Raw genomic sequence first — 144179 nt, 5'->3', positions numbered from 1 at the left:
CAGGGGCCCTGTTCTGTTCCAATTGCATTTTAGTCTAAAAGACTAATTTCCCCCGTGAAAAATTAAAACTATGTTGCGGTCTTCTTAAAATTGTGTCATTTGAAAATATTTCGTTGGGATCGGCTTTTAAAATACATAATTTTATTTTCCTCGTTAAAATCTATGCACGGGGCCCCCCTTGGTCGGGGGCCCCGGGGCACTGCCGCGGTTGCCCCAATGGTATTTACGGCCCTGCTAACACCAGCATACAAACACAGCCTAGGCACAGCATAATAAACGAGACCAGCAAGGACACTCCCCAATGCCGCCTTTGAAGTTGAAAAGTACAGAGTCGCCATTTTGAGCGTAGTACATCTCAGTGGTGATGTGATGTGTTCGTTCATCAGTGTTGCCGATGTCACTATATAAAATTATTATTAAGCCACTGCTAAAATGATCAGGTTTTGCCAAAAATTATGTTAAAATTTTTTATCTTGGTAGTTTCTAAGGGTAATAAAAATACAAAAAGTTATTTTATTCAACTTAACTTGTTAATTCAAAAATACTTGTAACAAAATTATATGTAATAATATCATATATTATACTATAATAAAACTTCATCTGGAACGCTTTCAAATAAAATTTCCTCATCCTCATCTTGTGAAAATGAAGACTTTATGTGATTAAAATAATTTAACATTTTTTGTCTGTTTGAAAGGAGTAACCATTCTTTTACTCCTTCACTTTTGCTAACACTAATTTAATATTTGCTCACAGATCGCATTTAAACATCGACAGACAACGATATCTAAGAAAACGTGATTTTTTTTATTTCTGCAATGCTGCAGTATCAATTATATTGCACTAACTTTATTACCCGTAAGAGATTCTTTTTGAATATTTTCTGGAATTTCTGCAAAATATTAATAATACAATCGCCATTCATCGTCAATAGTTTGTGTTATGTCCCAATTATTGACATAATTCCCACAGGCATACGTATAAAATTATGTTAAAAAATATTTATTATTAGAATGTCATAAAAGTTAAGTAAATCTGATAATTATGTACAAATCGGCAACACTGTCGATTTTCTACACTGTCTGGTACTACGCGAAAAGTGGCCGACGATCTGCGCAGTAATAGTGCGTGAACTTTTCCCGCCTTCTAGTGTGTCACTGCTGTTGCGTTTATTATGCTGTGGCATAGGTATCAGTGATAACCATGATATAAGGAAGCATAAGATATGACATCAACGCGCACTAAACTCGTACACCTCGCGCATGACGTCACCTTGTGCTAAATTTTCAAAATGTCTCGTGCTTGCGGATGAAACGAACTGCAGAAATTCAAATATCATTTAGTAGATGTTTTATTTACTAGGTTAATTTAAGCTTAAGTATGTGAAATAATATTTTGTGCAACCATTGTAATATAACACCTATATTAAATATTCAAGAAATTCTACAAAAGCATAAAAGAAAGCACAGAGAACTAGTAACTGAAAATCAAAAAATTATAATGATATGAAAAGAATATTTTGAAGGAAACCTAAAGACAGACAATGAATGATCAAAACAAGACAATATTTTATACATTCAAATTTGAGTTATGAGGAAATGGTACAAATAATAAAGAAATTAGTAGTTCAAATAATAAAGAAACTAAAAAACAATAAAGCGCCAGCATGGAGGATCCGAACTGTGGGGAAAAATTCATTACCTAATAACAGTAATATGGAATAAGGAGCAAATGCCGGAGGATGGACAGTTGGCCTTATACAGCCAAAATATAAAAAAGGAGATAAGAGGGAATGCCAGAATTATAGACCAATTACATTGTTAAATGTAATATACAACAATCTTTATGGTATACGAAATAGATTATTAGAATACTCCGAAAATATAATTGGTGATTATCAAAATGGATTCAGAACAAATAGTCACTACAGATAATATATTCATACTAAGAAGGATACAAGAAAAAGCTTATGAATACGACATAGAACTATTAACATATATAGACTTTAAACAAGCTTTTAATAGTGTGAAAAGAAACAAAATGCTGGAAGACCTTTCTTATGTATACCTAAGAAACATCAGCCTCATAAAAATGACGTTGCAGGGTTCAAAAGTTAATATTGTTAATTTGTGAAAAGTCAAAGACAGTCAGTAGAAGAAGAATTTCCTGGCTGAGAAACCTAAGAGAGTGGTATAGTTGCAGCTCAGTAGATCTTTTCAGAGCAGCCGCCAATAAGGTACGGATAGCTGTGATGATAGCCAACCTCCGATAGGAGAAGGAACTACAAGAAGAAGAAGAAAGAGAGTCATGGCTGGGACGTATTCAGAAAAAAGACAATGCAAAAACAACGAAGAAAATATTACGGTGAAACCCAATAGGAAGGCGAAAAAAAAAGAAAGACCCAGAATGAGATAGTTGGATGACGACCTGAAAACCACGAACATAAGACAATGGAGAAGAAGGGCACAAGAGAGATCTGAATGAAGGCACATAGCCAGACAGGCAAATATCCATCCAGGGTTATGAAGTCAAAAGAAGATTTAATTAAAATGTATAGTTTACAAAGAATTCAACAATAGAACTACTTTCGTTCTGAAGATTGTATTATATACAATCATATATTGTTATTTAGTAGTGGTCAATAGGTCGGTAGGTTCTGGGAAAAATAAAAGAGTCAATTTAAGTACTTCTTACACATCTTTCGTTTTACAATTTTTGTCATTTTTATTTTTCTAGACACAGTAGAATTATACAAATCTTTATTTAATTTTGTGATGCCATATTGTCAACAGCACAACCATATACTGCACACCTCATATTTCGAAAAATTTAAAGCCTTTAACACTCTTAAAAAATATTATTTCACTAAAAATATTGGCTACGAACCGTAAATATACTTAAACACAGAAATACAATATGGCGAGATCTATCACAAGTTGACGTAGACATAACCACGCCCACACATGCGTGGAATCTTATCTCTGTATTATTGTATCATGAGTGATAACCCATATTGCGCCTGTGGTGGAATGGGAGATCTACAGCACCTCATATTGGAGTGTGGACAATACAGACAAAATATTAAAGTAATGTATGAAAAGTTAATTGATCTAAATTATCCTTTACCTGTCAATTTAAACGAAATTCTTTTTCCAAAAAATAAGCAGACGTTACAATGTCTTTACGAATATGTAACGTCCTGTAAATTTAAATTTTAAATAGGCTTAGATAATAAAATTAGCGGGTAGATACTTCTCTGCGATCCCGGCAGGGAATAGATCTAATTCAGGAATAGCACACCAGCCCACGCGAGCTCATGGATTTCCCCAGCATCCCTTCACCGGGGAAACCATGTCCTAACCCAAAGCAATCCCATCTCCACCCTTTCCTCCCTCCACATCCAGTCCAACTCGCCAACACGCACTAGCCAAGCGTGGCGTTTTAATGGCTTAAAACCCCAAAGGCAAATTTTCATGAAAGACGATAATACTGAACGGCCCTCAGTCTCTGGCGGCTCCAATACCCCCAACCAAGGTAGTGGATGGAAAAGGGTTGGAGCAGAGGGTGCTAAGAATCCCCGGAAAAGATCAGGCTACCACAAAGAACGACAAATGCATATCACCTCATACAATTTTAGAACTCTTATATCGGACCAGAAGATAATGGAACTGGAGGAAGAGCTGAAAACAATAAAATGGGACATCATCGGCCTCAGCGAAATCAGACGAAGAGGAGAAGCCCAAATTACTCTTAAATCGGGACATTTATTTCATTTTAGAGGAGAAGAAGACACTTCACACGGTGGAGTAGGATTCATTATACATAGAAAACACACCCAAAATATAACTAAAATTAACAGCAAGTCCCAGGATTGTATACCTCATATTCAAAATAAATGAAAGACATAACCTTCAGATAATCCAGGCATATGCTCCAACGACTAGCCACTCCGATGAAGAAATTGAAAAATTTTATGATGACCTAGAAACAGCATTACATACTACACCAGCATATTATACAATAATTATGGGCGACTTTAATGCGAAAATTGGCTTCAAACAAGATGATGCAGAAGTAGCAATGGGCAAATATGGGTATGGCGACAGAAGTGAACGAGGACAAAGACTGCTTAATTTCTTACACCAGGAAAATTTATCCATGATGAACTCTTTTTTCGATAAAAATCCTCAGCGTAAATGGACATGGATAAGCCCAGATGGCAGTGTCAAAAATGAGATAGATTTTATCATAACAAACAGAAAAGAAATAATTAAAGACATTGAAATACTTAACAAATTTTCGGTAGGAAGCGACCACAGATTAATCCGGGCAAAGATACGATTAAATGTCAATTTCGAAAGAACCAAGATGATCTTCAAAACACGAAAGACGAAATGGATTCCCCCAGGAAACAACAACCTCTATGAAGATGTACTAATCAGACGTATTCAAGACCTTGAAAACGACATAGAAGACATTGAACAAGCAAATAATGTCATAACGAAAGCACTAAAAGAAACAGAAAGGGAGTGCTGCCCGACTGTCGTGACCCATAAAGAAAAATTAAGCCAAAATACCAAAGAGTTAATAAGTAAAAGAAGACAGTTGACGGAAAAATACGACTCCAACTACACAACACTGAAGAAATTAAATAAAGATATCCACCGATCAATCCGAAAAGACATAAGAGAAAACAACACAAGAGAAATAACTCACATAATTCAAGAAAACAAAGGTTTAAAGTTTTGAGGCGTAATACGAATAACATCGGTAACAAAAATATGTACAAAATCAGAAACAAAGATGGCAACATTGCCACGGATAAAGACGAAATCCTCAAGGTTGTCGAATCGTTTTATCGCGAAATGTATGAGAGCACCAACGAAAGGCAAGATCAGCCCCTGCCCAAAATCACAAACCAGGGATCAGAATTAATGCCAGAAGTAACACTACATGAAGTTAAAAAGGCACTTTCAGAAATGAAAAATAATAAATCCCCTGGAGATGACGGAATAGTAATCGAAGCAATCAAACAAGGTGGAAATAAAATTATCCAGGCTTTGGCCAAACTTTTCACCCAATGCATTTACCAAGGAAAAACTCCTTCTCAATGAAACAATGCAGTCATTGTTTTATTACACAAAAAGGGTGACATAACAGATCTGAAAAACTACCGTCCTATCAGTTTGCTATCACACATATATAAACTTTTCACAAAAATTATCAAAAAAAGACTGGAGGCTAAGTTAGACTTCTATCAACCTAGAGAACAAGCTGGATTTAGATCTGGATATAGCACTAACGACCACTTACTGGTAATAAAAAACCTAATAGAGAAGTCTGCGGAATACAACAAACCATTGGCACTGATATTCGTGGACTACGAGAAAGCATTCGATACCATAAGCCAGCAGAAAATGTTAAAAGCATTGACAGAATGCCGAATAGACCATCGCTACATTAACATGATCAAATATATCTACCAAACGGCAACGGCTAGCGTAAGACTGTCTGAACAACAAACAAATACATTCTGTATACAGCGAGGAGTACGGCAGGGAGACACCATCTCACCAAAGCTGTTCACAACCCTTTTAGAACACATATTTAAGAAGGCAGATCTAAACGAATATGGTATCAATATAAATGGAGAGAAGCTCAGCCATTTGAGATTCGCAGATGACATCGTCCTTATAGCCGATCGTATGGATGATGCAATAATAATGTTGAACAAATTATATTACGCTTCCTTAGAGGTCGGACTAAAGATTAACATCAACAAGACGCAAATAATGACTAATCTGGTGCTAAATCGTAATATTGTTGTTGATGGAATGAATATTGAGCAGACTGCATCTTATAAGTACTTGGGACATGAAATTCGGTTGGGATGAGATAACCAGACGTGCGAACTCCCACGTCGCATAGGATTAGCCTGGGCAGCGTTTGGTAAACTTAACTATGTATTTAAATCGGACTTGCCCATATGCCTCAAAAGGAAAATCTTTGACCAATGTGTGTTGCCTGTACTCACTTATGGAGCCGAAAAATTAACACTAACAAAAAAGGTAGTGAACAAGATTCGCGTAACTCACAGGGCTATGGAGCGCCAGATGTTGGGTGTCTCCCTGAGAGACCGAATCCCAAACGAAGAAATACGGCGTAGAACAAAAACAACAGACGCTGTCGAAAAAATCGCGTCGCTTAAGTGGAATTGGGCAGTACACGTCGCCAGATTTCCAGACAACCGATGGACAAAACGTATTGTCGAGTGAAGGCCGCGAGAAGAAGCACTACGGAGCAGAGGACGCCCACTAACCAGATGGGCCGATGATTTGAAACATGTTATCGGTAACTGGATGCAAGCCGCACAAAATAGAGATAAATGGAAAGAGCTGAGGGAGACCTATGTCCAGCAGTGGACGCGTACGGGTTGATGATGAATAAAATTAAAAATTGTAAAAATATCACACAAAATTGAAAAATTTATCCATTAATATATTATAACATCCTGTAAATTTAGATAATAAGTAGGCTTAGATATTAACTTAAAATTGTTATTGTAATACCATACAAAAAAAACAAATAGTCTGGCTAATTGGCTATGTCAAAGCCATTAATAATAAAAAAAAAATTTTATGGTGTAGAAAACGTTAAAATAGCGTTTTTTACATTTTCCTTCATTCACAAAATACATCATAATCGATTTGGCTGAAAATTTCCCACAGATAGCCAAAACATAGGACTTTAAGTGGTTAGAAGGATTTGAATTATCTTACAATGCCAAAAAAGTTACATGCAATATCATAGTCAAAAATATAGGCGTCTACTGTAAGTACAATTAACTCGGAAAATATCGACCTCACGACAAAAATTGGTTAAAAGAAATTGTAGTAATAGTAAACACGACTTATTTGGAACGATTCAAGTTCCTACCATTTTTGTCGAAAAGTTCAAAATGGCGGAGATATTGAGCAAAAACGGTTCTCTTTTAAAATCAAGATGGCGGCTAACGTAACGGAGGAATTCATTCGCGATTTTAAATTTAGGCTACTATTGGCCCCCCTAAAGATTAGAAAAATAAAATTTTGGGCAGCTCGACATGCTCAAATGCTACTCAAATGACTGGACTAATATACTTTTGAGTCTGATATTATTGCATGTAACTTTTTTGGTATTGTAATATAATTCAAATCCTTCTAACCACTTAAAGTACTTAGAAGAGAAGTGCACTTATAGAAGAAAAAAGCGAATTTATGAAAATAGAATACTGGAAGAACTTGAGACATTAAAACAGGAAAATGAAACAAGAAAATACTATAAAACTCTGAATAATACAAGAATGGAATTCACACCAAGGCTGAGACTATGTAAATATAAGGAGGGGCACATACTCAATATAAAAGAAGAAATATTGAGTAGGTCGGTGGAACATTATAAAGAACTACTTACTATCGAAGTAGAAGATCCAAAGCAACGACCTCCAGGAGCAAGCAACAATACCCTTTAGAGCCTCCACCAATTCAAGAAGTACGGGATGCAATAAAACACCTAAAAAATAATAAATCTCCAGGAAGTGATGGTATATCCGCGAAACTTATTCAATATGGAGGTGCTACTCTGGCTAATCAAATATATAAAATAATACTGAGAGCCTGGAATGAGGAACAAATCGCGGAAGAGCGGTGTATTGTAATCGTTTGCCCGCTACATAAAAAGGGTGATCAATTGGAATGTAGAAATTATAGGGGAATAGCCCTCTTTAATAGAGCTTAAAAAATATTTTCTAGTATCTTATATGGTCGCCTAAGTGCAGAGGAGGTTCTTGGAGAATATCAAAGTAGTTTTATGCCTGGTCGATCAGCAACAGAGACCTGGGCCCGGATTACGTACACTCGATACGCAACGTATCCGCCATGTTTTACCATAGCGCCTTACGGGAAAACATGGCGGATACGATTCGTATCGAGTGTTCGTAATCCCTATGCTGATCTTTGTGCTAAGGCAAATACTGAAAAAAAACCAATGAATTCAATATCGACACATTCCATCTTTTCGTAGATTTTAAATATACCTATGATAATGCCCTAAGAAATAAATTGATGAAGCCATGGATAAATTGAAGATACTGTGATTGAGAGTGTGGATAACTACAAATACTTAGGAACATGGATAACATCAAATGTAGACCAAACCAAAGAAATTAAGACACGTATTGAAATAGCACGTGCATCATTCATTAAACTTAAAAAGTTTCTTTGTTGTCGGGATATAAAGTTAGAACTACGCCTAAGTATGCTTCGATGTTACGTGTTCTCTACTCTTCTTTATGGCTTGGAAGCGTGGACGTTGAAACAAGTCCATTTGAATAAGTTGACCGCCTTTGAATTTTGGTGTTACAGAAGAATCCTACGAATATCATGGATTCAAAGAATGTCGAATGTGGAAGTAACTAGAAGGATAGGAAATCAACCGGAAATAATATTAACTATCAAAAGACGAAAACTTAAGTACTTGGGACATGTGATGAGAGGGCAAAAATACGCATTATTACAACTTATTATGCAAGGCAAAATCCGAGGAAAGCGAAATGTGGGAAGACGAAGAACATCCTGGCTTAAGAACTTACGGGAATGGTTCGAATGCAGTAGTGCAGAGATATTTAGAGCGGCAGTCAACAGGGTCCGCATTGCCATGATGATTTCCAACCTTCGATAGAAGATGGAACTTAAAGAAGAAGATGGATAAATTCCACATCCCTGATAAACTGATAAGATTGGTTAAGGCTACAATGCGTAAAGTTGTCTGCAAAGTCGAAATACAGGGCGAACAATCACAGGCGTTTGACACACATGTTGGGCTGCGACAGGGATGGGCGAATAGACAAGAGAGGAAATATTTTTTATAAATCATCCCAAATTTTGGCATATGCAGATGACGTGGACCTAGTTGCCCGCACAACACGCAAGCTAGAAGAAATGTATACCACCTTCTTAAATGCCTCAAAAAATATGGGCCTGCAAGTAAACGAGGAGAAAAGTAAGATGCATCAACATCGAACGAAAGAAACATCGGTCACCAATTCACGGTTGATAGCTCTACAAATTCACATATAAACGATACATAGATGTATCACCTGATCACCAAGGAGAACGTCTTGACGGAAGAAATTAACCGAAGAATAATCCTAGCAAACAAATGCTATTTTGGACTGAGTAGACATATGAGAAGCAGAAACTTAAGACAAAAAACAAAAAATAACAAATACAAAACCCTTACAAAAAAAAAATAAAAAGCATAATGAGTACTACCTAAATAAACATAAATAACTCACTGAAGTTGAGCTACCCTATATATATATATATATATATATATATATATATATATATATATATATATATACAGCGTGTCTGCTTAAGTTGGAAACATATGGGAAACTTTTTTGTTATTCATTTTACGAAAAAAAGTTATTCTTTATAAAAAGTTCTGCATGCTCTAAAACCTAAGATTCAATCATCAGATATCAAATTTTGTCAATATTATACGAGGTATGTCAAAAAATATGAACTTCGTTCAAGAGTAAAGTACCTTTATTTTTCTCAATATCGAAAATTCTTATTATGAAAAGTTGTTTGGAAATAAAAACTAAGATCAAATATGCAATTACATGCTTCTAATTGGAAAAAAATATTTTATAAATTTTTCTCAAATTTATTGATACTAACTTCGTTTTTATTTATTACACATACGATAACTCTTTTATTCTTTATAAAAAGCTCTGTATGTCCTAAGACCGAAGATGCAACCATCAGATATCACATTTTGTTAATTTTATACGAGGTATGTCAAAAAATATGAATTTCACTCAAGAGTAAAGTACCTTTATTTTTCACAATATTGAAAACGGTTATTAAAAAAGTTGTTTAGAATTAAAAACTATGTTTCAATATGCAATTACATCCTTCTAATTAAAATATTGTGAAAAATAAAGGTACTATAATCTTGAGCGAATTTCATATTTTTTGACACACCTCGTATAAGATTAATAAAAGTTGATATATCATGGTTGTGTCTTAGATTTTAGACCATTCAAAGCTTTTTATGAAGAATAACTTTTTTTCGTAAAATGAATAATAAACGAGTTATCATATTTGTAATATTTAAAAACAATGTTGGGTAGGTATCCATAAATTTGAGAAATTTTTTTTTCAATTAGAAGCATGTAATTGCATATTTTATCTTAGTTTTTAATTCTAAACAACTTTTTATCATAAGAATTTTCGATATTGAGAGAAATAAAAGTACTTTACCCTTGACCGAAATTCGTATTTTTTGACATACCTCGTATCATATTGAAAAATTTGATATCTGATGATTAAATCTTAGGGGCATGCAGAACTTTTTATAAAGAATAACTTTTTTTCGTAAAATTAATAATAAAAAAGTTTCCCATATGTTTCCAACTTAAGTAGACACGCTGTATATATATATATATATATATATATATATATATATATATATATATATATATATATATATATATATATATATATATATATATATATATATATATAGTTTTGAATATTGGGGAAATCTGCAAACCAAAACTCAATGCGTATCAATTGTACGGCCTAACGTTTTCGTGAATGATTATTCACTTCTTCAGGGCTGAAATAAAGAAAATGTTAATTAGCCATATATATTCCATGCAAAATGTTAGTTTTCATTACCAATACGTAGAATTGTAGAGTTACGTTGTTAAGTAATAAAAAAAAAAAGACGATATGTATAAAAACATATCTCTTTTTGTTTGAAGTAAAAAAGAAAACACAACACTTCACCTTGGAAAACTATGGCTATATGGTTACAATCAATGAATTATTTACTCAAGGAACCAATTACACTAGCATATAACTACATTTTATGTTGGAAGTAACTTTACATGCAGATGAGAACAATGAATGTTTAAATATGTCCTTCTTTTTTTGAACTTTCCCGTTCGGTGTTAACTATATTGAGCGCATGCTCATGAATAGACATGTAGGTTCATTTGACCTACGCATAGAAGTACCAAACACCTAATCGGTACGGACAGAAGGTATTATTAAACAAAAATATTAAGGTTTATTTATCTAAATATTACAAGAGGATGTACCGCAACATAAGTGTCATGTTACATAATTACATATTCTATTTATTTAAAGGTTTTTAAAATTTTTTTAATTTATTGTTGATTATTGGCAAACAAAAATTATTTTTTATTCTAAGAACTATTAATATTGACAATTACGTATTATCAGTCAAGTTGGAGTCATGCAAATTCGATCTCTGGCTGGTATCTGATCTGAGTAAAAGATGATAAATATCACTCAGATTTTTGATGCCACCTTTAAAAATCTGAGTGATATTTATCATCTTTTACTCAGATCAGATACCAGCCATAGATCGAATTTGCATGACTCCAACTTGACTGATAATACGTAATTGTCAATATTAATAGTTCTTAGAATAAAAAATAATTTTTGATTGCCAATAATCAACAATAAATTAAAAAAATTTTAAAAACCTTAAATAAATAGAATATGTAATTATGTAACATGACACTTATGATGCGGTACATCCTCTTGTAATATTTAGATAAATAAACCTTAATATTTTTGTTTAATAATACCTTTTGGCCGTACCGATTAGGTGTTTGGTACTTCTATGCGTAGGTCAAATGAACCTACATGTCTATTCATGAGCATGCGCTCAATATAGTTAACACCGAACGGGAAAGTTCAAAAAAAGAAGGACATATTTAAACATTCATTGTTCTCATCTATATATAAAGTTACTTCCAACATAAAATGTAGTTACATGCTAGTGTAATTGGTTCCTTGAGTAAATAATTCATTGATTGTAACCATATAGCCATAGTTTTCCAAGGTGAAGTGTTGTGTTTTCTTTTTTACTTCAAACAAAAAGAGATATGTTTTTATATATATCGTCTTTTTTTTTATTACTTAACAACGTAACTCTACAATTCTACGTATTGGTAATGAAAACTAACATTTTGCATGGAATATATATGGCTAATTAACATTTTCTTTATTTCAGCCCTGAAGAAGTGAATAATCATTCACGAAAACGTTAGGCCGTACAATTGATACGCATTGAGTTTTGTTTTGCAGATTTCCCCAATATTCAAAACTTTACTGTTTAACTTATCTGCAAAGATTAATCTTTCTTTATATATATATATATATATATATATATATATATATATATATATATATATATATTGTAAAATGTAAACTGGAGAGAGATTTTGAACTATGCAGAACCAGAGATAGCTGCGGGACAACTTATACAAAATATATCTGAATTAATTCAACTTTCTTATGATGACATAGTTCTTAAAAATAAGTTTAAAAAAATTAAACCTTGGATTACTCATGGCATTATTGTATCTATTAGAAAAAGAGATCAACTTAAACAAAATCTAAGAAGGGAATCCACTCCAGAAAAAATCATTGAATATAAAGATTACAGAAATAAACTAAATAAATTAATTACACAAACAAAAAATGATTATTATAAAAACAAAATAAATGAAAATAGCAAAAATATTAAAAAAATTTACAATTTTATAAATGAGGCTACAAACGAAAACACAAAAAATAAAAAAAATGAAATTAAGTACATCAAGGTTGAAAATGATAATAAAATTGAAAATAACATTGATATTGCAAACCATTTTAATAAGTTTTTTACTGAAATAGGATTAAAAATGACCAGTAAAATTAAAAAACCACATACTCCATTCCACATGAATTACTCCTCTCAGACATCAATGTATCTTAAACCAGTCACAAATAACGAAATAATAAAATATATAAATTCCCTTAAAAATAATTCAGCACCAGGTAAAGATGCCATCTCTTCTAAAATTATAAAAACTCTTCACATCTATCTCATTGATTCTCTTGTTCATATAATAAACCTTATTTTTAAAACTGGTGATATTCCAAGTCATTTTAAAGTTTCAGTAGTGAGCCCTGTTTATAAATCAGGTAATAAATTTAATATGGAAAATTATAGACCAATAAGTATCATATCAAATCTAGGTAAAATCTTTGAAAAATGCTTAAAAGATAGATTAGTGTCATATTTAACTGAAAACAAAATATTATCTCCTAATCAGTTTGGGTTTACTCCTGGTCTAAGTACAGTAGATGCTATGAATGAAGTTGTGCAAGATATAACTATGCATCTTGATAAAGGGCAAAAATGTATTGCAGTGTTCCTTGACTTGTCCAAGGCATTTGACACAGTTTCATACACTAAATTATTGGATATACTAGATAAATATGGCGTGAGGGGTATTGGGCAGAAAATTATTACTAACTATCTTTATGAAAGAATACAATATACAAAAATAAATGATGCTATCAGCGAACCAAGAACTATTAAAATTGGAGTGCCACAGGGTACAGTTTTAGGCCCAATACTCTTTAATATATATATAAACTCAATATTTAATCTTAAGATCAGGGGTAAAATCGTGTCATATGCTGACGATACAGTCATAATTTTTTCTGCATCTACATGGGAAGAAGCAAAACAGAAACTTCAACAAGATCTAGTTTATATCAAAAATTTTCTTGATACATTTAAACTTCTTCTAAATGCTAAAAAAACTAATTATGTAGCCTTTTCTATAAATGATACAAATCGTCCAAACTTTGAAAACATTAACATACAAAACATTGAAGATCCTATTGAACAAGTAAATGTCATAAAATACTTAGGAGTATATTTAGATAAAAATCTTAAATGGGAACACCACATAACATACCTAACAAAAAAGATTAGGGCCCTTATGCATAAATTTTATCTGCTAAGGGAGTTTCTTGCAAAAAAACTGATCACTATGATTTATCAATCCTTAATTGAGCCTTTACTAAGGTATGGAATTTTGTTGTGGGGTGGAGCATATGAAAACAACATAAGAAATCTCAAAGTAGCTCAAAATTCAATTATTAAAATAATGTTAAAAAAACCTAAACTTTTCTCTACAACCGAATTATATAATAATAAAATCTGTGACTTGAAAACACTCTATATTTCAACATGTTGCACATATATTCATAAAAATTTCTCCAAACAGACACTAACAGAACATAATTATCAAACTAGAGGTAACATCAAAAGAAGCTTAGTTTTACCACAGTTAAGTCGAGGAATAAGCCAACATTCTGTGATTTTTAGGGCACCCAAGTATTATAATTTACTACCAAACAAAATAAAAGAAATCAAATCCATAAAAATGTTTAATAAAAAGGTAGTTTATTGTATTATTGGAAACAAAACACAATTTGAATTATAAATCCTGAAAAAAATGTTCTTTTTTTGATTTTGGAATTCTTAATACCTATAAGTTGGATTTTTTACATATTATTATATTATATAGATATGCTGTTTACTTAGTTTTAAGTTTAAATTCCAAATAATTTTGATTTCTCGAATGTGTTTTTTTTTGTTACGTTTGTTTATAAGTAATCTATATTTATTTAGGATTTTTCTATAGACACACACAGATGTTTTCACATCTAGGTGTCTTTCTGTATATTATATTATATGTACTTAAAAATGTAAATTTTGGCTAATAAATTGAAATTGAAATTGAAATTGAGGAATTATTAGGAACAACTCTATTTAAGTTTGATGAAGCTTTTCTGATATTATTGATTATGTTATTCAATTTTTTATGTGGAATTTAATACGAAAAACCCATACATTCATGTCCAAACAAATGAGACTGACCTTTTCCTGGTGAACTGAAAATGTCCTCACACAAGACCCGTTTCCTGCTATCCTTGGCTGCGATCAAACCTCGTCCTGGCTTCCAGTAATGTTCTCCTTTGAAAAACTAGCTCGAATAGCTCTCGTTCCTGCGTCTGTCGTGATGCTGTGTTCTACCTTTCTCGAAACTGCTATCAGCTACCGGGACACTCTTGGCTCAAAGAGGTTCTTTTACTCTCGACCTGGCCTACTTCTCGTTCCACGATAGATACTCCACACTCACGGAACTACACCGGCTTTCTCACTCTCCGTACACTACCGTCTACTACTCGACTTCACTTCTCGACAGCTCAAAACATTCTGCTCTCACTTTGTCATCCATTCCCCTACTTTCTAAATATCCCTTCCAGATTCACAAATCAATCTTCCACCACCAACTCTCATTCGTAATATTCCTCAAAACCAATTTTTAATCTTTCTAAATATGCTTAATGGATTTCAAAAGAAAATATTTAATTCCCATTCTAAAATACTTTCTAACTATTTACAAATTTTAATGACCTATTCTCTCTTTCAAATGAGTCTTATTTAACATAGGCTAATGATCGAAACCTTCCGCGAAAAACGATAATGAACTATCATCTATTTCACTGAGTTTTATTTAGCATAGGCTAATGATCGACCTTCCGAGAAGAACGATAATGGTACGCGTCATTCACTTTGTTTATCTAAGCACATTGTTCCGAGTTTCGTACGCTTATTCTAATCACTTCTTAAAATTACATATAACAATTTGTTGTATACAGGTTGTTTTAAATTTATATGCCCGTGGTTGAGAAAATTGAAAATATTTTATATTAAATTGAATTTTGTTTATAATTATCAAAATTTAATTTTCATATCAAATAGAAATATAACAATATATATATATATATATATATATATATATATATATATATATATATATATATATATATATATATATATATATATATATATATATATATGATTTAAACGAAAAGATTTCTCTGGTATACACAAGAAATCTTTTGCGTAGCGGACGCGAAAATGTAAATTTCAAAGTCTTCATAAAAGACGATGAACGACAAAAGACACCTCTTTGTGTCACATATTTGTCTACAAAGCCACGTTATTCGCTACACATTCGTCAATAACGGAGAAAAACCGTGATATGAAAGGAAACGGCGATTGCATTTTATTTCACTTCGACCACCACCGATATTCTACACGACGTGTTTCGAGCTCATGTCAAGCTCTCGTCAGGAACATCTAGGTGGATGGTCGAGGTGTAAGAAAATGCCCGTGGTTGAGAAAATTGAAAATATTTTATATTAAATTGAATTTTGTTTATAATTATCAAAATTTAATTTTCATATCAAATAGAAATATAACAAATCCCCGCCTTGTATTCGATAAAATTTATCTGCATTTTTAAATAAATTTTCTCGATGCACAACCAACTCCCTGTATATTTCCTTACTTTAATCTACGTCTTATATCCTAACTTACTATCTACTTCATGTAATTCTGTCTTTTATTCGTGATATTTGTATACATCGTGAATATTATAAATTTATAAATTCCTCGGATCTTTTCCGAGTTCCTGTGCCTCAACTCATAACTATTTATCCCATTTTCATTATTCACGATGTACGGGCCTTCGAAAACAGGCATCAACTTTGCGCAAATGCCCCCAGGAAGATTTGATACTCGTAATGCCCTCACGAGTACTTTTCACCCTTTTGGAAAGTCACTGGTCTTCTTTTTCTATTTTGTTCCTGTCTTTGGATATATTTTTCGTTGCTTCGCCGTAATCTTCTCTGTACGGTTTCAATCACCTGTTGATATTCTTTTGGCTCTTGGTCTTCCCATGGCCTTATCGGCAATACACCCTTCATGATGTATTCTGGGGTCTCTTTTGTTACTGTGCTCGGAATTGTATTTAGATACCTTTCTATTTCCGCCATTTTCCTGTCCCAGTGGCGATGTTGACCATCTGTTGCAATGCGAAGAAATTTCGCACTTCCTGTATGAATCGTTCCGAAGGATTACTCTGTGGATGCCTGATGCTGACAAAATTTGTCTCTATTCCTCGTTCTCGAAGTTGTCCCTTGAAACGATCATTTCGGAAATACGTTGCATTGTCCAGTAGAATCTTTTTTGGTGTTCCTACTATGGCTATAAAATTGTCGATTTTTCTTAATATTTCCTCCCCCTTTGTGGTGCGGCAACTATATAATTTTACGTATTTTGAAAACACATCCACCATTACCAGAATATGTTTGTTCCTTTTAGTGGTCATAATTAGATCGCTTAACATATCTATTGCTACAATGTCTAGTTTGTTTCGGGCTTCAATATTTTTGGCAACATTTTCGTTTTTGAAATTCCGACTCTTATATTTTTGACATACATCGCACTTCTGGGTAATTTCCTTTGCAATGCGGTAATCCTGTCGGCTGATGTAATTTTCCCTAAAAACGAGCCAAACTTTTCTGCTACCGATATGCCCATTGTCCTCATGTAATTTCTTTATTATCTTTTCGGCCAATGTCTGTGTCACTAAATATAGTTCCTTTCCGTCTATTCTCTTAAAATATATGTCATTTTCTACTTCCGCTCTTCTTTTCTCTCTTTCCTCTAGGTCTTCTTGGTTTGTCCTTATCTCATTTAACGAATATATCCCTTCTTCTTGTATTAATCTATTTAGTCCCACCTGTAGAGTAATTGTTTCCTTTTTTCCCGTGTCCTCATCCCGTGTTAGAGCGTCGGCTATTATGTTGTCTTTTCCTTTTATATATCGGAACTCAAAATCATACTCCTGTAATAATAGAATGCCTCTATGTATTCTATTATTTACTAATCTATTCTTCATGATATGTACTAAAGCTGCATGGTCTGTTTCGATTGTGAATTTTGCTCCCAATAAGTAAAACCTCAATTTGTTTACGCAATATAGTACACTGGCAAACTCCAATTCTGTAACACTATATTTTCTCTCATGTGTTTTAGTCACTCGCGATATAAAACATATCGGCACTTCTTGGTCGTTTTGTATTTGAGACAGAACTCCTGCAAATTTTTGTATGGACGCATCAGTTCGGAGTATAAAAGGTAAATTGTAAATGGGGTGGTATATTTTCGTTCCTTTTGCGAATTCTCGTTTTAATGTTTCGAAAGCTTCCTCCTGTTCTTCTTTCCAATTCCATTTTATTCCTTTTTTAAGCAACTTTATCAGAGGGATTTCCTTTTGGCTCAAATCGGGAATCAGTTTTTTAAAATAATTAATCGTGCCAAGAAAACCTCTCAATGTTTTCAAATTCGTTGGTCTTGGGTATTCATCTATGAGCTTGACTCTGTCTTCGGATAATCTTACTGTTTTGGTGTCCAATTGAAAACCCAAATAAATGACTTCTTTTTGAAAAAATTGACATTTTTCAATGTTTAATTTCAATCCCGCTGTGTCCAATTCTTCCAGAATTATTTCTATGTGTTTCAGATGACTCTGAGTATCTTGTGAAAAAATTAATAAATCATCGATATAATGAACTATGAAATCTTCGTGGCGATTCAAAATGGTATGTAGAGCTCGGACGAGTGCAGCACAAGCACTCTGCAATCCAAACGGCACTACCTTAAACCGGTAGACAATACCATCAATAGAAAAAGCGGTGTAGTTTCTACACTTTTCAGCTAACGGTATCAACCAAAAACTGTGTTTTAAGTCAATTTTCGAAAATATGTGTGACCCGGTGATTCTTCCAAAAATGGCCTCGATGTTTAGAGGTGATTCATATTGTGATACAGTGTGCTGGTTGATATTCCTGGCATCTAAACATAATCTCAATTCTCCACTGCTTTTCTTTACTATCACAATCGGGTTAACATACGGTGAATCACATCTTTCGATGATTTGATCTTCCAACATTTTATTTATTTCTTCTTTCACCTCTTGTCGATACTTGTATGGAATCGGGTAAGTCTTTGATCGAAAATTTCCCAAGTTTTTCACCTCAAATGAATGTTCGTACTTTTTAGCCACTCTGTTTTCCTCATTGATCAAATTTTCGTAGTTTCTTAACATCAACCGCAATTCTTTTTCTTTCCCTTCTCCACATATCAATTTTCTGTCTTTTTTCTCAGATTCTTCACACATGTTTACCGTGCATTCTGCATCCTCGTTTGCATATACCTCCTCTTCAAATACCACTGTTTCAATCATATTCTTTTCACTTTCATTTTTTAGCTTTATTTCTTCTTCTCCTGAGCCCGTCTCTTCTTTTGAGGAATCCCAGGTTTCCTTTGTTTCTGATACTCTCAAATTTTCTTCTTCTGGGCTCAACTCTTCTTTTGAGGAGCCACAGGTTTCATTTTCTTTTATCTTTTTCTGACCTTTTCTCCTTTTTCTTCTTTGTCCTTGCTTCGCTGCCAAATTCATTTCCACTGTTTGTTCTTTACCTGATTCGTCCGTATTTTGTTTCTCATGTTCCTTGTCCTGTTCTTTTTCTTTTTCTTCTGTTAGTTTCATCGTATTATTTTTAAAATCTATCACTACATGTTTTTCTGCCAATTCGTCCACTCCTACTATCATGTCATGTGACATGTTTGGCATTATTACACATTGTAGTGCATACATATTCTTGCCCAGTCGTACCATTACTCGTATACCTTCATTTATAGTTGCCAATGTCCGTTTGTTTGCGCCCACTAAATTTACCCTAGGTATTTTATAAATTAAATTTGTTAAGTTAACTTCTTCTATTAGTTTTCTGTTGACCAATGTTATTTCAGATCCAGTGTCTATCATAATTTTAATTGGTTTCTCGTTGATAAATCCATCCACAAATTTTAAATTAACTCCATTTTTCTTTTCGTTGTTTCCTGCCAATTTAATAAACTCCTTGGGGTGACAAAAGATTCCTGTTTGATTTTTGGTTTTTAGTGAGCGCCGTCGTGAAAAGACGCCGGTTGCTCATCGTTGTTTATATTTTCGTCATAATGTCTCTCTCCGTCATATTCATCTGTCTGGGTATTATTTACTTCTCTTCTATTTTCTCTTGGTCTGTCGGATCTGTTTCGGTTTTGTCGATATCCCTGTTCATTTTGTCTACCATTATTTCTGTTTTCTTGATTTGAGCGTGTGGTGTTTCTATTCTGGTATTCTCGATTTCTGTCTTCATTCCATTGCCTATTTCTTTGTTCATAATTTCCTCTTCCGTTGTCTCTATTTTCGTTTTCCCTTCTGGGATTAAAATCTCGTCTTGTATAGTCCCTCCTATTTTGATTTCTATCTCTGTAATCTTGTGTTTCTCGGGGCCTGTAATCTTCTCGCGACCTTCTTGATTTTCTTTCTCTTAGACGTGATTCTCTTATTTGTAGGAATTGGCATAAACTATCTATGTCTTTGTAATTTTGCAATGTGATATGGTCTTCCAGCGTCTCCTCGAAATGTCTTGCAATCAGTTCGACTAATTGTTCCGATGAGTAATTATATTGTAAATGTTTTGCATTATTGTAAATTTGCAAAGCATATGTCCTTTCTGATACACCCATCCTATCATTGTATTTCCCATTTTGCAATTCCTTGTTAATTTCCAATTGTTGGACTTTTCCCCAGAAATAATTCAAAAATTTTTGTTCAAATTGTTGCCAATTGCCGAATTCTTCTTCTTTACTATCGAACCATAGGCTTGCTTCATATTTGAGATGGTTTCTGATAGTTTCTTTTGCTGTTTCGAAATTTCCGATGTGTTGTATTTTCTTTTTCAGGCTATTTATGAACGGCACTGGGTGTAATCTTTTTACATCCCCGCCAAACCTTATCTTCACGTCATCTGTGCTATGTATAACCATTTCTCTTCTTTCTCCTACATTTTGTTGCGTCCGGTTTTCGGTGACTTGTTTTTCTATTTCTGTGATTCTTTTTTCCACTTCTTCTCTGTCTACTTGAATAGCATTTTCCAACTTATTTTCCAAATTTTCTATTTCCTTTTTCTGGCAATTCGTTATTTCCTTTATTTTGCTTTTGATTTCTTTAATCTCTGTCTCTTGTTGTCCCATATCGTTCTTGATCATTGTCAAACATCCTTTTACTTCCTTTTCATACTTTCCTATGCGTTCCTCCATTTTCTTGTTGTTCTCTTCTATTGCTTGTTTCATTTTTTGTTGTGTTTCATCCATTTTTTGATCCAATTTTTGTTGTGTTTCATCCATTTTTTGATCCACTTTTTGTTGTGTTTCATCCATTTTTTGTTGTGTTTCATCCATTTTTTGATCCAATTTTTGTTGTGTTTCATCCATTTTCTGTTTTGTTTCCTCCTGATTTTTATCCATTGTCCTTTTTGCTTCATCCATTGCTTGTTTTGTTTCTCTTTGATTGTCATCCAGCTTTTGTGACTGGAGTTGCATCAGTTGTAATAGTTTATCTATTCCTGATAATTCTTGCTGTTCTGATGCCATGATTGTCGTGTCTAAAATATCTTCTTGGTCTGAATGTTCTTTTTGTTTTTTGTTGTCCTTGCTTTGGCTTCTTGTCACAGACATTTGTTTTCAAGAAGTATTATCCCCGCCAAATATGAAATTTTACTAGTATGTTACCAAGACGACTTTTTTTTTACCCAAATATTATAAATTGTCAATAAATATATCAAATGTAAATATCGTAAAAATAAAATATTAAATCAGTTATGTAAAATTTGTACCTAAGGAGATCTAAAATTTTATGTTATCAAATGTAAGTATCTCACTTTTTACCACAGGCATATAAATTTTCAAATACCGGCTTTACTCTTTCTATCCTTCAAATTTGCCACTAGAAATACTTTTCCATGCCCCACGTTGGACGACAGTTGATGTGATCTTGATTATTGATATGAGATAATATTCTTATATGTCACTTAATTTAATCAATGTATTAATACTAATCTAATTAATTAACCAGATCACATATCAATATGTTTTCAATCTCAGGGCGAATTATAAATTAATTACTTACTTTCGTGGCTTCTAAATATTTCTTAATGGTTCCTAATCGGGATAGAAAAGAAAAGAGTAAAAAAAATACACATATGGGTTACAATTATAATCAAAATATTTTTTATTTTATTTAAAAGGCAATCAATACTTAATATTTGCTATTTCTTATTATTCTTAAACATAACATTTACAAATGGGAATCTTATTTCCTTTTGGTTTTCAATTGAAAGTTTTTATTAACATTTAACTATTAGGAATTATTAGGAACAACTCTATTTAAGTTTGATGAAGCTTTTCTGATATTATTGATTATGTTATTCAATTTTTTATGTGGAATTTAATACGAAAAACCCATACATTCATGTCCAAACAAATGAGACTGACCTTTTCCTGGTGAACTGAAAATGTCCTCACACAAGACCCGTTTCCTGCTATCCTTGGCTGCGATCAAACCTCGTCCTGGCTTCCAGTAATGTTCTCCTTTGAAAAACTAGCTCGAATAGCTCTCGTTCCTGCGTCTGTCGTGATGCTGTGTTCTACCTTTCTCGAAACTGCTATCAGCTACCGGGACACTCTTGGCTCAAAGAGGTTCTTTTACTCTCGACCTGGCCTACTTCTCGTTCCACGATAGATACTCCACACTCACGGAACTACACCGGCTTTCTCACTCTCCATACACTACCGTCTACTACTCGACTTCACTTCTCGACAGCTCAAAACATTCTGCTCTCACTTTGTCATCCATTCCCCTACTTTCTAAATATCCCTTCCAGATTCACAAATCAATCTTCCACCACCAACTCTCATTCGTAATATTCCTCAAAACCAATTTTTAATCTTTCTAAATATGCTTAATGGATTTCAAAAGAAAATATTTAATTCCCATTCTAAAATACTTTCTAACTATTTACAAATTTTAATGACCTATTCTCTCTTTCAAATGAGTCTTATTTAGCATAGGCTAATGATCGAAACCTTCCGCGAAAAACGATAATGAACTATCATCTATTTCACTGAGTTTTATTTAGCATAGGCTAATGATCGACCTTCCGAGAAGAACGATAATGGTACGCGTCATTCACTTTGTTTATCTAAGCACATTGTTCCGAGTTTCGTACGCTTATTCTAATCACTTCTTAAAATTACATATAACAATTTGTTGTATACAGGTTGTTTTAAATTTATATGCCCGTGGTTGAGAAAATTGAAAATATTTTATATTAAATTGAATTTTGTTTATAATTATCAAAATTTAATTTTCATATCAAATAGAAATATAACAATATATATATATATATATATATATATATATATATATATATATATATATATATATATATATATATATATATATATATATATGATTTAAACGAAAAGATTTCTCTGGTATACACAAGAAATCTTTTGCGTAGCGGACGCGAAAATGTAAATTTCAAAGTCTTCATAAAAGACGATGAACGACAAAAGACACCTCTTTGTGTCACATATTTGTCTACAAAGCCACGTTATTCGCTACACATTCGTCAATAACGGAGAAAAACCGTGATATGAAAGGAAACGGCGATTGCATTTTATTTCACTTCGACCACCACCGATATTCTACACGACGTGTTTCGAGCTCATGTCAAGCTCTCGTCAGGAACATCTAGGTGGATGGTCGAGGTGTAAGAAAATGCTTTTGGCCTTTCTGGTAATAATAAAATAACCAGACTTCAGTACACTTGGTACGACATCTATATGATTTAAACGAAAAGATTTCTCTGGTATACAGAAGAAATCTTTTCCGTAGCGGACGCGAAAATGTAAATTTCAAAGTCTTCATAAAAGACGATGAACGACAAAAGACACCTCTTTGTGTCACATATTTGTCTACAAAGCCACGTTATTCGCTACACATTCGTCAATAACGGAGAAAAACCGTGATATGAAAGGAAACGGCGATTGCATTTTATTTGAGCTCGACGAGCCTGACGAGAGCTTGACATGAGCTCGAAACACGTCGTGTAGAATATCGATGGTGGTCGAAGTGAAATAAAATGCAATCGCCGTTTCCTTTCATATCACGGTTTTTCTCCGTTATTGACGAATGTGTAGCGAATAACGTGGCTTTGTAGACAAATATGTGACACAAAGAGGTGTCTTTTGTCGTTCATCGTCTTTTATGAAGACTTTGAAATTTACATTTTCGCGTCCGCTACGGAAAAGATTTCTTCTGTATACCAGAGAAATCTTTTCGTTTAAATCATATAGATGTCGTACCAAGTGTACTGAAGTCTGGTTATTTTATTATTACCAGAAAGGCCAAAAGCATTTTCTTACACCTCGACCATCCACCTAGATGTTCCTGACGAGAGCTTGACATGAGCTCGAAACACGTCGTGTAGAATATCGGTGGTGGTCGAAGTGAAATAAAATGCAATCGCCGTTTCCTTTCATATCACGGTTTTTCTCCGTTATTGACGAATGTGTAGCGAATAACGTGGCTTTGTAGACAAATATGTGACACAAAGAGGTGTCTTTTGTCGTTCATCGTCTTTTATGAAGACTTTGAAATTTACATTTTCGCGTCCGCTACGGAAAAGATTTCTTCTGTATACCAGAGAAATCTTTTCGTTTAAATCATATAGATGTCGTACCAAGTGTACTGAAGTCTGGTTATTTTATTATTACCAGAAAGGCCAAAAGCATTTTCTTACACCTCGACCATCCACCTAGATGTTCCTGACGAGAGCTTGACATGAGCTCGAAACACGTCGTGTAGAATATCGGTGGTGGTCGAAGTGAAATAAAATGCAATCGCCGTTTCCTTTCATATCACGGTTTTTCTCCGTTATCGACGAATGTGTAGCGAATAACGTGGCTTTGTAGACAAATATGTGACACAAAGAGGTGTCTTTTGTCGTTCATCGTCTTTTATGAAGACTTTGAAATTTACATTTTCGCGTCCGCTACGGAAAAGATTTCTTCTGTATACCAGAGAAATCTTTTCGTTTAAATCATATAGATGTCGTACCAAGTGTACTGAAGTCTGGTTATTTTATTATTACCAGAAAGGCCAAAAGCATTTTCTTACACCTCGACCATCCACCTAGATGTTCCTGACGAGAGCTTGACATGAGCTCGAAACACGTCGTGTAGAATATCGGTGGTGGTCGAAGTGAAATAAAATGCAATCGCCGTTTCCTTTCATATATATATATATATATATATATATATATATATATATATATATATATATATATTATTAATATACATACAAAAGTAGCACCCCTTGTGCGTGAAACTTAAAAATATAATATACTAATTTACAAATATAAACAAACACAAAAAATATTTAACAAATGTTTAAATGTATACAGTTATATGAAAATTTATAAAAATACTAAAAACTCTAACATTAATCAAGAAAAAATAAAAATGTAATAATTTTAATATAATTTGTGATATAAATGTGGCCATCAATAATTCAAGAAATGTCGCAGTTGATAATAAAAATCTATTTAGATACAATTTTTATTTTCGGTACAATTTTTCATTTCTTATTTAAGTTTATTTATTACAATTATTGTCCATTGGTAAGTTCTTCGCAGAATTTTGTTGATTTGTTTCCAATCCATTGTTTAATTTCATATTTATATCTATGTTTTTTATAATTTTTAAATTGTTTTAAATTATCCGGTAGCAAATTGTACAATTTGGGCCCTATGTAACCAACATATCTTTGAAGGATGGATTTATTACATTTTGGTAGAATTGTATTATGTTTTGTATATCTAGTTTGGTGGGCATGACTGTTAAAATTTAATATTATCTTTTTTTCATGTATCATGTATAAGGGCTTTATAATAGAATAATTTACGTACATTTAAAAATTTACTTACGTTATATAACAGCTCACTAGAATATCTTAAGAGGATCGGTACGTTTTTTCAGCTGCAATGCTATTCAAATAGGGATTCATTTTTTTCGAATCCTGAGAAAACTAATAAGTATTTTTAAAAAATTTAAACGTAGAATGAAAGATTACGTTATTAGCGAGGGCCGAAAGTCCCTGAGAACTTCTATATTGTTTATTTTAATAAGTTACAGGGGTGAAAAATTAAGAGAAAATTTGGTGTTATTTTTAATTTTAAATATCTCATTCAAAATAAGCTTTTTATTTATTCTAAGGGACTTTCGGCCCTCGGTAATAATTTACTCTTTCATTCTGCGTTTAGATTTTTCAAAAATATTTATTGTTTTTTTTTCAGGATTCGAAAAAAATAAACACAATGTCCGTGGTAATATTTTCCAAATCTATCTTTGTCATACAACGCACTTAGTCGAATAGAATATTGTCAGTCAGACACTGACAATCAGTGACAATTTTAAATAATTATTTGACATGAATCGGGAGTATTTTTAGTTGTTGATTAAATAATATTGATAATAGTGTATTTGATAAATAATTGATTTAAAAGGTGAACTTTATAAAAAGTTATTTATTGTGTATTATTTATGGAAGATAGAAGCAGAGAATATATTAAGATATATTCTGTGATCCAAGTATTTTGTTTTTAAAGATGTTCAACATTGTAAGCGTTCCATAGTAACAATATATTATTAAAAAATCACTTTATCATTTTTGGTCTTTTCTCGATTGAGTATTAGTTTTTGTTGTAGGTACATATTATTAAAATCACGAATACATAGCTAGTGAAAAAATAATCACATTTATTAACTGAATTAATAATTTGCAATTACACAAAAAATAACAGTTATCCAAGAACATTCAAAAGCCATCTCTTTAAGCTAGTTATGACATTATCAAGTAGAATGACATTCTAGTAATATGTACATATCCATACCAGTGTAAATTTTACTACACGTAATTTGCCATGTAAAGGCAGAAAAGGTAGGGATAGCCGTAAAATATTTGCGAACTATGTACCCATAGCCTTAAATTTTTCCCGTATATAATTCTAATTAGCCATTTCTGAATAATATTTATAGAATGTAAGTAATTATTGCGTATTCCACCCCAAACTAAAAGGCCATATATGTAAGTTGAGATTGTATAAGTGCCTAATAAAGAATTCGCAAATGAGTTATTCCTAAAAATTGTTTTAAAAATTTAAATCTTGATAAGAGTCCTCTTAATTTATTTACTATAATATTTGCTTGGGTGTTCCATCGTAAATGTTTATCAATTATTATACCTAGATATTTAATCTCGTATGTATGTGGAATTTCATTTTTTGCATCAATTTTTATACAAACAGTGTTGACATATGGATCGGAGCCATGGACCATCTCCAAGGCAGATGAAAACATTCGATTTGAACGAAGGATCCTGAGAGAAATATTCGATGGCATCTGTAAAAATGGTGCTTGGAAGAGGATGTACAACTACGAGGTATACCACAGATATAAACAAAAATTTGGTAGTAAAGACGTAATACTTCTTATAGGAATAGGAAAGCTAAGATGGGCAGGATATTTATCAAGATCACAGCAGAACAACCTTCCTAGAAGAATCCTTATATCACAACCTGTGGGAAGTAGAATTAGGGGTAGGCCAAAACTCAGATAAATGGATGGTGTAGATGAGGATGGGAGAAAAATAGGAGCAGCAAACTGGTAACGGGTCTAGGACGTTTCATCGCCGCCGTTTCGATGCCGCCAGTTCGATGCCGATGCCGGCCGATTCATCGCCAGTCAATTAATCGCTATCTGATATATTTCCGAATTTTCGACAGTTACAATTGTTATTTAATTTTAGTATTAATTAGGAATTCTAAGAAATGCGAGATATGACGGCGATGAAATGGACTGGCGATGAACCGGCGGCATCAAAACGGCGGCATCGAAACGGCGGCATCGAAACGGCGGCGATGAAACGTCCCATTCCGCTGGCAACGATTGGCAATGGATAGGACTGACTGGCGTAATAGACTTGGGAAGGTCGAGTCTCTTTCATAGGGCTATAGCACCATTGATGATGATGATACTTATTATTGTAGGGCTTTTATCACTGATGATGGATTATTTTTTAATCCGAAAACGTTTGTTAATGTGATGTAACCCTTATTAGGGTCTTTTAAATATACCTTTTATAAAGGACTTGAAATTTTATTTGGTAATTCTTTCTTAATCTGCTGGACATCATTCTTGGAATTAGTTTGGACTCTACCCTTTTTTAAATTGACGTTTCCCTTTTTTTAAATCCCTATTCATTGATTCTTTCTGGTCGCAGGAACATGGGAGGAATAACGGTGCGTAACTACCCACATAACAATGATGTTCGCATCATGTTCTAAGCATATACTACCAACATTCGTCGGAGTATATTCTTTCTAGTATATGTGTAGTACAAGCATAGCATCTACCTTAAAAAACATTCTAAATTTCATGTTTTTTGCATATACTTCAAAGTATATTTTCGTACCGAATATACTAAGTATATTCGTGTACGTAGGATCTCAGAATATTCGTAAAAGTTTATTCTTAGAATATACCTTTATAGAATATTCTTAACACATACTTATAAGTAGATACTTTTAAAATATCTTAAAAATAATTTGTATGTATAGGAAGTATAATATTAGCCTTATAGATTATCAACTTCGTTTTTTTTTAGAATACATAATTAATAAAATTTATGTATGTAGGTAGTATTGGACGAATTTCATTTCAAAATTGTTGTAGGGTAAAAAAGTTTAAACATTAATTGTATTAACGTTTACATAGATACTATTAAAAATTCGTTTTCATAATTGAAATGACTTTACCATTTCGAGTTTATCATGAATCATTAGTATTTTTACATCCTTGGAATTTGAATTTAGGTACATTCAATTCAATAGGCCATTTCGCAGAACCAAAACGTGCCAAACTGCACAACCAAAGCAACCAAAGGCTTTGGCGTTGCCAACCGTCGAGTAAGCTTTTTCCGTCAACTTACCTTTTTAAAATTCCCACTTTTATAAAAAAAAACTTCCCTCCTGTTTACAAAATCTGAGAAGATATGTTGAATTATTTTCAAATATTTTGATTTTTTCTTAATATTTTACAATTTGGACTGGAACAATAATTCCCTTTTGAGTTAACTTTTTCCCTTTATCACCTTTTCTGTTGAAAATTTCCGCAAAAAGGGAAATTTCTCTCCGTTTGGCAACACTGACCACCGATTTTGTTATTCCACAATACATTCATAACCCCCCCCCCCCCCCCATCATATTCTGACCATTTCTATTCTTACCTGAATGGATCAGGGATAGGAAAAAACCGTAAAATATGAAAAAGAAAACAGGCATTATTTCATTATTTGTATCATCTATGGATCTATGCAGGCAGTGTTAAGGATGAAGGCGAATGATGTAGTACTAGGACTAAAGAACATACATAATCTGTTTATTTTGTTTGCGGTGCTTCAAAATACATATAATCTATTTTGATAACTCAATATTACTTAAATAGGTAAGTACATATAAGTATTATATAAATTTTAGTTACTTATTATGCATAGTTTAGTTTAGCTAAATATTATATAATGATTTATATAAATAACTAAAATTTATAAATATGTACTTACTTTTTAAGTAATATTGTAGAATGTAGGTACTAACTACATTCTCATTTGCAATTAAAATATGTAAATAGATATTTGGTAGAACCAGTAGAACCTAAGATGAGATTAGGTGATGCTGAAAACATACTTCTAAGCAATATAGCACTTGATAGCACTTTCTTATAGAATATGTATTCTTAAAAATATAATATTCTTCCCATACAAAGATGTGCGGTAGTACGTTCTTAGTATATAAATAGAAGGTTTATAGCACTTCCTTGGAATATTCTAAAAAGTACCTTCTTGGTATAAACTAAAAAGATGTGCGGTAGTAAGTATGTTCTAAGTATACACATAGAAGGTTTATAGCACGTCCTTGGAATATTCTAAAAAGAACATTCTTGGTATATACTGAAAAGAAGTGCGGTAGTACATTCTAAGTATATACATAGAACGTTTAAGTACTGTAATGTAGTATATACTCAGTATCTGCTCTGCACATTCGCCATGGTAATTACGCACATTCTCAGTATATACTTTTTCTGAAAAGTATGTTCTATGAATCTACTAAGAACATGAAATTGTTATGTGGGTAGGGAGCTCCCAATTTAAATAAAAGGTGTAATATAAAAGAAGGTACGGCTAGGTCTGTCCAATAGACCGTTCTCAGACAACTGCTATGTCTGTTTGGGCACGACACAATATTACTAGACCAGGGCGGATCTGTAAAAATATTAGTACATTTGGACGTTGAGAGGTGACTCAAATTTTTTGCAGAAATTGCTTGAAAATAACTCAAATAATAATATTTGAGTTATCCTCCCTCTCAAAAAGGTCCGGAATATTGTTTAAATAATTAAAATGTCAAAAAATGAAGGAAAAATTCGATTTTTTTCTTCGTTTTTTGATTATAACTTTAAAAGTATTCATTTCCGAGAAAAGTTGTACTGACATAAAAATTGTATAATTAAATTTTCTACAATATAGAATTGGTTCAAAATTTAAAAAATAGTCACCCTTGTTGCAAAATAGCAATAATTGCGAAAAAACTATACAAAAACAAGTATTCGCATTTTACGTTTTTTCAACCATTTAAGCTACACTTAGGACCTTCATATTTCACCCAGAAAAACTTTATGATACAGTAAAACAATACTGTAAATTTCATTAAGATCGGTTCAATAGATTGTGCAAAATAAATTTTGCAATCCAGCTTTCGCAAAAAAATTCGTTTTTTCAAAATGTTACAGGACTGAAAATAAAGCAGATAGCCAGTTGAATTTTTTTTTCGTATAGAAGTGTACTGTACCTTTTATTTACAATTGGCAAAATTAAAATCGATTAACTACCACGGCGTCAGAAATTTTTTTAAATAAACATTAATTATTGGTGCTACGCGCAGGACAGCGGATAGTTTGCTCTGATTGGTCATTTCAATGACCTTTGATAATGATTGATACATTTTAATTTTTATTACATTTCGATATAAATAAATAAATTTGTTTATTGCAAAATAAAATCACATACTCTATCCTTTGAAATAACACTTTCTTTAGTAAAAACTTTCTTTGTTCATATATTTTAACTTAGAGAATAAAAGTTTATTATTTTTAAACATATGCAATTTTTAAACAATATTTCACAAACAATAATAAAATTAGTTTGATTTTTGTGGAATTAAAATCTTAAAATACAACAAAATATAGAGTCAGAAAATAATATATTAGATAAAGTTTCGAAGAAATTTTGGTGGAAATCAACTTGTGTGAATCGAACACCGCTGTCCTGCGCGTAGCACCAAAAATTATTGTTTATTTAAAAAATTTCCTGACGCCGTGGTAATTATTCGATTTTAATTTTGCTAATTGCAAATGAAAGGTACAGTACACTTCTATAAGCAAAAAAAAATTCAACTTACTATCTGCTTTATTTTCAGTCCTGCAACATTTTTAAAAAATGAATTTTTTTTGCGAAAGCTGGATTGCAAAATTTATTTTGCAAAATTTATTAAACCCATCTTAATGAAATTTACAGTGTTGTTTTACTAGATTATAAAGTTTTTCTGGGTAAAACATAAAGGTCCTAAGTGTAGCATAAATGGCTGAAAAACGTAAAATACGAATACTTGTTTTTGTATGGTTTTTTTCGCAAGTATTGCTATTTTACAACAAGGGTGACTCTTTTTTAAATTTATAACCAATTCCGTATTGTAGGAAATTTAATTACACAACTTTTATATCAGTACAACTTTTCTCAGAAATGAACAGTTTTAAAGTTATATTCAAAAAACCAATAAAAAAATCGAATTTCTCCTTCATATTTTGACATTTTGATTATTTAAACAATGTTCCGGACCATTTTGAGTGGGAGGATGACTCAAATATTATTATTTGAGATATTTTCAAGCAATTTCTGCAAAAAAATTTGAGTCACCTCTCAACGTCCATCTCAAAACAGATGAGCCCTGGACTATACGTATTATGTCGTTATACCTAGCTCAAGTCCAGTAACCACAAGGTGGAACAGCGCGATGGAGAGCCGTTGGTATTTTAGGGGAACATGAAGAGTATCGTGAAATAGAAAAACTCACTGTATGTCATTAATTGAAAAATAATTACAAAAATAAATTTTTACAATTAATTCTACAACATTGTTCCGATGAACTCCACGATTTGTCTGACAAATTTCTGAAGTGTCTCCTGCCTTAATTTTCCAACGTCCAACACCTCTTCTACGTTATATAACAGCTCACTAGAATATCTTAAGAGGATCGGTACGTTTTTTCAGCTGCAATGCTATTCAAATGGGGATTCATTTTTTTCGAATCCTGAGAAAACTAATAAGTATTTTTAAAAAATTTAAACGTAGAATGAAAGATTACGTTATTAGCGAGGGCCGAAAGTCCCTGAGAACTTCTATATTGTTTATTTTAATAAGTTACAGGGGTGAAAAATTAAGAGAAAATTTAGTGTTATTTTTAATTTCAAATATCTCATTCAAAATAAGCTTTTTATTTATTCTAAGGGACTTTCGGCCCTCGGTAATAATTTACTCTTTCATTCTGCGTTTAGATTTTTCAAAAATATTTATTGTTTTTTTTTCAGGATTCGAAAAAAATAAACACAATGTCCGTGGTAATATTTTCCAAATCTATCTTTGTCATACAACGCACTTAGTCGAATAGAATATTGTCAGTCAGACACTGACAATCAGTGACAATTTTAAATAATTATTTGACATGAATCGGGAGTATTTTTAGTTGTTGATTAAATAATATTGATAATAGTGTATTTGATAAATAATTGATTTAAAAGGTGAACTTTATAAAAAGTTATTTATTGTGTATTATTTATGGAAGATAGAAGCAGAGAATATATTAAGATATATTCTGTGATCCAAGTATTTTGTTTTTAAAGATGTTCAACATTGTAAGCGTTCCATAATAACAATATATTATTAAAAAATCACTTTATCATTTTTGGTCTTTTCTCGATTGAGTATTAGTTTTTGTTGTAGGTACATATTATTACAATCACTGAATACATAGCTAGTGAAAAAATTATCACATTTATTAACTGAATTAATAATTTGCAATTACACAAAAAATAACAGTTATCCAAGAACATTCAAAAGCCATCTCTTTAAGCTAGTTATGACATTGTCAAGTAGAATGACATTCTAGTAATATGTACATATCCATACCAGTGTAAATTTTACTACACGTAATTTGCCATGTAAAGGCAGAAAAGGTAGGGATAGCCGTAAAATATTTGCGAATTATGTACCCATAGCCTTAAATTTTTCCCGTATATAATTCTAATTAGCCATTTCTGAATAATATTTATAGAATGTAAGTAATTATTGCGTATTCCACCCCAAACTAAAAGGCCATATATGTAAGTTGAGATTGTATAAGTGCCTAATAAAGAATTCGCAAATGAGTTATTCCTAAAAATTGTTTTAAAAATTTAAATCTTGATAAGAGTCCTCTTAATTTATTTACTATAATATTTGCTTGGGTGTTCCATCGTAAATGTTTATCAATTATTATACCTAGATATTTAATCTCGTATGTATGTGGAATTTCATTTTTTGCATCAATTTTTATACAACCAGTGTTGACATATGGATCGGAGCCATGGACCATCTCCAAGGCAGATGAAAACATTCGATTTGAACGAAGGATCCTGAGAGAAATATTCGATGGCATCTGTAAAAATGGTGCTTGGAAGAGGATGTACAACTACGAGGTATACCACAGATATAAACAAAAATTTGGTAGTAAAGACGTAATACTTCTTATAGGAATAGGAAAGCTAAGATGGGCAGGATATTTATCAAGATCACAGCAGAACAACCTTCCTAGAAGAATCCTGATATCACAACCTGTGGGAAGTAGAATTAGGGGTAGGCCAAAACTCAGATAAATGGATGGTGTAGATGAGGATGGGAGAAAAATAGGAGCAGCAAACTGGTAATGGGTCTAGGACGTTTCATCGCCGCCGTTTCGATGCCGCCAGTTCGATGCCGATGCCGGCCGATTCATCGCCAGTCAATTAATCGCTATCTGATATATTTCCGAATTTTCGACAGTTACAATTGTTATTTAATTTTAGTATTAATTAGGAATTCTAAGAAATGCGAGATATGACGGCGATGAAATGGACTGGCGATGAACCGGCGGCATCGAAACGGCGGCATCGAAACGGCGGCGATGAAACATCCCATTCCGCTGGCAACGATTGGCAATGGATAGGACTGACTGGCGTAATAGACTTGGGAAGGTCGAGTCTCTTTCATAGGGCTATAGCACCATTGATGATGATGATACTTATTATTGTAGGGCTTTTATCACTGATGATGGATTATTTTTTAATCCGAAAACGTTTGTTAATGTGATGTAACCCTTATTAGGGTCTTTTAAATATACCTTTTACAAAGGACTTGAAATTTTATTTGGTAATTCTTTCTTAATCTGCTGGACATCATTCTTGGAATTAGTTTGGACTCTACCCTTTTTTAAATTGACGTTTCCCTTTTTTTAAATCCCTATTCATTGATTCTTTCTGGTCGCAGGAACATGGGAGGAATAACGGTGCGTAACTAGGGAGCTCCCAATTTAAATAAAAGGTGTAATATAAAAGAAGGTACGGCTAGGTCTGTCCAATAGACCGTTCTCAGACAACTGCTATGTCTGTTTGGGCACGACACAATATTACTAGACCAGGGCGGATCTGTAAAAATATTAGTACATTTGGACGTTGAGAGGTGACTCAAATTTTTTTGCAGAAATTGCTTGAAAATAACTCAAATAATAATATTTGAGTTATCCTCCCTCTCAAAAAGGTCCGGAATATTGTTTAAATAATTAAAATGTCAAAAAATGAAGGAAAAATTCGATTTTTTTCTTCGTTTTTTGATTATAACTTTAAAAGTATTCATTTCCGAGAAAAGTTGTGCTGACATAAAAATTGTATAATTAAATTTTCTACAATATAGAACTGATTCAAAATTTAAAAAATAGTCACCCTTGTTGCAAAATAGCAATAATTGCGAAAAAACTATACAAAAACAAGTATTCGCATTTTACGTTTTTTCAACCATTTAAGCTACACTTAGGACCTTCATATTTCACCCAGAAAAACTTTATGATACAGTAAAACAATACTGTAAATTTCATTAAGATCGGTTCAATAGATTGTGCAAAATAAATTTTGCAATCCAGCTTTCGCAAAAAAATTCGTTTTTTCAAAATGTTACAGGACTGAAAATAAAGCAGATAGCCAGTTGAATTTTTTTTTGCGTATAGAAGTGTACTGTACCTTTTATTTACAATTGGCAAAATTAAAATCGATTAACTACCACGGCGTCAGAAATTTTTTTAAATAAACATTAATTATTGGTGCTACGCGCAGGACAGCGGATAGTTTGCTCTGATTGGTCATTTCAATGACCTTTGATAATGATTGATACATTTTAATTTTTATTACATTTCGATATAAATAAATAAATTTGTTTATTGCAAAATAAAATCACATACTCTATCCTTTGAAATAACACTTTCTTTAGTAAAAACTTTCTTTGTTCATATATTTTAACTTAGAGAATAAAAGTTTATTATTTTTAAACATATGCAATTTTTAAACAATATTTTACAAACAATAATAAAATTAGTTTGATTTTTGTGGAATTAAAATCTTAAAATACAACAAAATATAGTCAGAAAATAATATATTAGATAAAGTTTCGAAGAAATTTTGGTGGAAATCAACTTGTGTGAATCGAACACCGCTGTCCTGCGCGTAGCACCAAAAATTATTGTTTATTTAAAAAATTTCCTGACGCCGTGGTAATTATTCGATTTTAATTTTGCAAATTGCAAATGAAAGGTACAGTACACTTCTATAAGCAAAAAAAAATTCAACTTACTACCTGCTTTATTTTCAGTCCTGCAACATTTTTAAAAAATGAATTTTTTTTGCGAAAGCTGGATTGCAAAATTTATTTTGCAAAATTTATTAAACCCGTCTTAATGAAATTTACAGTGTTGTTTTACTAGATTATAAAGTTTTTCTGGGTAAAACATAAAGGTCCTAAGTGTAGCATAAATGGCTGAAAAACGTAAAATACGAATACTTGTTTTTGTATGGTTTTTTTCGCAAGTATTGCTATTTTACAACAAGGGTGACTATTTTTTAAATTTATAACCAATTCTGTATTGTAGGAAATTTAATTACACAACTTTTATATCAGTACAACTTTTCTCAGAAATGAACAGTTTTAAAGTTATATTTAAAAAACCAATAAAAAAATCGAATTTTTCCTTCATATTTTGACATTTTGATTATTTAAACAATGTTCCGGACCATTTTGAGTGGGAGGATGACTCAAATATTATTATTTGAGATATTTTCAAGCAATTTCTGCAGAAAAATTTGAGTCACCTCTCAACGTCCATCTCAAAACAGATGAGCCCTGGACTATACGTATTATGTCGTTATACCTAGCTCAAGTCCAGTAACCACAAGGTGGAACAGCGCGATGGAGAGCCGTTGGTATTTTAGGGGAACATGAAAAGTATCGTGAAATAAAAAAACTCACTGTATGTCATTAATTGAAAAATAATTACAAAAATAAATTTTTACAATTAATTCTACAACATTGTTCCGATGAACTCCACGATTTGTCTGACAAATTTCTGAAGTGTCTCCTGCCTTAATTTTCCAATGTCCAACACCTCTTCATGGTTAGTAACAGCTAAATTATCATATTCGACAATACATTCGTTTGTAATAAGACTAAAAGCTAGGACTTTCAGGTCGCAGTGCCGGGCTGTGATTACTTCGTGGACTGTGGACATGCCTACAGCGTCAGCTCCAAACTTTTTTAACATTCTAAGCTCTGCAACCTGAAATAACAAAAAATTTAAAACAACGCATGGCTTGTTAGTTAAATACACTTCTCCAAGAAGTTAGCGCACCACCTTAAACTGGGTCATTTTTGATATCACGAATTTCCTAAACCTGTTGTCCGATTTAAATGATTTTTTAATATGGTATAGCCTTAATAGCGCTATAATAATATTATTGCTAGACAGCTAAATTGTCATCGCATACCGGGTGTACCAATAAAGCTATTTTTTTAATGTTCGCAACATCCTGTGAAATATTCTAGCATTTATAAAATTTTGAAATTAAAGCCAAACTATATCCTCTGGTCTTCTTAACATTCTGCTTTTTGATTCATTCGTTTATGTTAGATAATAAAAAAAGTTAGATACTTTATAGACCAGGGCGGATCTGCGAAATAACCTCCATCTTTGGATGTGAGAGGTGGCATTCCGATTTTTGCTGACAAAGTTAGGTGACAACTTCAATAATTATAATTCACTTATGCTCCTTTTCAGATATGCCCGGAACATTCATAAAACATTAAAATATTTAAAAATTTCGAAAAACATCGATTTTTTTCTACTTTCTTTGCTTATAACTTTAAAATGAATCATTTTGGAACAAAGTTGTTGCAAAATAAAATAAAGATAATAAAATTTTGTATAAACTACGACTGGCTAAAAATGTCTTAAATTATTACCCTTTCTGTAAAATTGCAATAAATACAAAAAAGGGACAAAACAAGCCTGTTTTTATTCAATGTTTTTTAGCCACTTTGATTGCACTTAGGCGAAGGGGGGGGGGGTATGATGGGGTAGCTAAGGAAAATAACAAATACAACATAATTACTACGTTTATTACTATTACTAATTGATGGCGCGTTACGTCATTAATCTAACTATGATTTGGTACAATCTTTGGAAAATCAACCTATCACATTTTTCAACAATTAGCCATTAATAAGAACATTATAAAAAACCATCTTGCCCCATACTATGGGGTATGATGGGGTAATGGAATTGGAGCATGATGGTGATGCTAATTAATTCTCACAAAACAAACAAAAACGTGTATTTGCTCCAGATCTTCATTGTCCACCCTAGCACAAGCATTGTGAGCTCAACATCCACAGATCTGGCAGCCTACCCAGGGATCTGACGATATCACTTTATCTAGGCTGTTTTCATAGTATCTCTCGACCACTCTCCTCTTTTTGTTTTTTCTTGTAAGTACGTACCATGGTATTATCTAAAACAATAATCCAATGTTATTTATTAAGAAATTTAAATTAACCCAGACTTACCACCAATGTCCCATCATACCCCGCACCCAATACCCCATCCTGCCTCAAAAGGTAACTTTGAACAAAAAAAAATCACTAATTAAATGTTTAACGTATCCACACAAACAATATGCCATTATCAAAATAAGAATACTAGTAAACAACGATAAAAAAGACATTAATGAGGTGATCATAATTACCTTAAAATAACGATGGTTGTCCTTGCACAAAATTAGATCAACGGAGCGCTAAAACAGTTTTTCGTTTGTAAACAAAAAACGCGTGCACTCTCATTCACGGTTTCTCTTGCAGTGACCGTTAACAGTGTTGCCGCGACCTATTTTGTTAACGTACTGAAATTTCTGGGTATAATGTACTGAATTTATCAAAAATGTACTGAAAGGCGGGAATTTCAAATTAAAAATAAGTTTTAGTTTTATTAAATCATTTATTACATTGTAATGAATAAAATAGTCAAGGTGTCTAACAAAAATAAAGTACCTACAATAATATAAAAAAAAAATAAACAGTAATACCCGCTCTACACCAACAATAAAATTGATGAAGAAATTGACCAACTTGTTCAAGGTCACGGTAAAATCACAGAGCACTTTGGGTGATCTGTGGATAAAATTGGATGTCAAATTGTGTTTCGTACAACAAACCATAAATTTTGTACACGTCAAATTTGTCCTTGAAAAAGTTGGTCAATTTCTTCATCAATTTATTGTTGGTGTAAAGCGTATAATATATTCAACCTGAAGTAAACTGTTTCCTCGTTTATTTCCCAGGCACTCTTACCAATGACAAAATTACTAACTGTTGCACTGACAATATCCTAAATAATTATCTATATTTTGATAAAATAATTGATAAAATTTATACTTAGGGGAACTGCGGGTATTACCGCCCAGCGGCAAATACCGCCCACTCTATAAAATATCTTAAATATAGAGAAATAGTAACTTTGGCAACATCGAAATGACGCCACGATACTACTGAGAGAACCGTGCAACAAGGTCGTCGGCCATAAGCATATTTAGTTGTTTCAGAGAAGTCAACGTGTTTTGTGTGGTGCCACTATAATTTTTAGGAGCTCGAAAATAATTTGTGAGTAACTTATTTTTATACTTAATTTATTGATTTTTTTATTAATTAGTAACCGGTCCTCTTATATATATGAATCGAAACAGTTTCTTTCAATATTTTGAGAAATAACGATTAACAATTGCTTTGTTTGAAATATGGCGATGGCGGGTACTTTCGCTCAACTTGGGCGGCATTACCCTCCAGTGGGCGGTATTATACATTGATTTATACATTTTTAATTTAGGATAAAGAATGCCAAAGACAATGATGAATTCGCGGAAAAAGGCAACATGGAGAGCAGAACAGCTTCAGAAAGCTATAAATGCAGTTAGAAGCGGAAAGGGGAAAAGGCAAAGTGCAAGAGAGTTTGGTAATATATGATCTTTATTTTTTAATCCATTTTCTAATGTTCTTTTTTCAGGTATCCCATATTCTACATTAAAAGATAGGTTAAATACAAGTTGTGCAGCACAACTAGGTCGTCATCCTATATTTTCCACTGAACAAGAAAAGCGAGTGGCTGATCGCTGCATCTATTTGGCAAAGATGTTCTATGGTCTAACGGCCACTGATTTACGAAAAATCGTCTACGAGTTTGCGGTTAAAAATACTGCTTCAAACACTGCTTCAACGATGACAAAAAAATGGCCGGTAAAGACTGGCTTCAAGCTTTCTTAAAACGGCATCCAAATCTTAGTTTGAGGAAACCCGAGGCAACCAGTTTAGGGAGAATTTCGGGTTTTAATGTTGAAAGTGTAGGCCTTTTTTTCAAAAATTTAAATATAGTTTTAACAAAATATAACTTTCAAGCCTGCCGCATATTTAATGTTGACGAGACAGGCATTACCACGGTGCAGGTTCCATCCAAAATTGTAGCTCCAAAAGGTGTCAAACAACTAGGAAAAGCTGTAAGTTGGGAGAGAGGTCGAAATATAACTCTGTGCTGCTCAGTAAGTGCATCAGGGATATATATACCTCCGATGTTTATTTATCCTAGAATCCGAATGTCGGAACAGCTTAAACGCAATGGACCGGTAGGTGTCATATATGAATGCTCGGCCAAAGGCTGGATGACTGTAGAATTATTCTTGATTTGGCTTAGACATTTTAATAAACACGCATCTACTTCGAACGACAACCCAGCATTGCTGTTGCTAGATAATCACAGCAGTCATTGTTCTTTAGCTGCTTATGAATTTTGCCGTGAAAATGGGATCATTATGTTATCGTTTTTCCGCCCCACACGTCCAATAAGCTACAGCCACTAGATTTGACATTTTTTGGACCGCTAAAATCTGCCTATTCAAATGAATGTTCACTCTATATGAGACGAAATGTTCACAAAAAAATAACACCATTTGATGTATCTGAAATTTTGAATCGAGCATTCGTTCGTGTAGCTACCATGGAAAAAGCTCAAAAAGGCTTTGAAATAAGCGGTATTGTTCCATATAGACCAAATATTTTCACGGACGAAGATTTTTTGCCTTCTACCCTTTCTAATATTCCCGCTGTTGAACTACAACTTCCTAAAACTGAACTTACTCCCTGTACCTCTGAAACAAATCGAGTGCCTTCAAAAGATGCAGTCTTGGAAACAAATGAACCTAATGTTATTCCAAGTAGATCAAAAGCCAACGAAGCTCATGCAGATGTCACTCCTTCAACATCAAAATCAGGAATTACAAATGAAAGACAAGGAGATATATCGATTGAAGAAATGACACCGTTGTGTGTCATAACTGAAAATAAATTAAAAAAGAGGGGTAGAAAATTAGGCATTTCAAAGATTTTGACGGCAACTCCCGAAAAAATAGAACTGGAGCAAAAAGAAAATAGAAAAATACAAAAGAAAGAAAAGCAAAAACTTTCAAAAAATGTAAAACACGTTAATAAAAAAATTAAACGTGTTACGAGGAAAGTCTTCGATGATAGTTCTTCAAGCGGTTCATCCCTACACGATGAAATGGAGATTTGCAGAAGAAGAGTGCATCTATTGTGGCGAATATGGAAAATCGGAAATGTGGTACAGATGCGGAGTTTGCCATAAATGGGCGCATAAAGAATGTAGTGGTTACGATAATCACAAAAGTTTTATATGCGATTATTGCAAATAGAGTGTAGTTTGAAATGTTTTTTTACTTAAGTATTTCTTTGAGTATGTTTTTTTATATAAAAAATATATAGATGTTGTTTGTGCGTAAATAATTATTTTGTGTTTGATTTTTATACAATGTAAACCCTGGGCGGTATTATACCATCAGTGGGCGCTATTACCCGCATAGTCTGATAATTCCGCCCAAGTGTAGGTTTGTGAAAATAAATGTCATACTCCGAAAAATAAAATAAATGAATACTTTAAGGCTTAAATAATTAGAAGTAGATAAAATGACTGTATTTTGACAGTTGACATTTTTTTTCAAGACCTGTAGTTTTTGAATAATTCAGTAAATTGCTTAAGTGGGCGGCAATACCCGCACTTCCCCTACTTATCCATTTTGTGATAATAACCAAGATGTGTTTAAATTTCTTCACTAAAATGCACATCACTCATAAAACTTTTAGGAGTTTTAAAATCGAAAATGCAAGAATGCAAATGACAAATGACGCTAACTGTCGCTAATCAGTGTTGCCAGCTCAAATTAATAAAAGTTTCTAGATTTCACTGACAAAAATCACTAGAATTTCACTATATTCAAAAAAATAAATTTCTATGGCTTTCTATTTCTATATAATCTTAACTTAACAAAGCTAACTTACAAAAATCATATTTTGTACTGAAATTAGAGTTTTTTGCAAAAGGTAGTACTGACTTACTGAATTTACTGAAAGTGTACTGAATTCAGTACAATTGTACCGAAACGGCAACGCTGACCGTTAATCGAATAACTCTTCTTATTGAGTTACTGCATGCTATTCACCAACGTGTAGTTTCTTGTTTGTGTGCGGTACCCCGTCTTACCTCGCGACCCCGTCATGCCCCCCATTCCCCTAGAACTTTCGTGATTCGCTTAGAAAATGATTATAACATACTTAAATCGTCAAAGAAATTTCATTAAAGTCGACCTTACAGATTTTGCATAATAAATTTTCAATCTAATTTTTTTAACCCTGGAACTGTACACTGGGGTCTGAAAAACCCAGCCGCATGAATCGTTCAATGCAACTTGCACATGTCTGCGTCTTTTGGCGATCTCTTGCATGTAAATCCAGTTAAGAGCCGACTACGTTGAGAGACAGTTTCGAGACCCTACTGTGCAGTCTAAGCTAGATGAACGGATAATTTTTGAAGATATTCTTCTTTAGGCGCGATTCGTTTGAGAATAAAATTGTACATAAATCTGCGCGCCTGCGCACACAGACAGTATGTAGTTCCTTGCTAATCTTTCAAGATAGGTATTTATGTATCTGTATCCGTACAAATAAGTCATTAAAAGAATATATTAGTGTTTTTAGTAAATGTATTATTTATTATAATTCTTGTGTGTTTGGATTTGTGTTTCTCTATAGTAAAATAATAAAATATTATGTATACATAACATTTTTACACTACATATTTGTCGCCGTGTTGTGTAATTATATCCAAAACTTACATGTCAATTAGAAGGACCTCGCTGGTGTAGTTGTTAGGGCGTTAGCTCCGAGATTGGAATGACGCGGGTTCGAATCCTGGGCGATTCATACTTTTTTTTATTTTTGGTTGTTTTAATAAAAATTTTTTGAAAGTGGTAGATAAGAAAGTTAGTTTAATTTTTAAATAAAATACAAATAACCTGTTAAGTATATTTACTTCGTTGAAATTACCTATATAATAGAAAAATATCTTCTTACGTACGTACAAAGTACACACACATTCTTTTATATATATATATATATATATATATATATATATATATATAATATATATATATATATATATAAGATGGTGTATATATATGGTATATATATATATATATAATTTTAAGTTTCTGTGGGTTGGAGTCAATAAAAAAGGGCTTTTAGAAAACTATTTTATATCTCTCAAGCTTTCGAATGTTAATTACATTCCTTTTCAAGAGCTAAAATACAGAGTTGCTAATAAAGTGGAAACAAAAATGATGTAAAAAATATAACTCACCAGATAAATTTAGGTTGGTTATTAAACTGCTAACTTAAGTAACATCAAATATAAATTATTATCAAAATATATATTATCAAAATATATATATATATATATATATATATATATATATATATATATATATATATATATATATATATATATATATATATTTATATATTTATATATATTTATATATCATATATATAAATATATATATATATATATATATATATATATATATATATATATATATATATATATATATATTTATATAATATATAACTGCAATGTTTTAAAATTCGAAAAATAGCAGAATATTAAACAGATGGCTCGATATTGGAACTTTTGACCCTTAACACATGTGAGAAAAGATACCTGACTCAGTGCCGCCCTCGACGTTCTCGTGAAACGACATGCATAGCTTTAAGTTAAATTGCTTTATATAACATACCTACAACAATTCGTAAGTTATATCATTGTAATATTATGTTTGTACCTAACTGTTAGTTAATTTTGTAGTTTGTTCCTGATGAAGATGAAAAATTAATAAATACTCATCGAAATATCGAATTCAACAGAATTAAATGTAGTTTCAATCTAAGCCACAGACCGCAATTCCCGATAATTTCAACACTGTTTTATAGTGTTATAGAATATACTTGCACGGTCGATAAATACATCGGATTTCGAATCCAGTTCTATATATATATATATATATATATATATATATATATATATATATATATATATATATATATATAATAGTTTTGTTTTCAGGTTGCAGTCACTTATTTTTTAGGGGCAGGATAAGTAAAACTCTTTGTTATTATCGAGCTTTCGCAAAATTTATTTGCTTTTTCAAGATAAGCTAAAATAAGCATATGATAAATACAATGAAATTAGAGATAAAGTACATTGTATATAAAAGCATAAAAAACTTACAACTTGAGGTTATTCCATAAAGTAAACATTTTTACAAAACATAATGTATATAAATTTCTATTTTATATAATCCAAATAACAATGTTCCAATTTGTAAAAAAATATGAGGAAAGATCTGATTTAATTTAGTTTTAAATTTGACTAATGCCAGAAAGACATTTCAAGTAATGTCAAAAAGAATACCAATATCTGTTTATTTGAAGTTGTTATAAACTAGTATTAGATTATTCAATATTAGTATACTTTAAATTAGAGTAGGTATATCTAGATATATGAATTTTGCCAATTATTCTTTAGTTAATAAAAAATTAAAGTGGTGCCAAAATTTGAAAATTTAATTTATGAAATTTAGTTAAGGAATTTAGTGTTTTTTAATTAAAATATTATTTATCATAAGATAAAATGTAATTGTAGATGTTACTTAGTTTATTTATGTCAGTTTTTTTATTCACACATTGATTTTTATTTATGCATACCATTTCAAGAAATTCCCTTTTATTAAGTTGGTTCTCATGTTTTAATATCGTTGTTTCATTGAAGTTGAATGAATGATTTTTATTTAGTGCATGGTTTACTAATGCACATGTATTTTTGTTATTTCTTAGATCGCTTTTGTGTGACGTTAATCTACCTATTAGATTTCTAGATGTGTGTCCGATGTATGATTTTTCACAATTTCCACTTAAACTAATAAACAAATTTTTATTTAACAACCCTAATAATAGAACGATTGACATTAATACAACAACAGAACCAAATAACCAAATTTTGCAATCCCAATTAACTTACACCTCACTACCTTACATACCAATATTAACACCCAAATTAACTAAAGTATTTGCTAACTACTCACAAGTTAAAATTACAACTAAAAATGTAAAAACGTTAGCATCACTGTATACAAAAACTAAAACACCTATTGGTATTATGGAAAACTCTAATGTAGTGTACAAGATACCATGCGGAAATTGTGAAAAATCATACATCGGACACACATCTAGAAATCTAATAGGTAGATTAACGTCACACAAAAGCGATCTAAGAAATAACAAAAATACATGTGCATTAGTAAACCATGCACTAAATAAAAATCATTCATTCAACTTCAATGAAACAACGATATTAAAACATGAGAACCAACTTAATAAAAGGGAATTTCTTGAAATGGTATGCATAAATAAAAATCAATGTGTGAATAAAAAAACTGACATAAATAAACTAAGTAACATCTACAATTACATTTTATCTTATGATAAATAATATTTTAATTAAAAAACACTAAATTCCTTAACTAAATTTCATAAATTAAATTTTCAAATTTTGGCACCACTTTAATTTTTTATTAACTAAAGAATAATTGGCAAAATTCATATATCTAGATATACCTACTCTAATTTAAAGTATACTAATATTGAATAATCTAATACTAGTTTATAACAACTTCAAATAAACAGATATTGGTATTCTTTTTGACATTACTTGAAATGTCTTTCTGGCATTAGTCAAATTTAAAACTAAATTAAATCAGATCTTTCCTCATATTTTTTTACAAATTGGAACATTGTTATTTGGATTATATAAAATAGAAATTTATATACATTATGTTTTGTAAAAATGTTTACTTTATGGAATAACCTCAAGTTGTAAGTTTTTTATGCTTTTATATACAATGTACTTTATCTCTAATTTCATTGTATTTATCATATACTTATTTTAGCTTATCTTGAAAAAGCAAATAAATTTTGCGAAAACTCGATAATAACAAAGAGTTTTACTTATCCTGCCCCTAAAAAATAAGTGACTGCAACCCCAAAACAAAACTATTATACATAGTATCAGTCAATATTACCAAACTACTTTATATATATATATATATATATATATATATATATATATATATATATATATATATATATATATATAAACTATCTAATAAACTTGACATAATTAAAATCGGATTATTTAAGCAGCCTCAGCAATGTTTTAAAGTTGTAAACAATTTTATGGCTTATAAACAAATAGAATATCTCCGTTACTATTATATTAAATTACATTTACAAAACGGAACTAGAAAATACTCGGTACGACGCTTATTTTAAAAGTAAAAAAGTTGAATTGTGATTACTAGTTCCTGAGATACAGCCAGTTAAAATAAGCGTCGTACCAAGTATTTTCTAGTTCCGTTTTGTAAATTTAATTTAATATAATAGTAACGGAGATATTCTATTTGTTTATAAGCCAAAAAATTTAAAACATTGCTGAGGCTGATTAAATAATCCGATTTTAATTCTGTAAAGTTTATTAGATAGTTAGAGCACCTGTTTATATTATAAACAGGTATGTAAATAATTAGCTAACTTCTAAATGGTCTACGTTTTGGCCATAAAGTTTTTAAAAAATTTGAACTTTAAAAAAAATTAGATTTAAAATTTATTCAAATGGGAAATAAGCCACAATTTTACCTAAAAATGATTTTATTAACGTTTCGACGCCCAAGTCGGATGTCGTTGTCAAAATACAAAATAATTAAAATTTATTATGCAAAATCTATTGGGTCGATTTTACTGAAATGTGGTGGACGGTTTAAGCATGTTATAAGCAATTTTTAAACGAATTGCGAAGGTTCTAAGTGCAACCAAAGTGGTTGAAAAACAGAATAAAAACAGGCTTATTTTTCCCCTTTATTTCGTATTTATTGCTATGTTGCAGAAAGGCTAATAATTTAAGACATTTTTAACTAATCGTATATTGAACAAAATTCAATTATCTTTATTTGATTTTGCTGCAACTTTTTTCCAAAATGAATCGTTTTAAAGTTATCAGCAGAGAAAATAGATAAAAATCGATGATTTTCGAAATTTTTAAATATTTAAATTTTTTTATTAATGTTCCGGTCATATTTGAGAAGGAGCATAAGTCAATTATAATTACTGAAGTTGTCATCTAACTTTATCTGCAGAAATCCGAATGCCACCTCTCACATCCACCTCAAAACAGATCCGCCCTGGTCTATTATCAACTACCCAAGTTTTTCATCAATACATAGTGTTTTTAAATAAGTATGACAAACTTTAAGTATTAATTCTACATGAAAAAATAATGCTAGTTTGCTTTATAAATGTATCTCCGCAAATGCTTCGTTTCCGAGACACGGGTGTTGAAATCTTTCTCACAAACTGACGATTTATTTATTGATCTAAAACCTATTGAGGTATGCAAATGAAATTTAGTGACTATTACGTATTAATGAAAACATGGCTCGTTGTTAAAGTACCTAACTTTTTTATTACCCAACATTAGCAAATGAATAAAAAAAAAACAGAATGTTAAGGAAACCAGAGGCTAGAGTTGGGTTTTAATTTCAGTATTTTATAAATACTTGAATATTCCACAGGCTGCTGCGAACTTGAGATAAAAAAACACAGTTTGATTGTTACAAATGTTGTATACATTGTATACAATGACAATTTACCGGTCTAGCAACAATATTATGACAGCGATATTGTTAAAGAATGAATCTATAACATATTAAAAAAATCACTTAAATCGGACAAGGAGTTTAGGAAATTCCTTTAGGAAAGTTTTAGAGAGAAACTTTGTGTCCGTTGGTGTCCTGGATCTTAAAGAAAACTGAGGGTTACAAGGGTTATTAGCAAGTCGCGATGCAAGTCAAATTTAAAAAGGTGGGAATATTCACAGGACGATACATGTGACTATAGCGAAATACATAACTCAGCAGCTATTGGTTTCTATGCACTTGACACACGAATAAATTCTTGATGACTTCTTATTCTTGAAATAACAGCTAATGAAAAGGCTACTTAAGTGGCGGAGAATTGGCAGTTTAAAATTTGTAGAAGTGATCTGAACATAGAAAGTAAGTAAGTACCCACCGTTTCAAAGTTTGGCCCTCCTAAGCAGCTGTAAACTCCTTCATGGATGTCTCTTCTTAAGCCCAGGCCAATAGCTATTCTTTTAGCTTCTCTGATCAATTCTCTGTCATAAGGTCTGCTCATGGATGGGAATCTGGGCCCGAATCTTTCGTCATTAGGTCCTTGAAGAGGATTGTTGCCAGCGAAACCAACGTAGTTGATGTGATCTTTGACAAGCATTATGTCTCCCACTTTGTACCTATTACATAAAAATAAAAATATGAATAATGGGAACTGCGTTAAATATATACACAACCAAACTTATATGGAATAATCTAATATTTTAAGCCAATTAAAAATAAATTTAATTTTTCTTTTATTGCACCTCTCCAGAGCCTAACTACAGGATATAGAACCAAATCAACATATCTGTGAGTTATTAAAGTTGGTTGGATGAAAATTAAAGGATTTTTTACAGATCATAATTCGTCCCCAGAAAATGACTCTTCCTCTTTTATATTTGTGGACAAATCTGTCAGTTTCCGTTCTGGCTTTTCTTACTCGCCCTCCATGTACCTACACGAATTCGTTAATCATCTGATTTTACATATCTTACTTTCGTTTGAAAATAGCACACTTTTCCAATTTCCAATGTGGACCACTCATTAGCGGTAAAAAACTGTAAAACCGTGGAATTTTGAGAATCAACACCGATTTTAATGAAAATTTGGGTTTAAGCTCTGTTGACACTTTTCTTCAAAATCTACCCTATGCCGACCTGCGCTTTTGCCCTGGAGTTGAAAACAACCCCATCTAGGGGATGAACATTTTTTAAACAAAATAACTATAGAAATCGATTGAGTGATCAATTCTGGGTAAATTGTTTTCCATAAAATCTATTTGAAAAATTGACACTTTCCAAGTTATTTGCGATTGAAACTATGCATTTTTCATTGAAGAAAACTCACGTTTTATAACCGTTTTTCATGAATAACTTAATAAATAAAAAATAAAAGAGATTCGCGTCAGAAAGGCCTATATAAACCCAATAACGACTGAGTTATTGTTCTTTAAAGGATGGTTATTTTCGAAGAACCTCGATATGGAGAACCTTCACTCTCAAATAACTCGAATTTGGTGCAATTTTTTGGAATAACTTGAGAGACATATTTTAAAGTTCATTAAAAAATATTTTCAATAAGCTCTGACATAAGTTGTTTGCATAAGAATTGACTGACTTATGGCGAAAACAAAGTCGCTCTCTGATTTTTTCTTTTTGAAATGTAAAAATTAAACCCTCGTCGTTACAATCCTAATAGAAATAAATAGCTTCCCACCTAAAATTAACTTTATGTAGGTATAATTGATACGATTCATGTGATTCGACCGGTTTGGAATGCTTAGTTAGAAAAAATTATTGATTAAATCAAAAATAACATTATTATAATAGGTCTAAAAAAGTGTATTTTTCTTAAATAATCTTAAAAGTATTCATGATACAAAAAACAAAAAAAAAATCAAAATTTTCAGGTATAATATCACAAGAGGGAGAATAAATTAAAAATAATGCGACAGTTTTTCGAAAATTTGTTGTCTGGCAATAGACACGAGAGCCCGCAGGGCTCGAGTGGCTATTGCCCAATGACAACAAATTTGAGTAAAAATGAAGCGTTATTTTCCTATTTATTCTTAATGTCGTGTGATATTTGTAAGATTATTTTTTAATACGTATATTATGGATATTTTCTTAAATGTGACAGCTGTCAAAACTAGGAAACTGGTTGCCATTAAACAGAAACAATCTACTTAAAAAGATTCTATCCGAAATTTTCTACAGTAGATAATTCTCAGTATAATTTTAATCTGATTGGACAGAATTAAATACGTGATAAAATATCTTACTATACGATTGGAAGTTAAAATCATCAAAAAATAATTATTAAAATAAATTCTACAATTAATATCTGAAACATTTTTTAATGTTAATACTTTTATATTTAAATGAAGTAAAAGTCAGACTTACTCTCAATCTTTATAATAACTTCCGACGACCGGTTTCGCTCTTTAAAATATGTAGAGCATCTTCAGGTCAAAGGTAACAAGTTACAAAATGCTACAAATAAAAAACCAGAGTTAGGACAGTGTCTGGTTGTAAAAGATGCTAAAGATCCATAAGATCAAGCCAATGTTGAATAACCTACATAAAAATAGCGAAATAGCAGACAAATGCCTATGCATGCAAAAACGGGGGGTGGTAAAAAACGTCCCCAAACTCACAAACACAGGCAGATGCATGCCATATATATTCATGCAATTATAACGTGTCGTACTTACATTCGGATACAAGGAGTTACTAACTCAGTATTCATTTTCATGATGTTTATGTTAAAGTTATGTTAACGGGATATGGTGGAATAGAATAGACGGAGGATGCAGTAAAGGTAAATAAATTTATGGGATTTGGGAATTCTTGAGGGTGATGAGATAGTTGGTGTGAGACAACCAACAAATCTGTGCTTGTTATTATGTTTGTCTAGTTAAAAATAGTGAATGACATATATACAATTTTAATGTGTGTAAAACTTTTATATTTATTTAAAAAACTTTTATAAACTTTTATATTTATATTAGATTATTATTTTATATATTATATTATTATATATATTATATTATTATATTATTTTGTAAACTTTTATATTTATTTAAGAAAATTGCACTTTTTTTAAAAATGTTAAAAATGTCATTTTCGATTTTATTATAGAATTATACCTAAATATAGTTAATAGTCAAGTAACGACGAGTGTTTAATTTTTTACATTTCAAAAAGAAAAAAGCAGAGAGCGACTTTATTTTCGCCATAAGTCAGTCAGTTCTTATGCAAAAACTTTTTTTAGAGCTTATTTGAAAGGTTTTTCAATGAGTTTCAAAAGATGTCTCTTAAGTTTTCCCAAAAAATTGCACTATATTTAAGTTATTTGAGATTAAAGGTTCTCCATTTCGATTTTCTTCGAAAATAACCAATCTAGATCCAAGAGCAATAACTCAGTCGTTGTTGGGTTTACGTAGATCTTTCTGACGCGACTCTCTTTGCTTTTTTATTATCCACAATTTTGTTTTTAATGATTTTTTATATAAAATTAAATTTTTTTAAGTTATTCATGAAAAACGGGTATAAAACGTGAGTTTTTTCAATGAAAAATACATAGTTTCAATCGCAAATAACTTAGAAAGTGTCAATTTTTCAAAAGGATTTTATAGAAAAAAATTTACCCAGAATTGGTCACTCTATCGATTTCTACAGTTAATTTGATTAAAAAATGTTCATCCCCTAGATGGGTTGTTTTCAAGGGCAAAAGCGCAGTTCGGCATAGGGTAGATTTTGACAAAGGTAATAATTAATACCTAAAATCAAATTTTCAAGGAAATCGACCTTGGTTCTCAAAATTCCACAATAAAATGGCTGTTGATTGGACTAATGTTCCAGTTTTGGTGTTCAATTTACGTGATCAATCTTAAGCTGCCTGGTTAACTCGAGATCCCGTAACTTTCTCCTGCTCTGCAGGAGTGCACGGCAACTCTTCCTCTTATCGTTTCAACTAAAATACGTACACCTATAGCTTCCAAAAGCTGCATATTTCAAATAAATAGTACATAATTCCATATAAGTTTGGTTGAGTATATATAATACAAGAATAAAAAACTGCTAAACGCCGTAAAAATGAGTGGCGCATACAATATTCCAGCTACAAAAGATCTGATATGAATATTACATGGCGCGAAAATGTATTTTCATTTTGATGCAAAAAAAAAATTTAGTTTTATTTGAAAAGATTTTTTGATCATATTTGCCCAATTTGAAATAAAACGCGCCACAAAAGAGTAACTTTGATACAGTTTGAATTTTGAAACTCTTTTGTGGCGCATTTACTTCAAATTTACCAAATATTATGAAAAAATCTTTTAAAATAAAACTAGAATTTTGTTTTGCATCAAAATGAAAATACATTTTCGCGCCACGTAATATTCATGTCAGATCTCTTGTAGCTGGAATATTGTATGCGCCACTGATTTTTACGGCGTTTAGCGGTTTTCTATTCTTGTATCAGGAGTTTTTCAAAGTTATTTATAAATTAAATGTATAAAGTTGAATGAAATGTTTCTCGATTACACGTTAAGCTTTATAAATGGTCGCCTTTGTCGCATTATCTCCCAAATGATCTAGTGTCCATCGAATGTACACTAGATTTTTTTTCTATTCGAAATATATTTAAAAAAATATTGGGATGGCCGGTAAATGAACTCGGATTGCCCGTTGCCAGATCAAATTAGCGTCGTAACCACTAAAACTACATAAACCATTTAGGGAGTAATCGTTAATTGGATTATACTTTTGTAGCTTAATAACTTCTAAACGGCTTAACCGATTTTGTTCACTAAACATGAGTTTGAAATGTATTGACAAGTAGTATCTTATGCATCTAAGGTCAAGTATGATAAAAAGCTATTACAGGAATTATTGAGCTTGAAAAACCGTTTTTCCCATAAGAAATAGATTTGATCATACTTATTATATATATAAGGTACACACCGTTAGATTCGTCTAGAGTCCTTCTACAAACGCTCAGTTATTGGCGTAATTCGTAGGTTGAAATTTTGAGTAATTGTCGAAAAACCAAAATTTTCAAAGTTTAGTTTTTCAGTTTTTCGGCTATACTGAGCCGTGTGTATGTCTGATTCTGACAGCTTAGACACCATTTGAAAGCTTAACTCAACGCTATTGATTTGGTGTATTTACTGTTCTCCTGTCTCTTCTTGAACCGAAGATATATACCGCCAAAAATATGCCGTTTTGTACCTACCAAGTCCTATAGCTGGCTTATGGGTAGTCAAAACTCACAAACTACACCGGTTCAGAATCGACCCTCACCCCCTCTTCAAACACAGAAAAAAAATTCAGATCGGTTTAACTTTTCCACACACATACAATACATACATACATACTGTTGTAGAATTGTTTCTTTTGTAAAGATATTCAAAAAAAATTAAATTTATATCAACGGCCATGAAATCATAGTTTTTCATCACCCTATATATCACCAAAATTGTTTAGAATTTAATTTTGCTATTAAGCAAGTGTTTCGGGAAAAAGTGAAACGACTAATAAGTGATTCGACGAAATGCACGGGACATGAACAAACATTGCGGTGATTGGAGAGTTGGACATCGTGGTCGAAAACAAAGACGGTTTTAAGATCCTTCCGGGAAGGTATTTTAATGTGGTAAACAAACTGTATTAGTTTTTAGTTGTAAAAGTAGAAAGTAGTAAAGAACTAATTATGATATTCTTTGAAATTTGACAAATTGGGAAAGTTATATGGAAGGATATTTGGTTTCTTAAGAAATAAATGGTTTGAGAGAGGTTGTTTATTGGATGGAAAATATCAGGAGAAGGGATAATGAATGTGAGAGTATGGATTTGAGAGAAAATAAAGACACTGTGTAATTGACATCTGAAGAAGGCAGTCGAGTTTTAAAAATGTATAATCAGTGTAGAGTGGTGTGATCGGCCTTTGCGAGCAGAATCAAGTTGAAACCAAATCGTCGACCGGTTGAAGAGTTAATTTTCCTGGTCCGAGGGAGATTCCTTTATTTTGTCTAGAACGAGTAACTGATTATTATCCGTTTGTGCACAAGATATTCGAGCAAGTCCTGTGTGTTTTTCTTGGAAGCAGTTTTGACGAGAGGGACTTTTTCGCAACAACCAGAGAGTACGTGTTGAGAGAATCAAGGACGGCGCAATCCAGAAAACGAGGGAGTGAAGAATAAAAGGTTAGTCAAATCATTTGTCTGAATGGAGAAAATTTATTTATATCAAAACCATACTTGTTTATTTGTTTATTGAACAATTTTTTAACGTAGTTAGTCATTTCAAATTTGAGAAATCAATTCAAAAGAAGAAAAGTAAAATTCATTCAATTTAGTATGAGTAAATAAGAGATTAATTCAATAAATATTTTTGTCAAAACAAGTAGATAACAGAGTTAGAGTTTAAATTTATTAAGTTAGAGATTGTTGCAACAAAGTTAAATTTTAGTATTTTTTGAATCATATGTACACGGCTTAATTGATAAAAACAATAGATGACATTTATACGATTTTGAGTGTTTTCAATTTCCCTGTTTCTACCCTGGAAGAAGTATGCAACTAGAAATACTAGAAGCCCCAGATCAGAGGTATTGTATCAAAATACTAAATTAGCCCTGAGAGTAAAATTGATTGGAAAATTTAATTGGAATTTAGTTGTGTTTTTACATAGGCAATAAATAAAATAGTTGGATAATCAATTAAATTAAGAATTTGCTAATTAATCTAAATAAATAGAAAAAGTAGAGCAATAACAATACACATCCACAAACATTTTCTCTTTTTTAAATAAAAATTGACTCATATTTCTGAGCTCGGTAACTTTTGAACGGTATAACCGATTTTCAAAATTAGACATGCGTTGGAAAGGTAATGATCGCTTCTATTAGAAGCCGTAAAGGACGGTGTTAAATTTTCGAAGTTTTTGGGAGTTTTGGTGACGAGAACGAAAAACAGACCCTAAATAGGAAGGGCCGTAAAATCCATACCCTGGGACCAAAATTGATGGTTGACATATGAATGGGTGAGTCTTTTCCTGAACTTTAAGATGGGAGTTGGCCCAATTTTTAATTCAGTCAGATTTAGAAAATCGAAAATTTCGTGTATATTATTATATAGTGTCGCGTGTAGGGGGTGTAGGTGTGCGCCACTGGCGAGAACTGCTGTTCTCTGGTAATATACAGTGTGTCTGCGTAACTTGAAACCATATGGGAAACTCTTTTATTATTAATTTTACTCAAAGAGTATTATTATATATTACGATTATCAACGAAGTCAAATTTGGCAACAATTTAACTGTTATTAAAATATACAGAATTACATACCTACATCTACTAGAATTAAGGAAAACCCAAGAGTAAAATTTGGAGATATTCTGACCACTGAAAAATATATAAAGTAAGTAACAGTAATAATCACGAATGTTGTTTTCTTTTAGGTCATCTTTTGCCTTGTATGTTATCTTGAAATATGACATTTCAAAGCTGTCTACTGAGTTTGCTCATTTCGATAACCTTTAGTGTCTATGTTTATGCACCATCACTGTTCTATGCACCAACAACAAAATAGCGACCTGCCCTGTATCACTCAAAAACTACCACGGTTTGATATTTCACGTAACGCATGGTCTCTACTGAACAGAATCAACACAGCAAAAGTGGCTACATGATGCCCAAATGGGGTAAATGATCATCCCCACTCTATAACTAGAGAGAGTAGGTACCTAATTTAGAGAAAATTTGGTGAACTATCTTAGGTGCTAAAACATACGAGGTAATGAGAAGATAGAGAATTTTGTCTTCAGATAATATTCTCAAACTTCTAGTCATTTTAAAATCTTCTTCTTCAGCCTGTTTGCATCCACATCTGGATAAATTCCTCCTCATAAGTTCTCCATTGTTCTCTGTTTTGTGCTATTTTGTGCAAGTTTCTCCCCATTTTTGCTTTGATGTCGTCGAGCGATCGTTTTTGTGGTATTCCTATACCACCCTTGTGCTCGCGTGGACCCCGATGTACAATGTTTCTCGTCCACCTTTCGATGTTTTGTCGTACACGTGTCCTACCTAGTTTCATTTTATTTGCGCAATTCTTCCAATTACATATTCCACCTTCGTCCTGCTTTGCACGTCCTCATTTCGTATACACGGGGTGTCCCAGACTAATTTATCCAGGCTATATCTCTTAAACGAATAGAGGTTTTCGAATACGACAAAAAATTATCTATTCCATTTGTAATAAACTTTAATATGGCGTACAAAAAGTCATCCCCTAAATATTGATCCCTTAGTTACAGCCCCTAACTTTAATTTTTTAAATAGCACCCTGTACATTTTTTTATAGTTTTGGATGTGATCTTTTATCGTCTCTTCAACACATTGTTTAAAATTAAAATCAGTTCGTACGTAATCAAGAAAATATCAGTTTATTTTTGATAATTATATGCCCCAGACTAATTTATCCAGGCAGTCTGGTTCCAGCGCTTGAAGTGTAAAGTTGGTTGAGCAGTGAACAAATCGATAAATAATTGTAATTTTAAACCAGTTGGTGACAGTTTTTGTTATTAAGTGGTGTGGTTGGTGATATGGATTGTACAAGCGGGGGTAAACCCCCCGACCCTAATCCTACAGGAGATTCAGGTGACCCTGGGTCAGCGATGGATCATAGCGAGATTTCCAATAATTTGGTAACAAATAATCAAAATATTATTTCTTCGCAAACCGTAAGTACAGATAACATTAATACCAATCCAGTAGTTAATGAGTCTGATAAGAAACCTGACTTGTTTTACGATAATACTGATTATGGTAAATTTCATGTTTATGTAGAAAATCGTTCTAAAGAATTTAAAGGTAAATTAGATGCTTTAAAAGTCGGCGAAATAATATTAACAAACTGTTGTACTATTGAAAATAATATAATTAGTTTTGACTCGATTGGTCGTAATAGAATTAGAATAAAATGTAAGGATTACAAATCGGCAAATTTTTTAATTACTAATAAACATTTACCAGTTTTTCAACAAAACAATTTAGACTTATATATACCGAAATTTATCTTGCACCGACAAGGTGTCATTAGAGATATTAGTCTTGATTTTTCTGAGGAATATATTAAGAATAAAATTAAGCCTTACGATATATATTGCAAATTTGAAGTTGTGTCGGTGAGAAGAATTAATAGAAGGGAGTTCGCACTAAATCGTGTATAGTAACTTTTAAGTCACAAATATTACCGAAATTTGTCGTCATAAATAAAGTATTGAAGGAAGTTGAAACTTATAAACAAAAAGTCTTATTATGTTTTTCTTGTCTTCGTTTCGGACACCTAGGTCTGCAGTGCAAAAGTAGACCGCGATGCAATCGATGTCAGGGTATACATAATACAAAAGAATGCACTACTGAAAATATTACTCCTATTTGCTTTAGTTGTCAGGGAAACCACTTTACCACAGATCTAAAAGCTTGTCCCGAATTTAATCGTCAAAAACAAATAAAGGAAGCTATGTCTTCACAAAATTTAAATTTTCATGATGCAAGCAAACAAGTTCCACGTAATTCATATGCAAATATAACAGCCTTGCAATATACCTCGACTCTTTCAAAAAATGTCGTTGATTCTATGGTAGAGGCCCATCCACTATCAAGATCTCCTAGACATGCTAATCATTTTAACTTGCCTTCTTTAAACAATCAACATAGTAATAGTTATCACTACAATAATGTCCAATCTTCTAAAAGACAAAGACCCAACACCCCAGATGAAACAGAGTTAACAAGAAAGGAAATTATTGCACCTGTACATTTTCCTAATCAAGGTGGGAGTATATTATCTCATCCAAATTACACGAGAAATAACGCAATTTCACAGGTTGAAAACTTAGATTTAGATTTAATGAATACAATTTTAGAATTGGTTGTAACAATTGTTAATACATTAAAACAGACAAAAAACTTAGATATTTCAAAACCAGAAATTATTGAATTAGTTAGTAAACATTTAAAAGTAAATATGGCTTCAACTTCGCAGACGTAACGCATAATTTTAATTTTTTCCAGTGGAACTGTCGTTCAGCAGTTGCCAATAAGGAGAACCTTCTTTTTCTACTTTGCAAATATAATATTCAGGTCGCGCTATTGTCCGAAACTTGGTTTAAACCAGGATAATATTATAATTTTCAGTGATATAACTGTTTCCGGTCGGATCGGAATGATGGTTTTGGAGGCTCAGCTATTCTTTTAAACAATAAAATAATATCCGAAGAGGTAAAACTTAATATTAATAATTTTCCATTTACATTTACGTGTGTGTCTATCAAATTATATTCATTTGACAGTCCTATTCACATAATTTCTATTTACATTGAACCTCGCACTAAAATTACTTGCCAACAATGGATTAAATTTCTAGAAAAAATACCTAAGCCCTTTATACTCGGGGGTAATTTTAACGCACATAGTTATACTTGGGGCTGCGAAGTTGAAGACGTATATGGAAAATCTCCTCTGGAAGCGGTAGAATTTTGTAATTTAAAAATATTAAATGATGGATCTCCCACACTTGCTCTTACTAAAAGACCTACAGCAATTGATATCACTATATGTAGCCAGGACATAACTGATTATTTAAATTGGAGCGTACTTCAAGAACCATTTGGCTCAAATCACATTCCGATATTATTATCCTGGGAAAATGGAAACACTACACCACAACAAATTAACACACACCAAATTTGGAATTTAAATAAGGCTGATTGGAATGCATACTCTGCAATTGTGACCTCCCTGAACGCTCCCAAAACCTACCAAAGTTTATTAGAGAACATAAATTATGCAGCTGTTCTAGCTATTCCAAAAAAAATCTCTTATATAAATAATAATAAAAGATATATACCGAAACATTGGTGGGATATAGAGTGTGACGTCGCTGCCAAAACTAGGAAAGAAGCCTTTATCAGATATAAATTAAATCCTAATCTTGTAAATTTGATAGAGTATAAAAGATTAGATGCCATTGCAAAAAAACATTTAAACAAAAAAAGAAGAAAAGTTGGATCAAATATTGTGAAAATCTAAGCTCAAATACGCCTATTAAAGAAGTATGGAAAACAGTGAACCGCTATAAAAATAGAAAATTGTCGAACAGACTTCCTATCAATCCTGAAGCCAATTGGATTGAGGAGTTTCAGGCCAAAATATCTCCACAATGGGTTTCCTGTGAAGAGATACCACAGCAAATTACAACAGTTGGAAAAGATACTAGTTTTTTAACCGAATCATTTTAATTATGGGAATTGAAACGGAGCATTAAGCAAACTAACAGTGCCCCCGGTCTAGACAATATATCTTATTCCATGATATTTCATCTACCTGATCTGTACAAAAAGGTTCTTCTAAGTATCTATAATAAAATTTGGTCTAACGAAACTACACTTCCCAAGAGTTGGAAAGAATATATATTGTTTTGCCAATAAAAAAAACTGGCAAACCTGATAACAAGGTTAATTCATATAGACCCATATCTCTAGCTTCCTGTTTCCTTAAGACGTTTGAGAGAATGATAAAAAACCGTTTGGAACAATGGTTAGAAACAGAAGATATACTTCCCCAGTCGCAATATGGATTCCTAAAATCTTTATCCACACAAGACGCAATAACAGCTTTGGTAAGTGCAGTTCAACTAAATTTTACATATAATATATATACAGCTGCTGCATTTGTTGATGTTTCCTCGGCTTTCGACAACGTTAAATTAGATATATTAATACCATAAACTGGTCCAAATTGGTCTTCCATCCACTTTCTCATGGTTTCTAATATCGATGTATTCCAATAGATCTATACGAACTAAAATAAATAACAGCTTGACGACTCACCGAACAGCGAATGTAGGACTACCCCAAGGTAGTATTTTAAGCCATCTTCTATATATTCTATACAATACCGAGATAGAACAATATGTCCCACTTAATTCTCGCGTAATCCAATACGCTGACGACGTTGTGATTTATACCTCACACAAGTCATTGGACACTTGCAGCTCTAATCTAAGACTGGCACTTAATTCTCTACAAGATCTTTACGAATCTTTAGGACTTACAATATCTGGCTCAAAATCAGAAATTTGTTTTTTCTCTAAGAAACATCAGGTCCCCCAAGGCAGTTTTATATCGGGACAGCTTGAGTTCCCAATAAAGAATTCTGTAACATACCTGGGAACAATTTTGGACAGAAAACTGTTGTGGAAAGATCACATCCAACACGCTATTAAAAAAGCCGAAAATGCAATAAATATTCTAAGAGCCTTTTGTAAAACAAGTTGGGGTGCTGATCCCAATATTGCATTATTATTTTACCGATCAATGGTTCGTCCTATTCTAGACTACAGCTGTCACTTGTATGGTTCTGCATCTAATACACACCTCAACAAAATAGAAGCTCAGAAGAATAAATGTTTAAGACTTTGCTTAGGATACCTAAATTCTACTCCAATAAACATCATGGAATGTAAAGCAGTTGAACCTCCATTGCAATTCCGAAGACAATGGATAAGTGATAAAATAGTTACCAAAGCCATATCCAAGGACATTAGATATCTCCAAGAAGTAAATGAGCTATCGATATTAGAACTGACCCACAGACATTGGAGAACAAAGAAGGATCTTTTGCACACCAATAGTTATGTAAGTTTATCTAAATATCAATCGGAACTATATATTAATCGACTTGCTCCCGTATATAAATATACACACATGTCCAAAAGTTTGGAATACGTACAAATAATATATCTACGCCTATGGTGGTTTTAAAACTGTTGTTGATATTCATTTTAGAGCGTTTTTACATGAAAATGATAAGAACTTTGAATCGTTTTTGTATCATTTTGCCCATTTTGGTCACATTCAACTGATTAGCGTATTTACACATTATTTAAGTCTGTGTTTAAATTTGAATTGAGCCGTTTAAAAATGTCTAGAAACGTGATATCTCACTTTGACAGGTCTAGAGTAATTGCTTTGTTACAACAGGGCTTTAGTCAAAGTGATATCGTGAATATTGTTGATGTTACTCAGAGTGCTGTATCTAAAATTAAAAAGAAAAAATCCAAGAGACAAACGACGTCAAGGATGGTCCCAGAAGTGATAGAAGTCGATTGTACAACAGCAGCACAAGATCGGCAGATAACATTGATAGCTCGAAGAAATTGTCTGGAATCCACAAGTGGTATATCCAGAGAAATTTTTAGGCTGCAAGGACTGAATATTTCACGGCAAACAATAACACGCCGACTAAATGCGGTAAATTTGTATCGTAAAAGGCCCTTACATATTCCTAAACTAACCTACCAACACAAAATAGTAAGGTTGCAATGGGCTACATAAATGGTGCAACATGGTCCTAACTGGAAAACGTGATGTTCTCTGATGAGTCAGAAATTGGCTTGGTATCTGATTCGCGAAGAATACTGGCTTGGAGGGCCCCAGGACGACAAGCCCGACTAGAAACAGCCCAGCCGCGTGTCCCGTTTGAAGGTGGCAGTATTATGGTTTGGAGTGGTATTATGAGTGGTAAACGGACGCCACTGCTGGTTCTGGAGAGAAGTGTCACTGGCCACTGGTGCTGTGTACATCGAGAAAGCTTTAAATCCTGTCGCACGTCTATTCCGAGGAGCAGTAGGTGATGAATTTTGGTTTATGCATGACGACGCACCTCCTCCTCGAACAGCAGCAGCACACAATTTTCTGGAAGAAGAAGGAATATCTACATTACAGTGGCCCTAGAATTCCCCCGATATGAACGTTATTAAACATGCTTGGAACATTCTCAAAACACGCATCAAAAAGCGAAACAATTCCCCTATTACACTTCGCGAACTAAAAGATGCTGCTCGTGAAGAATGGGAGAGAATTCCGCAAGTCCAGCTCGACCAGTTAATCGGCAGCATGCCAAATCGCCTACAGGCATGCATACAGACCAATGGAGGAAATACGAATTATTAGTTTTATTGAAAATTATTATTTCTTTCTTTACTAATTTATTTTTAAATGTAAGTTGTACTTTCTAAGTTTTTCACTCCAAGCGAATAAATATTTTTTTTGCATATCGTTTATCTGGTTTTGAGATTTATTTAGTATTGTTAAGGTGATACAGTAGCGATCAACAGGTAGCCAAAACGCGTTTCAAGATTGCGGCTGTAATTTTGAATATTTTTTCGAGATATTTGGCACACGTATTTGTAATATAATAAAGAATGGCGGTACAGAGCCCAATTTGAAAAATATATTAATATGTGGAAATTGCTCTGTAATTAAATACAATATTAAAAAAACGAGCCTGTACCGCCATTAAGAAGAACAAAAAAATACACTTTCTTCAAATAAACTTTTTTATCCGAAGCCTAGATTTTGTGTCATTTTGGAACTACTAATGAAATAAAAAATTTTAGTAGTTCGAAAATGACACAAAATCTAGGCATCGGATAAAAAAGTTTATTTGAAGAAAGTGTATTTTTTTTGTTCTTCTTAATGGCGGTACAGGCTCGTTTTTAAATATTGTATTTAATTACAGAGTAATTTCCACATATTAATATATTTTTCAAATTGGGCTCTGTACCGCCATTCTTTATTATATTACGAATACGTGTGCCAAATATCTCGAAAAAATATTCAAAATTACAGCCGCAATCTTGGAACGCGTTTTCGCTACCTATTGATCGCTACTGTTTCCTCTTAAGAATTGAAACAAAATGATGTTTAACTATTCAGAAAAGTTTATATATAAAAATCAATAAAAAGATGAAATATTTCAATATTCCAAACTTTTGGACGTATGTGTAAACCAGATGTATTATTCTCGATAGGAGTAGAAACTCTATATATGGATCCAAATTTACCACGACAATTATTCAATCAAGTTATTCAAAATAGGTGGCCTAATTACCAGTACTTCTTCACTGACGGATCTAAGACCAACGCTAATACAGGTTGTGCCTTTTGGGAACTAAACACTAATAATTATAAAAAATTCAAACTTCCTGTCGAAGCTTCTATATATACCGCTGAGTTAATGGGTATTCAAATAACTTTGAAATATATATCTCAAAATAATATAAATTATAGTGTTATATTCACAGACAATCAAAGTATAATTAAAATATTATCGAACAAAGAAAACGCAAAAAACCTTAATCATATTGAGGTTGAAGTAATAAAACTTTATCATGAAGCTAGAATTTCTGGAAATAATATAATTATTTGCTGGATGAAAGGACATGCTGGTGTACTGGGCAATGAAAAGGCTGATAGTTTAGCTAAGGAAGCAGCAATAAATGGAGAAGAAATATATAACAACTATATTCCGTATACAGATATAATCAGTGTAATCAAAAAGAATGTTATAACTCAATGGCAACATCACTACAGTTTGTCTACAACCGGTTTAAACTATAAAAAATGTAGACCTATATTACCCGTTAAGAGATGGTTCTGTAATCAGTCCAATAGGCACTTCATTAAGACCTTAAATAGAATAAGAGCCAACCATGCTCTTACACCTTCCTACCTACATAGAATGGGTTTAATAGAATCGCCAAATTGCATATGTGGAGAGCTTGGCAGTCTAGATCACATCATCTTAGAATATAACCAGAAAGAGAATAGTACATCACAGTTATATGTAGATCTATGTAAAAATAAATGTTTACTTCCAATAAATCTAAATTTAATAATATTTAATAAAAATAAAGAAATTTTAAAATCTTTATATGAACACACCAAGAGATGTAAATTTAAATTATAACCTGTCATCAAATATTAGGCTTTAGTATTATCCCGACAACCTTTGTTTTTTACCTAATGTTTTCTTACCCCCCTAACCGTGGCCTAATTCTGATACGTCTACTATAAAAATGTCCTGACGGGCCCCTGGACGAGAAGTTATGTTACCCAGTTTTCTTCCATGTTTCCCTAAAATTTTCCTTCTTTAGTTTTAGTATAAACATATTTATAGATATAAAAAAAATATATAAAAAAATATATAAAAAATATATATAAAAAAAATAATAAACAAATATATATATATATATATAATTTTTTTTTTTTTTTTTTTTTTTTTTAATATATATATATATATATATATATATATATATATATATATATATATATATATATATATATATATATATATATATATATATATATATATATATATATATATATATATATATATGTTACACTTAAAGTTTCCGCGGGAGCTATATGTGCTATCTGTTGTTTTCCGGGTTTGACTCCGCGTTGAATCAAACCCGGAAACCCGGAAATTCAACGCGGAGTCAAACCCGGAAAACAACAGATAGCATATATATATATATATATATATATATATATATATATATATATATATATATATATATATATATATATATATATATAAACCAAACAGATGATATACATACCAAACAGATGATATACAAACATATATATATATATATATATATACCTATTATATAATAAATAAAAATGTATATATGTGTATGTGTCTGTATATTATATGATATATGAAAATGTGTAATATATTGTAATTTAACTTGTGAAATTGCGTTAATACCAAACTAGACTGGCTAATTGGCTATGCCAAGGCCATAATAATAATAATAAAAAATTTATCCAGACTATATTTTTTAAACGAATAGAGTTTTCGAATGGAACAAAAATTAATCTATTCCATTTGTAATACACTTTAATATGGCGTAGAAAAAATCATACCCCAAATATTCATCCCTTAGTCCCAACCCCTAACTTTAATTTTTTTAATAGCACCCTGTAACTAAGGGATGAATATTTAGTTAATGATTTTTTTTCTAAGCAATATTAAAGTGTTTCCAACAATTGGAATAGATCCGATCAGTTTTTGTCCCATTCGAAAATCCGTATTTATTTAAGAAATATAGCTTTAGGGGAGTGCAATTAGAACGAAAACATGCATTGTTTCGGAAAAATTCAAACAAGCTTATTTTTTCTAAAACTTTTTTTGTTATGGTCCAAGAGCTGTGAGACATTTTTGAGTAGGTATTTTAGGCAACCTGAAAATTTTTCAGGTGACTCTTCCATGATAGCCTAATACAAAAATGCCGGTCTGGCTGGAGGGTAGCGGTTATTTTCCCCAAAAATCCCCCCCAAAGTTAAAAAAAAGGGTAAAAATTGTTATTACAAAAAATATCATTGACGTGACTTTAAAGTAAATTTAAATATTCAAATATAAAGAAAATAAACAGGCCAGGCGATTTGAGGGCGATTTTAACTCTGCAAGATACTTGCATGGGCGCCCCAGGATTATTTTCAGGGGATGCATCTGAACTTCAGAAGATTTCATCTGAATCTGTACATACTATTAACGAGTATAAAATATACAACTATACATGCAAAGCTATGCACATTCCTTCCGGACAGGGAAGTACAATTATTATTTTGACAGGGTATTTTTTTAATATCAAAAATAAATATTCTAAAAAGACAGAATTTTTTTTGGTGAAATTTTCCAACTGCCATGTGATCAAACAAATTACGCGTACATATAAATGAAAAGCGCTATAGGTAAGCAGCAGTGTGAGAAAGGGCGTATACCGATAGCTGTTTGCGTTCGCTGTTGTACCTGAGCGAGTCCGTTCGCTCTAGAAAAATCACGTGACCTGGCGATCCCATGTTGTTGTGTCTCGAAACGTTAGAGTAATTATTATATATTATAGTTTTTTAAGTAACTTTTTCTTAATTAAAGGAAAATAATACGTACTATACAATAGATTTTGCAAATATGATAGAAAAAACAGATTTATTATTATAAATATATAGGTAGAAAAGTATAAAAGTATAAACTAAATTAATTCTGTGTCCGAATCTTGTACTTCTTCTTCAAATTCCTCATCTGTGCTTAAATATTCACTGTCTTCTTCTTCGTCAGACTCCCCTCGAGACTCAGATTCCTCTTCTACATGATCTGCAAATAGTTGTAATATGTATTTAGAATTAATTAAAAATTAATTAGCGATAATTTAATTGAATTACTACGTATTCTCTGTCCTTTTATACGGAGTCGAAGCCTGGACAATCACGGGCGCATCTGAAGAAAGACTTGCCATTGTTGAGATGTGCTGTTATTGAATAATGTAAAAAATATCATGAACACAACACGTAACAAACACGGAAACATTAAGAAAGATGAAAAAGGCAAAAGAAATACTCAACACTATAAAGGAAAGAAAGATGAGCCAAAATAAATATTCATTCTCTTCTTCTTCGTCAGACTCCCCTCGAGACTCAGATTCCTCTTCTACCTGATCTGTAAATAGTTGTAAATATGTATTTAGAATTAATTAAAAATTAATGTATAACTAATACGTAATACTTTTCCTTATATTATAAATTACATCATGTTTTTTATTTCTTAGTATATGACCAAAGTAGCTCATTTTTCCTTCCTTCATAGTGTTGAGTATTTTTTTGACTTTTTATCCTTATTAATGTTTCCGTGTTTGTTACGTTTTGCGTCCATGATATTTTTTACATTATTCGATAACACCACATCTCAACAATGGCAAGTCTTTTTTCAGATGCGCCCGTGATTCTCCAGGCTTCGACTCCGTATAAAAGGACAGAGAATACGTAGCAACTCAATTAATCAATCACTAATTAATTTTTAATTAATTCTAAATACATATTACAACTATTTGCAGATCATGTAGAAGAGGAATCTGAGTCTCAAGGGGAGTCTGACGAAGAAGAAGACAGTGAATATTTAAGCTCAGATGAGGAGTTTGAAGAAGAAGTACAAGATTCGGACACAGAATCAATTTAGTTTATACTTTTATACTTTTCTACCTATATCTATATAATAATAAATCTGTCTTTTTCTATTATATTTGCAAAATCTATTGTATAGTACGTATTATTTTCCTTTAATTAAGAAAAAGTTAAAGTAAACACCATCTATCTATCGCCCGTCGGCAAATTCAAACAAAAATATAACTCCAGACCATCTTTGACCACCTTTAGTCCAGACAAATTAATATATGTATTTAATATATTTTTACCACCAAAAATGAGATGTTTTAATCAAATATTGCTTCAAATATAATCTGCAGAATAATTTTGAATCACGTTCCGCTAATGAACTTGCTTTTTTGTCCTTAAAAGTAGAAAAAAGTTTCAATTCTATTGCTTAATATTTCATCTAAATATAATCGTCTAACAATTTTAACTGTACTAATGCCCAAGTACACATTTTCAAGTGTTAAACTTGATTGATTTACAATGAGTAACCCGGTTGTAAAAATACCGGCGTGTGCTTAATCAAAGGGACATTGATTTACTCGAATTTCATAACAATACAAATGTTATCTGTTTGAATTTGCCGACGGGCGAAATATCTATGGACCCGACTTTACTTAAAAAACTATAATATATAATAATTACTCTGACGTTTCGAAGCACAACAACATGGGATCGCCAGGTCACGTGATTTTTCTCGAGCGAACGGACTCGCTCAGGTACAACAGAGGACGCAAACAGCTATCGGTATACGCTCTTTCTCACACTCCTGTTTACCTATAGCGCTTTTCATTTATATGCACGCGTAATTTGTTCGATCACATGGCAGTTGGAAAATTTCACCAAAAAAAACCTGTCTTTGGAGAATATTTATTTTTAATATTAAAAAATACCCTGTCAAAATAATAATTGTACTTCCCTGTCCTGAAGGAATGTACATAGCTTTGCATGTATAGTTGTATATTTTATACTCGTTAATAGTATGTACAGATTCAGATGAAATCTTCTGAAGTTCAGATGCATCCCCTGAAAATAATCCTGGGGCGCCCATGCAAGTATCTTGCAGAGTTAAAATCGCCCTCAAATCGCCTGGCCTGTTTATTTTCTTTATATTTAAATATTTAAATTTACTTTAAAGTCACGTTAATGATATTTTTTGTAATAACAATTTTTACCCTTTTTTTAACTTTGGGGGGGATTTTTGGGGAAAATAACCGCTACCCTCCAGCCAGACCGGCATTTTTGTATTAGGCTATCATGGAAGAGTCACCTGAAAAATTTTCAGGTTGCCTAAAATACCTACTCAAAAATGTCTCACAGCTCTTATACTATTAGTTTATATAAATGTTAAAGTAAACCACATGGAAAACTTTTTTATTATCAATTTTACGAAAAAAAGTGATTCGTCATAAAATACTCAAAATAGTCAAAAATCTAAAACTCAACCATCAGATATAAAATTTTATCAATTTTATACGAGTTATGTCAAAAATATGAATTTCGTTAAAGAGTAAAGTACCTTTATATTTCAGAATATCAAAAAATGCTATTACGAAAAGTTGTTTGAAATTAAAAACTATGTTTAAATATACAATTACATTATTCTAATCCAAAAACTTTTTTAAATTTTTTCTCAAATGACGGATACTCATCATTATTTTATTACAATTATGATAACTATTTTATTATCACTTTTACGAAAAAAAGTTATCCTTCATAAAATGCTCTCCCTGGTATAAAATCTAAGATACAACCATCATATATTAAACTTTTTAAATTTTATACGAGGTGTGTAAAAAATATGAATTTTTCTTAAGAGTTAAGTGCCTTTATTATTCACAATATTTTAATTGGAAGGATGTAATTGAACACTAAAACAAATTTTTTAATTCCAAACAACTTTTCTCAATAACAATTTTCGATATTGTGAAATTTAACGATACTTTACTCCTGAGTGAAATTCATATTTTTTGACATACCCCGTATAAAATTCATTAAATTCGATATTTGATGATTGCATCTTAGATTATATACGATGCAGAGTATTTTATAAAGAAAAAAATTTTTTCATAAAACTGATAATAAAAAAGTTATCAATAGGTTTCAAGTTACGCAGACATACTCTATAAGAGCTAAAAAAAATTTTTTGCTGAACATTTATTATTGTTGAAGTTTATTATTAAATGTATTTTTTCTACAACCGTGTTAAAAATGCAATTTTTAGCACTCCATACGAGCGTTAAAAATGCTACTTTAAGGCACTAGTGCTTTAAAAAATTTTTAAGGCACTGCAGTTCGTATTGACCGTATTGGCAATTTTGATGTAATGTCAAAAAAATATAAAAATGGAATGTCAGTCAAGTTCAAGTAAATGTTTTTGTAGATATTGTCCTGTAATTACGTTTGTAGAAAAAATATTGTATAATATGCGTGTTAAAAAGTACATTTTTAAGGCACTCATGTGAATTGCAGAACTCACTTTCGCTCATTCTGCAAACTTTCACATGCGTGCCTTAAACGTGTACTTTTAACACTTATATCATAAATAACTACTAGGTAAGTTTTACAGAAAAAGGTTTTGATCACCTTATATAAACATTTTTTTTAGCTGGTAATTTCCGGTTTTTGTATTACATTTTTGTTATCTATCTTAATTTTCTCAAAAAGAAATAGTATATTTCATTTCTAAAGTAAAATAATTTAGTGCATTTTAAAGACTACATCCTAAGCTTTAAAAAACCACTTATAAAACTGTAATAGATCTGTTCAAACTTGAGTAATACCGTCTTAAAATGATGGTAATTCTATAAAACTACGAAGATTTCAAAAATTACATTTTTTAAGACGTCACATCATTTGAATTAAATTTTTGAGATTTTTTTTTGAATGAAACATCATTAATACGATGTTTGAAATATGATGTAAGTTGTGCAAAATTGAGGGCTTTACCTATAAGAAAAATTGTATTAGTTACACATTTTAAAATCATTTTTAAACCAAATTCATGTAAGGCTCATTTTTCGCCCCCACCGTACTTATGCCCATACATTTTATTTATTTTTATTATAACCATAAGATAGTTTAATTATCCTTCTTTTATGTTCAATTTGTAAAATTTCATTTAATCCATTAGTTAAAGAATTACATTAAAATAACTCAACGGTGCACTTCGCCTTACGCTAGTTTACAGTGCGCCAATGTTTGTGAGAAGGGTGACTTTAGCGTTATAAATAAAAAATTATAGAAGATACAGATTTAATTTTAGAAAATTCTTTATAGAAGGTTTTTCTTGTAAAATTTTCTGAATTTTTCAATGGTCAAGTCAGATTTGTTCTAAAATTTATATTTTCGGAGTTATTTAAAAAAACATCAAACTTCGTAGTTCATTTGTTTAATAAAAAATGAAGCACCCACTTCTCGAGTAGAACTTTTTGATATGTTGTTTATTAAACATTTCTTAATGAAATTTCAAAAAGTTCTATCTTGTTTGATTTTTTCCGAAGTGAAAATCTATATGCACTCCCCTACTTGGATAAATTAGTCTGGGACACATAGTTAACAAAAATAAACTGATATTTTCTTGATTACTTACGAACCAATTTTATTTTTAAAAAGTGTGTTGAATAGACGATCGAAGACCACATTCAAAACTATAAAAAAAATGTACAGGATGCTATTAAAAAAATTAAAGTTAGGGTTTGTAACTAAGGGATGAATATTTAGGGAATGATTTAATCTACGCCATATTAAAGTGTATTACCAATGGAATAGCTCAGTTTTTGTCCCATTCAAAAATCTCTATTCCTTTAAGAGATATAACCTGGATAAATTAGTTTGGGACACCCTGTATGTTCTCTCAGAGATACTCATAACATACCTCGTTCGATCGCCCTCTGTGTCGTTCTAAATATATTGGCTGATACCTCTGTAAGTGTCGTGGTCTCCATTCCATAGGTCATAACTTTTAGAATACAACTTTTAAAATACGGCTATCAAATTGGGATTTAACATAAGATAATTTAAACAAAACTGAAATGTAAAATAATGTTTGAAAAATATCTTACTTTGGATTTAGTCCTCCAGCAGCATTTGTAGCTATAAGATGAGTGATTCCTAATAATTTCATCACTCGTACGGGCATAGCACATAACCATAAAGGATACCCTTCATAATAGTGGAATCGGCCCTTCATACAAATTACAGGAATGCCTCCAAAATTACCGAAAACGAGAGCACCGACATGGCCTTGCACTGTACTCTTTGGGAAATTGGGTATGTCTTCATAAGGTACAGTAACTTTGTTGTCTAAACCATCTGCTAAGGTACCTTTAAACCAAATGGGGAATTTTAGTAAGTATGTATGGCTGTTTTTAAAGAGGATACAAATGGAATATGCCGAATTTCAGGTTTATTAAGCTATTGTTGGCATTTTACAACTTAGGGGGGAGTCAATATAGAACGATAACTTGCATTGTTTCGGAAAAATTCAAACAAGCTTTTATTTTTCTAAAACTTTTTTAATTAGTTTGTATAGTATATGTTAAAGTAAAAAGTCTTACTCACAGATTTAGCCGCTAATTGTTTATTAATTGTTTAAACAATAACAATTGTTTTGTAGAAACAATTTTAAAAATGTCGTTGAATTCATCATTTTACTTTGATCAAAATTGTTTCTATTTTATTTTTGATTATGCTGAATCCGAATCTGATATTACAATTAAAAATTTTTGATCTCTTATATAGTATCTATGTCACTGAAATGTTCTGTTGAAGACGAGAATGCTACGAATTCCTTAGACTGACCATAGGACAAATAATTCACTTTTAAGAGAGCGAAAAGTTAGTCAGAGACTATCCAGTAAAGTCCATCTCTAACAATTAAAATACTTTGGACATGTTATGAGAGCAAACAAAGAAAACATGGAAATACTCATTATACAAGGAAAGGTGGAAGGCCGAAGATCACGAGGAAGATCCCCAACAAGATGGATCGATCAACCTACAGGTATATGCAAAAGACCTATACATGAGTTAAAAGAAATGACCAGAGACAGAGATCTTTGGAGACGGACAATACACGACATCACGTCGAACACTACACTCCCTCCGGGGGATCAAGATTGAATATGTCTGCTTAACTAGGAACCATATGGGAAACTTTTTAGTGTCAATTTTACAAAAAAAAATTTTTCTTAATAAAATTGTCTATGTACCTGGTCTAAAATCTAAGATGCAACCATCAGATATAAAATTTTTTCAATTCTCTACGAGGTATGTCAAAAAATATGAATTTCGCTTAAGAGTTAAGTACTTATCTTTGTAGTTCACAATATTTCAATTAGAAGGATGTAATTGAATATTTAAACATAGTTTTTAATTCCAAACAAGTTTTCTTCATAACAATTTTCGATATTGTGAAATATAAAGGTACCTTACTCTTGAGCGAAATTCATATTTTTTGGCATACCTCGTATAAAATGAATAACGTTTGATATCTGATGGTTCCATCTTAGATTGTATAAGGCGCAGAGAGTTTTATGAAGAATAACTTTTTTAGTAAAATTTCTAGGACTTTCGGCCCTCGGTAATAATACAATCTTTCATTCTGCGTGTAAATTTTCCAAAAATACTTATTAGTTTTCTCAGGAGTTTTTGGCCCAAAAAATTGGCGTGAAATTTTGCTCCTACGCCATTAATACTAGCTTGTATTCCTCTATGTATGTCGCTTATAAGAGCTGAATTATCGTATCCCTGTGAAAGAGGCTTCATAATAATCTAAATCATCAATTTCAAGATTCTTGAGAATTTCGTTACTTAGATGAAGTGCTTTTTCCTTTTAACGGGTAAAAATCCAAGAAAAGCCTTTTTAACCTCGAATTTTCTCGGCTTCGTGTGTTCACAAAATAATATCGAATTGTATTTTGATTGTAAAGTGCGTAAAGTTACAAATTAACGATTTATTTTTTTTCTGATCGGGTCTCTCGTGTGTCACCCCCGAGAGGGTAACACTCTCCGCCCCACCCTAGCTACGCCACTGTTTAGTATATTTATTTTATTATTTAGTTCTGTCTCTTCCGAAAGTCTTCGCAAGACTTCTTCAGTCGTGACTCTACGTAGGATATTCTCAGAATCCTTCTGTAAAGCCATATCGCGAAAACACACTTGTCTCATCATCGATTTAGTCAAACTGGCTGCCTCTGACTAAATATACAGAAGAGGATCTGCTTTAGGGATGTAACTCTGCCCAGGTAAACCATAATTTTATCCTAATCTTCTGGTATTTGGGGAAATTGTGTCCTAGTTTCCCATTATCCCACCTAATTACCAAAGTTTCCCTTCGCATATCCTACCATGATGTCGGGCAGCAGCAACATCAGTACAAAGATAGAGTGTAACGAAAATGATCCTGGATCGGTGCAATACTGGACACTAGAAGTTTTAAGGGCTTTTAGATTGCTATGGAGAAAGCAACGGAAAACTACTCCATTACTCTTCCCTATTATAATCATTATGATAATTGACCACAGTATGATCGGCTTAAACAGAGAGCTTTAAAAAACAACACTGTATTGTTAACTGCTTTTATTTCGGCTTACATTGTCCGTAAGAAGCAACAAGAATTTTTTGTGTGCTTTTTTTATACTACAACATAAGTAATATAAAATATATTAAATATACAGTGTGTCCAATTAAGTCGGCATCATATGAGAAACTTTTTTATTCTTAGTTTTATGAAAAAAAGTTATTCTTTATACAAAGTTGTGCATGGTCTAAAACATAAAATACAACCATCAGTTTTCAATTTTTTTAAGCCGTATACGAGGCACTTATGTCAAAAAATATGAATTTTACTCAACAGTAAAGTAGCTTTATTTTTCACAATATTGAAAATTGTTATAATGAAAAGTTATTTGAAATTAAGAACTATATCCTAATATAAAATTTCATCCTTCCAATTAAAAAATTTTTTGATTTTTTTTAATTATGGATAATAATCAACATTATTTTCAGTTATTTCAATTACGATAACTCTTTTAATATTAATTTTACGAAAAAAAGTTATTCTTTGTAAAAAGTTTTGCATGGTCAAAAACCTTAAACACAACCATATAATATCAAAATTGATCAATTTTATACGAGGTATGTCAAAGAAGATGAATTTCGATCAAGAATAAAGTACCTTTATAGTTAAGAATATTTCAATAAGAAGGATATAATTACATATTGGAACATGTTTTTTAGTTCTAAACAACTTTATATAATCACAATTTTCTGCATATGTTGTGAAAAATAACGGTATTTCATTTAAGTACTCTTGAGCGAATTCATATTTTTTGATATACCTCGTATAAAATTGAAAAAATTTGATATAAGATGATTGTATTTTAGATTTTAGACCATGCAGAACATTTTATAAAGAATAACTGTTTTTCGTAAAATTAATAATAAAAGAGTTATCATAATTGAAATAACTGAAAATAATGTTGGTTATCCATAATAAAAAAAAAAAAAAAAAAAAATTTTTAGAAGAATGAAATTGCATATTAGAATATAGTTATAGTTCTCAATTCCAAACAACTTTTCATTATAACAATTTTCAATATTGTGAAAAATAAAGCTACTTTACTCTTGAGTAAAATTCATATTTTTGACATAAGTACCTCGTATACGGTTTAAAAAAATTGATACCTGATGGTTGTATTTCAAGTTTTAGACCATGCACAACTTTTTATAAAGAATAACTTTTTTTATAAAACTAAGAATAAAAAAGTTTCCCATATGATGGGACACAATGGGACTTAATTGGACACACTGTATAATAGAAAAAGTGTATTTATATTCTTACTCTTACAAATATTGATGCAACATTATACCGGGTGTCCATTTATATTTTCCCCCATTTTAACTGCCTATAACTTCTGAACGGCTCAAGATAGAAATATGCGGTTTTCGCTGAAATGTTTTATTTTAGTAAAAGTTTTGTCTGAATGGATTAATGGATTAAATTTTTTATATCGCTTTCAAATACGAAAAAAAAATGGCGGATTTTTGAAAAAAACTTTGTTGACTTTTTTTAATGGAACACCCAGTATATTTTTTTGTAAATTAAAAGAAAGGTCATTCACCTATCCAACGATATAAAGTTTTTCAAAATCGGTTGTCAAATGACTGAGTAATTAATTTTTAAAATGAGAGGTGCAACTCTCTAACTAAGCAAATTGATATTATGTTATGTGATTTCCACATTGTATCTCTCATTTTAAAAATTAATTGCTCAGTCATTTGACAACCGATTTTGAAAACTTTTATATCGCTAGATAGGTAAATGATCGTTTTTTCAATTTTTTAGCTAAATGGCCATTTTTCATATCGCTTTTAAATAAAAAATGGCGGATTTTTGAAAAAAAAACGTTGTTGACTTTTTTTATTAAAACAACCAGTATATTTTTTGTAACTTGAAAAAATGGTCATTTTCCTATCCAGCGATATATTTTTTTTTAAAATCGGTTGTCAAATGACTGAGAAATTAATTTTTAAAATGAGAGATGCAATGTGAAAATCACAACATAATATCATTTTGCTTAGTTACATGTTATTTAGGTATGTGATATCCACGCTGCACCTCTCATTTTAAAAATTAATTTCTCAGTGATTTGACAACCGATTTTAAAAAACTTTATATCGCTTATATCGCTGGATAGGCGAATGATCGTTCTTTCAATTTACAAAAAAATATACTGGGTGTTCCATTAAAAAGAAGTCAACAAAGTTTTTTTCACAAATCCGCCATTTTTATTTTCGTAATTGAAAGCGATATAAAAAACTCAATCGATTTATACAAAACTTTTAGTAAAATAAAACATTTCAGCGAAAACCGCATGTTTCTATCTTGAGCCGTTTAGAAGTTATAGGTAGTTAAAATGGGGGAAAATATAAATGGACACCCGGTATACTACCTACTTGCAACTTAGAATAATACATTATTTTATATAATTTTTCATCTATTCAAAATAGACTATGGAAACAACCTTCAACCGGCCTTTAACCTCTTGTATTATCATGACGAGACTTGGCGGTGTATAAAAATAATAACCTCTGTATGATTTAATATTTTGTTTTTCATAAACAAATATAAATCAAATTTACCTTGTTACCTACGTAGAAAAAATTGTCTATTCTCTTAGATAAGATAAAAATACATTGTTATAAAATATTAGACCAGGGCAATATGCAAAAAATAAATCGATTTTTAAATAGGTGCAGCACCTAGAAACTTGCAACTTTTTGCATTATGCTCAGGATGATGCCAATACAAAAGTCTACAGTGGAAAAATGGGTGGAAATGCATAATTGCCTTTACAGTGCATAAAATACATCCAAAAGTGCATAAACATGTCAAAATAAGTGTATTAAGGGCCAGATTTTGTTACTCGGGGGATTTTGTTAAAACACTTAAGAACAGTGCTAACATATGGTACAGAAACTTTATCACTTAAACAGAATGACCAAGAACTACTCAAGCGATTGGAGTGAAAAATCCTAAGAAGAATATACGGAGGAATAAAAACATGGTTTGTGGCGCAGGCGTTACAACTTTGAGTTGTACAGAAGTTTTGGAGGACATGAGATTGTAAAATTCATTATGGTAGCACGCCTTAGATATAGGGCATGAAATCAGGCGAGAGAAAGATGCTATAGTCAAAAAAGTTTGAAAGTTTTTGACCGAAAAGGGCCGATAGGGTAATGAGCAAGAGGAAGACCGAGACCAAGACAACTTAGAGAATTATTTAAAATCTATTGGAATTAGAGCATGGAGAAGAGTTGCCAGAGACAGGGGCATAAAGAGTTGTGACGCCACTGATGATGATGATTAAACTGTTTGTGGTCTTAGCTTATTCCTTTAATTTATTATTGAGAAATGAAGATCAATCTCCAGAATGAAAAACTGCATATATCAGCAATCTATACAGTGAGCACGTTAAGGTTGGAATAAATTCATTTTCTCGTGAATGGACGATTTCGGAAAAAAAATCCCGAAACAGGTCGATTTTTATTTTGAAATTATGACTTTTTGCATATACAGGGTGAGCCACGCTCAACGGGACGGAGCCTACCGGGGAAACGGCTAAAGATATTAAAAATTCCTTCCGTAGGAATACGTAGGTCAGTACCGGCTACAAATTAAAATTTGTGAAATATATACAGGGTGTCCCAATTTAGCGTAATGATATAAAGTTATATATTTTTAAATGGAACAACCTATATTTCACTTTAATTTTGAATTCTACTGAACAAAATACATTGTTATAAAATATTAGACCAGGGCAATAAGCAAAAAATAAATCGATTTTTAAATAGGTGCAGCACCTAGAAACTTGCAACTTTTTGCATTATGCTCAGGATGATGCCAATACAAAAGTCTATAGTGGAAAAATGGATGGAAATGCATAATTGCCTTTACAGTGCATAAAATACATCCAAAAGTGCATAAACATGTCAAAATAAGTGTATTAAGGGCCAGATTTTGTTACTCGGGGGATTTTGGGGCCGCTGAAGATTCTGGGATTTTGGGACATAAGAACTGACCACCGGAGCACCTGGTGCCCAGGTTCACTGCTAAGGCACGTCATCTAGAGTCTCAAGGAGTTTAGGCACTAAATGGATGCAAACATATTATTTGGGGAGTTTTTGCGGTTGATCAACAAGAATACGCAATCAGTACATACCCCTGGTGTATCTGCTGCCTAAATACTCTCCAAATTTCAGGAGGTAACATGCCTTAGCAGCGATCTTGGACACCGTGTGGTGCAGGGGTCTGTTCTGATGGCGTATTTGTATTCAACCACACCAAAAATAGCCTAGTAATAATATATTTGAATGCATTGTGCCAAAATCCTTCGAAACTCCAGAAGATGACGTTCTTTAGCAGTGACTGTGGTCACAATGTGTTCCGGGAACCGGGAAACCAAAATTCTAATGACATATTCGTGTTCAGCAACACCAAAAACCTCCCAAGTAATCTGTTTGCATCAATTTAATGCCGAAAACTCTCGAAACTCCAGAAGATGACATGAATTAGCAGTGACACTGGGCACCAGGTGCGCTGGGGGCCGGTTCTGATGACGTATTCCTGTTCAGAGACTCTAAAACCTCTAAGTAATCTGGTTGCACCAATTTAGTGCCGATATCCCTCGAACCTCCAGATGACTTGCCTTAGCAGTGACCCTGGGCATCAGGTGCTTCGGGGGGTCAGTTCGGATGGCGCAGTCTGTTCAGCGTCCCCAAAAACCCCCAGTAAAAAAATCTGGCCCTTAATATGCTTATTTTGACATGTTTATGTATCTTTGGATGCATTTTACGCATTTTAAAATAAAACTATGCATTTTCACCCATTTTTACATTGTATACTTTTTTCTTGTCATCATCCCGAACACAATGCAAAAAGTTGCAAATTTCGCTGTAATTTTAGGTTAACTTCATAATTCAACGCGTGCGTACACAAACAAAAATTAAAGTACACTATAAGAATTTATTTTGATACTCACCCAAGCCAGATCCGCAAATGATGCCAACTTTGGGAATGATAGAGACTGATTTCATTAAAAAATCTGCAGTTTCTTTCAGGGTTTCGTAATTGTATCTGGAACATCAAAAAATGTATAAGCTGTTGTATGATTTACCCCTAATCAGAAATTTAGAGAGGGTAATGAAATCAAGCCAAAAGTGAGATGTGGAATAAAGCCTGCGATAACGTAAAACATTTTATGGGTAATGGTAGGGGAGCTCAAGCGGGGATTTTTGCAGTAACTCGAGCGCTACAGATTATCATATGGGGAGAACCCTGGTACCCTGTTGATGTACCTCTACCACATATATTGGCTCTAAACACAGGGGAGTTCGTTAAGGGGGGCCGAAAAAAAAATATCCTTAGAAAAACTCGAAATCGTCAGATTAAGATAAGGTAAGTTAAGTACATGCAAAACAGTGTATATTTAAAAAATCTGACGATTTGGGCGGGGCGTAAGGAAATGGGTGAGTCACAAAGCTTCATAAGAAAAATGCGAATATTTCGCGAAATGAACGATAGATCTAAAAACTAAAAAATACGTGCTCAATATTTGTCAAAAATATATCGAATGATACCAAACACGACACCCACGGATGTGGGGTGGCAGGTTACTTTAAAATTTTAAATTGGAGCCCCCATTTTTTATTGCAGATTCGTATTCCTTATGTAAAAATAAGTAACTTTTATTTGAACCATTTTTTCGAATTATAGATAGATGGCGCTATAATCGGAAAAACGATTGTTGGAAATGGAAATTTAAATTAAAAATGGAAACTCCCCACTAAAATGGAAAACTTTACTTAACTTTTTTTGGTTTTAGAACCTACTCTTCACAACCCAATAGGTCCCCAAAGCGTTCGACTGACTGCACATTGAGCATATTTTCCTCCCCTACTATAACGTAAACAGTAAAGAACCCTGAAAAACAATTAGGATAGCCGAACAGGTAGAAAAGAACGCAGTAGGTAACTCTAATATCCCCGGAATTTAGGGTCGAATATTTTGAACAAATGCTGACATAAAATCGAGCCGAATTCCTAGTTAATGGCTACGCAATAGCTATTTGTATAACAAGGGAGGAAAGGGCTACTTTTCCTCCCGAGAATGTAGTTTACTGCCCGATGCGTAGCGGATGCCAGTAATCATTCAAGGGAAGAAAATGCACTTTACAACCATGTTATACATATCATTTTTCCATCTTCCTCAAATATCAAGTAATTTTTTCATTTTTAAATAATTTATTTATGTAGTAACTGACAAAATTTATTAGAGCACTACAACTAACAAGTACGTACAGTATAACTGTCAAATATAAGTCAAATTATTAATGTAAACATTGTTAAATCAAAATAACAATTTACTGCTTTTACCATTCTGCAAAATACAGGGTGCTCTATGAATAAACGTTAAAATATATAGATACTTACGTAATAGATAATAGAACATTGTATAGGGCTCAATAAGTTATTTCATTAACGACATACCATGACATCACTTTTACTTTGCCTCCCTAGGGACGAAAAGTACTTTCCCTCTCTAGGGAGGAAAAGTACGACTTTGCTCCCTCAGGTCAGGAAAAGTATACTTTCGGTAGAGGTAGGTGGAAATAGCTATTTGTATAACAAGGGAGGAAAGTGCTCCTTTACTCCACTTTACTCCCATGTTATACATATGGTTTTTCCGCCTTGCTCAAATAATTTTCTCCTTTTTTCATTTTTACTTAATTTATTTATGTAACTAACCAACAAAATTTATTAGAACTAAAACTGACAAGTAGGTACAATATAACTGTCAACTGTCAAATATAAGTCAAATTCTTAATGTAAACATTGTTAAATCAATTTACTGTTTTTTACCATTCTGCAAAATAGAGAATGTTTTTAAATAAACGTTAAAATGTATAGATACCTACTTACGTAATAGAAAATAGATATTGTACAGGGCGCCAATAAGTTATATTTCATGAATGAAATACCATGACGTCACTTTTACTTTTCCTCCCTAGGGAGGAAAAATATTTTACTCCCTAGGGAGGAAAAGTACAACTTTGCTCCCTACAATCACGTCCGGAAAAGTATACTTTCAGTAGAGGTAGGTGGAAAAATATATTTCCTATCGCGATGAAATTGAAATAACACCAGAAGAAATTAAAAACACACCAACATTATCAGAAATGGGGAGGCTAAAGGTCAGAGAGGGTACCCACCGAACTGATTAAATATGTCTATTTCTGGCTGATTGTTGTGAATTTTCCGTAACATAAAGTTTTTTACCGGAGGGGGGTGTTAACCCACTGCCCAACCCCCTTTTCGGAGGATCATAGTTTATAAAACACTTAAGAACAGTACTAACATATGGTACAGAAACTTTATCACTTAAACAGAATGACCAAGAACTACTCAAACGATTGGAGTGAAAAATCCTAAGAAGAATATACGGAGGAATAAAAACATGGTTTGTGGCGCAGGCGTTACAATTTTGAGTTGTACAGAAGTTTTGGAGAACCTGAGATTGTAAAATTCATTATGGTAGCACGCCTTAGATATAGGGCATGCAATCAGGCGAGAGAAAGATACTATAGTCAAAAAAGTTTGAAAGTTTTTGACCGAAAAGGGCCGATAGGGTAAAAATCTATTGGAATTAGAGCATGGAGAAGAGTTGCCAGAGACAGGGGCATAAAGAGTTGTGACGCCACTGATGATGATGATTAAACTGTTTGTGGTCTTAGCTTATTCCTTTAATTTATTATTGAGAAATGAAGATCAATCTCCAGAATGAAAAACTGCATATATCAGCAATCTATACAGTGAGCACGTTAAGGTTGGAATAAATTCATTTTCTCGTGAATGGACGATTTCGGAAAAAATCCCGAAACAGGTCGATTTTTATTTTGAAATTATGACTTTTTTGCATATACAGGGTGAGCCACGCTCAACGGGACGGAGCCTACCGGGGAAACGGCTAAAGATATTAAAAATTCCTTCCGTAGGAATACGTAGGTCAGTACCGGCTACAAATTAAAATTTGTGAAATATATACAGGGTGTCCCAATTTAGCGTAATGATATAAAGTTATATAGTTTTAAATGGAACAACCTATATTTCACTTTAATTTTGAATTCTACTGAACAAAATAATGTTATTTTATTCAACATTCCCTATACCTATTTTTGACAGATTTCGATTTATTTGGGTTTTTCTGAAAATGTACTATTCGCGAAATTAATTAATTACACATTATCGCATGAATTTTAATTAACGTCTTTTTGTCAATTAATTGTCAACGGTCCATGCTTTACAACAGAATAATTACCATTTGAAACTAATCTACAGAGTGTTCGCAATCTGAAGTGTCAATACTGTACAAAATTTTGTATAATTAAATGGGACACCCTGTATTTTTGTATTTTGAATTCTAATCAAAAAAATAATATTACTTTATTAAACAATCCCTATACCTATCTTTGATAATTTTCGATTTATTTGCATTTTTTTTGAAAATGCACTATTCTTGAAATTACATATAATATAATAAGCGAGTCTTCTACAGCTGTCGCCGCTTCTCGCATCCTAATTTCCAGCGTTTTCTGTCGAAGCAATCTTCAGTTTTTAGGTCTCTAGCGATCATTGGATCTTCGACATCTTCTCTCCAGGATCGTCTTGGTCTACCTCGTTTTCTTCTAGTGCCATCTATTTTTCTCTTTTTCGGCCATCTATTTTTGGGCATTCTCTGAAGGTGTCCATACCAGTTAAGTCTTTTGGCTTCGATTGTGTCTATTATATCTAGATCAATTTTCATTTGTCTCCTAATATCTTCGTTTCTCACCCTATCAAGTCTAGTGAGTTGGCAACATCGTCTCTAATAGTTCATTTCCATGGCCTTAATTGTTGACTTGTTTCTTTGGTTGATTTCCCAGAGTTCAGCGCCGTACAACCCAATACTTTCTATTATTGTTTTATACATTCTTCTTTTATTTTCTGTTGTTATTTTATTACTCCACAATAGTCCGTGTAGCTGTCTGGTGGCTGATCTTGCTTGGCCAATCCTGGAATGTATTTCATCGTTACTCCCTGCTTTTGAAATTATTTTTACTCCTAAGTATTTGAAGATTTCTGTTGGGTTTATAGTTCCAATTTCAATTTCAATTTTACAGCATTTGGAACAACTGCAACACAGGCACTCACAGTTTTAACTGGAGTAATGCCAATGCATTTAGAAACACAAAAAAGAGCATGTAATTATTGGCTAAAAAAAGAAAAATATGAAAAAGTAATACAAATAATAGGATCAGATATAAGAAATAAAAGAGAATTAAAAGAAATAATAAATAGAAAAAGACAAAATGAATGGGAAAATTCAACAAAATCTAGACGTTTATACAATTTTATACCAATATTAGAAAACATTCCAAATTATTTTAATCCAAAACAAGGTTTAGTACACTTTTTAACAGGACATGGACCGTACCCAACATATTTGGAAAGATTTAACTTAAAAGATGATGCATATTGTGAATGTGGAGAACTAGGTACACCAGAACATATAGTGTTACATTGTGAAAATACTATAGAAAATGAAGAACATAGAGAAATGAGAAGAAGATTAGAACGAATTGAAATAAGAGATATACTACAAAATGAAGAATATTTTGGAATATTAAACAATCTAACAGAAATAATATCTAAAAAACAACAAGAAATCTATAATAATAGAAGAAGACAACAAATAATCCAACCCTGATGAAGTTGAGTAAGATAAACTTAAAATAAATAAAATAAAATATATATTCAAAAATAGATATTTGCAATTATAATAATTAATTGATTGGTTGACTTACCTGTTAAGGAGGGACAATCATAATTGTCCTATCTTACATTTCGAACATTTGTACTTATGGTAGTGGTCTTTTCGGGCCGCTGATCACAGTTTAAAGAAGCAGAAGAAGAAAAAGAAGATTATTAAGCTTCTTGACAAGTGACGACGGCGCATCACTGTTTTTTTTTTTTATTTTATTTTTATCGCACAAGACATGGGTGGGTTCAAAAGAATCAATGGGGGGGAGCGTACAAATGTTCGAAATGTAAGATAGGACAATTATGATTGTCCCTCCTTAACAGGTAAGTCAACCAATCAATTAATTGTCCTTCACATAACATTTCGAACATTTGTACTTATGGTAGGCTGTTGAAAGATTAAACAATATTGTGCGATAAATAAACAAAAGTACATTGCAATCCAAAAATGAATAGTGCTTAGCAAATTTTTTTTTTTTTAGAAACTTTACACAATATATATACATATACCTAACTAACATATTAGAGCAATTATTGATTAAGATTCATGTTTATATTTTAATTTTATGAGATGTGTACCTTCAACCAGGTACAAATAAAAATAATAAGAAAATTAATGTCCTTACTAATATTAGTAACCCAAACATGTAATTATAATTACAAAATGGATAACAAAAATAAACCAACCAAGAAGCATACAATTACATGGACTCACCAGACAATACGGTTTTGCAAAGAGTCCGTAATCTTTTGCTAGAGGTTTATTATAAAAAATATTGAATACTTGAGAATTTTCTGTCCATCTCGCCGTCTCTCTAATATCTTCTATAATCCAGTTCTAACTCCCGCTGAGGTAGATGCATGTCTGACACTATACACTTTAAAAATATTAGTGTCTATATTTTTAATTTTAAAAAATGTTGTATCCATCTACTCAACGCCTGGGTAGATGTTGCTTTATACGTCTCTTTTTTTTTTAGTTATAAACAAATTGTCTTCTGATTGAGGACGAATGTTTTAGAAATCTCTAAACACTCTTAACTGTGTTTTTTGTTTTAAATAGGTTGATATTTGTTTATTTATTATTATTATTATTTTTTGGGGAAGTCTTTATCCTATGTTATATCAAAATGTCAATTTTATCTTGATCCATGAAAATATTCTGAATTTTTATTAGGTACAGGGTTTGCAACCTCTGAGCTGAAGTGAGTGCAATCAACATTACAAGTTTGTAAGTAAGATCTTTCAGGGAAAGGCTTGTGAGAAGAAATAATGTTTCCAAATAAAGTAATACTGGTAGAGGGTCCCAAGTTAATTGATATTTGGGCAATTAAGATTTGAGGTTATATATACATTTGTAAAAAAAAAAAAATTAAAAAATGTTTTTATAATTTTCTAGGATATCTTTTATCAACGCCAATGTAGCACTGTGAATGTTTATACGAGCTATAATTATAATCCTGTTCTACGATAGATTTAATAAAATTAAAATTTGATAATTCATAAGCAAAATGGTCATTATTTTATACTAAACCGTCACCATCTCCTGAAAACTGTATCATACAGATTTAGTGATTTGTTGTAATAGATGGGATGGAATCCTCAGGAATGCCTTTTCTTAAAAAAGCTTGCCTGACAAGAATATGGAAACCCAAAGGATGTCCTGGATATAAAAGCCCAAAAATAGTTCTAAATTAAATTTTTATCAGGTCCATAATTTTCTTTTTGGTTGTGTAAGGTGTGGTGGTCAAATGTTGTGTACCAAGGCTGGAAAACATAAAATTTAAATCCATGCCAATCTAGAGTTAAGGCATTGGCTTTCTCTTATCCGGGGTCAGGGTTCCAAATTACAAACCTTGCACATTTTTTTTTAGGATATGTGGCAAACATATCGATTTCTGGAATAAGAAGCTGCTCAAAAATTATAGTAACACAATTATCACTTAAAGAATACCTACTCTGTTTCTATTTTTAAAGATCTTGATTCCGAGTTAGCAAAAGCATTTTTTTTTACTGTTATAGATGCAAAAATAATTTTTAAATTCCTATTTTCACAGAATTATTAAACTTATCTGCAAATGTTGAGTACTGTACACAACTAATCTTGTTAATGCAAGACACAGCTGTTGCGTTATTTATTCCTAGCAAAATGTTACAATTCCTATATTCGTTGAAAAAAGGACTTCAAGCCACTATATGCTGCTAGTAACTGAAGTACATTTATATGTAGTTGTTGTTCATGACTCCAAAAACCATGAGTTTTGTTATCAATGCAGCATACCCGCCATGCTAAAAAATATACATATGCATCGCAAAATATTTCAAGTACATAATTGGATTATTTTATATTTTGCTCACTAATTGGTATGTTATTTAACCACCAATTGTAATCGTTTTTAAGTATTTAGGTATGGTCATTTTAGTGTAATAACTATTAGTTTAAGAAAGAGCAAGCTACTTTTCTTTTTTATTTATTTATGTTTTTTTAGTATAATTTTCCATATTTAACTTCCATAAATGGACGAACTGTTACAAACTGACCGATTAAGGCTGCAAATGATTTTATTTTACATGTACTTTTATTTTTGATGTTCTGAATACTATTAGATTTTTTTTGTCAGCAGGTGCAAAATATATCAGGTTCGAATCAAACGTAAAACCAAGAAAAGTTATATTTTGTGTGGGTGAAAGTATACTTTTCTTTCTTTTTTTTTATAATAAATCCCAAGCAGAAAAAACATAGAAAATGTTTAAACAATATTTTCTTTACATTTTAAATATGATTTTAAAATTGGTAAATGGTCATCTAAAAAATTGACAAAAGTAAAGCCTCCTGTTATTAGATTATTTAGGGCTGGTTTTAAAGTTTTTGTAAATATAAAAGCCGAGATATTATTCAAACCAAACGGTAAACAGTTTAATTAATATAAAAAAGTTCTGTACTCAAATTTTAAATATTTTTTAGAATTTTAATGAACAGGAATAGCAAAATAGACAACTTTTAAATCTATTTTTGCCATAACCCTTGAAAATGAGCTTGAGGACTGACCTATTATAGTCTTCCAGTTTAAAATATGTGGCTTCTATAAAGCAATTTAATTGTTTTAAATTCAAAACAAAATCTCTGATTTCCGTCCTTTTTGGGCACAAAAAACTACGAAGAAAGGAATTGTTCTTTTGTATGTGAAGAAGGAGAAATAGCTCCCTTTTCAAGTAATTTTTTTTTTATAAGTCATACGACCAGTTTGGGTCTATGAGAACTTTTGGTGCTCTCTCTTCAGAGGGCGTTGTTTTAAATAAAATATTCAAACCTTAGACCCAACTTAAAACTTTCTTATCTGAAGTAATCCCTTTCCATATTTTAATACAGTTAGCCATATTACCCTATTAATTTTTATTGACCTTTAGTGTGACATCCTGGTTGTTCTCATTTGCTTTTGGTACTGCTGTCTGTTCGATTGTTTGTATCTCGATGCTAGTAGAGGGTGATTTGAGTACTGACTTTGTCCAAATCTTGGTCTGCTCAAGGTTGGATTGAAGTTTAAATGCTGCTGATTAAAGTTGCTAGATTCTGAAAGAACTCTTGATGGATGCTGAGTGGAAACAGCAGATTGGCTTTGTGGTACAGTCTTTGGATAAACAGTGGTATTTTGTGGCTTCGTAATAGAGATGACTTAATAAAGCTGATTTTGTATCTTTAATATTTTTGACAAAACCAAACAAAAATTTATTGTAAGTACACTTACTAACTTTGTAATATCAAGGTAGATGATAAAAATCAATGCAAAATGTGCAAAAAATAGTTAAATATATTTTATTCTATTCTAAACTTCTGGGCTACTATAAGTAACTCTGCGAAATAGGAGCAGCTCAAAATAAAGATTTTTTGGGCTACTAAGAAAAAGTACCCTCTTCTAGTTTTATTGTTTGAGGACAAACCAAACAAAAATTTAATGTAAACAGTAAACTTACTACCCTCGTAATATGAAATCTAGGCAAAATGTGCACAAAGTAGTTGAATAAATACATTTTATTGTATTCTAAACTTCTGGGCTACATTAAAGTACCTCGGAGAAATAGAAGCAGATAAAATAATCATAAAGATTGTCTGGGCTGCTAAAAAGTACCCTCTGCTGTAATTTTATTGTTTGAAGACAAACCAAACAAAAAACTTGGTGTAATTAAACTTGCTTTTAATCTTAAATCGAAGTAGAATTTACAAAAGTAGTGAAATAAATATAATTCTATTGTATTCCAAACTGCTGGGCTACTGTAAAATACCTCTGAGAAATAGAAGCCGATAAAATGATCATAAAGATTGTCTAGGCTACTAAAAAGTACCTCTGCTCTAGTTTTATTGTTTGAACACAAAACCAAACAAATAATTTAGTGCAAGTAAACTTGCTTGTAACGTGAAATCGAAGTAAAATTTACAAAAGCAGTTAAATTAATATATTTTGTTCTATTCTAAACTTCTGGACTACTGTAGAGTACCTCTGAAAAATAGAGGCAGGTCAAATAATCATAAAGATTTTTCGGGCTGCTTAAAAGCACCCCTGCTCTAATTTTATTGGTAAACCCTTTATTTTATTCTATTTTAAACCTTTGGGCTATAATTTTATTTTTAAACCCCTAATAATTTAGTCTGTATTACTGTGGGCTACCTTAAGGTGCCCTTATTGACACAAACAATATAAATTTTTGCATAATATCATGTCTGTCGGACATTTTGCTACAAAATAAACATTAATAGGAAAACCAGTGCAGTGTGGCAACATAGCGCCTGTTACATCTCTGTGTGTTTTGACAAATAATATTGACGTTTTGAGTATTTCGAATAGGGAAGAAGGCGAGATATAGTAACTATGACAACAGAGAAAATATATTGATAGCAACAAAAAAGGACTCCAAGTTTGAATTTGATTAAAATTGTCATTTCGTAAATACTAAATATTTATAGTTCGATCTATTCACACATAATTTAATTTATCTGACATAAAATAATTTAAAAATATCTCATAAATAACTTGGTCTTTTGGGATAAAACGCAAAAATATCATATAAATACCTTAACTCTACCAGTTTCTGTTGCAAATTTTCATATTTCCGCCTCTTTCGGGATACATAATTATTCTCTGATGACTTTTGTGGTATTTTAAACACTTTCTAATAATTTTTATAAAACTATTTGGAAAACACTTCTGATCAGTACACGCACAGAAAAAACAGTGATGCGCCGTCGTCACTTGTCAAGAAGCTTAATAATCTTCTTTTTCTTCTTCTGCTTCGTTAAACTGTGATCAGCGGCCCGAAAAGACCACTACCATAAGTACAAATGTTCGAAATGTTATGTGAAGGACAATAATAATTCAATATAAAATAAATAAATAAAAATAATAAATCAATAAATAATTCATTAAATTAAAAAAAAAGACTACCAACTCTCTTCTGAAAATAGAGGGACTGTCTTTATAACTTAGAAGAGAGTTGATGGTACCAAAAATATTTTATGTTTACTTAAATTTGTTAAATGTATTTGTTTGTAAATGTTTGTAATGTAATTAATAGATTATGGCAAATTAGTTAATAAATTGTAAAAATAGATTTAGTAGTTTAGTAAAAAATGTAAAAATATAAAAAAATATCTGTAATCCCATCAAGAAAAAACGACCTGGATTAGTCACTAGAGGCCAGGTCATATGTAAAAACAATAAATAAATAAAAAAAAATAAAAAAAAGTTCCCTTTTCAATTTGTAGGCTTTCTGGTGTTTCTCCTAGAACTAAGTACTCGGTTTTTTGTATATTAATTATTGTAAGGCCCCACTTAGTGTACTCCTCTTCCAGTTTTCTGAGCATATAGTCTATATCACTCTCGTCTTCAGCTAGAATGGCTTGGTCGTCAGCGAAGTGTATTGTGTACAATCTATCGTCATCGATTGGGATGCCCATATTGCAGCACTTTCTTCTCCACAGTGAGAGTGCCTCATTTAAATATATTTTAAAGAGTGCAGGTGCTATGCAGCAGCCTTGCTTTAGGCCCTTACTAATAGGAATTTCTCTCGTTAATTTATTTCCAGTTTTAATGTTTACCGTCATATTTTTGTAAAGCTGTTGTACTGCTTGTATATTTTTTTTGCTTATTCCTTGTTTTTCCATTGCTATCCAGAGCATTGAAAGTGGTACACTATCGTATGCCTTTGTCAGATCAATAAAAACTATATGGGTGAAAAGGCTGTGGGCTAATCTTTTCTCAATAACCTGCTTTAGAGAAAATATGCTGTCAATACACGATCTGCCTGCACGAAAGCCATTTTGTTCTTCTACATCTGTCATCTCTTTTTCGATTTTATTTTTTATTATTTTTCTATAGAGTCTTGAGAGTGAGTTTATGACACTAAGTCCCCTGTAGTTTGAACAATTTTTTCTATCTCCTTTTTTGTATATGTTGTTAATATGTGCTTTTGTCCACTCAGGTGGTAAATCATGACTTTTATAGAACAAGGTGAAAACATACGCAAGTAATTCTCGTAATACTTGTGGGTTGTGTTTTAGTAATTCGTTCGGTATTCCTTGTGGTCCGCATGACTTTCGATTTTTTAGAGTTCGTATTGCAATCTCGACTTCCTGTACTGTTATTTCATCGTCTTTATCGTCTTCTACTTCATATGTTGTTGTACTGATGTTCGTGAATTGCGGTCTTGTTTCAGTCAAAAGTTGCGAGTAATGTTCGATCCAAGATCTTTCTTCTATTAAATCTATTCTACTAGTTTCTTTTCTGTTTATTCTTAGATTTTTTATCGTTTTCCATGCTTCTCTTGATCTTGTTAACCCTATATATTTGTTGAGCTCTTCGCATTTACTTTCTCAGGAAATATTTTTTGCTTTCGTATATACATTGTGAAATAACAAAAAAAGATTATTTTCTTTACTTTAAAATGGTGTATTGCAAAAAATTGTGACTATTTTTAAAAATGACTATTTTTAAACAAGATATCCGTACGATATCCAAGGGTATCCTAATTTGAGAAAAAAATTAAATTTTTTTTACTTTTTATAATTAGGAGAATATAATTGCATATTGTAACATAATCTTTAATTCCATATAACTTTTGTTAATAAAACTTTTCGATATTGTGAAATATAAAGGTACTTTACTCTTGAGCGAAATTCATATTTTTTTACATACCTCGTACAGCATTGATACAATTTGATATGTGATGATTGCATCTTAGGTTCTAGACTATGCAGAGCATTTTATAAATAATACCTTTTTTCATAAAGTTAATAATAAAAATTTTTTCCATATGGTTCCAACTTAGTGGGACCTATTGCATGTGTATATGTGACATTTTGAAAAAGCATATCTTGTTTAAATATAGCCTAGTGTTTTTTGCAATACACCATTTTAAAGCAAAGAAAATAAGCTTCCTTTTTTATTGCACCATGCATATACCTAAATATACTATAAAAACAGTTATAATGGGAAATTTAAAAATAATCGTAAAATATATCAAAAATCATTAAAAGTATAAAATTTTTAAAAACCATATTTTACTAAAAAATATTCCTACAGTCTTCTACATTAGACCATTTGAAAGAAAATTGAAGTTTCTTCCTATTTATTATAACATTGCATATACCTAAAGCTAAGTAGAAAATAGTTACAGAACAATGTTTGCCAAGTAACAAGGAAAATGGACCAAAATCGCTGTGAGTGGCGAAATTTGAAAAATCATATTTTGGGAACTGTAAATCTTGGAGATTTATAGCAAACGTTATTTTAAAGAGAAAGGATGGAAGAATTTTTTCTATAAAGCAATGCCTATACCTAGATCCCCGTGGAAAAAAGTTATGGGACAAAACACAAAATTGCAACTTTTCGTGTTTTTTTCTTGCTTTTCTTTTGAATATGTTTTTGTAAAAAAAAATATTTTTGACTTTCAGATGTGATATTTCGATAGTAAATTTAACCTGGAACAATTTTTGTGTAGACGAGTTTGTACCAAAAGTGTAAAGAACTCACCCTAATTCGCTCTGTGCCTAGGGACTAATTCACCCATTTCTCAAAAACGCACCCCTTTAAATGGTAGCACTCCGCGGTTTTTTATATTCAAAGGTCCATTGACTATATGAAACAATAAAACCCCGTTAACGTTGTAGTTCCTTTCTAAAATACATATTCAATAGCCTATTAAGGGAAAATAATTTTTTTTCTATTTTCTGATAGAAGCAAAATGTATTTTGAATTAAATAAATTACATACATTCTTCTTTTTGTGTCAATTAATTTAATTAAAAAATTTTTTGTTGGACATTCTGTATAAATAATTATGTTAACGTTTATATTACTGTATACAGAATTGCATAACCTTTCAAATGAGCTATTACATGACCCCTATTCTCATTTAAAAAATCATCGATTACCTCATAGCTCTCACATAGATGACGTCACTAGTATGACACCCATTCATGAAAAAATGAATTTATTCCAACCTTCGTGCTTACTGAATATGTATATACAAAAATAAAGGCGACAAAAGGATTGTAAGAACTTCCAAGGGCTTAGTGTAACCAACTCAATTTGTAGAATAAACGGGAAGATGATTAAAAGATAATTTAAAGATTGTTGGGAAGACACTGAAGATCACAGTGGTTTTCGTATTGGTCGTTCTTTTATAGAAAATAAAAAATGTTCTTTACGAATATACAAGGCAGCATCTTTTGGGGCATTTCGTCAAAAAACAAAGGTATCCTCGAATTTCATTAACATTTGTCTGATTTAGTTTTTGTACACACTTATGACTACTAAAAGACAGGGAGAAGCATACTTTTGAAGTGTGTAAAATATATAAATCCTAGCTGAGTGGTTTCGGCTTATAAAGCCATCTTCAGTGATAATAAAACATGCTACAATAAAAAGGTCTCTAATCAATAATGAAGAGAGAGGGATCCCATGTAAGATATTTAAAAAACTTCATGCTGCATAAGAAGTAGAAGCTTTTTAAATCTAACATGAGATCCCCCTCTCCTCATAGTGGTATTTTGAAATTTTTGACGTAAGTTAAACCTTTTGAATTATAAGATCAATTATTCATTAGAGACATTTTTATTGTAGCATAGCTCTGAAGATGGCTTTATAAGCCGAAAGCGCTCAGCTATGATTTATATATTTTACATACTTCAAAAGTACGCTTCTCCCTGCCTTTCAGTAGTCAATAGTGTGTACAAAAACTATTTCAGTCATTACATAGATAAATAATTACACTTTTATAAAAAATAACTTTTTTTATAATAAAACGGTTTTATTATTTATAGGAGAGAATATAGAATAATTTGACGATATAAAATGCTTAAAATTCCAAAAATTTCACTATAATAAAAAAATACTTTTTCTAATAACACGGTTTTGTTATGTACAGGACACAACATGTTTTGAAAGAATAGAATATGAATTTTTAGTAGGTGTATTAACTGTTAACATTATGATTCCAAAAATTACACTAGTATAAAAAGTACTTTTTATAATAGCACGGTTTTGTTTAAAATGGTATATAATATAATAATTAACTTATAAAATATGAATTTTAAGTACTTATATAAAGTTTTAATTATTTATTAAAAAAATTAAAAAAAGATACGCAACAGCCTTGTTCGAACTAGGGAACTCTCGATCTGCAGTCTAATGCATCTGACCCACCATCAATTTGTAGATATCAATTTATTAACGTACTTTCAAGTATCATTGCATTAGTCACATTTTTAAAATAGTTTGAAATAAAAAAAATCCATTTATCCATACAGGGTGATTGATTAGTGGGGTAAAGCTCCGTAGATCCGTTATAGTAATAGATAGCAATAAAAGTTAATAACAAAAATTGTAGCCAACTTTGATTACAGATTGTTAATCAGTAATCGTAAATTGTCAGTTTTAGACAATTCAGTCATGGCTTGCCTAAAATTTGTATAGATTTAGACCCGTAATTAATAATTTTCTCTGAAAAATGAAAATATCTCGAAAACTAATAAATTTAGACATAGGGAATGTTATATAAAAATTAAAGTACGGTAATGGTACTTTTCGATAGTGATATAAATTACAGTCCCTGGCCAAATTATTAGACGCACTATAAGATTTTATAAAAAGTGTTAATTATGAGGCGATACTACGGAGGTTTTTTGTATGTACCAGACACAATGTATGTTCTTTGGTTGTCCATTTAATTGTCTATATTTTATCACAAATAAAACAACATTATTATTGAACAAATATGTATTTATTGACTCTTGAAGGAAAACAAAAATAACGACAATTAAATGTTATTTTGTTGAGCCGCCTTTAGCCACTATTAGAGCTTTAATTCTACAGGTATCGTAGTACAGGTTTGCAGTGATAGTATGCCGCGCATAATTAAAGCTCTAATAGTGGCTAAAGGTGGCTCAACAAAATATTTAACATTTAATTGTCGTTATCTTTGTTTTTTTTCAAGAGTCAATAAATACATATTTTTTAAAAAGACTAAGTTTTCACTCTAATGGCACATAGCATATCCCACCAGAATGAAAACAATGGGAACCTTCTCTAGTTACACCTCCGAGGCTTCTACAATTTGCAAGCCATACGGATGCTGAGACTAAGGAAGATGAGGGAATTCTACAATTTACAATTCACGTCCCATCTGCTCAGCGCGGTAAAGTTCCAACGAGACTGGTTCCCTTCATACTCCACACAGAGTAAATGTGAATAAAAAAAAAAAATGAATAACCATTTTCAATTTCGTTGCAAAACGAAAATACAGCCGAACCATATTCCAGTCCAATCAGAGAGTGCTGCAAGCACCTCTACCGGTTTCGAAACTTATTAGTCTCTCATCAGGAGGCACATATGCTGCTCTCCCTGATCCAACCAAAACAAACCCCAGCGTGCAGTCCCGAATTGCAACGAACGAAATGGCATAGATGCCCTAGCGGCAACTGCTAGCCAAAGACTAAGTTTTCACTCTAATGGAACATAGCATATCCCACCAGACTGAAAACAATGGGAACCTTCTCTGGTTACACCTCCGAGGCTTCTACAATTTGCAAGCCATACGGATACTGAGACTAAGAAAGATGAGGGAATTCTACAATTTACAATTCACGTCCCATCTGCTCAGCGCGGTAAAGTTCCAACGAGACTGGTTCCCTTCATACTCCACACAGAGTAAATGTAAATAAAAAATGAATAACCATTTTCAATTTCGTTGCAAAACGAAAATACAGCCGAACCATATTCCAGTCCAATCAGAGAGTGCTGCAAGCACCTCTACCGGTTTCGAAACTTATTAGTCTCTCATCAGGAGGCACATATGCTGCTCTCCCTGATCCAACCAAAACAAACCCCAGCGTGCAGTCCCGAACTGCAACGAACGAAATGGCATAGATGCCCTAGCGGCAACTGCTAGCAAAAGACTAAGTTTTCACTCTAATGGCACATAGCATATCCCACCAGAATGAAAACAATGGGAACCTAGGGAAAACAATGGGAACCCTATGGCTTGCAAATTGTAGAAGCCTCGGAGGTGTAACCAGAGAAGGTTCCCATTGTTTTCATTCTGGTGGGATATGCTATGTGCCATTAGAGTGAAAACTTAGTCTTTTGCTAGCAGTTGCCGCTAGGGCATCTATGCCATTTCGTTCGTTGCAATTCGGGACTGCACGCTGGGGTTTGTTTTGGTTGGATCAGGGAGAGCAGCATATGTGCCTCCTGATGAGAGACTAATAAGTTTCGAAACCGGTAGAGGTGCTTGCAGCACTCTCTGATTGGACTGGAATATGGTTCAGCTGTATTTTCGTTTTGCAACGAAATTGAAAATGGTTATTCATTTTTTATTTACATTTACTCTGTGTGGAGTATGAAGGGAACCAGTCTCGTTGGAACTTTACCGCGCTGAGCAGATGGGACGTGAATTGTAAATTGTAGAATTCCCTCATCTTCCTTAGTCTCAGCATCCGTATGGCTTGCAAATTTTAGAAGCCTCGGAGGTGTAACCAGAGAAGGTTCCCATTGTTTTCATTCTGGTGGGATATGCTATGTGCCATTAGAGTGAAAACTTAGTCTTTTGCTAGCAGTTGCCGCTAGGGCATCTATGCCATTTTGTTCGTTGCAATTCGGGACTGCACGCTGGGGTTTGTTTTGGTTGGATCAGGGAGAGCAGCATATGTGCCTCCTGATGAGAGACTAATAAGTTTCGAAACCGGTAGAGGTGCTTGCAGCACTCTCTGATTGGACTGGAATATGGTTCGGCTGTATTTTCGTTTTGCAACGAAATTGAAAATGGTTATTCATTTTTTACATATTTTTTAATTAATAATGATGATTAGTTTGTGATAAAAACTAGACAATTAAATGGACAACAAAATAATAGATATACATTGTGTCTGGTACATACAAAAAACCTATTTAGTATCACCTCATAATTACTTTTTTTTATAAAATTTTATAGTGCGTCTAATAATATGGCCAGGGACTCTATAGAGTGTCTCTTTAAAATTACTGAGAAAGTAATGTACTTGCGTTTTAATTCACCCTTTATTCAATATAAAGAAAATTAGCAACATAGATCATTTATGAAAATTTTGACAATAAATAAAAAAATATGGCAATAATAAACCATTGCCGTTGTGCTTATTTTTATTTATACAGGGAGTTAACCTTGTTACGATTTTCATATAAAATTGGTTATAACTTTGTAAATACCCTGTATAACATACTAAACCTTTATATTTTTGTAATGGAAAAGTTAAGAAGATTTCGAATATACAATAAAAAATACAGGTTGTTCCATTTAAAAAAACATAACTTTTATCTGTCACTATGTTATCGAACACCCTGTAACATTCTAACTAATTTTGTAATGTGAAGTTCAAAGTTCAAAATTCAAAAGAAAAGGCTACAATTTTTGTTATTAACTTTTATCGCTATCCATTACTATAACGGATCTACGGAGCTTTACCCCACTAATCAATCACCCTGTATAATAGCAGTTGCTATTGCATTGTTAGCTAGTTCTAAGCTATTCTGAAAATTTCAGGTACCTAGGTAGCCTAGAACTATTTTTAAAATGGACTACAAAATTTCCGGAGACCGTGACAACAACCAAGCCAAAAACGATTTAAAAATTGATTGACGGTACTTCTATATACGTCAAGTACATCTTGAAGATGGAGGTACAATGATTGGAGCAATGAGGGAACAATGATTGGAACAAAGAGTGGAAGTACACTTGGACAAGATTTAATAAAACTCAGTGCTCGATATCTTCCTTTTATTTCCGTAAAAATCATATATTCGAGCGTTCAACAACTTCCTATTTTAATAAATGTTCTACCTAAGAGAAAAACAATAGGAGCACAATATGGAGGCACACATAGTATTTATTGATCTTAAAAAGGCGTGTGATACTGTGTCATTAGCCAAACTGTGGTAGGTGCTATAAGACAATAAAATTCCACCGATTTACATTAATGTTGCGAGGGAGTTGTACGATGATATGACGAGTTTAATAAAGGTGGGACAAAAGTGACAAAAAAGATAAAAGTGACCAACGAGCTTCGCCAAGGCTTCTGCATTACAGCAACGCTTTTTTAAAATTTATTTGGAGGGGTTTTTGGATATTCGGAAAAGAAAATCTGAACCTATGAGTGTTACAATTGGAGATCATAAACTGTACAGCTTGCATTTTGCAGATGAGCAAGTAATACTTGCAGAAGATCAAGATGATGTCCACTACATGTTGTTAAAAATAGATGAAGAATATACTAAGTGGGGTTTATCAATTAATCCATCAAGAAAAACTATTTCAAAAAATTATTATAAATGTGTATACAATAAGAACCAGATGAAAATAAAAGATAATTTTCTTACTTTTCATTATCGTCATTTTCAAAGTTTGCACCAGTAATAATCATCGACATGTTTAAACAATAAACAATAAAATTTTTGAAAGAATAAATGTTTACACACGCAACACACAGCCGCGTCCAAAAGTCCTGCAAAACTTATTGTATCAGGAAACCTGCAACTATTTTATAATGTACCTGAATCTCGTCTTGTGTTTTATTTCTTACTAACGAGATAAAAGAAAAACATCAAAATATAATACGTCACTATTTATACTTGTGTAGATAGTTTGATATATTTTTTTCTAAATTATCTTATGTTTTCAACTCTCGTTGTTTTCGAAAATTATTTTAGGCATTGGTAATACACTATGAGATTATGTTAGCTTTTGAGTTTTAATTCATGTTCTTTTATTTCAAATATCGATGGTAAAGACTGAAAGCCTTCTATGACAAAAAATGCAATTTTATAGAAAACGAAACATATTGCTCAGATTTCTTATCATAAAAAATTGTCATTCTAACAGAAAATATATTTTTTTTAATTCCACTAGTATTCTAGTGTACTCGTATTATTCATACCCCTGCTAAAGATAATAATTGACATAGGAAGTTTGTAATCAAATCTGTTGAAAAACATTCACTAGGAGGTTTTCGCGCCAGGGTACTGGTTAAAATACTGGGTTAATAATAATTAGTTAATTAGCCTAGTTAGTTTATTGAAAGAGGCAATTAATATAGAACAATTATAGGTATTGTATTTATAATGTAGCAATATATTGGTATAAATTGATACTACATAAAAGATAATTCGACGTTAAAATCATCCAGTATCATCATCCCTCTACCTTCATCCATTACTTATTGCGATTCTTCTAGGTCTTTTTTCTGCATTCTTATTTTTGCTGTTACAATTCTTTCTGATACATATATTGACACACTTTGATGTGAGTTTGGTATCTTTGGTATATTAATAAGACTACACCGTCTTTGGCCCGGTTTTTTGATTACTTCACTGTAGATTAGTATATATGTATATTCACCTAATTTCGATTATCCTTTTCCCTTGTATTTTATTTCCTGTAGAGAGCATATATCTATTTGTTTCTCTTTTAGCACGGGTTATTTCTTGGTCTCTAGTGTTGAGTGATCTGATATGTTCCACGGGGTTATTTTCATCTGGGTTTTGGATGTTTTTCTCTTGTCCTTATTTTTTACCGTGGTCGTCGTCATATTATCAATCCGGTTCCGAGGCTTCACATTACTTCTTTGAGCAGTATGAGTTTTTTACGTTTGGTAGGTTGCTAACCTTGCCAACTACCCTCCACATTTTTAGTCTATTCACTCACGGTAAAATAGGTATTGCAAAACATCTGATTTTAAAGAACCGCTTGGATTGACATGAAATTTGGCATACACTAACATGTTAAAGCAAACTAGCAAAACTTCTCGAGAATTATGCCTTTAACTTGAAAAAAAGGCAATGGCGAAGACTATAAAGAGTCATCTGTAAAGTCAATGTGGAATACTACAGCAAAAATGGTACAAGAAAAATATTTTACGGAGTACGGCATAAAAATCGACCCTTTCATAGATATCTCTTTCAAATGTGCAAGGTTGGCCGGAGATACCATGCGGAGGCAACTTCAAAGTGTTCAAGAAAAAGAAAACTCAGTTCAAAAGCATTATCCAGCGAAGAACTATTAAAAATAATCCAAAGCTACGACGAGGAAACCCCCGATGGACCACAAAAAAAGTGTTTTCACCTTTGCTCATTTGAACTTGCTTGGAGAGGCAATGAGGCCGTAATCTGCAAGATTCACTTTTTCTAGAAGGAATTTGATGTTATGGGAGAGTTTACGGGCCGAATTGAATACAACAGCATTTTTTCAAAACAAATCAAGGTGGTTCGAAAAGTTTGGCAAGCAGCAAATGGCTGGTAAGAAATTCATCAAACGAAAATTTATGCCCAGTTAGATTATTTTTGAAATTAATGGAAAAAAGGGGACCAAAGGTTTTATTAGGTAGACTCTTTCTTACCGTTCACCCCAACTGGATCTTGGTTCAAAAACTGTCCACTTGGAATCAACACCGTATCTAAGTGGACAAAAATGTCAGCTGAAAAAATTGGAATAGACACAAAAAAACATAAAATAACAAACCATTCTCATCGATCTTCAGCTGTGTCCGCCTTGTTTAAGCAAGGTGTTTCTGAACAGGGGTTAATTAAATTCGGTTCACTCAAATGCAAGCTCTCTAAAACCATATCTCCAGCTGAATTCCAGTCAGCACCAGAAACTGATCGAAAATCTCATAACAACAAATAAAGCTGGACCTTCGAGTTCCCAAATGCTACAGGTCAATAAAACACAAAATCATGCTTTGGTAGAAAAGAATGGGGAAACTACTATAGCTTATAATAATTGTACATTTAATATTGTTAACAAACAAATAAAGATTATGTTTCGTTGATATGGTGCATTAATTGTCTCGTGAAATAGTCTTGTCGAATATCATTCGAGAGAAAATTATTTACCGGCAAAATTTTCTTCTGGTTTTATTCAAGTTTGTTGCCTTTTGGCAATTTTCGCTTATGAAATTTTGACGAAATCACTCGACTGACGTCTTGTGATTTAACTGTCAAAATTTAATTCGCGAAAATTGCCAATCAACAAACTTTCATACCAGTCGAAAATATTGCCGGCAAAATTTTCTCTCTTATGATATTATAAACGAATAAAAATATAGCTTATAAAAAACTGAAAAAATGGTGAATGTACGAAGTCTGTAGACCCAGTAGAAGTAAAGTTGTAACTCAGGAAAAATAGGTTCTTATTCGTCAAATTCCAAATTGATACAATTAGAATAAGCCATATTATCATTGTTAGATTGATATTCATTAATAAAAGAATTTAAATCATTGTGCCAAAACATTAAAGTTAAACCAGAAAGAAGATTTTACAAGTGGTTACTAGTTTTTTCTGAAGTATTTTAAGTACTAGGTGTAGGTTGCATATTTTCCGAACCATTTAGTTTAAAAACAAATCGTAAAGGACACCGCACACATCTTATGGAAAATATTGTTACATAATATGATACTTGTATCATTACGTACATAGGTGGCAGTAGACACTCTCAATGTGATAGTCACTGTCAATCAATAATGACAGTTAATAAAAGTTGTATCTTGAAATGGCGTTGTTTTAATTATGGTTTTAATTTATCTTAATAAATATAAGATCCGCAACTATTAACATATGAAACATGGTGTCAGGTATGTAACACTAAGTGGAGCCTTTAAGTAAGGAAATAGTTTCGATAAAAAGAAAGATAAACCAAACCAAAAATGGATCTGAAGTTGCCGTCACCCATCTGTTTTGACCAAAACGTGGCAAAAAGTTATGAAAAGTTCAAACAACAATTTGATTTGTATTTGTTGGCTGCAGGTCTGGAAGAAAAGTCTGATGAAAGAAAAGTAGCCCTGTTTCTAACTGCTGCTGGGGAGGAAACCCTAGATGTGTACAACACCCTTAACCTTTCGGAGGCCGACAAGAAGGATTATAAAAAGGTAACGGAAGCTTTTGACCAGTATTGTAAACCACGTAGTAATGTGACATATCATAGGTTTAAATTTTTTTCCCGTTCACAAGCTGAAAGTGAAAGTTTTGGCAACTTTTTAAAAGACTTAAAAGTAATGGCAAAGCCCTGTAATTTTGACACTCAAGAAGAGTCACTCATTAAAGATAGAATAGTGTTGGGCATTCGCGACCCGAATATGCAAGAAAAGTTACTCAGTAAAGATAATTTAGATCTGAAGACTGAAGACTGCTGAAGAAATGTGTAGGTCCTCAGAAGCTACAAAAATTCAGGCGAGAAGTTTACAAGGTCAAGAAACACTTGATGCTGTTATAAAGAAAAAACTCAGTAGTGAAGGAAGAAAACAAAGTAATGAAGCTGTTGGGAGACAAGAGTTTAATAAAAGTGGTAAGGAATCCTATGACTGTTTTAGATGTGGTCTCAACCATGACAAGGGGCGTTGTTATGCTTATGGAAAGGTATGTAATAAATGTGGTAAAGTTAACCATTTTGCTGTAGGGTGTAGAGTGAAAAAATCACAATTTAATAGGTCTAAGCAATTTATTCAACGAAATGTACATGAGGTAGAACAAAGTAGCGATGAAGACATTGTAGGCATTATAGAGGTAGGTAATGTTAGCACGTTACAATACAATAAGAAAGAAAAAGATTGGGTTGAAACTGTATTAGTTAATAATGAGTTTTTGGATATAAAGCTAGATTGTGGTGCCCAGTGTAATGTTTTACCTCTAGATGTTGTCAAAAAATGTAATGCTAGCAAGGAAATAGTTAATGAAAATCATGTGTTAATGTCATATGGCAATAATTGCCTAAATGTTATTGGTCATGTAATTCTTAGGTGTGTCGTCAGAGGTAAAGAATATAAAATAAAGTTCATTGTTGTTAATAATGTAGGTAAGCCTTTGTTTGGGTTAAATGCTTGTAAACGATTAAATTTAATAAAGAGAGTTGAAGAGGTACAGTTGCAAGGCAGTTGCACGGGTAACTTAAAAAACAAGTTTATTAATGATAACAATGATGTATTTAAAGGGACTGGTAAAGTTCCTTACGTCTATAAAATAGTCTTAAAAAATAACTATGTTCCAGTGGTAAGCAGTTGTAGAAGGTTGCCAGATAAAGTCAAAACAAAATTAAAGGCAACGTTGGAAAAAATGGTAAGAAACAAAATAATAGAGAAAGCTGATGGACCCTCAGAGTGGGTGAACAACATTGTTTGTGTAGAAAAGCCTAATGGTGCTCTAGGGATTTGTCTAGATCCTCTTCATCTTAATCAAAACATTTGTTTGGATAGGCACCCTATTCCTACTTCAGAAGAAATAGGTAGAAAGCTGCAGGGTAAGTGTGTATTTTCAGTGCTTGACATGAAAGAGGGTTTTTACCATATTCCACTCGATAGTGAAAGCAGTAAGATCTGCACTTTTATAACACCTTTTGGTAAATACAGGTTTAAACGCTTGCCTTTTGTCTTGGCTTCTAGCCCAGAAGTATTCCAGAGAATCAATGAAAAAATTTTTGGTGATTTAAAAGTGCAAATCTACTTTGATGACATTATAGTAGCAGGAAGTTGTGTAGAGGAGCATGATAAAATAATGATGGAAGTTTAAAAAGAGCGAGAAAGTATAATGTTAGGTTTAATGAAAGTAAGTTGCAGTATAAGGTGGGTGAGGTTAAATACATAGGTCAAATATATTCAAAAGAAGGAGTTAAACCAGACAACAGTTATGTTAAAGCCATTTTGAGCTTGGAGGTGCCTAAAAATAAAAAAGAGTTGTTGAGTTTGTTAGTAATGGCAAATTATTTAACAAAATATGTTCCAAATTTATCTGGTATTGTTGAACCATTAAGAAATTTAATCAAAAAAGATGTAGAATATCTTTGGACTAGTGAACATGATAGTGCGTTTCAAAGTTTAAAAGCTGTAACAAGCAACTTGCCTACCCTAAAAATTTTTGATAGTAAGTTGCCATTAGTTATACAAGCTGATGCAAGTCAGAATGGTATTGGGGGTTGTCTTATGCAAGAAGGGAAGCTCATAGCCTTTTGTTCCAGAAGACTGACTGAGAGTGACTGTAGGTTTGCACAAATTGAGAAAGAGTACCTAGCGTTGTGTTTTTGTCTCTTAAAATTTCATCAGTTTGTATATGGCCAGGATATTTTAGTACAGTCTGATCATAAACCTTTAGTAAGAATTCAGTTAAAAGATATAAATAAAATTACCTCTCGACTTCAAAGAATGCGACTAAAAGTTTTAAAATATAATTTTAAGATTGAATACTTGCCCGGAAATAAAATGTACATTGCTCACTTGTTGAGCAGATCATTCATAAAAGATAAAGTAAAGGAGGACATAGATTTTTCAGAGGTAATACATTGTGTTGAAAGAGATCTTCCAATAACACTAAATCGGTTGCATGATATTAAAATCAAAACAAAGGCTGACCTAGATTTTAAAGTTGTAAAAGAGTATTGTTCAGAGGGCTGGCCAGATAAAAAGTTTTCTGAATCAACAGAAATTAAACAATTTGCGAAACTTAAAGATGATTTGCTTGTCAAGAATGGCATAATTTTTTATAATGATCGTGTTTGCATTGCTAAAACTCTTAGATTGCATATGTTGAATCAGCTGCATAAAACTCATTTAGGGATAGAAAAAACTAAAGCAAAAGCAAGAAAACTTTTTTACTGGCCTGGTATGTCCTCAGATATACAGGAATTTATTAGTAAGTGTCGAACATGCGAAACCTATAGTAGAAACTGTGAAAGGGAACCACTTATGTGTCATGAAGTACCCAAGCTTCCTTTTGAGATAGTTGCTTCAGATATCTTGGACTTTGGTGGAAAGTCATACTTAGTCATAGTTGATTATTACAGTAATTGGATTGAGCTCATTAGAATAAAAAGTAAGAGTATCAGTGAAGTTATTTCACAGCTAAAAAACGTATTTGCTACACATGGCTTGCCAAGAAAATTTGTGTCTGACAATATAACAGTATTAAATTCAAAAACTTTTGTAACTACCATAATATTGAATACTCGTTTTCCAGTCCAAGATATCCCAGAAGTAATGGCTTAGCCGAAAAGGCTGTAGGTATTTGCAAACAAATGTTAAGGAAGTTTTCAAATCATGATGATCTTTTTTATTATTTGCTAGAGTACAGAAACAGTCCATTGTGTGATCTTAGTGTATCACCTGCCGAACTTTTGAGTAGTAGAGTTTTAAGGTCAAGTTTGCCAGTATCAAACAATATATTACAACCAAAAGTTGTAAATGTGTATGATAAAAGGTTACAGAGGCAAAGGATAACAAAGGATCATCATGACAAAACGGCCAAGGAAAGATGTAATTTTCAATTAAACGACAATATACTAGTGAAAGTAAGAAAGGAAGATACGTCTTGGGAACCGGCAAAAGTAGTTGAAGAATACCCAGCACCAAGATCATATTTTGTTCAAGACCAAAGTGGTCACACATATAGAAAAAATTCTTCCTTTCTTAAACACACTAAAAATGAGACTTTGATCAATCCATCTTGTAGTACAGATAACTTTGACTATAGTGAAAGTACCGAATGTAATAATAATAGTTATGACAAAGATGAGGAACAGCAAAATGTTAGTGGTAATATCAATGATCCAGGCGTGGGTGTAAGCCTGAATAAAAGTTCAAGGCCTGGTAGGTGTATTAAACGACCACAAAGGTTTGATGACTTTGTTACGTATTAGTTATAAGTACTTTGTATAAAGAGGGGGATGTTACATATATGGTACTTGTATCATTACGTACATAGGTGGCAGTAGACACTCTCAATGTGATAGTAACTGTCAATCAATAATGACAGTTAATAAAAGTTGTATCTTGAAATGGCGTTGTTTTAATTATGGTTTTAATTTATCCTAATAAATATAAGATCCGCAACTATTAACATATGAAACAAATATAAGTCAATAATTTGACATTTGAAATTTCAATAATTTGATACCATTGCACCAACTCTGAATTTTGCTTAATTAGGGCGTTAATTGTAATTAAAGTTTATCGAAATCGCATTTTGAAGTCCATAAAACTGGCATTCATAAATAATATTAGAGGCTATTGAAAACAGTCTATTCACCACTAGCTTAAGCCGATTAGAGGCGGTACAACTAAACAAATTATACCTACTTTATTATCAATAATAATAGGAAAAGATAAGAGTAAGCCATTGCTTTAATCTCTCAGAAAGATTTATGGAGTACCTAAGCGAATCACAAGATCTTTTTTTACTCTTTGACACACGTACATTTCTATTTGATTTTAGATTTATTTTTATCAATTTACGCTCTTGTTAATCAAAATACAGAGTTGGCGCAATGGTGTCAAATTATTGAAATTTCAGAATGCATCTATTCATGTAAATTTTATTTCATTTGAGTTACATTAAATTTTCCATAAGATGTGTGCGGTGTCCTTTGAAAAATGCCGCAGTTACATCAGTTGATACCGAAAGAAGTTTTTCCATGTACAAATATAAATATGTAGTCAGATAGAAACTATAATTTTTCGGTAAACAATTTTGAAAAGCATTTAGTAATCAATACGCGATGATTTATATATCACATGTAATATTTATGTGACTAGAATGTGGCACTTCCGATTACACCTTTTTACCGAAGGTGATATGAAAACCGGAAGTATATTTTTATTCTCGTCCTGCTAAGACGCGTCGAGTAATATATCGCTTGAATTATTTCGGTGACTTTAAAACAGTACTTCTGATTGAAACTGTAAAACAGAAAGTCCCAGGTCAAATTTCTCATCTTTAATACCATCCTTGGGTTATAAGCTTTCATTCGACCCCTCATTTGTCATTCTATCTGTTTTAATAACGGAGTAGATATATTCGTGGATAGACGGACAGCCAGGCATGAAACCGGAAGTACATATATATTTGTTTTCGTCTTGCTAAGGCGCGTCAAATAATATATCGCTTGTACTATTTCGGCAACTTTAAAACAGTACTTCCGATTACAACTCTAAAACCGGAAGTCTGAGGCCAAATTTCTCTTTAATATCATCCTTCAGTTATAAGTTTTCATTCGACCCCTCTTTTGTCATTACATCAGGTATAATGACGGAGGAGTTTTGTTTACGTACGGACGGACAGCCGGCAGACAGGCATGAAAACCGGAAGTATATATTTGTTCTCATCTTGCTAAGGCGTGTCAAAAATATATCGCTTGTACTATTTCGGAGACTTTAAAACAGTACTTCCGGTTACAACTCTAAAACCGAAAGACCGAGGTCAATTTTCTTTAGTAGGTACCATCCTTGGATTATCAGATTTCATTTGACACCTCATTTGTCATTCTACCTGGTCATATTTGTCATTCTACCTGCACCAGGGGTGTAGTAGAGCCGGAACGCCGTTCCGGTACTGCTTTTTTGGGTTCCTCAAACCCCGCGGAAAATTGACCACTGCACTGACAAGTAATATCACAGATAATAGCATTCCGGTACTGCTTAATTTGCGACTACACCCCTGATAATGACGTAGGCAGGGGCGTAACAGAGGCCCCCGCAGCATGAAGCTTGCGGGGGGCCCCAATATGTCAGCGGCCCCATCTTGTCGTCTACTATATGTAAAAATGTGTTATTGATATATCATTTTACGCATGCATACGCAACGTTTTTAAGCAGTGCCTGAAAATCTTCAAAAACTTTCCTCGATTCGATTTACCAAAGAATGCAAAAGAACGTTCAACGAAATTCGCTTACTCTAAAAATAGTGCAGTCGGGATAGCATTTGACCTTGCATTAGGAGCTGCCCCAAATTTTATTTTTCTAATCTTTAGGGAGGGTCAATATTAGTATAAATTTAAAATCTCGACTGAATTCCACCGTTGCGTTAGCCGCTATCTTGATTTTAAACGAGAACCGTTTTTGCTCAATATCTCCGCCATTTTCAATTTTTTGACAAAAAGTGTAGAAACTGAAATTGTTGAAAATGCGATTTTCTATAATTTCATTTATTATAATTTTTTTCGTGCGATCGATATTTTCCGAGTTATGAGGGGAAAATAGTGACAGTTGTAGCATAATTATTGAATTATTGAATTATCTCGTTTAGTATTAGTTTTACAACAAATATTTACCTATACAAAAATGAAGAGAATTAAATTTTGTACAATTTTGATGCCGTTCATTTTTTTGATAAAATCAATATTTAAGGTAGTACGTATGTGGTAAAGGTGCGAGCGTAAGACCTGATTGATTTTGTAGCAATTGTTTTTGTTCAATATCTCCGCCATTTTCAACTTTTCGACAAAAAGTGTAAGAACTGAAATTGTTGCAATTACGATTTACTACAACTTCTCGAGAGAACCAGTGGCGGGTCTACAAGGGGAGAAAATGGGAAAATTCCCCCCAACAGGGTCCAAAATTAAAAAAAAAAAATTGTTGGAACATCACGATATATTAGCTGACATAAAACTTAAAATATCGACAGACAAATTCAACCAATAAAACGCGCTAGTTAATAAAATTAAGTGAACTTAATGTATATAATGTCTTTTTATGTCTTTTATATACTTAGTTTGGTTGATGTTTCATTGGAAGTTTCAAAAATTGTATAAAATATAATTCTCTTTATTTTTGTTTATGTACAATTATGTCGTAAAGTTAATAATAAATGAGACAATTCAATAATTATGCTTCCCTTCCGCTTCCATTATTTTCCCCCTTAACTCGGAGAATATTGATCGTATAAAATAATTGAGCAAAAGAAATTGTAGGAAATTGCATTTCCAACAATTTTCTTTCCCACCATTTATGTCGAAAAGTTGAAAATGGCGGAGATATTAAGCAACAACAGTTCTCATTTAAAATCAATATGGCGGCTAATGCAACCGCAGAATTTAGTCGAGATTTTAAATTTACACTACTATTGATCTCTCCTAAAAGATATAATTATAAAATTTGGGGCAGCTCGGATACAAAATTCAATTCAATAATTATGCTCCCCCCCCCACTTTTTACTATTTTCCCATGTAACTCGGAAAATATCAACCGCATGAAAAAAATTGTTAAAAAGAAATTGTGGGAAATTATATTTTGAACAATTTTAGTTAAAAATGGCGTAGATATTGAACAAAAACAATTGCTATAAAATCAATCCGGTCTTACGCTCGCGCCATTACCGCATACGTACTACCTTAAATATTAATTTTAGCAAAAAAATGAAAAAAATCAAAATTGTGTAGAATTTAATTCTCTTCATTTTTGTACAGGTACATTTTTGTTGTAAAACTAATAATAAACGAGATAATTCAATAATTCAATAATTATGCTCCAACTGTCACTCATAACTCGGAAAATATCGACCTCACGAAAAAAATTATAATAAATGAAATTATAGAAAATCGTATTTTCAACAATTTCAGTTTCTACACTTTTTGTCAAAAAATTGAAAATGGCGGAGATATTGAGCAAAAAAGGTTCTCATTTAAAATCAAGATGGCGGCTAACGCAACGGTGGAATTCAGTCGAGATTTTAAATTTATACTAATATTGACCCTTCCTAAAGATTAGAAAAATAAAATTTGGGGCAGCTCCTAATGCAAGGTTAGGCCTGTTATTCGTCTAACCCGACTGGACTAAAACGTTATCGGTGACTAGGTGGGCGTCCAGATTTCAAACTCTGCTTGGTGTAAAGCAGTCTAAAACAATATTAACTACCACAGATCGTGAGTAGAGAATGGCAACTAATAATTAAAAAAAGTAGGATGGAACAGTTTGAATTTGTCTTCGCATCTATTCTACAAAATAGTAGTACTTTTACATAACTCTAAAGAATTTTTGTCAAATCTTTAGGCAAAACGATACGAAATTTTACAAGAATCCAAAGATTTTGCTACTAATTGTGGCTTTCCCTGTACTTTTAAAATCAAAAGGTTTGGTAGAGTTAAGAAATATTTTGATGAATTATTACATAATCAACCTATCTCAAATCCTGAAGAAATATAATAATATAGATTAGGCGTGTTTTTCGGAAATCTCGATGTTGCATGTAGCCATTGAACAAATTCAAGCTGGATTTATAAGTATGTACAAAGTGAACAACGATTTTAAAGTCTTACATCTTAGAAGTGGATATCTTTTCAAATCGGATTCAGAAGTTTTTGCAGGAACCAGTAGATTAGTTGCTGCGTACCCCTCAGATTTAAGTAATGAGTTTTTGGAGCAACTGCAATTTGTTAGAAAATCATTAAGGACACAGTTGAAATTAGCAAACTCAATTTATGATGCAGCCAAAATTAGTCTTGTAGATTTTCATTGCACTAGTGCTTGCATCTTGCGTGCCAGAAGTGTGTCATGCGTACAGCTTGTTTTCAGCTTTACTTGTTATGGCCGCTAGTTCAGAGATATATTTCTAAACTTAAATTAATAAAACCATATCTTCGTAGTACAAGCACGGTTACCTTCTCTGGCGTTTATAAGTATTGAAAACGAAGTTTTCAATACTAGATAGATATTAATAAAATAATTGTAGATATATTCGCTGATAGTAGTGCACAAAGAAATTTGTGCATCTCATAGAATAATACTATGTAATAATGTAATATTTTAAAGAGTGTAAGCGCAAAATTTCAGACTAATGCTTTTTAAATACATTCATTTTTTTAACCCTGAGAAAACTAATAAAATTTTTGAAAAGTATGAACATAGAAAAGTATAAACGCAGAAAGAAAGATTAAATTATTACCGAGGGCTGAAAGTTACTTAGAATAAACAAAAAGTTTCTTTTGAATGGGATATTTGAAATTAAAAATCATACTAAACATTCTCTTTTTTTTTTCACCCCTGTAACTTATTAAATTAAACATTATAGAAGTTTTCAGGGTTCATATGTAATCTTTCATTCTGCGTTTAAATTTTTCAAAAACACTTACTAGTTTTCTCATGATTCTAAAAAAATAAAGTTAAAAAGCATTGGCACAAAATTTTGCGCCTACGCTCTAAATTTTTGTTCTATTTTATTCTATACCAATAAAGATCAAAAATATAAGTTTTTATAAAAAGTGTATAAATACACTATATACGTTTTTGTTACACAAGTCGCATTTAGTAATTTTTTAAAGGGCGCATTTCCTATTCTGCGGGGGGGCCCCACGGAGTTTGTTACTCCACTACGTAGGAGTTGTGTTTACGGACGGAAGGACAGAGAGACGGACGTAGATAATTCAAAGCTTTCACATTTTTTCAAAATTGGGTGAAAACAATAGATATTTAATTAAGTATACAAAGTTAGTACCTACAATACATAAAATAAGGTACAACATAAAACTACTTTATGAGTTGTTTACAGTTTTTATTATTACATGCATATTTTATAGATAAACATGCATTTTTTGCGTAAGATACCGGATATTTATGCGCATATTTCATATGTTTTTATTTGCATCGAATATTAATTACAAATTTTAAAAATTCCCTTCCTTTGAAGCCCTCTACCGAGAGCACGTCGTGTATATCTTGCGTCGCCTATAGAGATTACTAACTCAGCAAAATAGTTCTAACACTAACGGATAGAGGGTGCAGGCCGTCACATTATCATTCAGATCAAAGTGCTGAAAAAACCCCGTGGGACGCTCGTTACCATGACGACCGAAGGGGTCTTGACGCGCCGAATCATCGGTAAAATACGAGTCCGGCAATCTAAACATCGCTACCACCGCACTGATCCGTAACGTAACTGTACGAAGAGTAGACTTGCGGTTAGCGAAAACCAAATACTTTGGCTTCGGAGCTTCTAGACAATTGACAGTTATAATTATTGGGGACTTAGAAATTTTACACCCGTATTTTGAATTTCTCTAATAGATGGTTTGTTTAAACCCTAAATTTTCCTTTAAGGTTTTTCTTATTAATTGAAAACAATCATTTTTGTTTAAGAATATTTTTATTATGTGAAATATTTATGTTTTTCTTTGTTAGTAGGTACCTACTGTTTTTGATGTGGTAATAATATAACTTTTATAATATGGTTAATTATTTGACTGTAATTTATAACTTTCCTATGGTAAATTATTTTATAGAGAAATTCAAAATACTGGTAAAATTGCTAAGTCCCCAAGAGGTACCGAACTATAAGTAACATATCCTATACATATATAAGTACATATAAGGTACCTACATGACAAAGTTTTTATTTAAAATATTGCTAATATGTACTATATAATTAAGTTAATAAGTATATTTTGAATTTCATTTACATTTATATAGATAATCTACCAAGCGAATTGAGGTTTTTCATTTACTGTCTTAAACTCAATGATGTATAAGTTGTATATGATGTATAAGTAGTATAGGTACAATATATATACTTTTCAAATTGCCCGCCAAATCCAGAGAACTGTCAATTGTCTAGAAGCTCCGAAGCAAAGTATTTGGTTTTCTCTAGACGCAAGTGAAGAGTAGCAGTAGTAGCAGGAGCACGGAGCACCAGTAAGCAGTGGGCCGCAGGCCAACCAGCGTGCCATCGAGTGCGTACGTAAAATATGTGATCACGTCGGTCAGTCTACTAGCGAGTGACTTAAAATTTCTCTCTCTTTGCTGTCTCGACCGAATCAGCTGATCGGTATAGTAAACGAGAGTGCAGGTGTTATTGTTGTTGACAACAGGCGGAAGCGGCTAGTGTCAAATGTGAAAATGAGTGAAGAAGTGACGTCTCCCGGCTTTTTCGGTAGATCCGGTATTCTGGAGACCCACGTTCGCGGTCAGTGGTATCGTGTGTTTGTTACCCTCGAAGAAGACTATCTGAGTATCACTCTCGACGAATCCTACGAGAACACCACTACTCTTAACGGAACCCTAAACAATAACATAGAAACTCCTTCCGGTCTAAGCGATACACCTGACATACCGGAGGCCGTAGCTAATCAGAAGAGATTGGTGCGTGTCATCAAGTCAGAGAATAATGGGTTGGGGATTTCGATTAAGGGCGGGCGGGAGAATAAGATGCCGATACTCATTAGTAAGATCTTCAAAGGGATGGCAGCTGATCAGACGGAGCAGTTGTACGTTGGGGATGCTATTTTATCGGTCAACGGGGACGATTTGAGGGAGGCGACACACGACGAGGCTGTGAAGGCTCTCAAAAGAGCAGGAAAGATTGTGGAATTAGAAGGTAAGGAACTAGCGTATTTACCATTATCAGACATTAATCAAACAGGTGGACTGTATTTTTTTCCGCAACTGACACTTTCTAAAACCGACTTTACTATACTTTTTTTAAAAACTGGAAAAATACATGAACTTTATGTATTTAGCAATAATTAAGAATTATTAATCACATATCTGCGTTTCTACATCGTAATTTATTTTTATTTTCAGGAAAATATTTTTATTATTTATATAAATGGGATACATTGTCATCATTATTTTAAATTAGGTGTAGGTTACGTGATACTGTGCAGTTATATACCAGGAATTTACAGCTTTTTGCTTTTTATAAGATATTTTCTTGTCAATGTAGGTACCTATTAGTAATGGTCTTCCCTTACTTTTGAATCATGATGATATTTAACATTAAAATATATATTATGTGATTAATAAATTATCGCGTTTATTTTGACACGTGGTTATACTTCTTCGGTGGAATATTTCTCGAATAGAAATGAACATAAAATTGACGCGTTTATTGCTGGGACATTACAACAATAATAAAAACTAAAAAATACATTAATTGGAGTGACACTTCATAATTATAAAATTTTAGATCTTCATTGACGATGTTCTGGTAAGACCGAAAACATTCTTATGAAGTTATAATTCGTTTGGAAAATTTCATTTTTTCAACAATGACAACACCTGACAGTGAAAATAATATCGCAATAGACAACTATACCCTTGAAAATGTGAATGCCTTCACATAATCCCTAATAACACAAAACATTCCAGGAATGTTCCTAGAAGGTACACACAGGACATTGAAAACATTCCTGGAATGTCCCCAAAAGCACACGAACGTCCCTGGAAAGTCCCAGGAAAGTGCTGTGTCAGCATTTTAAACATTCCTTGAATGTCTTGTTGGAACATTCCATGAATGTCTACGAATGTTCTTTGAACATTCACGGTATATTGTTTAGACTGAATGTCTTGTTGAAACATTCCATGAATGTTCTTAGGACATTCAAAGTATATTTTTTAGACATTCTCTGAAATATATCGTCAGTAATGTGACAATACCCCCTATATGTTTTTTCATGAGTTTTGCAGGAGACGAAAAACATTTTTTACGGTCACCTCCTGTTTTCATACGTAAGTTTTGACTTGTTTTGTAGTAAATGGATAGTTGAATTTACTACAAAACAAATCAAAAAATATATGAAAACACGAGGTGGCCCAAACAAGTTTTTCATCTCCTACAAAATTCATGAAAAAGCAGATAGGAGGTATTGTCACATCACCGACGATATACCAGAAGTACAGTAGGAAAAATATGAAAGAATACCCATGAACGAACATATAAAACATGCTGTATTTTCCTGTCACCGTGTCACACAAAAAACTGGTCAGCACAAGTACATGTAATAATTATTGTTACTTGCACTGGACAATTTTCTTTGTGACACGGTGACAGGAAAATACAGCGTGTTTTATATGTTCATTCATGAGTATTCTTTCATTTTTCCGACTGTATATGTAGCCATACCAAATAATATATCCTTGATAAATATAAACATTTTTATTGCACAAAATCTTGTCATATATTTTTTTCCATAATCATCACTACGATGACGATTCATTGTATTGAATTGTTCATTAGAATTACAATCTGATCATAACTCTGACCAATGAGCAATTTTAATTTAACCTAAATTACTACTGTTCCTTAAAATGAAGAGCTTACCCATAGCGTCTCTTATCTAATCTAACAGGCACACAAGCACTATGCTCTGCTTTTCTAACCGCACTATTCTAACATACACATGCACACAAGCATTATGCTCTGCTTTTCACTATCACTCAAACTAGTTCAAAAGGCTTTGTCCTCTTCAATCTTCTAGTTTGCCCAGTAGTATTCAGGAGCTGGATTTCCTCAATATTCTTGTAGGTACTTACGAAGTTGTTGCTTATGACTTCCAACTTTACTCCAACTTTAAAAACAAATCCAGCTGTAAAATATTTATGTGCCTGAAGGCTTTTGTATGCTTTCATCTATAATATCTATAATAGTAATTTGGTGGAATGCATTTTATGGTAAAATCCAATTCTGACTGAATTGTATATGGATCTAAATCCCCAATTATTTTCAGCTTCAATAAATATCTAAAACAATAAAAGAAATAATGTTATTGCTTGCAAAATTCATCAATATTGATAAATATCAGAGAAAAATGAACATTGATAAAAATTGTTTGCCCTACCTTTCTCCAAACATCTGGTGTCTCCAATAATAATTTCCTTAAATAATCACTTTGCAGTGTGGTAAAGTTTATAAAGTTCACAAAATACAGCAAACGAAATCCAAATGAATCCAAAATATGACGATAAACAGTGAAATGATGAAATGAAATGATATTACAAACATAACCTCTGTAACCTGTATGCCATGCCAACCAGAACCAGAAGTCACGTGGTTTGGATTGCCTAAATACATATACACGCGCAGCAAATTTGAAAATGAATGCAAATTGAATAGTAAATGGCCTCTCTTAAAATATAGGACATTGGTAGTATGTTCATAGAATGTCTTGTGGTAACATTCCACGAATAACTTAATCAGATATTCACCGAATGTTCCTTGAATGTCCAGTACATTCAAACATTAATAGAACTTTGATAGTACATTCCTGGAATGTTTTGTGTTGTTAGGGATCTGGACACAGAAATTAATCAAAAAAATTCCGTAAGAAGTAGTGAAATTACTGTACGCATTTTCAGTGGCAATCTTACGTATTATGCTAATAAATTGAAGACATCGAAATTATTAGACAAAAGAACCAAAATGACTATCTTCAGAACGTTGATTAGACCCGTAGTAACCTATGTTTGTGAAACCTGGGTAATGGCAAAAAAAGATGAAGCCCAACTCAGGATAGTGGCGACAAAGCTACTGAAAAAAGTATATGGCCCGGTGCAAGAGGAAGACGGCACATGGAGAATCAGGAGAAACGACGACGTTAATGAGTTGAATGGAGGGTATGATATTTTAAGATTTGTGAAAAGTCAAAGATTGTAATGGATAGGACATGTCCAGAGAAAAGAAGGTGTAAAAATAGCAAAGAAAATATTACAATAGAAGGCGATAGGAAGACTAAAAAAAGGAAGTCTCAGAACGAAATGCTTGGATGACGTGAAAAACAAACTGAAATCCATGAATGGATTTCAGACAACGAAAGACAATGGACGAGAAGAGCACAAGAGAGATCTGAATGGAAGGCAGTCCCGGATTAAGAATCTTGAGGCCTATAGGAAACTTAAGCTGTGAGGCCCGTTAAGAAACCTCATTCTCCCTCCAAAATATCGGATAACCCCGCTTTTCTATCTCCTAGCGATATTCCTTAGAAATGGATATTTTGTAGACCTAAACTTAAATTTTTGTTTCATTTTGTAAAACGCGTTGTTTGAAGAAATACAACAAAGATGTATTTAAAAACTGTTTACATGTTTCTTAAATTAAAACAAATTATATTCCAAAATATTTAAATCAACTACAACTACTGAATTTAGAGTCTAATAAATAAAATACAATCTAGAAAAGTTTTTTTTAGAGAAGTTTTTTTTTAAAGACAGCTTTTATTATTTATTTAGAGCTTTTAATTCTAATACTTAAACATTTTATTTAAATGGAAAATATAAAAGCCAATAATGACATAAAATGTTAGGCTTTAGGTTGTGGCTAAATAAAATATTTAATAAGACTAAGTTTTCACTCTAATGGCATATAAAACAACATAATGCTATTCTACACCCCACCAGAATGAAAACAATGGGAACCTTCTCTGGTTACACCTCCGAGGCTTCTACAATATGCAAGCCACACGGATGCTGAGAGTAAGGAAGATGAGGAAATTCTACAATTTACAATTCACGTTCCATCTGCTCATCGCGGTAAAGTTCCAACGAGAATGGTTCCCTTCGTACTCCAATCAGAGTAAATGTAAATCAAAAATGAATAACCATTTCCAATTTCGTTGCAAAACGAAAATACAGCCGAACCATATTCTAGTCCAATCAGAGAGTGCAGCAAGCACCTCTATCGGTTTCGAAACTTATTAGTCTCTCGTCAGGAAGCACATATGCTGCTCTCCCCGATCCAACCAAAACAAACCCCAGCGTGCAGTCCCGGATTGCAACGAACGAAATGGCATAGATGCCCTAGCGGCAACTGCTACAACAAGACTAAGTTTTCACTCTAATGGCATATAAAACAACATAATGCTATTCTACACCCCACCAGAATGAAAACAATGGGAACCTTCTCTGGTTACACCTCCGAGGCTTCTACAATATGCAAGCCATACGGATGCTGAGACTAAGGAAGATGAGGGAATTCTACAATTTACAATTCACGTCCCATCTGCTCAGCGCGGTAAAGTTCCAACGAGAATGGTTCCCTTGGTACTCCAATCAGAGTAAATGTAAATCAAAAATGAATAACCATTTCCAATTTCGTTGCAAAACGAAAATACAGCCGAACCATATTCTAGTCCAATCAGAGAGTGCAGCAAACACCTCTACCGGCTTCGAAACTTATTAGTCTCTCGTCAGGAGGCACATATGCTGCTCTCATATTGTAGAAGCCTCGGAGGTGTAACCAGAGAAGATTCCCATTGTTTTCATTCTGGTGGGGTGTAGAATAGCATTATGTTGTTTTATATGCCATTAGAGTGAAAACTTAGTCTTGTTGTAGCAGTTGCCGCTATGCCATTTCGTTCGTTGCAATCCGGGACTGCACGCTGGGGTTTGTTTTGGTTGGATCGGGGAGAGCAGCATATGTGCCTCCTGACGAGAGACTAATAAGTTTCTAAACCGGTAGAGGTGCTTGCTGCACTCTCTGATTGGACTAGAATATGGTTCGGCTGTATTTTCGTTTTGCAACGAAATTGGAAATGGTTATTCATTTTTGATTTACATTTACTCTGATAGGAGTACGAAGGAAACCATTCTCGTTGGAACTTTACCGCGCTAAGCAGATGGGACGTGAATTGTAAATTGTAGAATTCCCTCATCTTCCTTAGTCTCAGCATCCGTATGGCTTGCATATTGTAGAAGCCTCGGAGGTGTAACCAGAGAAGGTTCCCATTGTTTTCATTCTGGTGGGGTGTAGAATAGCATTATGTTGTTTTATATGCCATTAGAGTGAAAACTTAGTCTTGTTGTAGCAGTTGCCGCTAGGGCATCTATGCCATTTCGTTCGTTGCAATCCGGGACTGCACGCTGGGGTTTGTTTTGGTTGGATCGGGGAGAGCAGCATATGTACCTCCTGACGAGAGACTAATAAGTTTCGAAACCGGTAGAGGTGCTTGCTGCACTCTCTGATTGGACCAGAATATGGTTCGGCTGTATTTTCGTTTTGCAACGAAATTGGAAATGGTTATTCATTTTTTTTTAATATTTAATGTTTTACTTCTTACGTAATGCAAAGTCTAAATTGCAGTAAATTTAGTTTGAGTTATCGAAGCCTTAATTATAAAGCAACTTTTCTGAGTTTCATAGAAACAGAACTACTTAAAATATCTTTAAGTTCCAAATTTTTGAGCACATCATTCTCAATAGCCATAATTGAGGAAAATTCTAGTCTATTTTGTGCTATTGACGAACAGTGACAGTTTTTAATGATTTTCATTTTTGAAAATGACCGTTACTTGTTGTTTGTTTGGGTTTATATGACTGCGGACACTAAATCCATTCGCCAATACCGTTACTTGAACTGCACTAGTTCATCTTCAATTTCAGGTTCAATATCATCAAAGTTAGTTTTCATGTAATTTTGAAGCGCATTCCTTTATTTGAGTATCACTCTTTTGAAAAAATATACAAAACACTAAATAATACGAAAAAGATAAAGGCAGTTTTTTTTTCATTTGATTCAGAGTTGGACCACCATCTCCATATAGCTATTTCAGCATCTATGCATCCTCAGTGGAGCTATGCAGTCACCTTTGCGGTCACTAAATACTACGTTCACTGACTCATACTCTGTCAACCGACGCTGACGACTCATCTCAGTAATTTTTTTGTTTTGAGTGAATTTGATGGCCTTGGCCGAGCCAGTTAGCCAGACATTTTGTTATTTTAAAAACAAACAAATTTGATTTTTCAATCAGAGGAATTTTTTCTGTATTTCTAACTCTAAATACATAACAAACTAACATTATTATCTACAATTATTATCTAAATAATACTCTGTTTTGGTTGTTCATTTTTTTTTTGTAAATTTTTATTTTTTTTTGTATTTTTTGTTGCATTTTTTTTATATTGTTAATTTGTTTTTTTTTTATTATTTTTTTTATTGTTATTTTTTATAAATTGTTTTTTTTTACTACGCTAAGACGTAAACCCGATTCATCCTCGCGGAGGTTTACATCTTCTTAGTTTTTTTTTCTTTTTTTTTTGTTGCTTTTTTTATTTTTTCTGTTTTTTTCTTCTTTTCTTTTCTCTTTTTTTGTTCTTTCCTTTTTTCAATTATAATATACAATAATTACTTAAATCTACGGGGTTTAACAAAATAACAACAAAACAAACATGTTTGTTTTGTTTTAACAAACACGCCTGCTTTGTTTTAACAAAATTTCTTAAATACAGGGTAAATTTTATTGCTACAATCTATATTTACAGTTTTTGATATGTTCGTAAATTGTTTTTAATATATTAATATCTTCAGAAAATATCAAATTGTTCAGGTAGACGGGAAGTGGAATTTTTAATATATTAAGATTATCATAAAATTTGTTTATATTTACTGATTGATGTGAACATTCGAGGAGAATATGTAGTAGATCACCTTCTTTTCCACACTCACAGTTAGGTGACTCTGTGAGACCCAAACTGTACATATGAAGGGGGGTAAGAACATGATTACATCTCAATCTATTTATAACTCTTATGAAATGGCGATTTGATACAGAATGAAACCATCTTTTAATGGGAATTTCAGGCTGCATTTGTTTGTAATTACTACCAGTTCTCGTGTTTCGATAATACCTTTGCCAATTTTCTTTTTGGTGTCGTCTACTAATAATATCAGTATCCCAAATGGGTAGTAAGTTCATGGGAAGTTCTTCGCCTATCTCAGTAATTAGCTTATAGCTTATCCAAAATTGGTAGATACGTTTCAACCTTTAACTTTTCTTTTCTTCACTGTGTAGAAAAACCTCATTGGAATTAACATCATCAAAATGTAGTCTTCTTGCTGGTTTTCGTTTACTCTCGTCGGAATATTCAGAATATTGTAGATCGCGTGCCTTAGGCTCGTAGCAAAATTATCCTTTGGGATTTTAAGAACTCCAAAAGTGAAATTAGCAGATTGAACTTCAATCTCTTCTCTCTGTAATGATTTTACTTACAGCGTTGATGTGGTCTATTGCCCAAAACTCATGAATTAGGAATGTTTCTTTTTTGACATTTGTTTCAACAAACACTTAGCTTTATTAACTGTTTCAGCTTTCTGATTAGTGTCTTCAGCCAGCAATAGTGTGAAAATCAGATTTGAAAGCGTTGTAACCTTTAGAAGAAGCTCTTGTTGTATCAGTCCTTGCACTCCATCTAGTGCTGCTTGTTATTTTAAGGACTAGATAGTGGCGAATGGGATCGCTTAGTAGAATTTCATTGCATTTGATCATAACTTCTGGATAGAGGCTGAAAAAGAGTTGTACATGGACTGAACAAACCCAAAATACGATATTGCTCCAACGCAAACTTTCAGCAGCACTTACTCCAACTAAATTAAGCGAGTGTGCAGCACAAGGAATGTAAATTGCAAATTTGTAAATCTTAGATAAATGAGTCTGGTGACAGTGGTGATCATTGCATTTGCCTGACATGTTTGCTGCATTGTCGTATTATTGCCCCCTCATGTAGTTTACATTAATTCTACAGTCGTCTAAAAATTTTAAAAGAGAAGAAAAAAGATTTTCTCTAGTATGGGGTATGAATGTGATAAAACGCTCATACACTTTAGCATCAGATAAAATAGTCAACTGGTCAATATAAGACAGATCTGGTGTTGAATCGAAATTTAAGGAATAGTATTTCTTTAACAATTGTAAACAAAACGTGTTTTCCAATTACTGCTATGACTTTTTTACAGTATGCATTGTAATGCCTAATGTCCACCATCACTTTTATGGTATTGTGCGATATTTGAATTTTTCAACATGATATGATTTATAGTTTTAATTTAATTCTAATTGCTATTTTTTCGTCTTGAGCCCCGCGAGGCCCCATTTGGGGCCGAGGCCCCTAGGCAACTGCCTACTTTGCCTAATGGTTAATCCGGCACTAATGGAAGAAGATATCCAGACAAGCAAAGACCCATCCAGAGTTATGATGCCAAAATTATAAGTTTATAATTAAACTAGGGAGCTATCTAGTTTTTTTTCAAATAACTTAAATCGTATCTCTTTGTCTAGTTGATGATACCGCTTTATGCAGCTTGAGGTTTGATGCTAGTAATTTTTTAGCCTATTTGCTTCAACACGTTTTTTTGATAATTTCAAAACAACTGTTGCACGTAGTGAATGATTGGTGATTTTGAATTTTTCAGTTGTCAAACCTGATTGTTTTGCCTCCATTGATTAAGGATTCACTGACTCAGTTTGTCGGCGAGTGAACGACGAAAGTTCAAAATGAAATAGACTGTGCAACCAAAAACCAAACGTACTAGAAATCGGAAGTATTCCGAAAAGCGGATATGTCTGAATTCTACACTGAGAAAACTAGGATTTTATAAGACTGAAATAATAACTCTGTAGCTATTAGCCTAGTATTAAAATTAGGATTTTATAAGACTGAAATAATAACTCTGTAGCTATTACCCACTCAGATTTTGCAACAAGACATCTACAAAGAGCTCTTGATGAACTACAAGAATGGTGTGTGCAGTGGAAAATAGCTATCAATCCTGACAAAACACAGGCCGTCATGTACCAAAAAAGAAGAGGCAGGCCAAACGAGGTACTATCCCTATTTGATACCCAAATTGAATGGTCAAATCAAGCCAAATACCTAGGCGTAGTGTTGGACAAAAGGCTGACGTTTACAGAACACGTAAAACAAACAATCAACAAAGCTAAAGCCCTTAGGAGTCAACTCTCATCGCTAATAGGTCGAAAGAGTAAACTGAGATTTAAGACAAAGATTAGGATGGCAAATTGGATAATTTTGCCAACACTAACATACGCCTCAGCCGCATGGGGACACACGTGTAATACCAACAAGAAAAAAATACAAACCATCCAAAACCACATGATCAGGGAAGCTCTGAATATACCTAGATATGTCCCATTAAGATACGTATTTGGACATACGCAACAAAAGAAAGTCCTGAGAATGATAGACGAAAGAGCACATGAAATATTTAACAATATCAGGAACCATCCTAGCAGATTATTAAGAGAATGGACTAATTACGACGAAAACCAAAGAACGGTACATAGACGGCCTAGACAGCAGTTAGCTGGATATAGAGGAAACCCTTAAGAATGAAAAATTGAGATAGCCACAGGATATCGAAACACAAATGTCGCCCTTCAGGCACTAAGTACCCTTCAGGTAGGTCAAATGGACCATAGCCGCGGAATGTGAGCATCGAGGTCACGTACCGACAGACGTGGGCTTGATGGCCACACCCTTCGGGCTCTCAGCCGTCGAGGAGAACAAAATTTATTTTGCCAATTCGCCGGCTGAGGGACCGAGCACACACGGTCTGGACAGCGAGACACCGATTTAGATCGGTGCCTTGATGTCCGGAACACATTTTTTTAGGACACAAGTCCAAAGTAAAGTAAAAAATTAATTTAGTCGTTAATAGGGAGAAAAGCTCTTCTAGCTACCCCTAAAACCAGGTGGCTTAACCACATGAAGTAATACAAAGGATGTCCCATTACCCAGGGCATCCAAAGTAACGTTAAGATCAACGCCTCCCCATTCGGTATGTCCTTCGATGGGGAGGGGTGGAGGTATAGCTTGGGGGTCAGATAGGTACCACTCCATTACGGGGTGTGACCGGTTTGATCTTCGGACATGTGGGTTCCAATTTTACATTGGAACACACATGTCCCCCGGGGCTGGGGTTGATACGAGCATGTGTGTGTGTGTGCTATTAGCCTAAAGTTGACACTTCGTCTTATTTTTAACCCTATCTTTAAATGAATATTCTAGATAGGTACTCCCCTTTTGTACTACTAATCTTTTAACCTTATTCTTCAAGCATATTCTTTATCTAATAATTTCGATATCATCAATCTTTTATTAGCATATTATGTACGATTCCCATTGGAAATACGTTCATTCATTTCGTTACTTATGGAATTCTTTTGATTGTTTCCTGTGCCCAAATATGTAAAGTTCTGTAGATCATTTACATATACAGAGTATTTATTGGATTTTAAGGAAATGAAGCAACAGGTCGATTTTTGATCTAAGGAAGACACATTTTTACGGTACATACATCTGTCATTTGTCAACCCCCTCCCTTCCATTTCCCCCACCCCTTATTTCTAAATAGGAGATAAGGGTCGTGTGCTACCTCATTTGAAAAGTTATTCAATTCTCTATTCAGTAATATTAACATTGACATAATTATTTGTACAGGGTGTTCAAGAAAAATTATTTTGAGTTAAATTAATTGACACAAAAAGAAGAATGTATGCAATTTATTTAACTCAAAATACATTCTACTACTGACAGAAAACATAGAAAAATGTTTATTTGACAAATAAATGTTGTTTTTCGCTTAAATTTGATATTCATCCTACCAAGAGGCAGATGGGTGGTAGCTTGAACATTGAAATTAAGCGAAAAGCAATGTTTATTTATCAAAAAACAATTTTTTCTGTTTTGTGACAGCAGTAGAATGTATTTTAAATTAAATAAATGACATACATTATTCTTTTGTGTCAATTAATTTAATTAAAATATTTTTTTGACACCCTGTGTAAATAATTATGTTAATGGATAAAGGCAGTTTTTGTTTTTATTTGATTCAGAGTTGGACCATCATCTCCATATAGCTATTTCAGCATCTATGCATCCTCCCTCAGTGAAGCTATGCAGTCACAACTCTGAAACGAATATCAACAACATATAACAACATATAACAATGCTATTTCAGCATCTATGCATTCTCCCTCAGTGAAGCTATGCAGTCACAACTCTGAAACGAATATCAACAACCTATTTAAGGGAAAACATCGCGATTGAATGTTTTCACCTTTTGAGACGCAAAACAGCGTCATCTCTCGTAATACGAGGAAGACGAAAAGCCCTAGATACAAAGTTTGCTACTTTTATACAATTAGAATAATTGAAATAAAAATAATAAACAATATTTTAAATCCAAGACTTTTCGTTAACAAACTGCTTTCTGGCTGCATCCTGTATCTCTGGCTTTTACAATATATAAGCACAAGAGACGACGAATATAGAAGAAAGCAAATAAAGGACACTTTGGCCACGTATTTACCTTCTTTTCGTCTAGGAAAAGGACCGAAAGACAGTTTCAGGTACTCAAATCTGAGTAAAGATGAAAAGATAAAGGCAGTTTTTGTTTTTATTTTATTCAGAGTTGGACCACCATCTCCATATAGCTATTTCAGCATCTATGCATCCTCAGTGAAGCTATGCAGTCACAACTCTGAAATGAATATCAACAATCCTGCCTATTTAAGGGAAAACATCGCGATGCAATGTTTCCGCCTTTTAAACGTAAAACAGCGACATCTCTCGTAATACGAGAAACAATTATGTTAATGTTTATATTACTGAATAGAGAATTGAATATCCTTTAAAAAGCTAGCACACGACCCCTATTCCCTATTTAAAAATAAGGGATGGGGAAATTGGAAGGGAGGGGGTTGACAAATGACAAATGTATGTACCGTAAAAGTGTGTCCCCCTTAGATCAAAAATCGACCTGATTCGTCATTTCCTTAAAATCTAATAAATACTGGCAAATATCGAGGTCGACTCTTTTCTTTGGGCCACTCTGTATAATATGTCTAGCCGTAAGACCAATGGTATAAGTAAAAAGTCGGCTTTTTATTGTGGCAGCATTCAGTACTAACTTTTTGTCAGATTTCGTTTTGTTAGCAGGTACCTATTTGAATGAATATGCAGGACACAGCCTTCGACGTACTTTGGTTTTCGTTCTAGTTCATTCAGGTGGACACGAACACATTTGTCAATTATTAAAATAACTTGGAAAAATCCGAATCTACCACAGTCGCTAAAGGGTACCTGAATAATCATTTAGAAATAAACATAAGCTGAGCTTAATACGTTTTACGATAGGTATATTAATATACAGGGTTTCTGCGTAACTTGGAACCATATGGGAAACTTTTTTAATATCAATTTTACGACAAAAAGTTATTCTTCATAAAGTGCTCTGCATAGTCTAAAACCTAAGATGCGATCATCAGGTATCAAACAAATTCATCAATAATATACGAGGTATGTCCAAAAAGTTGTTTGTAATTAAAAACTATGTTATAATATGCATTTACACTCTTCTATATGGAAAAAAAAAATTTAAAATATTCCTCAAATTACGGATACCCAACATAAATTTTATTTAAGATAACTCCGTTATTATCAATTTTGCGAAAAAAGTTATCTATATAAATAAAAATGAATGTTTGTATGTATGTATGTATGTTCCTTATAGACTCGCAAACTATGCATTTGATCGTATGATGATCTTAAGTGAAGTTGTTGTACATGAACCCGGGATGGTTTCTGAGTTGGTACGACCAATCTAAGTAAAAAGGGGGCTTGCCCTCCCATAATTATTTTTTATGTTTTTGGACAAACTGTTCTTTGTTAATTTTATATGATGTGGAATCAAAAGATACATATAATCCTAAATTTTCACTTTTCTATCACCAACCGTTATTTTTTAATAGCCATCTAAATATTACCTCTTCTATATAAATAAAATTGAATGTTTGTATGTATGTATGTATGTATGTTCCTTATAGACTCGCAAACTATGCATTTGATCGTATGATGATCTTAATCGAAGTTGTTGTATGTACATGAACCCGTGATGGTTTCTGAGTTGGTACGACCAATCTAAGTAAAAAGGGGGCTTGCCCCCCATAATTATTTTTTATTTTTTTTGACAAACTGTTCTTTGTTAATTTTATATGATGTAGAATCAAAAGATACATAAGTATAATCCTAAATTTTCACTTTTCTATCACCAACCGTTATTTTTTAATAGCCATCTAAATATTACCTCTTCTATATAAATAAAAATGAATGTTTGTAGGTATGTATGTATGTTAGACCTGGATCCCGCGTAAGAAAGAAAAGTTGATTAATAGCAAGCTGAAAATTTGTTAATAGCTTAACGGTGTCTAGTCGGACAGACTTTGATGCACGGGAACAATGGAACAGGGCAAGTTTTAACTGTGGAGCATGATAAACGTGTCGTCCTGACAAGTTTATGATTGTGAAAAATAACAAGTTGTTTTTAAGTTTATTCGATAGCCAACGTTATGTAATATATGCGAAAATGTTTGTCCGACAAAAATGTTGGGCATCTTAACGAGTCCGACACGTAGAACATGTCACATCACAGGAATTATGTTGGTGATGAATAGCAGTCTGATTTTTGCATGAGAGTTTAATGAAAGGTTAAAAAAGCAATTGGAAGTTTTGTCCGACAAAATTAATGGGAAGTTTTCGTAGTCGGACATTCTAAACAGGTAAGATATAGACAAAAATGCTGGTGATAAATAGCTTTCCGACAAAGACGAAATTTAATTAAGTAAATTATTCCTTACCAAGAATGACTGTTGTCGGAAAAAAATAAGGGGTAGATTTTGTAGTCGGACAATTTAAAAAAATAATTTTTGAAATTTCAATAAGGGGTGATAGGTCTGGATCCCGCGTATGAAAAAAAAGTTGATTAATAGCAAGCTGAAAATTTGTTAATAGCTTAAGGGTGTCTAGTCGGATAAACTTTGATATATGGGAACACTGGAACAGGGGCAGTTTTAATTGTGGAACAGGTTAAAAATTTGGAACGGTCAGACCACGAAACCGGCACATTTATTTTGTCCGACAGAACAGACTTAAACTCTCCGAACAGATATTAAACTCTCATGCAAAAATCAGACTGCTATTTATCACCTGTCATAATTCCTGTCATTTGACAAATTCTACATGTTCCACTCATTAAAACGCCCATTTGGTGATAAATAGCAGTCTGATTTTTGCATGAGAGTTTAATCTCTGCTCGGAGAGTTTCAGTCTGTTCTGTCGGACAAAATACATTTGCCGTTTTCGTGGTCTGACCGTTCCAAATTTTTAACCTGTTCCACAATTAAAACTTCCCCTGTTCCAGTGTTCCCATATATCAAAGTTTGTCCAACTAGGCACCCTTAAGCTATTAACAAATTTTCAGCTTGCTATTATTCAACTTTTTTTTCATACGTGGGATCCAGACCTATGATTATTCTATGTCAAAAGTACCTGCAATCAATTACAATCGATATCTTTCGATTTATGTCAACATCATTTAGATACCTCACTGTAATACATTTATAGTAGATCAGGAAAATTATATTATGGATTGAGTGGTCTAGCTATCTTTGTCTGCCACATGCGCGGGATCGCTTGGTTAAAAGAGATAGATAGACCACCTATCGACTTTTTGCACTGTATTCCCTGTCTACCCTTATGTCTATGAATACATTTCCATTTAAGAAAAACTGTCACTTTTGACAATAATTCATAATAAATTGCAATCGTAACTTCAAATTTAAACTAATCGATTTATTTTGGCAGCAAATTATTTCTTGCTATGTGACATATTAATTACATTATTATTTCATTTGTAGAAAGTTGAGAAAAATTACGTTATACAATTTTAGTAATAATTTATTTAGGTACCCTTTTTCAATCAAGCAAAGCATTATAGCACGAAGAATGATATTCAATATTACTTTCACAATTATCTGGCAACTGAACCTCATTGAATTGATGACCAAGTATTTTACTAACTTTGTAAAATGTTCGAAAATTACTCAAAAATGTTCCGTTGAATGGTTTCACTTTTGATTTGGCGACTTAAAATTTAAACTGTTGACACTCAAAAATAGACACAAAAACACTCCATAGTTAATATAAATTTTAATTTCCAACACACGTGGCAAACAGAAACTCAGAGACCATGTACTTTCAAATACTACTTTGTATAGCACAAAGTGTCACACTGACAAATGCAGCCTTCTAATACATACTTCTAAGCATAATGTGTCATATTTACGTCTATTCTTATAAGCACCGAAGTTTTAAACTCTTCACATTTTTCAATGTCGTTTACAGGGTTAAGATTTGAGTATGGAAAAAATGTATGCAACGTTTTTTGTAGGAAATTTTCCGTACTTTCTGATGCACCTAATTAGAAAACCCTAAGAGATTGCTTTCACATGTTCTTTGACATTTTTTATTGTCATTTTGAGAATATTTAGAACAAACTCCACCCAAAAAAATAATTGTTTTGCAATATATACATGCATTGATACTTACCTCACTGTTTTTGGAGTGTGCAAGTATATATATGCACATGCAAATATGTGAATATAAATAATAATATACAACTAAAATAGCTTTATCAATATGTGACTAAGTCATTCTGAAAAAAATTTTTTTATTTATTTCCTTCGATTTGCCCAAACTTTTTGTCCGACATATAACTTTTTGCGTTACAAAATATAATTTGTACATAAACAAATCAAACTTAGCTTGCTATTTATCACCAACATTTTTGTCTATATCTTACATGTTTAGAATGTCCGACTAGGAAAATTTCCCATTCATTTTGTCCGACAGAACTTCCAATTGCTTTTTTAACCTTTCATTAAACTCTCATGCAAAAATCAGACTGCTATTCGTTACCAACATAGTTCCTGTGATGTGACATGTTCTACATGTCGGACTCGTTAAAGTGCCCAACCTTTTTGTCGGATAAACATTTTTTCATTTATTATATAACGTTGGCTATTGAATAAACTTAAAAACAACTTGCTATTTTTCACCATCATAAACTTGTCAGGACGACACGTTTATCATGCTCCACCGTTAAAACTTCCCCTGTTTCAGTGTTCCCGTGCATCAATGTTTGTCCGACTAGACACCGTTAAGCTATTAACAAATTTTCAGCTTGCTATTAATCAACTTTTTTTTCTTACGCGGGATCCAGGTCTATGTATGTTCCTTATAGACTCGCAAACTATGCATTTAATCGTATGATAATCTTAATTAAAGTCATGAACCTAGATGCCAACTCCGCGAGTATCGAGAATCGGCGAAATTAATGAATTCAATGGAGGGTAAGATATTGTAAAATTTGTGAGAAGTGAAAGACTGTTATGGCTGGTATATGTCTAGAGACAAGAAGATACAAAAACAATAAAGAAAATATTACAATAGATGTCGACATGAAAACGAAATAAATGAAGGCCTAGAACCATATTATGGTTGTTTGACGTTGAAGACGACCTGAAAACTATGAATGTACGATAATGGACAAGGACATAACTATACAGGCAGAGACCAAACCAGGTTTATGGTGGCAAAGGAACAAGAATAATTAAAAAATACATACACCACTGAATTTTTACCCTTTTATGACCTACTCTTATTTGTTAATAGCCAGATTAGTTACTTAATAATTTCTAACCGAGTTCGATAACTGTCCAGTAATAATTATCAGTTGAAAGACCAGTCATCCCACCAGGCGTCTAACGGTGTCACTTCTTACTCAGTAAACAGCAATAGTTGTTTATGTATCCAAAGTAGTAGTGGCCATTAATTGGTAGTTTACTTTCTCAATGTAACTCTCAAGTAAATTTATTATTAATTTGCTGGGCCACAATCACCAAGGAGAAATACAAAGGAGAGGATGTCTTTGTCCCGCGTATTCCGATGATTCCAACAGATTTGCCATTTGATTTCAGATATCTACAATGTGCCGTGGCCTTGGCTTTTCATCATCATCACTGACTCGACAGCCCTTTCTGGGTCTTGGCCTGTTCTAGGATTCTTCTCCACTCTTATCTGTTTCGTGCTTTTTTTCTCCAGTTGTTTATTTTTAAGGTTATTGGCCCTTGTCTTTTACCATGACGATAAACAAAACGCAATTTTTTGGAACTAAAAAGCATGTGAACTTTTGTCAATTTTATATATTTCTAAGGTGGTACGAAGTTCGCCGGGTCAGCTACTTCTTTATAAAAATGTCTGAATAGTCAAAAAACTAAGACGCAATCATAAGATATCAATTGTTTTTCAATTCTATACGAGATATGTCAAAAATATGAATTTCGCTCAAAAGTAAAATACCGTTATTGTTTACAATATTTCAAATAGAAGGATGCCATTGCATATTGAAACATAGTTTTTAATTCTGAAGAACTTTTTATAATAACAAATTTCAATATTGTGAAAAATAAAGGTACTTTACTCTTCAGCGAAATTCATATTTTTTGACATACCTCGTATAAAATTGACAAAATTTAATATCTTATAATTTTATTTTGGTTACGAGACTATGCAAAACTTTTTATCAAAAATAACTTTTTTTCGTAAAACTAATAATAGAGGAGCTATCATAAATAAAAATAATGTTGGGTGTCCGTGATTTGAGAAAAATTTTCAAAAAAAAATTTTCAATTAGAAGAGTGCAAATGCAGATTATAACATAATTTTGAATTACAAACAACTTTTCTCAATGACAATTTTCGATATTGTGAAATATAAAGGCACTTTACTCTTGAGCGAAATTCATATTTTTTGACATACCCCGTATACCATTGATAAAATGTTATATCTGATGATTGCTTGTTAGGTTTTATGACTATGCAGAGCATTTTATAAAGAATAACTTTTTTTTTGTAAAATTGATATTAAATAAGTTTTCCATATATCCATAATCCTTTGAATCAACTTTCGCCAATATATGAAAATTAGGACAAAATAAATTGAACTTTCGCAAATAGGTATTAACAATTTATGAGATCGTTAAGCTTGAACTATAATAATTAGAATTTAACGTGATTATATACTAAGAGGATAACAACTAGCTGTTTATGCTTGAGGGTGACTGTCTCATTACAAAATTTGTAATGAGATAGTAATACGAGGGCCTCTGGCCCAAGTGTAAGTCGTCGGAGGGCATACACACATCTGTTAATGCTCACGGTGCATACAAACTTTTATGTCATACTATACTAGTTTGTTATCGTATTCACAATCTTAATATTTTTACCAGCAATCAAGTTAGAATAGTTAGTATAGCCATCCTGATCGCCAACATCTGGAACGGAACCATAAGAAGAAAAAATAATTTTAAAAATTCAGAAAATTTATCATAGTAGAGTAGGCAATATCGTCGTTAGAGTAATGATATCAAAAATGAATAAATATCTGCTGCTATCAAATCTAAAAAGTGAAAAGTCAGGAAAATTTTGAATCTCCTACGAAATTGCAAAAAAAAAAAACAGAAAAGGCAATACCTACAGAATTCTGCTTAAGGCCGTTCCTCGCGATTCTTGGCATATCTAAATTTCAATGTAAAAGTTTAAATAAAATAACGCAAAAACTATGGCATATATTGAGATAATTCTTTTTTTATATGAAAGGAATTAAAAAGTTCTAGTGCTCTATTTGTTTTTAATTTATTAAATTATTTAAACAATGTGTGTTTTTTAATTTTTTTTGTTTAAAATTAACGTAAAAAAATTTAAATACAAATACGTCACTAGAGAATTTTTCCCACTTTCCGAATCTGTTTTTGTTTTTAACATAAAGTGTAACACAAAGCACCTATTTTGTTTAAACTTTTAAAAAATCTCAAAGTTCTGCTAAAATTTATCTCGCTCAGTGATCACAGGCTATCCTTGTTGTCGATATCGAACAGTCAGCAAGCCAACAGGTACAGAGACCCTCTCGGTAGGGGGTATCTTGTAAATAGATAAAGCTTATTTAGACTTTTGATATATAATTCCAAGATTTTTATTATAATTTTTATTTGAAAACACCTTCTACAGAAACATTACACATAATTCTATGTTATATAATTTTATTTTATCGATCTTACTGATCGTGATAGTACTCGAATTCTTATAATATAAATATAATTAGGTGATATGTGCGTCTATAAAGTAACGCATAAATTCATTATTAGCCAAATAAACCACATTATTAGAAATTACCGAAACATGTCGATTTTTGATTTTAGTTTTCAATTTTAGTTTTTATATTTTTTCAAATTATAATCTAATATACAACGTGAACCACCTTTGAATGATGACGTCATCACCTTTTTTAAACAAAACCCCCATTTTTTTCAATTTCTAGATTTTGCTTGCTGGGGTGATTCCAAAAATGTATAACACGTTGCTTCAAATTAGTGCAGGGTGGCAAAAATAAGTGCGTGTCTATAAAGTAACGCATAAATTCATTATTAGCTAAATAAACAACATTATTAGAAATTACCGAAACAGGTCGATTTTTGATTTTAGTTTTCTATTTTTTCAAATTATAATCTAATATACAGGGTGAACCAATTTCGTATGATGACGTCATCACCCTTTTTTTTAAACGCAACCCCCATTTTTTTCAATCTACAGATTTCGCTTGTTGAGCTGATTCCAAAAATGTATAATACGTTGCTTCAAATTTAAACAAACAACATTATTAGAAATTACCGTAATAGTTCGATTTTTGATTTTAATTTATTATTTTTTCAAATTGTAATGTAACATACAGAGTGAACCACCTTCGTATGATGACGTCATCACCATTTCCTGGAATCCCCACTTTTTTCAATTTTTATATAATTTTCCAGATATATAAATTTTTATTTATAAGAATTGAAACTCCTCTGCTTGCACCTTTTTACCATTTTTTTGTTTCCGTGAGAACATAATATAGGTATTCAATTTTAGATTTTCCATGTCTTTTACTCCTAGTCTATGTTTTTTATTGACTCACTGTATATTCTTGCTTGTCTTCTTCTTCTTTTTTTGTATAAACATGACTGTCTGTTTTTTAATGTGCCTCCAGTAAGTTGTGGTTCCATCGTTTTCGTGGTCATCCTACTGATCGTCTTCCTATTGGAGAATCATCTCTCGCCGTTCTTACTTCTCTATTTGTTGCTATGTGGCTTATGTAGTCATTCTATTCTACTATTGTGCTTGTCTTCTTCTTCTTCTTTTTGTATAAACATGACTGTCTGTTTTTTAATGTGCCTCCAGTAAGTTGTAGTTCCATCGTTTTCGTGGTCATCGTACTGATCGTCTTCATATTGGGGAACCATCTCTCGCCGTCCTTACTACTCTATTTGTTGCTATGTGGCTTATGTAGTCATTCCATTCTACTCTTGTGCTTCTTACCCAGTTTTTAATGTGCTCGACCTTACATCTCCGCCGTATATCTGTACTTCTAGCTCTGTCCCATAGTTTCTTACCATCGATTTTTCGAAGGGTTTTCATCTCCTCTGTTTTGAGCAATCTTTATGTCTTCTCTGTCTTAGGTCGTGCTTCTGCCGCATATGTCATTATTGGTCTGACGACTGTTTTGTAAATTCTGCCTTTCATTTCTTTTCCGTAATTTTTATTTTTCCACATTGAGTCATTCAGGCAACCTGCGGCTCTATTTACTCCATTCACTTTATCTCCCACTTGTTCTATTACCTGACTCTTCAGCTCTAATTTACATCTAGATTCCGTATGATATAACCACGCATTTTTTGTTTTTTTTTTTGGAAATTAACACGTTAAATTTTTTGGCGGTTATATTAAATAGGTGCAGCATACGTTGTAAATCTGCATCCGCATCGTCTGCATATCACATTATCTTGTTGGTTTTCTCCCACTTGGTATCCTTTTTTAGTTCTTACTTTTACTCTTATTCCTAGAAGTACCTCTATTGAGTATAACAAATTAATGGATAACGCCCTTTAATTTTACCCTGTTAAATCGCTTATTAAACGAAACATAAATTACCGGTTTGTTGTATTCCAATGATTTCTTTTGAACTTTCCTCATTATAAATATAGCATCTGTTCATGATTTTCCCGACCTAAAACCTTATTGTTCTTCTGCTAATGTTGCAATTCTGTATATTCCATGCTCCTAAATTCATTATCCGTTTTGATTGCCGATTTATTCTATTTATTCGGTACCTTGTTCCGTCCCTTGGTTTGGGTTTATTGGTAAGTAATTTTTTTGAGTGGTGGATCACTGGTTCTCCTCAACCACCAACCTGAAGGGCCAGATAATTTATCCTCACGGTTTTCTTCCCCTAGACTAATTATTGTCATCCATGAAGAGTTCATTCCACCTTTATTTTTGAATATGTTCATCTGCTCCTCTAACCATTGTGACCTATTTGTATTTATCTGTTTTTTTGGATGTTTGACATATTCTTCATCTGTGTAACCGTAGACAGTGGCTCTTACAATATACTATCAACCGAAGTCAGCTGAACCTTGCTTTTTTTTCAAGGTAATTACTTCCCTCTCCTCTTTTTATCCGGTTTGGGACTGGCAACATAATTGCTAAACTACTCAGTTCACTCAGTAGTCATTTAGACATAATTTTGGGTGCATGTCACCTAAAAGGAATGTGTGTATTCTACGGCAGAACCCATAGTGAAAGAACCTAGTCTCTAGAGCTATCCATAAATTTAAAAATCACAAAGCCAAGAACCGACACTATATTCAAAATGTTTGAAAAATTGAGGATACATTTTGGTACATGCCTTTCAAGAGCTGATTTGCCAAATCTGGAAAAAAGAGCATTTGACAACCTCCCGAAAAGAGAGTGTTATCATTCCCATACACAAAAAGGGTGATAAAATCGATTGCACAAACTATACAGGTATATCACTTATCAATACAGCATACAAAGTATTTCCCTAATACTATTGAAAGAATCTTATTTCTTTTTTATTTTGTTTTTTTTTTATTTATTTAGCGTATGGTTTTTTACAGTACGATAAATACACACTTATATACCTATATGCAAATATAGTCCTGTCGCTAGGGGGGGTACAACGGCCTCCTGTATTCAGATGGACTTACCCAAGTTTTTTTTATGTATTTTGACCTGTAGAATACGAATTTTTTGGGTAACAGTTGATCCGGATGTCGATAAGATTGTTATAAACCAAGAAGTTGAGGAATCACATAACAGCGATTTCTCGCCAAACAAAACATTTTTTTGTATTTTTTGGGCCATTCTAACCAAAAAATGTTTCTTCAAATTTTTTCGTAGCATGCATAGTTTTCGAGATAAACGCGGTTGAACTTTCAAAAAATCGAAAAATTGCAATTTTTGAACCCGAATAACTTTTGATTAAAAAATAAAATAGCAATTCTGCTTACCGCATTTGAAAGTTCAAGTCAAATTGTATCGGTTTTAATTATTTGTATTGCTAAAAATTTATTATTTTATTGTTAAAAAAAGCTATAAACACCTAGTGCTTGAGTGATGTTTTCAATGATTTCTCATTTAAAATCGAACGAGTAGGTAGAAGAGGTAAAAGTGCAAGCGGGCTATTTCTACGTAGCATGCATTAAAACGCATATATTAGGCACGGGAAACACTACGTGTTTATAGCTTTTTTTAACAATCAAAAAATAAATTTTTAGCAATGCAAATATTCAAAACAGATATAATTTGACTCAAACTTTTAAAGGCGGTAAGCAGAATTGCTATTTTATTTTTTATTCAAAGGTTATTCGGGTTCAAAAATTGCAATTTTTCGATTTTTTGAAAGTTCAACCGCGTTTATCTCGAAAACTATGCATGCTACGAAAAAATTTGTAGGAACATTTTTTGGTTAGAATGGCCCAAAAAATACAAAAAAATGTTTTGTTTTGCGAGAAATCGCTGTTATGTGATTCCTCAACTTCTTGGTTTATAACAATCTTATCGACATCCGGATCAACTGTTACCCAAAAAATTCGTGTTCTACGGGCCAAAATACATAAAAAAAACTTGGGTAAGTCCATCTGAATTAAGAAGGCCGTTGTACCCCCCCTGGCGACAGGACTAATACTAAAGTAGGAGGAATGATCTCAAAATATATCGCTATAGGTATTATACATCATTTTGTTAAATTTGTTTTATTTAAAAATTTACAATTATAATCACGTTAATCCTTTCATTGTGTAGGTCCGAACCTTTCACTCCAGGGGGTGTATTGTATAATAGAATTTTTGAACTGGGGTTGAGGAAACATCAGATTGACGTAAAGAGTATTACTTCATGAATAGATTTTGTTTTGTATTGAAAGAAATTTTTGAAATAGAGATATTTTACAGTTACAAGGATGGGCCTTAATCGTATTCACGAGGTGGGAGAGGAAATGGTCATTAAAATAAACTCAAACAAAACCAAATTATTAGTTTTTAGGCGTGACCTACATCCAGATGCCGAGCTTCAATATGGAGTCCAAATTGAGAAAGTTCACAAAATAATATACATATTTGGGAACTGTGATAAAGGACCAGCTAGATCCAGACATAGAAATAAAACGTATAAGAACAATAACTAAAACTACTTTTATGAAAAAAAAACCATGAAATCCTCCACTTGCTTCCATACAGCCATGATGTGAACAAGTCAAATTTAGCTCAATGGTACCTCGAGCGTGAAACATTGGATATTTTAACCATCCATGTTTAAATTTACATCATTTTTATATGTTCCTATGACGGATTAATTTTAAAGAGTTTTTACCCAAATATTTTTTACTTTGGTGGTTAGCATGTTAGATCCAAGAAAACACTGATGATGATCGGTCAACCGATTGAAAACTAGTTCTGTTTGTTTTATGATGTAGCCCTGTATAGGGATTTTAACAAATATACCTTTTATAAAGGATTTCATGGTTTTTTGTAATAAATGGTATACAGCCAACTACAGGAAATTTTTCCTCGTGGATACTTTTATGAAAATGTCACTTATTTGCAATAATCATCTCAGGTTAGAACTAAGACAAAGAATGGTTAAGTGCTATGTTTGGTCTATACTTTTGTAGCGTGCAGAAGTGTGGACGCTAGAAATATAGATCATGAACAGAATTGAAGCATTGGAAACGTGGATTCATAGACGGATGCTGAAGATACCTTTGACTGGAAGAAAAACTAATAAAGAAGTACTAAGGAGGGTCAACAAAAATAGAGAACTGCTAAAGACTGTTAAACACTGGAAAATGTCTTATCTGGGACATATAATGAGGAGAAATCGATATAAAATATTACAACTGATCCTTAAAGGCAAAATATAGGGCCGTAGGGGTGTAGTAAAAAAACTAAGTTTCTTGGTTAAAGAACATTCGTGAATGGACTCAAATATCAAATGCAGGACAATTAATCCATATTACAGAAGATCGAGAAGCCTTCGCAGTGGTGATCACCAACGTCGAATAATTCTGATATGGCACGTGAAGAAGAAAGTTACGACAGAGAATATTATGACAAATTACCAAACTGGATGGCAGAACACTGTGTAGAACATTAAATGAAACTGCGATGCTTGGATAATTCGGCGATCTCGCTGAAACGTTTTCTCCGAGTTCCTTATGGTCCAAATATTTAATAGCAAAGCAGACTTTAATTGTAAATAAGAATATTAACATCACTAATTACAGAATAAATTAAATAAGAATATTAACATTATTTGAAGCAAGAGTCAAAAAGATACTAGACAAAAGTCTAAAGTTCTGTCTAGAGAAGATGTTTTAAAAGGACCCCGCAGAAACCTTATGGGAAATAGCTCTCTGTCAAATACTCTGAAACTTTGGGTTCTGGTAATTCTTGATGTGTAGAACAAAAGACTCAACGGGCGTGTAGCTCCAAAAAATCATGGTTTTAAGATATAAGCCTCTGAAGTTATAGGTACAGTGAGTGCGTTTGAGTTGGAATAAATTCATTTTCTCGAGAATGGGCGACTCTGGAGATAAATTACGAAGCAGGTCGATTTTTATTTTTAAATTATAATTTTTTCGCATATACAGTATGTCCCTGTAAGTTGTATCCATATGGAAAACTTTTTTATTATTAATTTTACGAAAAAAAGTAATCCTTCATAAAAAGCTCTGCATGGTCCAAAACCTAAGATTCAACCATCAGATATAAAATTTTATGAATATTATACGAGGTATGTCAAAAACTTTGAATTTCACTTAAGAGTAAAGTAGCTTTATTTTTCACAATATTGAAAATTGCTGTTATGAAAATTTGTTTCGAATTAAAAACTATATTCTAGTGTGCAATTACATCCTTCTAATTGAAATTTTTTTTTTTTTGAAAAATTATGGATAACTAACATTATTTTCAGTTATTTCAATTCTGATAACTCTTTTATTATTAATTTTACGAAAAAAAGTGATAATTAATAAAAAGTTGTGCATGGTCTGAAACCTAAAATACAACCATCTAATGTCAAAGTTTATCAATTTTATACAAGGTATGTCAAAAAATATGAATTTGGCTCAAGAGTAAAATACCTATTTTTTACAATATCGAAAATTGTTATTATGAAAAGTTATTAAGAATTAAAAACCATGTTTCAGTATGTAGTTACATCCTTCTTATTGAAATATTTTGAACTATAAAGGTACTTTACTTTTAATCTAAATTTATCTTTATTGACACACCTCGTATAAAATTGACATAAGATGGTTGTATTTTAGGTTTTAGAGTATTTTAGACCATGCAGAACTTTTTATTACGAATCACTTTTTTCGTAAAATTTATAATAATAGAGTTATTAGAATTAAAATTACTGAAAATAATGTAAGTTATCCATAATTTTTCAAAAAAAAAAAATTTTTTTTTCAATTAGAAGGATGTAACTGCATATTAGAATGTAGTTTTTAATTCCAAACAACTTTTCATAATAGCAATTTTCAATATTGTGAAAAATAAAGTTACTTTACTCTTGAGTGAAATTCAAACTTTTTTACATACCTCGTATAATATTCATAAAATTTGATATCTGATGGTTGAATCTTAGGTTTTGGACCATGCAGAGATTTTTATGAAGAATAACTTTTTTTCTAAAATTAATAATAAAAAAGTTTTCCATATGGATACAACTTACAGGGACATACTGTATATCATACTAGTGACGTTATCCATCTGGGCGTGATGACGCAATCGATGATTTTTTTTTAAATAAGAATAGGGGTCGTGTGATAGCTCATTTGAAAGGCTATACAATTCTCTATTCACTAATATAAATATTAATATAATTATTTATAGGTACAGGGTGCCAAAAAATTTTTTTGAATTAAATTAATTGAGACAAAAAGAAGAATGTATATAATTTATTTAATTCGAAATACATTTTGCTGTTGTCAGAAAACAGAAAAAAATGTTAATTTGAAAAATAAACATTGCTTTTCGCTTAAACTAAATGTTCAAACTGCTAAGAGGCACGTGGGTGGCAGCTTTAATATTGAATTTAAGCGAAAAACCATATTTATTTATTAAATGAACATTTTTTCCTGTTTTCGGACAACAGTAAAATATATTTCGAATTAAATAAATTATATACATTCTTCTTTTTGTCTCAATTAATTTATTTCAAAAAATTTTTTTGGGCCCTGTATAAATAATTATGTTAATGTATATATGACTGAATAGACAATTGAATAACCTTTCAAATGAGCTATCACACGACCCATATTCTTATTTAAGAAATCACCGATTGCGTCATCACGCTCAGATGGATGATGTCACTAGTATGATATACCGGGTGGTGAATTGGAAAACGGGCCATAGGAAACTCAATGTAAAATTCTAAATTGTTGAATTCCTGCTTCCCTAATTATTTTACATCAAAAGTTATGAGAAACTATTTGTAGAGGATTAAAATCTTAAAAACAAAAGTTAAAATTGTCCTACGATTAAAACAGAGTCCAAAATTTTGAAAAATAGAATACATTTGCCATACCTAAGTAAGGGCGTAAAAGTAAGGCCACACGTTATTATTTCTGACAGTACGCAAACTAGTGACTGAATAAAACATCTTTATTATTACTACTTTCCCCTCAACTGAGGACATCTTTTCGACTTAATTGTTTTTTAGACAATAAAAACGATAAAATAAAAAAACTGACAGTTCAAAATATTGTTAATATGATAATTTCATTGTGACCGAAGGCAACCTTATACACATTCTTACACTGTGTGTGGCCTAAATTTGGCAAATACTTTGATAAAATTTATTATATTTTACAAAATTTTGGAATGTGTTTAATTCGTAGAACAATTTTAATAATTGTTTTCAATAAAGATTTCAATCCTCTACAAATAGTTTCTCATCTCTTTTGATGTAGAATAATTAGGGAAGCAGGAATTCAACAGTTTAGAATTTTACATTAAGTTTCCTATGGCCCGTTTTACAATTCACCACCTTGTATATGCCAAACAATTATAATTTAAAAATAAAAATCGACCTTTTTCGTAATTTATTTCCAGAGTCACCCCCTCTCGAGAAAATGAATTTATTCCAACTCAAACGTCTTCACTGTACTTACCTATAACTTCAGAGGCTTATACAATCTTAAAACCATGATTTTTGGAGCTACGCGCCCATTGAGTCTCTTGTTCTACACATCAAGGACTAAGGACTACCAGAAACCAAAGTTTCAGAGCATTTGACAGAGAGCCATTTCCCACAAGGTGTCTGCGGGGTCCTTTATCTGTGAAGCACCAAATGAGACGTTTTTAATGAACAAAAATGTGCATTAATATTTACTCGTAGTACATTTGGTGGATATCGACGGCAAGAACTGGTGAAAATGCTAATTACTCATGTAGAGTTGTAGAGGATAGAAAATCAGTTTTGTTGTGATAAAATTATCAGACAAAAACCGACAAAAGGCGCGTTTTTACCAAATAGAAGTTATGGTATGTTAAACAGTAAATGGTTAAGTTCAATTAGTTACCACTATAAACAGCCCGAATTAACCGATAATAGTATAAAAGGCCCGGTTTCAGGTAAAATTTATTTTAGGCTTTATTATGGGAGTATCTTCTAGTCAGTGTTAATTGCAAAACACCAACTATGTCTACCTCGGTGGCTTATCACTCCGGGTGGGTCTTAACAATGGGCCAGGTCAGATAAATTTAATAATATTTACGACCGCACTAATTGAACTCAAACCATTTACTGTTGAACAAACCAGACCAGAGTTTTTTTGTCTTTATGCCTAGGTATACTATTTTGTAGTTGGTAACTAAGCAATAAGAACACAATAATGAACTTATATTATATAAAAAAATTGTGTGTATCATATGTCTTTTTCACTCAATGAATTACCTCAACAGTGATGTACTAAACAACACCCATGACAGCTAGCCAATCTGTTTTAAGCCTTTCAATTCTTTATAACATAATAATATCTACCGTCGCCGTCGGGCTATTTTCATGGCTTGAAAAGGCATGAAAATGAAAATAAAATCCAGATAAAAGCAGACAAAACCTGCGGGTGTCAAAACGTTAACAAGCCTGGCCTACTCTAAGTATAGTTAGGAGTGCTTTTCCATTTTGTTTCGTTAACATGAAAAATGTCGGTTTAAAAGAAGTTATTACAACAAATTATGGTTTCCGACGGCGACACAGGGTAATTAGCTGTAATTATTTTGCGATATTAATGACCCTGCAGGGTAAATAGTCGAAGGAGCGTTTTATTTTCCAAGAATTTAACGGACACTTTAAAGTGTCAAGATATTTTTTATGTCGTAGTGAAGTAGTGAAATTAACACGGACGAGAATTCTTCTTCTAATGGCGCACAACCCTTTGTAAGTCTTGGCCTGCTTAACAATGTTCTTCCATTCTGCCCTGTCGGATACTTTCCTTCGTCACGGCCTGATGTTCATGGTTTTAAGATCCCTCTCTACGTCGTCTATCTATCTTTTACGAGGCCTTCCTCTCGTTCTCTTTCCTTGGGGCTTTCATCTCTGGATTACTGTTACAGCTCGATTATCTGACATTCTTTCTAGGTGACCAAGCCAGTTTAGTATTTGTGACAAATTCTCTAAATGATACAAATCTAACAATATCTGCACTCTGCATTAGTTCATCCAGCTCGTGGTTCATTTTAATTTTCCACGAACCATCGCTGCATTGGGTTGGTCCAAATATCCTCCTTAGTATTTTGCGCTCAAATATTCTCAGTTGATTTTCATCAGTGGTTGAGAGGGTCCACGTTTCACATCCATATATGACCACTGGTCTAATTACTGTTTTGTAGATTCCAAGCTTAGACTCACGATTAGAGATTGCAATTGCTGGATCCAGCATCCAGCAATCCAGCTGAATCCAGCGCTTTTTTTACATGTTGGATCCAGCAAACCGGGCTGGATCCAGCAGCGCAGATCCGCAAACGTGTCAAATTCGAAATAAGTTACTGAATGTCTTCATTAGCCTCTTTATTCAAAGCCGAGAGTCTGCAACTTGCCATTATATCCCCCTAGGAGTAACTCAGTATGCTGGAAAGTTTCGACAGCCTAAAAGTTTGCATCGATAAAGCGTTGATAGACACTGATTCTGCGATAAAATTCTCTGCTGGCGAGTAGTCAATAATCAACGAGTTGATGGCCACTCTCTAAGCGGTACAACTGGCTGTAGAAGCTCTTTGCAGAAGAGATCCACTTTGATAACGGCCGACACAACCATGACATTTGCCTTAGACAAACTAAATAGCCAGGACTCTAGCCTTAATGCCAATCTATCGGAAGCACTACGCAACATAATCGCGGAACGGTATCTATCTGAAATTAAAGGTACATTAATGTACTTACAAAATCAAAAAAGTATGACGAAGGACTAAACAATCCTGGTTATTTCCCCATGCCAAAAAAGAATGTAATGCGACAAGAGATGAAAAATTTGTTGATTCGTATAAATAAAACAAGTAACTGTGGAACCAGTGTAAGAGGACATAATGAAAGAAGATGGGCCAACTAATCCGGAGTCCGTGAATTTTACTTTGGAACAAGAACTTAAGATTGAATTGAAACGAAAAAAAAAAAAAAACTTTTATAACCAAAAAAAAATGGTTCTCATAAAGATTACGAAATGATTTTGGTAAAGGAAATGGCAGTTTATGAGGCCAAAGGAGTGGAAGGCGATCATTTGTCAATGGTCTATGACTATTTGATGACCTTAAAACCGACCAGCACAGAGGCCGGAAGGGCTTTCTCCGCAACCAGCTATATGTGCAGTTCTGTGCGAAGTAGGTTCGGCCTATGTTTTTTAAAGTCTCACTTCCAAGAAACTAAATAATTCATGTTTAAAAATTTTCATTTCCAAAAAAAAAATTCATTTTTAAAAATACAGACATAGTGGAGTCAATGAAGGTTTTCACCTCCGATTTCGTTGAACCTTCATCGATTTTTATGAAAATTGGTGAGTAGTTAGACGATACCTGAAGAAACAAAGGTGACATGATGCCAACTTGCGCTTCTACCCTGGGGGTGGATGCCACCCCTTCCCGGGGGTGAAAATTATTTCATTAAAAATAATACCATAAATCGATAAAGGGAAAAAGTCTAAGCAAAATTTGTTATATAAAGTTATTAATATAAACCAATACTTTTTGAGTTATTAAAGATCAAAGATTTTATGTTTTCGTAAAAAAATGTAGGTTTTAAAGATGTTTTTCACGTGTAACTTAAAAACTATAAGCTTTTACAAAAAAGATATTATTACCAAAATTAAAGAAAATTAAAGATAATAAAAAGTTGAATACACTTCTCATTTAAAGAACTACATTAATGTTAATTCAAAGAAGTTATGGGTAATTGAAAGTATATTTTTTTCGATGAGTACGCAAATCTAAGTATTCAACCTTAAATAACGGGAAAACGAGGCATTTTATAAAATATACCTACTAAACACTTTTCAAAGTAATTTGGAATACCTATCAAATGAGCTCCATAAGACGTTAATAGCATCAAAATTAAGCAAGTTATGATGAAAATAAGAGAACTCTTTGGATTTTTTTTGGAAAAAGTTAAAAATAAAACATCGTCATTTCCACAAAAATTAAAATTTATAGAAATTCTCACAACAGTTTCTTTATAATAGCATAAGTAATGATTTCAACAATTTTTACCGGTTTAGAATGCATATTTTTGAAAAAAAGATGTAACTTAAAAAAATCAGAATTTTTCAGATTATCGTAATTTTCATTTTCTTTTAATAATAACTCCAAAAATACTCAATATACGAAAAAAATTATATATAATAAAATTTTAGTTTTTTCTATATCAAATATTTTATTTGTCTTACTATTTCTGTAGGGTACAAAATAACCGAGATAGAAACGTTTTAAGCTTAAATTTTGCCTCCGAGAACCATGTAACCGGGCAATTTAACCTTTTATTTTTAAAAAAGTAAGCGGTTTAGAAAATTAAATTTAACGCGGTTTAAAAGCCCTTAGTTTCAGCTTTCAAATAGTTTTTAGGCGAATCTCATGTCTCAAAATTAACGGAGTTATTAAAAAATAACAATAACATTTTTTGGAAAAATTTTTAAAAGATAAATTTTGAAGAATTTCTGTAGCGTAAATTTTAATGCTATCAACTTGTTCGTGGGCCCATCTGATAGATATTTTTAAATAATTTGACAAATGTTTAATAAGTTTGTGTTATAAAATACATAATTTTCCTGTTATTTAAGCTTTAATACTTAGATTTGGGTAGTCGCCGAGAGAAATATACATTCAATTACCTATAACTCACTTTTAGTTAACACTAAAAGGTTTTTCTAGTAAGGAATTTATTTCATTTTTTATTATCTTCAATTTTGGTAATAATAACTTTTTTGTAAAAACTTATAGGTTTTAAATTATTTATAAAAAATCGGTTAAAAACGTGCATTTTTCTCAGGAAAAATTCAAATCTCTAATCTTTAATAACTCAAAAAGTTATAATTAATTTCAATAACTTTATATAACAAATTTTGCTTAGAGTTAGTCCCGCTATCGAATTATGGGGTTATTTTTAATAAAATATTTTTCACCCCCGAGAAGGGGTGGCATCCACCCCCATGGTAAAAGCGCAAGTTGGCACCATGTCACCTTTGTTCCTTGAGATATCCTCTAACCACTCCCCAATTTTCATCCAAATCGATGGAGGTTATCGATTAGCGTTAAATCGCGCTGGATCCAGCTGGATTCAGACCAATCTTGCAAAAATCCAGCTGGATTGAAAATGCTGCTGGATTGCAATCTCTACTCACGATTCAGTAACTTAATTTTCATTAAGTCTTTGTATGCATAAAAGCAGTTATTACCGCTTATAATCCGTGCTTGTAGTTATTGACTGATGTTGTTGTTGTCATTAATTATTGAGCCTAGGTAGGGAAACGTGGAGACAGATTCGTAGGTATGGCTGTCTACCTTTAGATTCTTATGTTGATTCGACTTTGTGCACTCCATATATTTTGTTTTGCTTTCATTTATGTATAGACCAAACGTAGCAGGTTCTTCTGCTACAGGTACATGAGGTAGCAACATCATCTGCATATGCGCATATTTGCATAGATCTTGTATTACTACAGCCGTTTATATCCAACTTTCTAACAACAGCTTCTAAAGTTAGATTAAAAAGTGTTGTTGATAAGGG

At 32.4% G+C, this 144179-nt stretch overlaps 2 protein-coding genes across 3 annotated transcripts; one reads left to right on the top strand and one right to left on the bottom strand.

The window, feature by feature from the left end:
* Positions 1-31926: 31926 nt before the first annotated feature.
* On the bottom strand, positions 31927-96933 carry LOC114331880 (purine nucleoside phosphorylase). 2 transcript variants are annotated; one of them, XM_050646195.1, is made up of 6 exons: positions 96736-96933; positions 78017-78111; positions 70535-70796; positions 48032-48269; positions 36570-36740; positions 31927-32058 (listed from the first exon to the last, which is right to left on the bottom strand). In XM_050646195.1, exons 1-6 carry the CDS (start codon positions 96783-96785, stop codon positions 31975-31977), a joined length of 900 nt encoding a protein of 299 aa, XP_050502152.1. In that variant the 5' UTR covers positions 96786-96933; the 3' UTR covers positions 31927-31974. The 2 variants fall into 2 exon arrangements, with proteins under 2 accessions (XP_050502152.1, XP_028137370.2); XM_028281569.2 differs by lacking the exon at positions 31927-32058 and having other exon boundaries at positions 36418-36740.
* Positions 96934-110994: 14061 nt separating this feature from the next.
* Positions 110995-111624, top strand: LOC114331884 (beta-1-syntrophin-like). Its single transcript, XM_050662342.1, has one exon. The coding sequence runs from the start codon at positions 110995-110997 to the stop codon at positions 111622-111624; it is 630 nt and encodes a 209-aa protein (XP_050518299.1).
* The last annotated feature ends 32555 nt before the right edge of the window (positions 111625-144179 follow it).

The sequence above is a fragment of the Diabrotica virgifera genome, chromosome 1 (genome assembly GCF_917563875.1).
Source record: "Diabrotica virgifera virgifera chromosome 1, PGI_DIABVI_V3a".
Classification (NCBI taxonomy): Eukaryota; Metazoa; Arthropoda; class Insecta; order Coleoptera; family Chrysomelidae; genus Diabrotica; species Diabrotica virgifera.
The sequence above is the reverse complement of the archived record's forward strand: the minus strand, read 5'-3'. Positions and strand labels throughout refer to the sequence as shown.

Bases quoted from the DNA above. Each gene is read 5' to 3' on its own strand.
- LOC114331880 (XM_050646195.1), bottom strand. From the start codon at position 96,785: ATGTCGATGATTATTACTGGTGCAAACTTTGAAAATGACGATAATGAA. The intron at 48,270-70,534 runs GTAAGATATTTT...TTTATGTAATAG, and splicing joins GCTGGAGGACTAAATCCAAA to GTACAAAGTGGGAGACATAA. The intron at 32,059-36,569 runs GTGTTGGACATT...AACGTAGAAGAG, and splicing joins CTGTTACTAACCATGAAGAG to GTGTTGGACGTTGGAAAATT.
- LOC114331884 (XM_050662342.1), top strand. From the start codon at position 110,995: ATGAGTGAAGAAGTGACGTCTCCCGGCTTTTTCGGTAGATCCGGTATT.